The sequence below is a fragment of the Macaca thibetana genome, chromosome 4 (genome assembly GCF_024542745.1).
Source record: "Macaca thibetana thibetana isolate TM-01 chromosome 4, ASM2454274v1, whole genome shotgun sequence".
NCBI lineage: Eukaryota > Metazoa > Chordata > Mammalia > Primates > Cercopithecidae > Macaca > Macaca thibetana.
This window is the reverse complement of record NC_065581.1, coordinates 153,107,752-153,251,930: the sequence shown is the minus strand read 5'-3', so window position 1 is coordinate 153,251,930 and position 144,179 is coordinate 153,107,752. Positions and strand designations below refer to the sequence as shown.

General features: G+C 41.2%; 3 protein-coding genes and 1 non-coding gene across 17 annotated transcripts; 3 read left to right on the top strand and 1 right to left on the bottom strand.

Annotated features, from left to right (window-relative positions):
* The first annotated feature begins 95,813 nt into the window (after positions 1-95,813).
* Positions 95,814-111,668, top strand: CCN6 (cellular communication network factor 6). Of its 3 annotated transcripts, XM_050789097.1 has the most exons (6): positions 95,814-95,868; positions 96,042-96,112; positions 102,665-102,962; positions 106,463-106,705; positions 109,855-110,048; positions 111,326-111,668. In XM_050789097.1, the coding sequence occupies exons 2-6, from the start codon at positions 96,065-96,067 to the stop codon at positions 111,605-111,607; spliced, it is 1,065 nt and encodes a 354-aa protein (XP_050645054.1). In that variant the 5' UTR covers positions 95,814-95,868; positions 96,042-96,064; the 3' UTR covers positions 111,608-111,668. The 3 variants fall into 3 exon arrangements, with proteins under 3 accessions (XP_050645054.1, XP_050645053.1, XP_050645055.1); XM_050789096.1 differs by having other exon boundaries at positions 95,814-96,112; XM_050789098.1 differs by lacking the exons at positions 95,814-95,868; positions 109,855-110,048; positions 111,326-111,668 and adding an exon at positions 108,586-108,638 and having other exon boundaries at positions 96,050-96,112.
* A 1,092-nt stretch (positions 111,669-112,760) lies between these two features.
* On the bottom strand, positions 112,761-129,227 carry TUBE1 (tubulin epsilon 1). Of its 5 annotated transcripts, none has more exons than XM_050789082.1 (12): positions 129,132-129,227; positions 128,955-129,028; positions 128,285-128,337; positions 125,928-125,985; positions 123,002-123,117; positions 121,559-121,680; positions 118,288-118,475; positions 117,903-118,078; positions 116,684-116,824; positions 114,731-114,871; positions 113,880-114,054; positions 112,761-113,555 (listed from the first exon to the last, which is right to left on the bottom strand). In XM_050789082.1, the coding sequence occupies exons 1-12, from the start codon at positions 129,154-129,156 to the stop codon at positions 113,397-113,399; spliced, it is 1,428 nt and encodes a 475-aa protein (XP_050645039.1). In that variant the 5' UTR covers positions 129,157-129,227; the 3' UTR covers positions 112,761-113,396. The 5 variants fall into 5 exon arrangements, with proteins under 5 accessions (XP_050645039.1, XP_050645041.1, XP_050645042.1 ...); XM_050789084.1 differs by having other exon boundaries at positions 117,903-118,140; positions 118,383-118,475; XM_050789085.1 differs by having other exon boundaries at positions 117,903-118,137; positions 118,383-118,475.
* Positions 124,048-124,154, top strand: LOC126953957 (U6 spliceosomal RNA). The gene has a single exon (XR_007725427.1). It is a non-coding gene; the product is annotated as a U6 spliceosomal RNA (small nuclear RNA).
* FAM229B (family with sequence similarity 229 member B) lies at positions 125,314-143,011 on the top strand. Of its 8 annotated transcripts, none has more exons than XM_050789115.1 (4): positions 125,314-125,332; positions 139,469-139,625; positions 141,417-141,555; positions 142,797-143,011. In XM_050789115.1, exons 3-4 carry the CDS (start codon positions 141,431-141,433, stop codon positions 142,912-142,914), a joined length of 243 nt encoding a protein of 80 aa, XP_050645072.1. In that variant the 5' UTR covers positions 125,314-125,332; positions 139,469-139,625; positions 141,417-141,430; the 3' UTR covers positions 142,915-143,011. The 8 variants fall into 8 exon arrangements, with proteins under 8 accessions (XP_050645072.1, XP_050645074.1, XP_050645068.1 ...); XM_050789111.1 differs by lacking the exon at positions 125,314-125,332 and adding an exon at positions 129,340-129,431; XM_050789110.1 differs by lacking the exon at positions 125,314-125,332 and adding an exon at positions 129,343-129,431 and having other exon boundaries at positions 139,466-139,625.
* The last annotated feature ends 1,168 nt before the right edge of the window (positions 143,012-144,179 follow it).

Genomic DNA, 144,179 nt, shown 5'->3' with positions numbered 1-144,179 from the left:
CTCCCTATCTCAAAGGCCAGAAATCCCTAATATGACTTAAATGAACCCCGTAATCTGGCTCATACCTTGCTCAGCCCATGCTTCTCTGATCTCTTCTCTTATAGTTTCCTCGTAGTTTGCTTTGCTTGAAACACAGAGGTCAGGGATACTCCTGTCGGGAGGCATTTGCACTTGCTGAACCTCTGCCTAGAATGCCCTTTCCCCCTCCCCTGTTTGACCAAGGCTCCCTCCTTTGCTGCCTTCAGGTTTTTGCTCAACTCTCAGCTTCTCAGCAAAGCTTCCCCAACCCCACCCCATTTAAATTCCAAGCCCCTTCCTTCCCTTACACACACTAGGCAATGTCCATTGCCCTTTCTGTTTCGTTTTGCTCCACATCACTTACCTTCATATGATATAATGCATCTCAATGTATTTTTTATATTTTACTGCCTAACTCCTTTTTTAAAGATAAATTTGCTTTACACATTTTTTTTTAACTTTTATTTTAGGCTTGGGGGTAGATGTGAGGGTTTGTTACATAGGTAAACACACATCACAGGGGTTTGTTGTACGTATTATTTCATCACCCAGCTATTAAGCCTAGTACCCAGTAGTTCTTTTTCTGCTTCTCTCCTTCATCTAGACTCCAGTGTCTGTTATTTCCTTCTTTGTGTCATAAGTTCTTATCATTTAGTTCCCACTTATAAGTGAGAACACGTGGTATTTGGTTTTCTGTTCCTACGTTAGACTCTTTTTATTAGGGTCTAATAATCTGCAGACAGGGATTTTTTTTTTAAATCTGTTATGGTCTCTGCTTTATTCCCAGAACCTCGAACAGTGCCTGACACATAGTAGGTGCCAAATTAATATTTGCTGTATGAATAAACACATCAAAAAACATTTTATTTGCTTCTAGCCTGATGCGTTATGACACCTCACAGTGGTTGCCCTTGTATTTTTAGTTTTCCATTCACATGTATCAACTCTACCTCTGCTAGATTATCAGCTCCGGAGAGGAGTCTTCTATGTCTTTGTCTCCTAAAAGTGGCCATCTACGTGATCCAAAACACGCAACAGAATCTGCATGGATGTGCATGTTAATTGAGTGTTTGTGAAAATTGAGACTTGGATGCTGAAGAGAACAGGTAAGTTTCTCATCCCCGTCAAAATATTCCGTCAAAAGACTTCCCAAATAAACTCATGTTCTGCTCTTGGGACAAAATGAAAATGCTTGGTTACCTATGAATCTAGTACCACTGTTTCAGTTTCTCTTCAGGTTTCAAGAGTGAAGTTCATCGTATGAGGAGTTTAATTACAACCAACCTCTCTTAATTCCTGTATTGCTGGAGCTCAGAGCACACTCAGATCAAGGGAGACGAAGTGCCACTTTGTACAGGGCCCAGCCTTGGTTACTGCCTATCTGGGTAAAGAGCCCTCTTAACCTAGAGGCCAAGCAGGTTAGAGGTTTTGTTTCAAGTGAGTTTTCTGCAATGGTCCAGATTTCTCTTCCTTTCAGAAATCCTCAGCAGTGAGATTGGGACACTCTTGGCGTTTGTTTCCCCATCAGTGAATGGGCCTAACACAAAGGAGAGTAAGATTCTTGGCCGTGAAGGACCTGGGGTCTGGAATAGATGTGCTCCATCTGCCAAGGCATTTTCCCCATATGGCTGAGATTTTTTTCCTACTAAAAAAGAAAAAAAAAGAAAAAAAAAATGACAACAGCAACAAAAAACACTTACTCAGCAAACTGCATAGCAAGTCATTTGTGCCAATAAAATGACAGTCATCTTCAAGGCCACAGGCTAAGAATATGAATTATCAGGTAGAAATTGGCTCTCAGATAAATATATTTTTCTCCATTCCCTACTCCTTCTCACAATTAATCTCTCTCCTCTCTCTCTCTTTCCCATCCACACATGTACATGCATACTCATGTAAACACTTGCACACTCATAAAAACTGGATTTTCCAAAATTTCCCAGTTGGTTAAAAAGCAGAACCCAAAGTTGGGTGAGGAAAAATGACTCATTCCCCTCGGTTTGGTTTTTACTGCCAGAAAACAGATTTTCAGGAAGGAAAATCATATGTCCCAAACCATCACCAAAGTAAAACGAATCAAATCCCCAGTGTCTGCCTCAGAATCTCCATGAGTCTGTGGTCTAGAGTCAGGCAGTGGCTAGTGATTGTGTGAGCTCCAGAATACTTTGCTTCCTCTTGTGGGATGTTATTTTCTGACAGCTATTGACAATTTTCATTTCCGCGTGACAGGGTCCATGTGGTCAAAAGAACTTGACCCAAGCCTCATAAAATCACCAATGTGATGTTTTTATTTGGAAGCATGTTTTGCTGAGGACATCTGAGTGGAACTGAGAGTTTAGTGGGCTGTGGTTCCAGGAACCACACTTACATGATGGTTTAGAAGCAACTCAACCTTCTCTGAAGGGCGGCCTGATTTAGCCATAAGCGAAGCGTCTGGGCTCTGGAAGTTCAGTCTGAACAAAGACTGAGATAGGAATGCCTAGGGCATTTTTTGGGTCTCCATCTCCTCACCTGTGAAGTCATATGGACAATAATTAGTAAACAGGAGCACTGAAAGGAGTGGCATTTTTGAAATGTTAAATGTTGTTTTCTTCAGCTCCAGCAACAACTGTTTCTTATGACTTTCTGCGAGACTCTGAGGAATGTTGGGATGATAATCACAGGAACCAATGGTTGCCTCTGGAAAGCCCATAATTCTGCACATTCATGGAGCTTCACTCTGATTCCAAATCCAGAAAGACCACCATGTTGCTCATGGAGACACTTGAAATCCTTCTACATCTTCATTCATCACGCTTGGGGTGAGAAATAGGAATATGTGAATAAACCAATAACACGTTGCGGAAGTCAGTTTTGAATTTTGCCTGCTGTGAACTGAGAAACAACTCCATTTCTCTCAGCACTAGATGGCCTATTCAGTGTGTGTGTGTGTGTGTGTGTGTGTGTCCTCATGTGTGCAGAGAGAGAAAGAGAGAGAGGGAGAGAATGCAATATTTAGTTTTGAAGATATTACACTTATAATTATGCTTTCGGAAGCTTGTTCCTGGGAGTACCACAGAACAATGCGGTTAGGTTATCCAAGGAATAAAATCATTAAATAGGGCCGTCCTCTGGTTTTTCCTCCAAACCACTGTCTGTGTGTTGTTCAGGGGAAAGAATCTCAGCTTATTCACAAGTGGCGCTATCTTTCCACAGGATGTTCATTGTTTTGAAACTAGAAGAAAACCTCAACAGCTCTGAAGTATATAATTATGCTTTCTTATTACCCAACAAGAATGTTCTCTGGAGTGTTGTTGCGATGACTCGCTTGCGAGTGATCTGGCGGAAGGAAGGGCGGCTGAGGAGGAGAGGAGGAGGGAGCAGAGCTCGCCTTCTGTGTCACTTACTTTCTTTGTTGTCTGACAGCTTTCACAGATTTGTGGCTTGTCTTCAAATAGACAGCCTTGGGAGATTTTTGGTCGTGGGTTCCCAGTCTCCTCCATGTCCCGCCTACCCCCACCCACTGTTATCAGTGTAATAAGTGATTTCAGAGTATTAGGGGAGATTCCACTGCCACTGAATCATGTACATACTCAAGGCCAGATGATGACATCAGAAACATATGTGTTAGTCTGAAGGCAGGACTTAGCCTAGGAAATGAGAACAAGATCTCCAGTTGGAGAATTAAGCATCCAGAGGCCTAGAAACCACCCCAAGAGGAGAGCTTCTTTATCTTTCCCCTCCAGGCAGAAAGTCACCTAAAATTTTCTCCTTAGATGTTTCACTGTGCTGTTTTTAAATATTTCTAGGAAAGCTCTTTTGGAAAGCTAGGATTTAAGTGCTTCACAAACAAGGAAAAGTTTGCATGTGAAGGATAAACTCTACATGCTCTAACTCATAATTACCATGATTTTATAAACCTGTCATTTCCTAACCAAGCTCTATTTTCATTTGGAGCAGTATCTGTAAGTGAATTCTTCATTAATCATGTTTGCCCACCCATATGCCCACCTGTATTTTTAAAAGGTGTATTATTCCCAGATATGTGTTCATATAGACACATCACAATATTCTTCCAAGTGCTTTTTATCAGGCCATGGGACACATTTCAAATCACTTTCTAAGTTGACGTGATACTTGAGCTTTATGCAGACTCTGTGGTTTCCATAGTAACAAAATCACTTAATGGTGTGAGAAACATGTGGAAGATTATAGAAAAAGGGAGAAAATCTGAATGGAACAAAAGGCAGGAGCTAAAGTCAAAATTTCTTGGAATGTTAGAAAAATTTTATTGCTGTTTTATTTATCTGAAAACATGAGTACAAACTCTCTTGATGCTACTGGGTGTAAATTGTGTCAGTTTCTCATTACCTTTAAGCATCCAAGGTCATCTTACTCCAAGCTATAGTCTTACAGATGCCTGCACTCCTCATTTTGTGTGTGTGTGTGTGTGTGTATGAGCATATGTGTATTTATGTATAGCTATATAGGTATATACACTTATATGCATTTGGAAGATCCGTGGTCTCGTTTTAAAAACTGATTTCACCGTCTTAGATCCTAAATGGGTAGTAAGGTGACTTTCCAAAAGACTTACCTTATTTTCTCTTTGTGTACACACAAACACCAACACAAGCTGAATTCCTATTTGGGTAAATAGTAATGGTGTACTTGGAAACACCTCTCATTCATTCGGTAACTTATTCATTAGAGACATTTACTGAACATCTCTTGTAATAGACAGAGTCCTTGTACCAGACAGAGAGCTGTAAGCAGACAATTGTGATAACTGTGAAGTGTTATGTGGGTAATCTATGAAAAGCTTACCGTGCAACCTTCCTGGTCTCTTTCTTCTTCTTCTTCTTCTTCTTTTTTTTTTTTTTTTTTTTTTTTGAGATGGAGTCTCACTCTTGTTGCCCAGGCTGGAGTGTAATGGCTTGATCTTGGCTCACCGCAACCTCTGCCTCCCGGGTTTAAGCAATTCTCCTGCCTCAGCCTCCTGAGTAGCTGGGACTACAGGTGCATGAAACCACGCCCAGCTAATTTTTTGTATTTTTAGTAGAGATGGGGTTTCACCGTGTTAACCAGGATGGTCTTGATCTCCTGACCTCGTGATCCACCTGCCTTGGTCTCCCAAAGTGCTGGGATTACAGGCGTGAGCCACGGCGCCCGGCCCCTGATCTCTTATTAGGTCCTCCCTGTGACAAATAGCTCACATTTTCCATGTTTCCAGTCCATGGGAAGCTCAACTGGCAACTTAGGTCCCTTGCCTAATGGATTGCAAGCACTTTTGTAAAAGGGTTGGGTTGTTGGGTCTTTCACTTATTAGGTTCCATGAATGAGGAGCTGTATGTTCCTAACCCTGTTTCTCCTACTATTCTGATTAGATAAACTGAGTAGACAAATATAAATACAACATAATCCCAGCACTTTGGCCTCAGAGTGATGAGGAGGGCAGGATTAGCTGGGGATTTTAAGACGGCACGTATGTTGGTAATGCCTGATTAAGCAAACACCAACTTTCCTGGGCGATGCATTTCTCCCTTTGGTTTTGTTAGAAACTGGAACCAAAGGGAGGCCCTTTGCCCCAACTCTTCTCAGTGGTAGGAGTTGAGACCATTAGTATTAGAGCCAGAGTCCAAACACCTCCTCTAAGGCTGGCAGCCTGAGTAAATTCTGACACCCTCCCTCAGTTCTCAACAAACAACTTGACTGTTTTTGAGGTCTTCTAAGGAGATGACTCTTCCTGGGAAGGCGAGCCCTTGATGGCCAATAGAGAAAGATTAGTTATGATGCTGCGGCCTTCGAGGTAGGTGTGCCCAAGAATACATTAAAGGCCTTAGAACTGACTCTGGAACGAAGTCCTGGTAACTAACATCTCTGGCATCTTTCTCTTGAGAAGGATTTTTGTCCCATGACAACATAATAGCGCTAATAAATGTGATCTATGTGAATGCATGGCTGAAAGTGCACATGATGGTTAGAGATATAAAAGTTCCTGTAGCAAGCCCCCTCTGTCCCTTCTAGTTGGGGAAAACCTCTCCTCTTACGCATTCAAGTCTATCCCTGAGCCTCATCTAGGACCTGGCTCTCCCAATGATTCTTTCTCTCTTATATTTTCAATTACTTTATTTCCTCTGGCTTTTTCCTTTTATGCACAAATATGTACAAATCTCCCTGAACCTTAAAAAATAAAACACGCAAATAAATAAATCTTGCCATCAGGCCTCTCTTCTCGACCGCTTACAGTCGAGTTTTTGTATCATCATTCAGCTGAAATTCCTGCTGACAGGGCACTCACCTCCCAACTGCCAGATTCAGAGTCCTGCTTTCTGTCCTCCTCCTTGTATCTTCTGCAGCATTTGAGGCTCTGAACATCCACTCCTTTCTGATAAGCCCTCCTACTCTGGCTTCCACAACACTACTCTCTCTTAAAGTTTCCTTGTAAACTCCATCTCCTGCCTGTTGTATTTCTTTGCAATTTTCTTCATGGTTTCTCCTTCTCAGCTCACTTTTAGAAGTCAGTGTTTTCCAGGTCCTATCTTACTCTTGGTATTCTTCTCCTCTGTCTCACTGTGTATATTTTCCCATGTAAACTATTATCCCAGATGCAATTGCCATTTTTCTACAGGTAAAATATGATCAAGTGTTGGTAATTTCATATGTTTCAACCTATCATAATTTCCATACCACTGTTTCCAGCTCTGATCTGTCTCCTAAGCTTAGATCAACATTTCCAGTGACCAACTGGATATTTCTGATTGGATGGTTTCCATTCAAAATGAATGCATCCCAGACAAAATTCTTTTATCTCTAAACTTCTCTATCTTAAATATTCTTAGTCTCAGTTCATGGTGTCACTACCTCCTCAGTTCCTTGGGTTAAAAAACTCAGTCGTTCTTGAATTCTTCTTTTTTCCACTGTAGCCAAACAGTCAAAAATTCATGGGCCAGAGGATTCTAGCCCATGAATATCCCCTCAGTGTTGTCTTAGGTCAGGTCATCTCCGCTGCTAGCCTGGGTGGTGCAATGGCTCCATCCGTGGAGTCCCTGCTTTGACTTGCACTCCTCTCCAGCACATCCCTTTACACTGTCCTAGGGTCTGAATGTTTGTGTCTCACGACATTCATATGTTGAAAACCTTATCCCCAATGCCATGGTATTAGGAGGTAGGGCCTTCAGGATGTGACCAGATCATGAGGATAGAGCCCTCATGAATGGAATTAGTGACCTTTATTATAAGAAACCCCAGTGAGCTGTGTTCCCTCTTCTACCATGTGAGGACACAGCTCAGCTAGAAGTAGTTTTCTATGAACCAGGAAGTGGACCCCTACCAAACACTGAATCTGTCAGCACCTTGATTTTAGACTTTTGATTCTTCAGAACTATGAGAAATAAATTTCTGTTTATATGTGATCTGGTTTATGGTATTCTGTGATAGCAGCCTGAATAAACGAAGACACACTGAAATAAATGAAGACACTAGACATATCTTTCCAAAAAGCAAACCTGACCACGGGACTGTAGGACTTATCTCAATCCATGACCTATAGCTACAGCTCAGCTCATGTCCACTCTGGTACTCAAACCTTCACCACAGTCATTCTGATGGAATGGCTTATTCTGAAACACCAGATGCTTTCACAACCTTGTGCTTTCTTCTGTCTGAAGTGTTTTCCACATTCATGAAGCCTCTCAGAACCAGCTGAAAAGCCACTTGTATGCAGGCTTTCCCAAGTCTGCCTGCCAAACTGATTTTTCTCTGATTCCCATATATTTTGCCCATATTTTTGTTCCATCACTTTATGAATCAGCTGGTAGTTTATCCATTTATGCACTGGACTTCTCTCGTAGATTAGAAGCTCAGATCCTATTTCTTGTGACCAACACTTGATGCTCAAAAAATGTTTTTTAAGTGATTGAATGAGATTATTGAAAGGAACTTGGACCAAGATGAAAATTCTAGATTGAGAGGGATCAAGGAGTTTTTAGATCTAGGTTTATGCCTTTGTGTATAAGCTCATATTGCTGCCATGGAAATATATTCACTCTGCTTTCCATAGTTGTAAAATGAGAAAATAAATAATTTACTAAATTCACGGCATTTGATTGATAAAATACTAAGTACAAGTTGGATCTCCAAGGCAAAGTTATACTTGAGAATGTCTGCATTGTCATGACATGGTATATTTCATTTTCGGTGGAATTGCACCATGTAAGAAATATGTGATGTTATGCAGTATTATTCTATAATACATTCAGAGTGGATCAATTTCTTCTTTTATTGAGGTGACTTGAGTAAGGCCCCTCTTGGAACTTGAGAGGAAGCAGTAGACCAGAGAAAGTAGAAAAAAAATGAGCCTTCCATTCAGTGTTTTTGGTAAATAAGCAAGACACCCTCCTGAAACAGGGTTCCAGTCTAATCTCGATGTCCAGGAAGGATGGGAGCCCAAGATTGTTGTTGGATTGTTTGTCCTCAGTATGCCAGCTGTTAGCAATACCCCCTCAAACCCTAGAATAGAACAGAGAAAGGAAGTTGAAACCACTTTCAACCCAGATTCAGTAGAAAACATTGAACATGTCGTCATCTTCTCTTGGTTGAATCGAGTTGAATATTGGGGCTGGGGTGAGCATGATGGACACATCCTACATTGCCTAGCCTGTGCCTGGCACACGGTCTACCACTCCTGACTTGTGCTCGAGGCAGTACCACATTATTTGTATTTCCCTGCATATAATGCACTCTTCCCTGCCTCTTTGCTTTTGTTTACATTGTTCCCTCTGCCTAGAATGTCCCCTGTCCATTTTGATGAATGAATTCCTAATAAGGATCAGTTCAGGCATCACTTCCTTGAAGCCTATCTCTGACCATTCCCTTTTTCTTCCCAGCATGGGTTTGATACTATTAATCAGTGCTACCATGTACAGTTGTGCAGAGTTTTCACTGGGTAAAGTCACCCTGCTGAGGGAGTGAATTTCTGCATGCCAGGCCAAGCTGTACCATCTAGCATATGCCTTGGGGCTGGGATTGTTTTCTGTTTCACACAAAGGCAAGCCCACATGCCCTGTGCACATTCCTATCACTGCTCTGACCACTACAATGAACATCTGTTTGTCTGTTGCTCCCTCTAGATCCCTGGAAGGCCAGCTCTTGTTGGGTTCTAACAACTACAGATAGCTAGATGCTATTCGAGGAACTTCAGATGCCTTAAGTCATTTATTTATCTCAATTATCTTCTGAGGTTAGCCAAATTTACAGAGGAATAAACTGAAGCACCAGCGGAAGAATAATGCTGCAAAAGTCTCACAGAAGGTAAGTGTGGAGCCAGGATTCAGCCTCAAGACATTAGGCTCTGTGGCCCTCGCTAGCCACTGTACCACATTGCCCCTAGATGAATGAAAACTTCTTGGGCCTCCACTTCCTTGTGTTTCTCCTCCTTTGGGGGAAAATGCTGTCTTTATTTGTCACTTTCAGCGGAGACACTCCCAGGTGTCAATGTGTATCTCGTCCACATGGTGCAGTCTGCCATGTTCTGAGGGCTGATCTCCATGGAGTTGGTTCCTGGCTTCATTTTCTAGAGAATGCCAGAGAGATTCCGTATACAGAAGGTAAGCTGGAGGGCCAGGCCTTCTAGGCAAAGGTTTTGGATCTGGAGATTTGCAGAAGGAGGCAAGGCATATATGGAGTAGGGAAGAAAGGAAAAGGAGGGGAGTGATAGCAAGCAGCGTGCCCAGAAGCAAAGGGTGAAGGCTCATATTTAGTCACTTAGCACAGTTAAATATGAAAGGGCTGTCTTGAAGAGGTTGGCTGGATAGGGTTAGGAGGAGAACAGCCACGTGGGTGTCTGTGAGAAAGGAAATCTACAGTCTTACCACACTAGTGGCGGTACCTTCCCCTAACATCTCAGTTGATAAGAATGACGATGGAGAGTGTGTGAGAAGGAGGGACATGGTTCATTTCTCTTCTCCATCCTGTCCCTGAGGAAGTTCTGCTCAGAGCAAGGACCGCCAGCATGAGAAGGTAAAGTGGGGGTGGAGGTGGTTACAGAGGGTGATATGGGATTGAGGTAATAGTGGAAGAGTGGAGGCTCTGTGCGGGGAATGGGCCAAGGTGCCTTAAGGAAGGAGGAGGCGTCAGGAAGGCTCAGGGATGCAGCCTGGGCTTTGCCATCTAATATTCACAAGGAAAAACTCCCAAATCAGTCCCAGATTCTTGACACTGTCTCAGGTCCTCAGATGCTCTCTAACGCGTGTGTTCAACCATTCCTCTCCCCGTTCTCCACATTTCCTGGGTCACAACAGCCTCGTTGGCTGTGGAATGAGAATGAGACATCAGAGAAGGTCCAGCTGGCCTTGGGTTGAAGTAAGCAGCTTCAAGTAAAGAATACCTCTGCAGTGGGTGTGAGGCCAGGCCACTGGCCCAAGCATTTGGTGTCAGGAATTCAGACTCTTCCTCTCACACTGACTCAGCCTATGCCTTTGGGTGACTCGATTTCTCAGGACTTTACACAGGGATAATGATACTCCCTAGTTTGCGAGGGGGGTATTAATTAAACTTAGCAAACTGCGTGACAATGCCGGGATGAAAGGGGTTGAAAACAAAGTGTAATTGTGAGGCTTGGTAGGTTGTGTCACTTGTCGTACGTGTTGTGATTAGAATCAATACAGACAGATAAAATTCATCTTAGAACATAGGCTCTGTGGAGAATGGGTCTCATTTCAGAATGGTGTTGGAAGCCACCTTGGTCCCCAAACTAAAGTCAAGAGAAAAATGTGGGTTTGCATGGGATGTGTGTTCGTGGGCTGACGCTGCTCCCTATAGTCTTGTAAACAGTGAAGAAAGCTGATTTTCAAATGTTGCATGTTCCAAGTTTTCCTTCAGAGACTTCATACCTTTGCTATTTCATCCTCACTCCTCACCGACAGAGATCTTGATGATAGGAAACATGTCCCCGCTGAGCACAGCTTGATGGCAGGATAAGGGATGCCTTGGAGAATCAAACCTGAACACTTTTCCTCTCTCCATAAGTGGCCTTTCTTGACAGACTAAAAAATGTGAGCTTCCTTATTCCAGTGCTCAAAGGCTGGCCGCCAGCGTTTCCTCCTGGCCCCGGACACCGTTCCATGACCCTGGAGTTCCTCGGGACAAGAAGTCACAAATGATGTGGCTGAGACAGAGCTGTGATTTCAGAGTGCTGCTCTCCTTTCTTTGTTTCACCAGTGCTGGCTGAGATCCTAGAGCAGCTTCTGCTGAATTGATCAAAATGATGTCATGTGTGAGGCTAATTTTTGGAAATAGAAATCAGTGTCTCTTGGAGAAACTAGAATGCCTGATAGGCCCCAGGGGAAGGCTGCAACCATCACATCACTGTGTGCTGGAGACTTCTGCAGGGTTATGTGTGATGACGTGCTTGCCTCTATGCCTTGAGGTACAAAGAAATTAAATAGTTAAGAAAAAATGTCAGACTGAGAAACCCTGAAGAGCTTTAGATTCTCCCAGATCTGTCAAGTTAGGCAACAACTGGGCCATCAGATCAGGGAATTCATGCATTCATTCAAGAGCTGTATTGATTTATTGAGCAGTTTCTGTGTGCCAAGTGCTATTCTGAGTGTTGATATGGCAGTGGACACACCAGACAAAAATTCCTATCCTTGTGGATAGCATTCTATTGGAGAGACATCCAAAGCAGAGGAAAACACTTATAGCATCACTGCTTGAATGATTAATTCTGTTTCCAGCTGTCCTGCAGCTGTCTGGGATTTGGACCTTGGTCTAATTCCAATCCTACTGCATCCCTTTCTCTATAAATTAGTAGGAGTGACATTGTCTAAAATGAGGACTAGTTGTTGCCATTGATTTTAGCTTAGAAGTAGAAGTAGGGGTGATATTCATAATATTAGCAACTGGTATAGTACATTGCTGACCAATCAGAATGGGTACCCGCAGTTCCTGCTAGCATTAAACCTTTAGACTCAAGGGTCTTGAGAGAAGGATTGAGGTAGCTGAGATGGCGAAAGATTCAGAGTGGGGGTACTTGGGGGCATTGGCTATTTACAAAATGGTACAGAAGTATTTCAATCCTTTAAACATAGCCTGGCTATACCAGACAATATCAGATGAATAGCAATCCATTCCTTTTTTTTTTTTTTTTTTTTTATGGAGTCTCGCTCTGTCACCCAGGCTGGAGTGCAGTGGCATCTTACTGCAACCTCTGCCTCCCGGGTTCAAGCAATTCTGCTGCCTCAGACTTCTGAATATCTAGGGTTACAGGCATATGCCACCACACCTGGCTAATATTTATATTTTTAATACAGATGGGGTTTCACCGTGTTGGTCAAGCTGATCTCGAACTCCTGACCTCATGATCTGCCTCCCAAAGTGCTGAGATTATAGGCGTGAGCCACCGTGCCCAGCCTTCCAATCCATTCTTGAAAGAATCTAGAGAAAAGGACATCCCCATATGATGTCTTGGTCAATATGCTTACTGATAAAAGATCCAGCAACCAGCAGAGAACCTACTATCAATTTACTATTTTGAATCTGGATTAGAATTGACAGCTACTGAGTCTCCACAACCTTATAAAGTGACTTCGAGAACAAGATGGCCTTTAAAATTGTCATAAATGGCTGCCAGGTGGAGCAGAGCTGTGAGGGGCACCCAGCCTCTGTAAAAATAAGTAGTCTTTATTGCAAAGAATGCAACAGCCCTGGAATATGCTTTGATGTGGCAATGGGTTTTTTTTGGATCTCTTCTTGCCTGGTCATTACTTGATTTACACAGGACCTGGCCGGGGAGGAAGCCACACCCCTTTGACAGGTAGATAGGAAGCACTATTGGCAGGGAGCAGTGGCGAAGCAATCCTAGTTGCCATCATTGGGTTGCTGGCATAGTACTGGTCCTGCAGGTTTCTAACTTGTCATTGTAGCTGGCAATATCTCCTGGTTTTTATGGAAGGCTTAATTGGAGAGTGTCTGATGCCTGAAGGGCTTTGCTGGTTGACAACCTTGAAAATGGTGAAAGAAAGAAATTGAAACCAGGTAAGCTGTTCCTTGTGAATTCTTCCCTCCCTCACAGGCGGAATCTGGCAAAAAAAAAAAAAAAAAAAACCTGTTCAGTGAGATACACAGTAAATGCAAGGATGGCTGCAATGAATAAAGGCTGCCCAGAGAGTTACCTACCCACTTAACAGTCTCATCCAGTTTGCTAACAAATTGTTTGCCTGGTGAAAGAAAGATGTCGATGTCAATCGTTCATGCCCATTTCAAAGGGAAATGCCGCCTGTGGCCCCTGTTGGGTGCTCACTTTTGTATTACATGATCAGTGGTGGCCAGAAGACCTCAGGGAAGGTAATAGTTCACAGACTCGCCAGAGTCCTGTGACATGGCACCCAGAAAGCTGGGCCAATCTAGCTTTGCCTTTTGTGTGTGTGTCCTGGGACTACTGAGAGTCAAGGAGGGGGCTACGTGGGTACTGTGGCTGGCAGTCATTGGGAGGAGTCAGAGTAGGGGTGCTTGAGGCATTCATGGCTGTGCTGGTCAGATGGTGAGGGAGATTGCAGGGAAAAACACAGGTGCCATTGTGGAGTAACTGCTTCATTGCTTCATTCATTCATTCCTTCAGCCATTATTCATGAACACCTACTATGTGTCAGGTACTCTACTGGCTACAGGGGATACAGCAGTGAACAAAGCAGACAAAAATCCCAGGCCTCATGGAACTGACATTTTCGTGGGGGAGACAAAATAACAAAGAAAAGTAAGAGATATATGTCAGGTAGTGATAAATCCTGGGAGCAAATTAGAAGTAATGTAGAAAAAAAATGGAGGGAGAATAGATGAATAGATAAAGCAAGAGTGGTAAAACTTAAGACAACTGATTGGTGATGGATAGATAGGGGTTCATTTTACTATTTTTGAGTAAGCTTAAAATTTCTCATAATACAAAATTTAAACAAGAATGCAGGTAAGTTGGACAAGAGATGTTAGAGTAGAGTGGGCTTACAATTTTAGATCTCACTGAGTGGGAAGGCCTCACTGAGATGACCTGTGAACAAAGACTTACATGAAGTGATAAGCAGATATCTGGGACAAGCATTCCAGAAACAGGGAACGGTATGTGCAAAACCCTGGAGACAAGACTATTCCTGGAGTGTGAAAGGACTACAATGTGAGCAGCATGGCCAAGGCAGTGTGGCTGAGGAGGAGGCAGTAGATGGGGTAGGGCAGGGGCGGGAGGATCACATAGGGCCTGTGAGTCATGCGGGGATTTTGCCTTTTACTCTGGGTGAGATGGGGGACCACCAGAGCATTCTGAACAGAGGAATGACATGATCCAACATGGGTTTTGGCAGTTCTTGGAGCTTTGGGAGTGAAGGTCCACTAATACCTACGTACGGGGTCCACTGAGCATCCCTGAAGGCAGGCGCTTTTAAGAGCTAGTTCTGTTATAGCTTCTGTTCTTAGATGAAGCAAAGGAGCCCATTTATTTTCTTGAAACTCCATGTAACCCCACAAGAAATCACGTTTGATCGAGATAGCTTCAGTGAGACTCTATCGAACTGAAACAAACCACAGGAACAGCCACTTTTGGAGAGCAGGAAAGGTGTGCAGTAGGCAGACCTGAGCTGCCCTTCACCACAGCTCAGGAGGGGAGGGGAGGACTCTGAGGCTCAGGAGGAGAGAGGAGGACTCCATGGCTCAGGAAGAGTAGGAAGAATACCACAAAGTCTGTGCAAGGTGAGATCTCTCTCTGACATCATAGGTCTTCCACTGGTCTAAGGCTCTTTATTTTTAAGAAACTTTAAGACAAAAAAGTACACTTGAACCAAAAGCAAATTTATGTGTGTGTGTGTATATATATATGTATAATATATATTTTTATTTATAATATATATTTTTATTTATAATATATATATTTAATATATTTACTTTTAAATTATTTCTCATATTATTATGAGAAATAATAAAACACAAAGACATTCCCTGTGCTCCTCAAGTAGTAAAATCTGAACCACTACCTGGAAGGTAAGGGGCATAAATAACTGAGTGGAGGTGGCCGTAAGGAGAAGCACGTTAATGAGTATTCTCTGCTGTATTTGATGGTTCAACTAGGCTTCTTCCATGAGGATCTTATTTTCCCTGGCATTTATTCACTTCAGTAAGGTAGACAAACTCCTATCTAAAAATAGCACCTAGTGCCAAGTCTGTCTAAGGCCTCCTGGCCCTTCAGTCCCTGAAGCCAGCTTCTCTCCTCACTCCCATCTGAACCTCAAAAAGTCAACCCTCTCATTGGGCCTTGCCCACAAATACCTCCATCAAAGCTAGGACTCACACAGGTAAATGTGCTGCAGGTGCCCCTGTGACTTCCTCACCTAAGAATGTGACGAAACCAGTTTCCAGACAGCTCGCACACTCTGACTAATGAATGAGCAAGTATGAGCCGGGTAGCTTCTTCTCATATTATTTTGCCCGTGGAATCCTTTTGTACTCAAGATGCCTGAGCCAAATGCTACATTTATTTTCCATGTAAAGGTTTTACTGAGAAAGGAAAATTTTGTAAATTTTTTTTTAATCCATTGTGTTCTTTTTGCCGTGTGGTAGGAAGAAACATCGCAGCCTTAGGGCTAATTAGCATTTGTGTAGTGTTCATATAGATTGCTCTATATTCCCCTCATATTTATAGTCTGTCATCATTTTACATCTATAAACTACCTTTCCCTCATGAAATTTAACAATCTTGTTTTACAGAAAATGGCAGAGCAGGTGGAGAAGGCAGTCTTAGCATGGATCATATGGTTGCGGTGAAAGAGTTAGAACGCACACTGCTCAATGTTGGTGTACACAGAGAAGCAATGCTCCCGGGCTGGGGCCCACCCCAAACCAGCACAACTAAACTCGTTTACAGTTGTTATCCAAGCCACCTGACATGGTTTCTGTACTTGGATCAACACTGAGTCCTTCTCCAGAACATGACAGAAACATAAGGCAGAAGAAGCCTTTAGCCTACTCTTGGAGGGCATTTTCTATTTCTTTTCTTTGATTCAACTTCAACACCTGACTGAGGGAGGCAAAATTCCAAGATCAGCCCTGGCAGTTAGGGCTCCTCTGTTGCAAGGGCTCCTCTGTTGCAAAGGCTCCTGTGTAGCAAGGACATTAGTTCTTCTAGGCCATGAGGGTACTATTTAGAAGGGTCCTGGGAGGGAGATTATTCTCCTGATTCTGCAGCAAGACCATGTTTAGGAAAAACCTAGGTATTGAGGCAATTCTGGCTCCAATGTAACTTTGCCCCATTTTTCTTTCTGTCTTAAGTATGCAAATCAGAATAATTTCAGTGTATTACTATGAGCAGGGAAACAATGAAAGCTATAAGCCTATTCACAGCTGCCCAAACCAATCCTGAGAAGCAAACTGGTTCTCAAAATACGATCAGCTAATGACACATTCTATACATACCTGCCACTTTATTAATGTGCTGAAAGCCAAATGGATTTGTTCTGGTTCTTCATCAAGGTTACCCAAAGCCTAAACCTGGTGTTTTTCACTGGGGTGTGATTCTTCAGTTCAAAACAATGATGGAGATTTTTCTTCCTTAGGGGACTGTTACGATCATTTTACTTCTTTTGTTAGCTATTGTAACAAATAGACCAGTTTTTCATGGTTAATGTAATAGAACTTTATTTCTTAATCAGTTTTTACACAGCAAGTGGCATTTCCCTGGGTGATCCTGAGAGCCAGACCCAGACCTCTTCTGTCTTACCTGCCAACCCTTGGATCTTACATTACCTGCATCAAGCTGGCAGAATGGAAAGAGAATAGAAAGCTCTGATCTAGAAGGCCAGATATCATTTCTGCACACATTCCGATAGTGAGAACAAGCCACACGGCCACACTTAGAAGCAAACAAAGCTGGGAAACATGGTCTCTGGCTGGGCAGCCAGTTATCAGCAATACTCTTTTCAGATGCTCCTCAACCTACAATGTGGCTCTGTCCCAATAAACCCACTATAAGTTAAAAATATCATACATTGAAATGCATTTTCTACACCTAACCTGCCAAACATAGCTTAGGCTAGGCTATCTCAAACATGCTCAGAATACTTATATTAGCCTTCAGTTGGGCAAAATCATCAAACACGAAGCCTATTTTATGACAAAGTGTTGAATATCTCATGTACTTTATTGAATGCTGTATTGTAAGTGAAAAACAGAATGGCTCTATGGGTACTTGAAGTATGGTGTCTACTGAATCTGTATTACTTTTGCATTATTGTAAAGTTGTAAAATTGTAGGTTGAGCCATTGTAAGCTGAGGACCCTCTGTATTAGGAAAGGGGGAGTAAAACTGTTGCCATCTCTGTCCCATTTCCTTTGGTAATGAAAGTAATGAATGTTGATTATTTTCTGTGGTCCTTTAAACTCTAGTGCCACTTTAGAAAGTGCCCACATTTCACCTTCTGCTCCTTACACAAAATCTTCAAGTGTCTGGGAAAGACATAGAGCAAGGGCCCATGCTGCATGCCTATTGTATGTGGGTTCAGGCATGTCAGGGCCTGTCCAAAGGCTAGAAGGAAATCTGTTTGCATGAGATCCTAATGAGCTTCAAGGAGAGACAGTGGGTGGCTAAGCTGGGAATGAAGATAGGAACCCTTTACTTCCCATGTGATACAGGAGATAGAAAGAAAATATTTAGACAGATAGTGAGGGCAAAAGAGTCCTTAGTAGAACTTCCCTTCTAACAAAAAGTAGCCCTAGAAATATTTTTTTTTCTAACAAAGAGCAGCCTGAAAGATCGAGCTGCAAGCATAAACAATGAAGCTGGAAGCTTGCACAGGGGAATGCTGGCAACTGTGCCAATAGAAAAGGGCTACCTGGGTGCCAGGTATGTCCACCATGGAAGCTCCACCTTCCCTTTTTGTTAGCACGTGTACAGTGGGCAACACAGTGCAGCTCAGGCTGAAAACCTGCCTGCATAATAAAAGACTGGGATGGGGATGGCCAGAGATTCACACCCTATGCAAATGGCATATCTGGTCCTAACCAGTTTTTCGCATTCTATGTAGATCAGGCACCACCTCCCAACCAGCTCATCTATAAAATTCCCTGCATTTCACTGCGGATAGGCAATTCATTTTTCTGGGACCCCTCTCTGTAGCAGAGAGCTATTCTCTTTCTTTTGCCTATTAAACTTCCACTCTTAACCTCACTCTTTGTGTGTCTGCGTCCTTGGTCTCCTGGGCTGTGAGACAACAAACCTTGGGTGTCACCCTAGACAACGAGGCCACTTCACATGCAGTGATTTGGATGGGGAAGGACGCACTATGAGGGAAGAAGAAGGGCTGAACCTTTTAGGTCTGCAGATTCTGCAGAAAGCATGGGCTGGCTGTATGGGATCAGAATGTGGGGATGTAATTAAGGACAGCACTATTGGGTGTTCTTACTATTGAGAATCGAACCTTCTACACAGGCTTCTTCTACACGGGACTTTATTCTACTGCCTTCCTCAGAGTAACTTTATTATTCCAGGCAACTCTCGCCAGGGAGAAAAAGTGACAGATAACTTCGTTGACCTCAGCAGGACTACCTGAAAGACCTATCTACTCTTTAAGATGAAACATCAAATGACGTTTTATACCCTACGACTCTTGAAACCTCTTGCTTCAAAATCCTGCCTTGTTTTTTTCCAGCAATCCTAAATTACAATATCATGATCCTTGCTCAAACCTAACCATATGCCTGCATTGAAAAACCTACCTAAAACCAGATCTTACAATCTTAATAAACATGGCTTCTCAGCCCTCTCCTCTCAAGTTGCTTCCAAGACTCTGAGGAGCAGTATTTTTCTTTACTTCCATAAGCAATAAACTCAGTTTTGACTTATCCACAGGGTGCTTTGGTGATAGTTTGCACAGCTAGCATTCCACAGTATCTCCTAGTCTGGGGGACATGTGCTATGTTCCAATGGTAAGGGAAACTAAAAAGAAAAATTTTACAGGCCGGGCGCAGTGGCTCACCCCTGTAATCCCAGCACTTTGGGAGGCCGAGGCAGGTGGATCACGAGGTCAGGAGATCGAGACCATCCTGGCTAACACGGTGAAACCCCGTCTCTACTAAAAATACAAAAAATTAGCTGGGAGTGGTGGCAGGTGCCTGTAGTCCCAGCTACTCGAGAGGCTGAGGCAGGAGAATGGTGTGAACCTGGCAGGCGGAGCTTGCAGTGAGCAGAGATTGCGCCACTGCACTCCCGCCTGGGTGACAGATTGCAACTCCCTCTAAAAAAAAAAAAAATTTTACTCAAATGAAAAAGTGGTTCCATTGGCAGCTCCAAGACACTGACTGGGCCCAACTGTCTCATACTTTGGAATAATAAAGTCCTTTAAGTGCTAGTGGAAGAAGGACTCCACTTCTAGACTGTGATCCATAGAAACACAACAAAGTAACTAGTGGAGCAGCAGGACAGCCAGGAGGCAGAGGTCCTTGCAGGAAGACCCTTGAAGGTAGAGAGTGGCAGAGGCAGGAGGAAAGTGTTGGCTGCTCAGAGCACACCCAGGACATGTCAGGAGTTCTTGCACAGGCAGCAGTGGTTATTTCATGAATGGTGCACTTAGCCCACTTACTAGTTACTTTTCTCTACACTGTATTCCCCAAACCCAGGGATGCATGGTTATACATAAAAGATTGGCATCAGAAAGGCCCATGGTCATAAAAAATGAGTCCTTCAATTATCAGCCCAGATAACCAAGCAGCCACCAGAAAGAGAAAGTATGGCAAGTGGGTTAATGCCAAGCAGGAGAATGCCTGTGAATGCATGCTTGACTGGAAATGAATGAGAGAGGGTAAGAACCTATGGGCTCTGGGCTATGGGGAAATGAAGGCATAAAGAAAGTAAAGAACATGTGATACTTAAAGTAGAAAGGAGTTGAGATCCCAGAACAGACAAAGGTTAAGAGGCTGCCTTCTTCTCCATAAACTGAGATCCTAGGACCCCTTCAGGATCCCTCCTACAACAGATTTTGGGCTAACATGTAATTCTGTGCTGGCTTAGGCAAGAAGGAAAGGAAACACAGGGGATTTGTAATTTTGGCAGGGTAAAGATTTGTATGAAATGCCTCTGCGAAAACCTTCAGTTCCCCTGAGAGAAGTATCAGACCACCAGTCAGTCACGCTGTAAATGAAATGAGCTAGTCAGCTTACTTGCCTTCTGACATTTACATGAGGATGGAGAAATTTGAGTTTGGGTAGGGGTAGGAGGCTTTGAGGGGTGTGGAGTATTGGGGGGAAAAAGAGAAGTTATGCAGAGCTTGACACACTTCAGAAGAAATCAGCTGTGACAGGATGTTGTAACGGGGCCCTGAAACCAGAGGAAATAGTATGACATTCAACGTGTGTATGTGCCGGCCGTTCACAGGTGAGAAGGGGACCAAACAATATGAGGACCTACTCATAAATTTCTTTCCTAGACCAGAAATCCTGCATTTTTGGACTAGCATTGGCTCAGTATTCTAGAGGTTTTAATCTATATGATGAAAATTTTTGGTTAGCACTGGCCTGTGTGTTGGAAGAATACATATTTTATTTTAAAGGTGGTTAGAAAAGAAATATTCTAAACAAAACAGACACCCCAAAGATCTGAGCTTTATATATAAGGGCAGCAACACCTTTTTCTGTTAAGTGGGACAGATCATCTGCTTGGGGATTCTAGAGTCTTATCACGCTCAAACCCAACTGCTGAGAAACCCACATTGAAAACTGAGAAGTCAGGCTTATGTCTTGAGCGTAAACCCTAGTGATGTTCAGTTGAGCATTCAGTTAACTGTTTTGAGATATGGTGAGAATTATAAACTCTCCTTTCCCCTAGTTCTCTGCTGTCAAATGGAGAAAAATAAAAACAAGGGTCAGAGAGCTCTTCTGATTGAAGATCCCAAGAAGGACCAAGTCATTCATCAAGTGGAGCAGATGTGGTCAGAAAAAAGGACTGGCCAGAGATAATCCATCTGCAGAGCCTGATCCTTGTTGGTCATTTTGCCCCGAAAGACATCCCAGGATTCCTATATCCTCTGAATGTGACCCATCGCCACTTTCATCATCAGCCTCATCATCATCAATGTTCACTTATTTTAACCAATAGATACACAATATAAAATGTACGAAAAGTATTTTTTGAACTCACCTTTAATACAGAGAAGTATGAAGAGGTTAAACAAATAAAAGGATAGGCTACAATCTCAATTTTGATAAATCAATTTTTAAAAACCTGTCAACGGTTATAAAATGCAAATATTCAAATAGGTATATTTGCATAATTTGTTTGTTTGCTGTCTGATTGGTGGACACATTCTACTTATTCATTTTTTGGTATTACACGTTTTGTTGCTATGAATATCCTCAAATGAACATCTTGGTGAACTTTTACACATATACCCATAAGTTAAAGTCCTAGCACTGGGTTGGTTGAGTTAAAGGCTGCATGCATAAAAATCATGTAGGTCATAGTTACCCTTTATTGAACAGCTAATTTGGGCCAGGAAAAGTTTTATATGTTATTTTTAATCCTCACAACAATCTTTCAAGGTCATTGATAGTGTTAGTGATTACAGGTGAGGGTGAACTGAACTTCAGGGAGGAGAAAGCTGTTGTGTCGAATGTCTATTAACCTCCATAGGGAAGGCATTAGGTTCAGGATGCTGAAGAAGGGACCCAGAGCCAGAGAACGAGACTTGGGGTTTTATGAGGGGATCACATGCAGGGGGGAGAGTCCAGTGACAGTGGGCTGGACAAGATATATGTATGGCCCGGTGGCATCAGGATGGGTAGGGGAACCACAGCTGCTTGCAAACATCATGCAGTTTACACGGCATTTTCACTAACACCCTCCCCTTAACGACCTCTGCCTCACAATGTCCATTTAACCCAAGGCTCTGGGCCTCAATCCTCTGTATGGCCCGTGTCCCATGGGATGGGATGGGGGCTCAGATATTACTCATAGACAGGGAATAAATCTCTGGATTGGCCACTCCTGGATTCCATAGCTGGGAACACACATTCAGGTGCATCTGTTATACAGGGTCATTCACCCTACAGAGACCTCCCCCAACCCTAGGTAACAGAGCTGAAGAGTAGCTAAACTAAAATTCGGTTCCAAGTCTTTCCAACTTGCCACTGACACAGTCATCTGAAGGTTACAAATACACTGAAGAGATCATAAAACCGGAGAATCCTGGCCATCTCTTAGTCGATACCTCTCCCTTTCAGATGTGGCAGGGAGACCCTGAGAAGCTTAGTGTCTTGCCAAAGGCTATAGAGGTAAGATGGGACCAGGACCCTGCCTCCCAGGACAGTGACCTTTACAGTACACTAGTGGTTTTGTATGTCTGGGGCCACAGAAACCCTTTTTCTATAAAAGCTTGTGTACAACGTCCAAGCTCAGGTTGCTCTGCTTGAATCACGGGAGGAAGCCCCAGAGTCTGCTTCTCTCTTGTTTTCTACTTTTCTCTCTCCCAAGGCATTTCTGGGGAGTACAGTTTGAAAAACACTTATCTATAGCACAGCTATCTCTGTGTGTGGGGTTCATCATTCTTTCTAGTTGCTTTGAGCAAACACAAAACCTCTGACTTTTTTTTAAAAATGGAAGACTTGGGGGCCACCCTTTGTGCTGTGGTTTCTTTGGCCTTATCCCACTGTCCATGGGAGGCATTGGGGGTGGAGCTTGTTCGTGTTTCTTGTGCTCATTGGATATGTGATCACAGAAGATGTATCTAGGACCCTGGAGGTCACAGAAACTCACTATTGTTAGTCTGAGAAAAAAATGGGGGAAGTATAAGGAAGAAAAAATAATCCAAACATTGTTGGCTGGGTGTGGTGGCTCATGCCTGTGATCCCAGCACGTTGGGAGGCAGGAGGATCATTTGAAGCCAGGAGTTTGAGACCAGCATGGGCAATACAGTGAGACCCCATCTCTACAAAAAGTTAAAACAAAATTAACTGGATTTGTTGGTGTGCACCTGTAGTCCCAGCTTCTCGGCAGACTGAGGTGGGAAGATCCCTTGAGCCCAGGAGTTTGAGGCTGGAGTGAGCTTTGGTCACACCACTGCACTCCAGCTTAGGCTACAGAGTGAGACCCTGTCTCTAAAACAACAGCGTGAGCAACAGCAACAACAACAATGAAGTTCATCTCCAATTTCTTACGCTGCCCTTCTCCAGCTGCCTCCCGTCTGGGGTAGCCTCAGTGGAGAAGCACAGCTGCTAAACTAACAAGTGCAGTAAAGCTTCCTGGGCCGGATGCGCCACGAGAAGTAAAAACATTAGGAGCCATGCACCTATAAAGGAAACCAAACAGGAAATTTGATGTGAATCATCAGAAAGCACCCTGTATAGAGAGAAGACCATGGGGCTTAGTCAAAGACGAAGCACATGTTGCATTGTTTAGGGATGGTGGATGGGAGAAATAATATCAGCTGAATCTATAATAAGATAGAAACACAGAGTGTCCAGATTCTTGTAAAGCGGATGGTAAGCGAATTCTTCTCCTGGAGAAGGACAGTTTAAGGAATTGGAGATGAACTTCAGCTTTAGGGACCATGAGAAAAGGCCGTATTGATTCACGAGACAGTGAAGCCGGGTGTTATTTCCAAGGGGCTGCGAAAGCCTTTGGCAGACTGTGTAGCTTTCTGTCCATTTATCCACTTATTTCTGTGGCACCTGCCACCGTGGGGGCTGAGAGGCAGTTAGCATTATTACACCTGCTGGCAGGCATGAATAATTGGAGTTGCACGAAGAGAAGCAGGGTTCTGTTCAGTTAAGAGCATCGTCTGAAGTGAGTGAGGCTGCCTGCACACTGTGGTGCTTTGTGGGGGTCTAAGAGTGGTCTGTCTGGGAGAGATGGTCTTGTAGTCCCAAGGCACTGCTCTAATTGGTTTCTCCTGTGTATGTAGGAGGTAATAGGGGAAGGTGGGAGCAGGACATTAAGAGCCTGTGACACTGACTGCAAAGTTAGAGAGGCTGAACACTGAGGAGGGACTGGGGCTTGTTTTCTCCCAAAGGACATTTTGGAGGCAGTACTCACTGCCTCTTGCTCACACCAGCTACCACTCTGACCCTCAGGAATGACAACTTTTTGCAAGTCCATTGATACAAGCTTGTGACGCCAATACAGGTTGTCAAGGTGGTTTTGAAGATGTTTAAGTCATATCCCATGAGGACATTAACACGAGGTTTCAGTCTTAAGCAGAAGTTAGAGGAGAGAAAGATCTAAGTGTGGTGAAAAGAGAGGACATTGGAGAGGTGGTGTCAAGGGTCCCTCTCAATACTGGGCATAGGAGTTATCTTTTTGTCTGTTTCCTGTAATATAAAGGCGCTGGTCTAGAAGATCTCTGAGGCCATTCCCATCAATACTGGTGGCAGGAAACTGTCTCCTGACTGCTCCCCTACACCCATTCTCTCCCCTCTCCAAGCCACCTTATGTAGAAATAAATCTAACATTAGTTGAGTGTCTGCTATGGCACTATTCAATATGATTTACAGATACAAACTCACTTAATCCTCATACAATCCTATGAGATAGATACTACTATTTCTATCTTGGGGATGAAGGAATTGAGGCACAGAGAAATTATGTAACCAGCTTAGGGTCACACAGCTAGGAAGTGGCTGAGTCAGGACAGAAGCATTCTGCTTAAAAGTGTTATGGCTATTCAAAATGGTCAAAGGACTTGACCTTTATTTCTCCAAATAAAATATGCAAATAGCCAACAAGCACATGAAAAGATGTTCAATATCGCTAGTCATTAGGGAAATGCAAATCAAACCCACAATGAGATGCAATATCATATCCATTAAAATGCTATTATCACACACACACACACAAAAGGAGAATAACAAGTGTGGTCAAGGACGTGGAGAAATTGGGACCTTTGTGCTTTGCTGATGGGAACATAAAATGATGTGGCTACTGTGGAAGACAGTTGGGTAGTTCCTCAACAAGTGAAACAAAGAATTACCGTATTGATCCAGCAATTCCACTCCCAGGCATACACCCAAAAGAACTGAAACCGGGAACTCAAATACTTGCACACCAGTGTGAACAGCAGCATTATTCACACTATGCAAAAGGTGGAAACCACCTAAATGGCCATTGACAGATGAATGGATAAACAAAATGTAGTATATACAGACAATGGGCTATCACTCAGCCTTAAGAAGGAATGAAGTTCTGACATGCCACAACATACATGAACCCTGAAAACATGATGCTAAGTAAAACGAATCAGACACCAAAGGACGAATATTGTATGATCCCATTTTTATGAGGTACCTAGAACAGTCAAACTCACAGACACAGAAAGCAGACTGCTGGTTGCCAAGAACTGAGAAGAGGGGAAAATGGGGAATTAGTGCTTAATGGCTATAGAGTTCCAGTCTGGGATAGTAAAAAAGTTCTGAAGATGGGTGGTGGTGATGGCTGCACAATGTTGTGAATCTACTTAATGTCACTGAATTATACACTCAAAAATTACTAAAATGGTAAATTTTATTTTATATATATATATGTCTTAGTTTGGGCTGCTATAATATCTTAAAATGGGCATTTTATAAATGATAGAAATTTATTGCTCTCAGAACAGCCTCAGTTCTGGAGGCTGAGAAGTCCAGGATCAAGGCACCCACAGATTTGGTGTCTGATGAGGGCCTGTTCCTCATAAACAAAGACTTGTATGTGTCCTCACATGGCAGAAGGACAAACAGCTCCCCCAGGCCTCTTTTATATGGGCACTAATCCCATTCATGAAGGCTCTGCCCTCACGACTGAGTCACCTCCCCGAATTAATGCCATCACATTGGAGGGTCAGGTTTCAACATATGAATCTGGGAGAAGCACAAACATTCAGAACATAGCAGTTATAATGTAACAATATTAAAAAGGTGGGCTGGGCACAGTGGCTCACGCCAGTAATCCCAGCACTTTGGGAGGCTGGGGCAGGTGGATCACCTGAGGTCGGGAGTTCAAGACCAGCCTGGGCAACATGGTGAAACCCCGTCTCTACTAAAAATACAAAAGTTAGGCCAGGTGCGGTGGTGGGTGCCTGTAATCCCAGCTACTTGGGAGGCTGAGGTTGTACTTCCCAGGTTGTACCTGGGAGGCGAAGTTTGTAGTGAGCTGAGATTGCACCACTGCCCTCCAGCCTGGGCAACAGAGAAAGACTCCTTCTAAATAAATGAATAAATAAACAAATGTGTAGAGATTCCTTCTTTCTAAACCAACCTGTGCCATGTCCCTCCTGCTATAATACTGTTAGAGGTTCCTGTCCTCTCATCCTACTCAGTGACAGTACCTCCACCTAGGACCCAAATGTAGGCTGCTTCTCATAATAAGTTCTTGGCTGCTGTCATGTAATAAGCCTCCTCACAGACGCCACGCTCGTGGTTGCATCCTGGCCCCTGCTAGGTTGTTGCAGCCTCTGCTCACTTCCCACGTGGGGGGCTGTCAAAGCCACTCTTTACAAAGAAACCTTTTTTAGTTGACACCAGTGCTCTGGACCCTATCTTTTGGGAATTTTTCTAAGCCTTGCCGTCAGTGCCACGATCTTAATGTTGAATGAGACACTGCTTTGCACCAGTGTCTGCGTGTATGATGTCATTGCATCACCACTGCAATTCTACTTTGGGTCTAGAGTCAAGGGCAGAAGTGGAAATGCAGCAAACAATAAATACTTCGTGACTTGCCTCAAAATGATAATACTGCCGACTTTTATGTCAATTCTGGCTTCCAGCTCGCCTTTGAGATTGGTCTGTGCTGAAAGCAATTTCCAAAGTTAGGACCAAAGAAGGAGCAGATGAATATAATTAGGAGATGAAGAATAGGAGTCAGCCAGGCAGAGATCTGGTTCATTAACAATGGCCTTCGATTAGAATACTGCTCTTTGGGTGGCGTCTTTAGAAATCTCAGCATCAAGAGAGGCTGTAATTGCTTACAGTGTTATCGGCCCTGTTGTCTTGTCATTTTCTTTCTTAGCTGTTTTATATTCTGGGCGTAGAACCAGCTGGGAAGGATACAAACCCAGTGGTGTCAGTGATAACGGCTAACTGCAGGTATGGTCCATATTTAAGCCTGGGCTTTTATTCAAGTCCTTAATATTGCACGCTCCTCGAATTACTTAATGGAAGTGGGGGAAGAAGTGATATGGTTGGGGGGTCAGTCAGGGAGGGGAAGGGAAGTGTTGAAAGGTCATAAATTATGCAGTACTTTAAAAAATTCAAATTAATTTGAAGCACTTTTAATGACCTGCTTTATCCTCGTTTTATACTTTTGTCTGTGAAACAAAAAGCAACGTCCTCGCAGGCCGATGCGCTGTACCTGAACCGGGTGTGGCCCAAATGACCTTCCTGCCACCAAAGCCTGTAGGCTGCGCAGTGAAGACCTGCGGCGGTGGGCCTGCCTCTCCAGCCTGCGTGGGGAGGTGAGGTTCGGATGTGATCAACAGCGACCTCTAGCGTGAGCCTGAGAATTTGCATTTGGTTAAGTACTGAAGGAAAATAGCAGAGATGAGAATTCTGATCAAATTTCTAACGAACAAAGGCAAGGTAGACATTTCTCATTGTTTTCCCGGGTAGAGAAGCCCAGGACTGACAGCTGAGGATTTCACTTCATTGGCACCACTTACTCCCATCAGTGCTGGAGATGCTATTTCAAACATTGCCTTATTTATTTTCGCTAAAACGGATCATTGGGATTGGTTTTAAAAAGCCCTTTCGCTTGCCTTTAGGGTTTCAACCAGAGCGTTCCCATAGGAGGGCATCCACTCTTTTACTGCAGTGTGTGTGTGTGTGGTTGAAGACAGGAGGGTGGGAGAGAAGAGCAATGTCCCCGGGCGCTGTGAGGAGGTCAGGGGTTCCTGCTCACCTTTCTTCATTGACGGCCGCTCTCTAGAGGTGGCCAGCTCTCCATTTCTACTTGAGGCTGTCGACTATAGAAGACTTCCTTCCCCTGACCTTGGTGCGTCCACAGAGCAGCAATCAGCTCCGGGGGGTTCTTGCTCTCGCCCCTGCTCTCCACTTCCGTCTTATGCCCCTCCCACTCTTCTGAAGCCAGGTTCTGAGTCTCAAGGGTGATGTCCAGGCCAAGTGAGTGCACAGGCCGATGGCACTCATTCCCAGCGAAGAATGGGGCCAGAGGATGACTTCCAAGCTCAGTCAGGAGCCAGGAGGAGATTCTTTAGAGAAAGGCTAAACATCACAGTTCCTGGCCCATGACTTTGCTGTTTGGGGATGGGAATTTGTGGGATGTGTTTTGCAAGGGGTTTGGGGGTTAGGGAATGAGGGAATACATTTTCCTGTAACTTCAACCAGTTGAAGGCAGATAGATTTGCAGTACATATTTGCTGTAATAACTGGGTTTGACCTGCTGTTGCCTTTTAACCAAGCTTCAGCGTAGAAATGCTGCCTGTTTTGCTGTTGTGTTTTAAGCTATGAGCACATAATGGTGCTTGGGGCTTTCTCAATTTCATCTGTGCTTCCTCCTCCCAGTAGTATTAGATCAAGGACCCAAGCATTTGCTTAAAGGGCCTTAACCCTCAGGGCCTAATCCACCTGCCCTGTTAATACACAAACTTACAGAGACATTCTCAGAGTTATGAAAATATCCATGTCAGAAGCAAGAAGTATATTACATGTGAATACCCTTTGTACAATTTCTATTAGACTTGTCTCAGTTTCTTTTAGCAACAACCATTGTTCCAACAAAGATTCTCTTCTTGACCAAACTAGCAGACTCCCCTGAGTCCACTTCTCTACTGGGCCTCAACCTTGACCTATAAACACTTGAACAAACACTAACAAAGTATCAAAAAACTCAAGGCTGCATCCCTCAGATGACCCTAGCCCCCATAAAGCACCTGCCTAAGAGAACTCAAGGCCACCAAAAGAATTTACTGTTTGTTCCCGCCAACACCTAAAGACAGGGCCCCAGTCTCCCAATCTCTGCAGCATGGTAGGAATCTAATTTCAGTAAGTGCCTATTAGCAAATCCAGGTGGGTTTCACGTGGATCAACACCTCCTTCTTGCTTTTTGTAATTGTTCACTTCTCTGACTCTACTGAGCCTCTACTCCCTCAATCCCTTTGTGAAATATCCAGCCACATTTGCAAATCAAGGTTGAGTTCAGTTCACACTGTACTCTTTTCTCTATTACAATTGTTATTAATGTTTAAAATAGGCCTTTTCCACTTTAGTGTCCAGTTTTGTCTCTCTTTGGTAGTCCATTTAAAAATGGTCCACACTGGTTGAGCACGTGTTGGGCACCGTTTACTACAATCAGTGCTGGAGAAGCAAAGAAGAATTAGACAGTGTCCAAAGTGGTCCTCAAGGATCCAGCCATAAACTCACCATTAAAAAAAACCCTGTAAATCCCAACATGGTTCCCATATTGGGCCCCCGAGCATAGAAAATCACAAAGACATAATCCCTCATCCATGTGTGAAAGCCAATGAGTGACAGAGAGCACTACAGGAGCCACCCTTAGAGCTGGCAACCAGAAGACAGAGATTCATACTATATCTAGCCATGGAAGCCACAGGAAGCTAATATGCTATCCCTTGTCTGGAACACACATTCTCCAGATATTTGCATGGTCTGCTCCCTCGCGTCCAGCATTCTTCTTCAATGTCACCTCCTTGTTGACCTTTCCTGGCCATTCTATTTCCAGTACATCCAAAAGAACAAGGCACCTACTAGGTGCTCAGTAAACATCAGTTCAGTGAGTGTCTATATTTAACATTGCTGACATCTCTTTCTGGAAATGCTGTCCTCTTCACAATCTTAGTTCTTTTCTCTAGCTCTTATGTTGTGGTTTCTTTGTTTTCCATACTCTTATTTTTCAAGGCTCAGGTTCTTAACACATACTCTTCTCTTTCTCCACTTTATTCATTGGGGATCATATGCATTCTCAGAGCTGTATGTCTCACATCTGTGCTCTCTGCTAGTCTCATATTTCTAGCTGCCTGGTGGCCATTTCCATTAAGATGCCTTACTGTCACCTAAACTCCCAAATTGCTTTCCCTATCAGAGTCACTGTCCCTACCAGTGTCATGATTTCCCTTCTGCTCGGCTAAGCTTCAAATCTTTCAAGTTCTTTTTATTCCTCTCTTTATGCTTTTTTCCCCAGTAAACACCAAGTCCTAGCGGTTCTTCCTTCAGAATGTATTAATTAAGGAAGTACGTATTTATTGCAAAACACCATGCTAAATACCTAGGGGAGGTGTGGTATAAAGTTTCATATTTTTCCCTCAGGGAGTTCGTAATCTAGGCTGAGAAGAAAAGCATGTTCAGGAATTATAATTTAAGCCAGAAAATAATTAGTCTTAAATTAGGGTTTATGAGAATGCAAAAGAGGGAAAAATACTTTCACCTGGTTTAGAGAAGACTCTAAACGGGGAATAGGGAACATTTGAGACAGGCCTTGAAAATCAGGTGGCATTTGGACAAACAGATCCTAAGGGAGGGAGGCCTTTTGGATGGGGGGATGGCGTGAACAGAACACCCCAGAAGCAAGACAACCAGGCCTGGTAAGGGAAAGAGTCAGAGCTGAGTTTAGATGGGTCCTAGAGTGCACAAGGGAGAAGAATGGGAAGCAAGGTGGAAGACAGAGGTCAGGGACTTTTAATTTTGTGTTGAAGGCACTGGGAAGAGATTTGATCAGATAAATTGATCAGATAAATAATGTATCAGAGCTGTGTTTCAGGAATGTTAATTAAGTCATAGCCTCTAAATGGGTTGCAGAGGAGAAATAAAAAGAGGATCATCAGCTAGGCTAGAGAACATGGCAGCCTAAATGTGGGCAGAAGTAGCAGTGGAAATGCAGGCACAGGGAGGTGGAGGAGATATTGGTGAGGGAGAATGAACAGAGCTTAGCATCTGATTGAACATGGAGAGTGAAGAAGAAGAAATCGTCACAAACAGATGCTGAGATGTTGGACCCAAGTGTCTGATCTCCAAGTCAGAAATAGGGAGGAGGAGATAATCAGATTTGGGAAGAAAAGGGATGTGTTTAGTTTCAGTCCCAGTGAGTTAGAGGTGCTGGCGGGATATCCAGGTGGAGAGTTCACAGCTCCAGTAAGGAGTTAACATATACACCTGGAAATCATGACCACAGGTGGACCTGTATAAAGCAATTTTCTCCCCAACCAAGGTGAGAGTTAAGGGCAACAAATCAATGATGATTGCCAGGATGTTTCTAATAAGAGAAGAGAAGACATTCCTTGTGAAATGCCTACACTGATGTGGCAGAGGAGGGAGATCCAGAGAAGGAGTGTCAAGGGAGAAGGGAGGAGAGGGTGTTGGAGAAGACATGGACAGCAGTTCAGGAAGGAGTTCTTGGCACTGCCAAATGCTGCAGAGGCATGACAAACTGTGTGGTGGAGATAAAACTGTTGGATGTATGTAGCACTATGCCATGGGAAGTAAAAAGGATGCATAAATGTCCATTTCCCCCAAAGAGCTTACAACTCATGGGAGAACCAAGATTAACTGTGCCTGAGACAACAACAACTTATTAAAAATTATAAACATAGGGTTTAGATGTTTTATGTAGACGTCCAGGAGCTCAGCAGAAAGACCAGTGAAAACTGGAGGAGTCAGGTACCATTTCATGGGAAAAGTGAGTGTTGAGCTGGAACAGTGGGGATATGAGGATTTGCACAGGCATTGCACAGTTCAGAAGGCACCAGGCAAGAAAGGCCATGTAATATGGTTTGGCTGTGTCCCCACCCAAATTGCATCTTGAATTCCCATGTGTTGTGGGAGGGACCCAGTGGAAGGTAATTGAATCATGGGGGCAGGTCTTTCCCCTGCTGTTCTTGTGATAGTGAATAAGTCTCACGAGGTCTGATGATTTTATAAGCGGGAGTTCCCCTGCACATGCTCTCTCTTTGCCTGCTGCCATCCATGTAAGATGTAACTTGCTCCTCCTTCCCTTCCACCATGGTTGTGAGGCTTCCCCAGCCATGTGGAACTGTAAGTCCAATAAACCCTTTTTCCTGTATAAATTACCCAGTCTTGGGTATGTCATTATAGCAGCATGAAATGAACTTATGTAGACAAAGGCACAAGGATGGGAATCAGTACAGTCTGGCTCTGGGACAGTGAGGCGATCAGACTGGCCAGGGCAGGGAGCATTTGGAGAGGTTGGAAAGCAAGGTTTGGAGAGGCAGACTGAGAATGGACTATGTAGAGTCCCAATAAACACTGGGTAGACTGAGCAGGCTTGATGTGGTAGAAAAAAATCCTAGAATTTAGAGAGCTAGAGCTCTCAGAGGGTGACTGAAGTTCAAGTACCTTGCCCAAGCACACAAGGCAAGTTAGTGACAGATCCAGATAAGCAGATTTCTTGACGCCTTGTAGTAGTCCATTCTCACACTGCTATAAAGAACTTCCTGAGACTGGGTAATTTATGAGGAAAAGAGGTTTAATTGACTCCCAGTTCCACAGGCTGTACAGGAAGCATGGCTAGGAGGCCTCAGGAAACTTACAATCACGACAGAAGGCAAAGGGGAAGCAAGCATGTCTTCCATGGCAGAGGTGGGGAGATGCCACACACTTTTAAACAATCAGATCTCATGAGAACTCATTGAATATCACGGGAACAGCAAGGGGGAAATCTGCCCCCATGATCTAATCACCTCACACCAGGCCCCTCCTCCAATTTGACATGAGATTTGGGCCAGGACATGAATCCAAACCATACCACTCCTCAATCTACACTTGCGTGAAACTGGTGTCATAAGAGATTGTTCTGTTGGTGGACTGTAGGAGCATGGAGAAGAAGTTGGAGAGAGGAGGATCCCAGGGTTCTGAAATGAGGACCTCTCCTAGGAAGTAAAATTGAGAGTAGGGTGAAGCAAGGGCATCAAATCCTCAAATCCCCCTGTGTCAGCTCAGCACTCACTTTTTCCATGAAATGGTCCCTGACTCCTCCAGCTTTCACTGGCCTTTCTTTCTGCTGAACTCCTGGGTGTCTACACAAAACATCTAAACCCTATGTTTATAATTTTTTAATAAGTTGTTGTTTCAGGCACAGTTAATCTTGGTTCTCCCATGAGTTGTAAGCTCTTTGGGGGAAATGGGCGACATCTTATGCACTCTTTATACTTCCCATGGGATAGTGTTCAGCACATCATTGTATTTGTTATGTGTGTGTGCCAGTCAGGGTTCTTCTGAGACACACACACACACACACACACACACACACACACACACACACTTATTTTAATGAATTGGCTAATGTGATTATGGGGATGTGGCAAGTGCTAAATCTGTGGGGCAGGTGGTAAGCTGGAAACTCAAGTGAGAGTTGACATGTCAGTATTAGGGCAGAATTTCTTTGGGAAACCTCAGTTTTTGCTTTTTAGGCCTTCAAATGACTGGATGAGACCCAACTACAATATTAAAGGCCATTTCCTTTACTTCCAAGTCAACTGACTGTAGCTGTTAACCACATCTACAAAATACCTTCCCAGCAACACCTAGATTAATGTTTGATTAAATAACTGGGTACTATGGTCTACCCAAGTTGACACATAAAACTGACCATCTCATTGCACTTACTGATGGAGTCATAGTGAGAAATTCAACAGGTGGAGTTTTCAGAGTAAGAGCAGAGAAGGGTCACCGAGAGGCCTGGATAAGAAGCAGTGAATTTCCAGGGTTCGTAGAAAACTGATGCCATATGGTGCTCCTGGGTGAGGCCCTTGGCAAGAAGTTTATGAATCAGCAAGAACTTGCAGGTTCTGGAAATTTTAGAGTTAAAAGGAAGAGAGGAGGAGATCACTGGTAGAAGGTACTGGAAATGTTTGTATATAAAGAAAGGGAAAGAAAGGGAGAGAAGAGAGGGAGGAGAAAGAAGAGAGAGAAAGAGAAGGGAAGAAGGTAGAGGGAGTGGGGAGAAAAACAGGGAGGGAGGTGAGGAAAAAAGAGAGAGAGAGAGAGAGAGAGCAGGAGGAGGAGAGAGATCTCTAGAGTTTTAAGATGCCAAGTCACTGTTTATAGTGTATGGTTAAATGAAACTGAGGTGAATTTAAATGGCTTCAAACTTAGATGTTTTGTGTTCTTTTTAGGCAATAAGCAGAAACTAACAATAGACCCTGGAAATACGAAAATAAAGTCAATAGGAACCTAAGTGAGACAAAGCAGCTGCTTCTAGCGAGGGGAGAGAGTTCTTGACAGATTTTCAGATGATAAAAACTGATTTTTTTTTCCGGAAATTGGTTTATTTCAAATATATTAGTAGAGATAAAACGTTGAGGGAGTAAAAACACACACAAACAAATAGAAAAACCAAACAAAACTGCTTACAGCAGAAATCCAGATATTTGCAGCAAAACAATTAGTATTAACATTGCTGAAGTGTTCCCTGAAATAGATGAGCTTCACCATTAGCCTTCTGTGAATTCAAGCAAGGAGGCATCATTACACAAATTACGTGCCTGGAAAGGGGCTTTTGCACTGGGATGAACTTGTGAGAAGAACATTTAAAGCAAAAGCAATTTTGCCGGTCTGTAATTTGCTCTATTCCCTGTGCTAGCATTGAAGATATTTATGTTTGAGCAAAATTCTCACTCTCAATCTGATTTCTTCTTTTTCTCAATCCAGCCATGAAGTCATGAAGTCCCCTGTTTGGGACAATATGATTTGCTGCCATAGAAACAATTATGATGTCATAAATTTATCTTGCCCCATGAGATCAAAGAGGAAAAGCAATAATACTAATATTTTGCAGTTCAATAGTGCCATTCACCTAGCAGTCACTGACTAGTAATTATCATCGATTTGCAGATGAGGAAAGCTGAAGCAGCAAGCTCCCATGCCTTGGTCTAGAGCTCTTGAATTTTAGACCATGGCAAGAATGTCCAGATATTTCTAATTCCCACCCAGAGCAGCAGCTAAGGAGCCAAACTCTTGGTCTCCATGACTCTCATTTTGGATGAGGATGGAGAGTCGGCTCCTCTCCCAGTGCCTGCACTTCACCAACTGTTCCTAATTACAAGAGTATTTGATGGAACCTAGTTTGATAAAATAAACAAACAAAAAGCCCTTGGCAATTGTCATAGGGTGAAAACATTTACAGAGGAATAGAAAAGACGTCTGGACAGTGCATTAAACCTTAAGCACTCCTGTCCAGCTCCAGCCTTGGCCTGACACCAGTCTCCTCCAGTCCCACTTTCATGCTCATTCTCCTGGCTCCCAGCCATGAGTGAATGGACCTAGAAACTAATGATGCTTAATCCCCAGGCCCCCTCACTTGTACAGTCCCCTTCCAAGGACCTGGGAGGGGCCCTAGCAGTGTGTTTGTTCACTTGGACAGAGTTTTAAAGAAAAATGTGCACTCTAATTTCCTTTTGTGTTGGGTGGTGTTGGAACAGCAGAAGCCTTTTGGGATCCTGGTAGGGGGAAGTGAGTTAGGGATGCATTTGGATGAGGTGGCTTGCAGTCCTTCTGTTTATAGTCAGATTACTGCTAGCCCTTTCTGAGTGGGAGTGCTTTCAAGAATACTTGCATTGTCTGCTCTACTGACCCTCATGTGTGAGGAGAGAGTTGAATGTGTCTTTGGTACCCACCACTGGAACAAGGCATTTCCGGCCTTCTTTGTTGGCAGAATGTGCAAAATGCAATAATTTATTATTTATTTTGGAAGGGATGCTCTAGCATTCCTTGGACCACTGGACAGCTAAAATTTTTACCGATGTGGTGAGTTCCTGAATCTTTTTTTTTTTATTTTTTTTTTTATTTTTTTTTATTTATTTATTTTTTTATTTATTATTATTATACTTTAAGTTGTAGGGTACATGTGCATAACGTGCAGGTTTGTTACATATGTATACTTGTGCCATGTTGCTGTGCTGCACCCATCAACTCGTCATTTACATCAGGTATAACTCCCAATGCAATCCCTCCCCCCTCCCCCCTCCCCATGATAGGCCCCGGTGTGTGATGTTCCCCTTCCTGAGTCCGAGTGATCTCATTGTTCAGTTCCCACCTATGAGTGAGAACATGCGGTGTTTGGTTTTCTGTTCTTGTGATAGTTTGCTAAGAATGATGGATTCCAGCTGCATCCAAGTCCCTACAAAGGACTCAAACTCATCCTTTTTTATGGCTGCATAGTATTCCATGGTGTATATGTGCCACATTTTCTTAATCCAATCTGTCACTGATGGACATTTGGGTTGATTCCAAGTATTTGCTATTGTGAATAGTGCTGCAATAAACATACGTGTGCATGTGTCTTTATAGCAGCATAATTTATAATCCTTTGGGTATATACCCAGTAATGGGATGGCTGGGTCATATGGTACATCTAGTTCTAGATCCTTGAGGAATCGCCATACTGTTTTCCATAATGGTTGAACTAGTTTACAATCCCACCAACAGTGTAAAAGTGTTCCTATTTCTCCACATCCTCTCCAGCACCTGTTGTTTCCTGACTTTTTAATGATTGCCATTCTAACTGGTGTGTGAGATGGTATCTCATTGTGGTTTTGATTTGCATTTCTCTGATGGCCAGTGATGATGAGCATTTTTTCATGTGTCTGTTGGCTGTATGAATGTCTTCTTTTGAGAAATGTCTGTTCATGTCCTTTGCCCACTTTTTGATGGGGTTGTTTGTTTTTTTCTTGTAAATTTGTTTGAGTTCTTTGTAGGTTCTGGATATTAGCCCTTTGTCAGATGAGTAGATTGCAAAAATTTTCTCCCATTCTGTAGGTTGCCTGTTCACTCTGATGGTAGTGTCTTTTGCTGTGCAGAAGCTCTTTAGTTTAATGAGATCCCATTTGTCAATTTTGGCTTTTGCTGCCGTTGCTTTTGGTGTTTTAGACATGAAATCTTTGCCCATGCCTATGTCCTGAATGGTACTACCTAGGTTTTCCTCTAGGATTTTTATGGTATTAGGTCTAACATTTAAGTCTCTAATCCATCTTGAATTAATTTTCGTATAAGGAGTAAGGAAAGGATCCAGTTTCAGCTTTCTACTTATGGCTAGCCAATTTTCCCAGCACCATTTATTAAATAGGGAATCCTTTCCCCATTTCTTGTTTCTCTCAGGTTTGTCAAAGATCAAATGGCTGTAGATGTGTGGTATTATTTCTGAGGACTCTGTTCTGTTCCATTGGTCTATATCTCTGTTTTGGTACCAGTACCATGCTGTTTTGGTTACTGTAGCCTTGTAGTATAGTTTGAAGTCAGGTAGCGTGATGCCTCCAGCTTTGTTCTTTTGACTTAGGATTGTCTTGGAGATGCGGGCTCTTTTTTGGTTCCATATGAACTTTAAAGCAGTTTTTTCCAATTCTGTGAAGAAACTCATTGGTAGCTTGATGGGGATGGCATTGAATCTATAAATTACCTTGGGCAGTATGGCCATTTTCACAATATTGATTCTTCCTATCCATGAGCATGGTATGTTCTTCCATTTGTTTGTGTCCTCTTTGATTTCACTGAGCAGTGGTTTGTAGTTCTCCTTGAAGAGGTCCTTTACATCCCTTGTAAGTTGGATTCCTAGGTATTTGATTCTCTTTGAAGCAATTGTGAATGGAAGTTCATTCCTGATTTGGCTCTCTGTTTGTCTGTCACTGGTGTATAAGAAAGCTTGTGATTTTTGCACATTAATTTTGTATCCTGAGACTTTGCTGAAGTTGCTTATCAGCTTAAGGAGATTTTGGGCTGAGACAATGGGGTTTTCTAAATATACAATCATGTCATCTGCAAACAGGGACAATTTGACTTCTTCTTTTCCTAACTGAATACCCTTGATTTCTTTCTCTTGCCTGATTGCCCTAGCCAGAACTTCCAACACTATGTTGAATAGGAGTGGTGAGAGAGGGCATCCCTGTCTTGTGCCAGTTTTCAAAGGGAATTTTTCCAGTTTTTGCCCATTCAGTATGATATTGGCTGTGGGTTTGTCATAAATAGCTCTTATTATTTTGAGGTACGTTCCATCAATACCGAATTTATTGAGCGTTTTTAGCATGAAGGGCTGTTGAATTTTGTCAAAAGCCTTTTCTGCATCAATTGAGATAATCATGTGGTTCTTGTCTTTGGTTCTGTTTATATGCTGGATTATGTTTATTGATTTGCGAATGTTGAACCAGCCTTGCATCCCAGGGATGAAGCCCACTTGATCATGGTGGATAAGCTTTTTGATGTGTTGCTGAATCCGGTTTGCCAGTATTTTATTGAGGATTTTTGCATCGATGTTCATCAGGGATATTGGTCTAAAATTCTCTTTTTTTGTTGTGTCTCTGCCAGGCTTTGGTATCAGGATGATGTTGGCCTCATAAAATGAGTTAGGGAGGATTCCCTCTTTTTCTATTGATTGGAATAGTTTCAGAAGGAATGGTACCAACTCCTCTTTGTACCTCTGGTAGAATTCAGCTGTGAATCCATCTGGTCCTGGACTTTTTTTGGTTGGTAGGCTATTAATTGTTGCCTCAATTTCAGAGCCTGCTATTGGTCTATTCAGGGATTCAACTTCTTCCTGGTTTAGTCTTGGAAGAGTGTAAGTGTCCAGGAAATTATCCATTTCTTCTAGATTTTCCAGTTTATTTGTGTAGAGGTGTTTATAGTATTCTCTGATGGTAGTTTGTATTTCTGTGGGGTCGGTGGTGATATCCCCTTGATCATTTTTAATTGCGTCGATTTGATTCTTCTCTCTTTTCTTCTTTATTAGTCTGGCTAGTGGTCTGTCAATTTTGTTGATCTTTTCAAAAAACCAACTCCTGGATTCATTGATTTTTTGGAGGGTTTTTTGTGTCTCTATCTCCTTCAGTTCTGCTCTGATCTTAGTTATTTCTTGCCTTCTGCTAGCTTTCGAATGTGTTTGCTCTTGCTTCTCTAGTTCTTTTAATTGCGATGTTAGAGTGTCAATTTTACATCTTTCCTGCTTTCTCTTGTGGGCATTTAGTGCTATAAATTTCCCTCTACACACTGCTTTAAATGTGTCCCAGAGATTCTGGTATGTTGTATCTTTGTTCTCATTGGTTTCAAAGAACATCTTTATTTCTGCCTTCATTTCATTATGTACCCAGTAGTCATTCAGGAGCAGGTTGTTCAGTTTCCATGTAGTTGAGCGGTTTTGATTGAGTTTCTTAGTCCTGAGTTCTAGTTTGATTGCACTGTGGTCTGAGAGACAGTTTGTTATAATTTCTGTTCTTGTACATTTGCTGAGGAGTGCTTTACTTCCAATTACGTGGTCAATTTTGGAGTAAGTATGATGTGGTGCTGAGAAGAATGTATATTCTGTTGATTTGGGGTGGAGAGTTCTATAGATGTCTATTAGGTCTGCTTGCTGCAGAGATGAGTTCAATTCCTGGATATCCTTGTTAACTTTCTGTCTCGTTGATCTGTCTAATGTTGACAGTGGAGTGTTGAAGTCTCCCATTATTATTGTATGGGAGTCTAAGTCTCTTTGTAAGTCTCTAAGGACTTGCTTTATGAATCTGGGTGCTCCTGTATTGGGTGCATATATATTTAGGATAGTTAGCTCTTCCTGTTGAATTGATCCCTTTACCATTATGTAATGGCCTTCTTTGTCTCTTTTGATCTTTGATGGTTTAAAGTCTGTTTTATCAGAGACTAGTATTGCAACCCCTGCTTTTTTTTGTTCTCCATTTGCTTGGTAAATCTTCCTCCATCCCTTTATTTTGAGCCTATGTATGTCTCTGCGTGTGAGATGGGTCTCCTGAATACAGCAGACTGATGGGTCTTGACTCTTTATCCAGTTTGCCAGTCTGTGTCTTTTAATTGGAGCATTTAGTCCATTTACATTTAAGGTTAATATTGTTATGTGTGAACTTGATCCTGCCATTATGATATTAACTGGTTATTTTGCTCATTAGTTGATGCAGTTTCTTCCTAGCCTCAATGGTCTTTACATTTTGGCATGTTTTTGCAATGGCTGGTACCGGTTGTTCCTTTCCATGTTTAGTGCTTCCTTCAGGATCTCTTGTAAGGCAGGCCTAGTGGTGACAAAATCTCTAAGCATTTGCTTATCTGTAAAGGATTTTATTTCTCCTTCACTTATGAAACTTAGTTTGGCTGGATATGAAATTCTGGGTTTAAAATTCTTTTCTTTAAGAATGTTGAATATTGGCCCCCACTCTCTTCTGGCTTGTAGAGTTTCTGCTGAGAGATCTGCTGTTAGTCTGATGGGCTTCCCTTTGTGGGTAACCCGACCTTTCTCTCTGGCTGCCCTTAAGATTTTTTCCTTCATTTCAACTTTGGTGAATCTGGCAATTATGTGTCTTGGAGTTGCTCTTCTCGAGGAGTATCTTTGTGGCGTTCTCTGTATTTCCTGGATTTGAATGTTGGCCTGCCCTGCTAGGTTGGGGAAGTTCTCCTGGATAATATCCTGAAGAGTGTTTTCCAACTTGGTTCCATTTTCCCCCTCACTTTCAGGCACCCCAATCAGACGTAGATTTGGTCTTTTTACATAATCCCATACTTCTTGCAGGCTTTGTTCATTTTTCTTTTTCTTCTTTTTTCTTTTGGTTTCTCTTCTCGCTTCATTTCATTCATTTGATCCTCAATCGCTGATACTCTTTCTTCCAGTTGATCGAGTCGGTTACTGAAGCTTGTGCATTTGTCACGTATTTCTCGTGTCATGGTTTTCATCTCTTTCATTTCGTTTAGGACCTTCTCTGCATTAATTACTCTAGCCATCAATTCTTCCACCTTTTTTTCAAGATTTTTAGTTTCTTTGCGCTGGGTACGTAATTCCTCCTTTAGCTCTGAGAAATTTGATGGACTGAAGCCTTCTTCTCTCATCTCGTCAAAGTCATTCTCCGTCCAGCTTTGATCCGTTGCTGGCGATGAGCTGCGCTCCTTTGCCGGGGGAGATGCGCTCTTATTTTTTGAATTTCCAGCTTTTCTGCCCTGCTTTTTCCCCATCTTTGTGGTTTTATCTGCCTCTGGTCTTTGATGATGGTGATGTACTGATGGGGTTTTGGTGTAGGTGTCCTTCCTGTTTGATAGTTTTCCTTCTAACAGTCAGGACCCTCAGCTGTAGGTCTGTTGGAGATTGCTTGAGGTCCACTCCAGACCCTGTTTGCCTGGGTATCAGCAGCAGAGGCTGCAGAAGATAGAATATTTCTGAACAGCGAGTGTACCTGTCTGATTCTTGCTTTGGAAGCTTCCTCTCAGGGGTGTACTCCTCCCTGTGAGGTGTGGGGTGTCAGACTGCCCCTAGTGGGGGATGTCTCCCAGTTAGGCTACTCAGGGGTCAGGGACCCGCTTGAGCAGGGAGTCTGTCCCTTCTCAGATCTCAACCTCCGTGTTGGGAGATCCACTGCTCTCTTCAAAGCTGTCAGACAGAGTCGTTTGCGTCTGTGCAGAGGTGTCTGTGTGTCTTAGTTTACTGTGCCCTGTCCCCAGAGGTGGAGTCTACAGAGACAGGCAGGTTTCCTTGAGCTGCTGTGAGCTCCACCCAGTTCGAGCTTCCCAGCAGCTTTGTTTACCTACTTAAGCCTCAGCAATGGCGGGCGCCCCTCCCCCAGCCTCGCTGCTGCCTTGCCGGTAGATCACAGACTGCCGTGCTAGCAACGAGGGAGGCTCCGTGGGTGTGGGACCCTCCCGGCCAGGTGTGGGATATGATCTCCTGGTGTGCCTGTTTCCTAAAGCGCAGTATTGGGGTGGGAGTTACCCGATTTTCCAGGTGTTGTGTGTCTCAGTTCCCCTGGCTAGGAAAAGGGACTCCCTTCCCCCTTGCGCTTCCCAGGTGAGGCAATGCCTCGCCCTGCTTCAGCTCTCGCTGGTCGGGCTGCAGCAGCTGACCAGCTCCGATCGTCCGGCACTCCCCAGTGAGATGAACCCAGTACCTCAGTTGAAAATGCAGAAATCACCGGTCTTCTGTGTCGCTGGCGCTGGGAGTTGGAGACTGGAGCTGCTCCTATTCGGCCATCTTGCTCCGCCCCCACCGAGTTCCTGAATCTTTATCAGGCTTATAGATATTCATAGATTATTATCTCCTACTCTTTAAGAGTTGCATGTGGCTTACACCTAGGCCTTCAATGTACTAGCCACTACTTTGTTTATCCAATTGAATTAGCATAAAGTCATCCATGTATTGAACCAGTATAACATTCTGTCCACAGATGTTCAGCCAGTCCAGTTTTCTTTTTTTGGACCATATTGTGACAGAGGATGGGAGAGTTAACATATCCCTCAGTGAAGAGGGTGAATATGCAGTGCTGGGCATTTCTGATCCTCTTTTCTGGTGGAAATGGAAGACAATGCCTTCGCCAGATCAGTGACTACATTCCATGTATCCAAGGCCAGGTTAATCTGCTTTAGCAAAGATACCACATCTGCCACAGCAGCTGCATTTGGATTTGAGCTTGCTTGGGTAGCAGTCATCCACTGCCATCCTTCAGGATCTGTCTTGTTTTTGAAGGGGTCAGATTGGTGAATTGAAGTAAGATGGGGTTCACCAACCCTATAGACTTTAGGTTTTTAAGGGTAGCACTAATTTCTGCCATTTCCCCAGGAAACTACATTGCTTTTGAGTAACTATTTTGAACTGGGTGTGTGTGGGGGTACCTTTTCAGAGGCCTCCACTTGACTTTACCCACAATCCAAGCAATCAGTGTAGGTTATGTATATCCAGTTACACATTTGGGGACTGTGAGCACGACTATCGGATTGGTCTATGGATCCAGTGGGCCCACTGTGAGCCAGACCTAGGCCAGCTCACCTCCATTTATTACCTGGGTCCCATATGCCCTCACTCTAACAGGAGGGTCGTGGTGGTGTTTTATGTCTCCAGTTATCAATGTCAAGTGTTCAACAGATCTCAAAATGTCTGGATAGTCCCCTTTCTTCAGGGTATCTGTGGCAAATGGCCATGTATCTCTTTGGAGAAGGACTGGAGGAATATATTTTCTATAATGTTACAGGCCCTTCCTTCTAAGGACCCAACCACTCTTTCAATTAATAGATTCCAGGGCCACAGACTGGGTCATATCTGTAAACTGGGGAAGAGATCATGACTTTTCACTGAGGTGACAGCCCTCCGTTTCCTGATCATTCATCCTTGATTTCTTTTTATTTCAGATTGAGTAGTATCATTGCTGGCTGCCCATTAATTTTGTCCTAGGGATGTTAACCTTCAATAGAGAAGAGTGGGATGCTTCTGCAGTTTCAGAGGGTTCAGAACAATCTGGGAACTCAAGATTTTTGAAGACATTAGCCCAGATGTCCCCAGCCCATGTGGCACTTGAACTAGATAACCTCCAAGGTGCATTTTGTCCCTGAGACATCTTTTGAGAGTGACCTTTTAGGTCTATTTCTAACCTTCCCTTGAGAGGCAGCAAGGCACAGGCTCTGGAGGCACTGCAAAAAGGTTTGAATTGTGACCCTGTCACTTAGTAGCTGTGGGACCTCAAGGAAGTTACTTAATATCTCTGAGCCTCAGTTTCTTCATCTATAAAATGATAGTAGTACAATACTCCTCCCCCGACAATGAAATGACTTGATGTGTGTAAAGCGTTTTATAACAATGCCTGGCACATATGGACACTATGTATATGTATTTGTTATCTTGGCTCATTTCTTCAACACACTCACACTCGTTTTCACACATGAGCTGTAGTTTCTGCTGCCTCTGTGTTCCCACTGCAGGCTATGTTTACTTCCACTACAACGCTCAGCATATTCATTAGGAAGATTGCTGCCTGTTTTTTCTGCTTGACTTTGAGCTCTTCCAGGGCCCAGGAGTGTGTTTTGTTGCCTCTCAGTTCCTGACACGGTGCAGCTGTTTGGTAAATATTCTTTTGAATAAATACGTGAGCTTGCAATCCAGGGACTGGTCTGTCTTGGCCTGAAATGGTTTTAGAACCCAGTTTTTCCCTAACCAGCTTCAGCTGGCTTCTCTGTCAGGTGTGCATACCTGGATCCCTTGGTCTGAGATATATTAGGTCTCGTATATTAGGAGAGTTGCAGCTGTTTTTTCATCTATATTTCTGGGTGCTGGATCTTGCCTGTTTGGGCGGAGCATCACTTGTACCTACCTCTTCTCTGGTGTTCTCTCCCGTTATTAGTTAGCTCCTGAAAACCAACACGGCAGACCTTCCCACCTCTGCTCTGACCTCCAGGTTCTTAAGCTTTTGTTTTGCTCACCAAATTCTTCATTTCTGTTGTGGTTTCCCAGATCTCCTATTTTGGCAGCTCAAGAAGTCCTGAGACCCCTGCCTAACTTCCACACTCGACCAGCCTGACTGTGTCACATCTGTGAGTCCCCAGGGCTTCCTGGTGTCAGGAGCTGCTGGACTTCCCTCTTTCTCAGGCTACCTCCTGGTTCAGATATAACCAATTTTCCCCATTGGCAGTCTCTGGTCTGCCCACACTCTAACACAGTCTTTGCCTAGAAAAGAAATATATATGGAGTTTTTGGGTTACATACATTTTTTATCATTATCTAGGTACATTTTGTGGGTGGTATGCCCTTGCTGTACATAGACCCTTGCCTAGCTTCTGGCCATTTGAAGCTGAAACACTCTTGACACTTCCTGCATCCAAGCCTGGGTATTTGATTACTGCCACCTGATCTCCTGGAGCAGGATGGCATAGCCTCGTCTATTCCACATCAATCACAGCACTCTTTCCTCCAGTGTCTGGATGAGGTTGCAGATCATTCTCAACCTGATACTCCCAGCAGCTGCAACTACTGAGAGCTGGCACTGAGTGGAACCCTGTTTGCCATCCCTACACTAAATCATGCCCTTGCCCACACGGATCCACTTTACTGGTCTCTCCTCTGCCTCTCTGGACTTGACCCGTCTCCTGTCTATTTGACAACTGTAACCTGCCTACAATTGTTTTTAGCTCTTGGCCTTTACCAGACAGCCCTAGAGACTGCTGGACTTCAGCTACCAGGTGTTTACAGAATCTGGCTCCGTTATGCCTATTACAGGTCAGATATGACTTCAGGGCCCACATTCCTTCTTCATCACCATTACCGTACTGTTCCTAGAAGCAGCTTCTCTACATGGGTGTTTAAAATAAGCCAGAGAAGTCAGAGATCTTTTCTGAAATGTCCTAGTTTTTTTTTTTTCCTCTGTGCCATTTATAGGCTTATCTTAGGGACAGAGCTGGACAAGATTGGTTGTAAGTGTTTTTCTGGGATCACTCAGAATTGGGCTTCCCGACTAGGCTCTGCTGTGCAGTCCCTGTGCCCCTCACAAAGAAAACTCTCACTCCACCCCTCTGTCTCTGACGATAGATGGTGCTGATGTGGGCCACTGACATCATTTAGCCCTAATGCTGGGCAGTGGAGCTTATGGTGTAAACCGTAAAACATTTAAATACCCTGACCTCCACAGAATGGGTTGTCCAGTCTCCCCTGTTCTCTTTGGGCCACTTGTCACCTGGTGCCATCTCCTGCCCTAGAAAGGCCAAGCAGGATTGGTCAGAGGCCTGGGGTAGGATGCCAACTCCTAGGGCCAAGGCTGTAGAGATAAATGCTCTCTTTGCTTGGCCGTTCTTTCATGCGGTTGGTCATCCCTCAGCCCTTCCTACCATTGCAGGGCTGAGATCAGTGTGTTGCTGGAGAAGAGGCCCAGGAGGCCGGCCAGTCTGCCTTCAGCATCTGCTGCTTGGGCTGCCTAATGTCAAGCATTTCAAACAGTCAGCCTCCGTGGTGGGTTTCACAGAGAACCATATGCTAATTGAAGAGGTCACAGACTTGCTGCCTGGGGGCCTACAACCTACCTGATACTTTAAAAAAATAAAAATTATAAAATCACAGCAAGAGTGAGGGCAAATAAAAATACAATAAAACTTAGCTGTCTATGTTTAAAAATTGGGGATTTCATGTGAAATTCCAAATGTCTGCTTCCTTCTGAGAAGGATGCTCTGTCAAAATTGGGCCCCTATTCTCCTGGCAGACATTGGCAGAAATCATGTAGGTGGGGCTGTGGGCTGAATTGTGTCCCCCAAAATTCATGTGTCAAAGTCCTAACCCCTAGTACTTCAGAGTGTGACCATTTTTGGACATAGGGTCTTTAAAGAGATAATTAAATTAAAATGAGGGCATGAGGGTTGGGCCCTAATCCAATATGACTGGTGTCCTTGTAAAAAGAGGCAATTAGCACACACAGACATAGGGTAGACCATGTAGGTATGCTAGAAGACAGCCATCTATATGGCCAGGGGAGAGGTCCCAGAAGAAACCAGCTGGGTTCACACCTTGCTCTTGAACTGCCTTGAAGATGTCCTCAACAACTGTGAGAAAATAGATTTCTGTTGCGTAAGCCCCCAGGCTGTGGTACTTTGTTATAGCAGCTCTGGTGGACTCCTGTAGCTGGCATACTCTTCAGTTTGCTATGGTTCCCTCTGCTCTTCTTCCTGGCCCACTTCACCACTTCTGTGGCCTGCCTGACCCCTGGGGACATACTGTTTGTGACCCATGACTCATAGGATCAAAGAGAGTACCTTTTCCTGGTTGGGGGGAGAGGGCTTTATCCCCTTTCCTCACAATCTTACAGTGGCAGGTTGAAGGGTTGGAGGCTCTAATCTTGGCCAAACGTTGATAGATTTCATCTTGAATACGCCTTCTAGGGCGATTCCTTCAGTCAGAGTGACTTCTGGAGGGAGCGCAGTCAAGACATATCCAAGTTGCCTTCCTGGATGGGGGTTCTGGGACCTATGACCTAGTCTAAAATTTGGGACACTGAGCTAGTATGTGGAGCTGTGTGGGTGGCTGATTGTGGAGTCAGAGAAAATCCAGAAGATGGCACCATGGCAAAGTCTGAAATGAGGGCTACCCAGAGACTAAACATGGAACATTGATCTGAAGAGGCAGTGAAGAGTGCTTGGAAACTAGGTATGAGGCACCAGGACAGAGAAGGGAGATACAGAACAGAACAGATTTGTTCGGAGTGAGGGTGGAGACCAGCTGGCCTGAGATGCTGGAGAAAGCATCACATCTTCTGTAGAGTACCTACAGCTTTGTCCGTGGGATGGATGGGAGCTGTTAAAGGGTTCAGAAAAAAGTGATATTGCCTTGCATTCTGTAAAAGCCCCTTCTGTGCTCCTCAGTATGACTTATATAGGTTCTAGGTCTATATTTGGGATGCATAAACCAAATTAGAGGGAATATAGTTCACAAAAAAAGAGACATCCCCACTTCACCCAGCACTCTAAGACCTCATCAATTCACAGGTACAGAAATAACAGAGATCCAGCCCTCACCCCACCAGATAGCTTTTTCCTGGAATACAATATTGTTATGCTGACACCTTCTATGTGAGAGGATAGAGTATTGTTTCTTCCTTCCAAATTTTCTCTGGGGGGTTAGTTTCTGTTTGTGCAAGTGAGGGAGAAGCAGGGCTTTGGAGTAACAAGCCGAATAAAGGCCAGCCTTACTTAGTCCAAGGTGAAGCAGACCATGCCAGTGATTTTCCTCATTGCCTATTTTACAGATTTATCCATGCTCATGAAGCAATGTGGGCACCATGCCTTTCATTATTTTAACTGTTCACTGGGTATGGAAAGAAGAAATCATTTTTGTCTTCATTTCAGTCTAACTTTATACACAGAGAATGATGGTCCTTCCCACTGGCTGCAAATGGTTAAATAAATTGAATCTATATATTTTCCTCTTTTGGGAACATAATTCAGATTCAGAGTAAACACTTTAAAAAGGTTTATTCAGGCTGGGCGTGGTGGCTCAAGCCTGTAATCCCAGCACTTTGGGAGGCCGAGACGGGTGGATTACGAGGTCAGGAGATCGAGACCATCCTGGCTAACATGGTGAAACCCTGTCTCTACTAAAAATACAAAAAAACTAGCCGGTCGAGGTGGCGGGCGCCTGTAGTCCCAGCTACTGGGGAGGCTGAGGCAAGAGAATGACATAAACCCGGGAGGCGGAGCTTGCAGTGAGCTGAGATCCGGCCACTGCACTCCAGCCTGGGCGACAGAGCAAGACTCTGTCTCAAAAAAAAAAAAAAAAGTTTATTCAATTGGAAGCATAGTGGCCTGCTTCCAATAACTAACCCATCCTCCACCCTGTCCCTTACACACACCGCCACCATGTTTGTCTCTACTCTAATGCATAGGAGTTTTTAATCTGTAACTGGGACCAGGAAAAGAAGATGAGGAGGATGGAGGAGATAATGTAACACCCACGCCACTAAGACACAAGGAGAAGGTGAGTCCTGTGCTTGGGGATACAGGAAACACGTCAGTGGCTGATGGAACCATTCACAAAGTGAATGCCCCAGGGTGAGTGAGAGCCACATCAGGAACCCCACATTGTTCTGGAGCTCTGAAGACTGGACGGGTTGGGACCATGAGGAGATAACACCCTTGACATGGGGCTTTGAGTTCTCACAATAAGTGTAGCCATTTGGAGTACGTGGGAGAGACTTATTATTGCTAACTTTGCTCTCCTGATAACTCCTAATAAATGTAGGAAATGGGAATGTGGCAATTGGCTTGAAGGCTGAATGGGTAGTATTTGAGATCAAAAGTTACAGATTCTTGGCTATGGTGGGCAATGAGCAATGCAGGTAGAGAGGAATGGGGGTAGAAAAAAGAGAAACAATATTATCTTGAGTCTATATTATCAGCACTGCATTGGGTACTTGATATATTTTATCTTACCTTATCCACACATCAACTCTGTGAAATAGACATCATCCCTATTTTCAAATAAGTAAAGTGAGACTAATACAGGTTAAGTAATTTGACCAAACCAAGATTTGACTATAAATCAGCTTGGTTCAAAGACTATATTTTTCCATGATCTCATTGAATCATTTATTATAAATGGGATTCTTCTTTATATTCTTCTATTGTCATGTCATATGACCTAATCACGTAAACTTGGTCTACTTTCGAGGGAAGCCTCATTCTCATAATTTTAGGATGATAAATGACTCATTATCCTGCTCCCTTTATAGAAAAAATTCAAGGGAATAATGAGAGAGTACGTAATATTTTAGTGCACTTCTGTCCTATAATAGAAAAGTTGTCCCAAATCTGGTCTGGAGCAGAACCTTTTCAGTGTGATACAAATCCATTACCTTCTTTTGGAAAAAAAATTGTATTTTTGCAACTTTCTGCTGAATTTTGATGGGATGAAGATTTGGTCTAGGAAATTAGTTACTCACCCACCCAGTTGACTGTTAGGTGATTGTCAGAAAAGAGTTCAGGAACTTTTGACCAGATATTCCTTTCATTTTATACCTAATAATGATTATTTTTATTATTTTCTTTTACTATACCTTATCTCTGACATGGCCTACTGTGGGTCATTTTCCCATGCATGAATGATTGTAATAACATTTTTATACTTGCTGACAACTAAACTGTCTGAATTTTTTTCTTCAATACTTACAAATAATAAATGTTAATAGTTAATATTTATTGAACTCCTATAATATGTTAGACAAGGTGTTAAGCATATTAGACACATTATTTTATTTTATCTTCCTAACCATCTGGTAAAGTAAACACTCACATATGAGAAAATTGAGACCTAGAGAAATGAAGTAATTTGCCCAGACCTCACTATAGATAAGTGCTAAAGCTGGGCTATGAATCCAGACGTTCTAACTTCAGTTGTGTGCTTCCAACTACTGTACCATACTTCTTTCCCACAATGTTTCAAGTCTACTCTCCTTTATTTTATTTTTAACTTTAAAAAGTTTCTTTTTCTTTTTAGAGATGAGGTCTTACTATGTTGCCCAGGCTGGACTTGAGCTCCTGGGCTCAAGCGATCAGCCTCCTGAGTAGCTGGGACTATAGGCATGCACCACTGTGCCCAGCTTTTGCTTTATTTTTAGACATTTAGTTACTGTTGCCTTCACAAAACTCTGAATATTGGTGTACTTGTATCTCTCTTGGGTTTTTGCTTGCCTTTCAATTAGAGAGAAAAGAGGCAAAGATGTTACGTCTTGCTTCCATTTTCTCCTCTGGCTGAAATAGGTCATGATCACTCCATGTTCTCTGTTCTGACCCTTCAGTCCCTGCCCATGAATTGAAAGGACATATTCAACATCCAGATTGGTCAGACATGAAGCTCTAGGACAGATCAGAGGAAAGCAAAATCACATTTGGAAAATCCTGTCAGCTGCCTCTGTGTTTAATAAGATATTGTGAATGGGAGTAACAGTGATTATTCTCAATTCAAAGGTGCACAAGAGCTGGTCTGAGATGGCTGAATAGGAGCAGCTCCAGGCTACAGCTCCCAGCGTGAGCGACACAGAAGACAGGTGATTTCTGCATTTCCAACTGAGGTACTGGGTTCATCTCACTGGGGCATGTCAGACAGTGGGTGCAGGACAGTGGGTGCAACCCACCAAACGAGAGCCAAAGAAGGGAGAGGCATTGCCTCACCCAGGAAGTGCAAGGGGTAAGGGAATTCCCTTTCCTAGCCAAGGGAAACCATGACACACAGCACCTGGAAAATCAGGTCACTCCCACCCAAGTACTACACTTTTCCAAGGGTCTTAGCAAACGGCACACCAGGAGATTATATCCCGCACCTGGCTCAGAGGGTCCCATGCCACGGGGCCTCCCTCATTGCTAGCACAGCAGTCTGAGATCTAACTGCAAGGTGGCAGCGAGGCTGGGGGAGGGGCGCCCGCCACTGCTGAGGCTTGAGTAGGTAAACAAAGCTACTGGGAAGCTCGAACTGGGTGGAGCCCACCATAGCTCAAGGAGGTCTGCCTGCCTCTGTAGACTCCACCTCTGGGGACAGGGCATAGCCAAACAAAAGGCAGCAGAAACCTCTGCAGATTTAAATGTCCCTATCTGACAGCTTTGAAGAGAGTAGTGGTTCTCCCAGCACAGAGTTTGAGATCTGAGAACAGACAGACTGCCTCCTCAAGTGGGTCCCTGACTCCCGAGTAGCCTAACTGGGAGGTACCCACCAGTAGGGGCAAACTGACACCTCACACCTCACACAGCCAGGTACCCCTCTGAGACAAGCTTCCAGAGGAACAATCAGGCAGCAACACTTGCTGTTCAGCAATATTCACTCTTCTGCAGCCTCCACTGCTGATACCCAGGCAAACAGGGTCTGGAGTGGACCTCCAGCAAACTCCAACAGACCTGCAGCTGAGGGTCCTGACTGTTAGAAGGAAAACTAACAAACAGAAAGGACATCCACACCAAAACTCCATCTGTGTGTCACCATCATCAAAGACCAAAGGTAGATAAAACCACAAAGATGGGGAAAAAACAGAGCAGAAAAGTTGAAAATTCTAAAAATCAGAGTGCCTCTCCCCCTCCAAAGGAAAGCAGCTCCTAACCAACAATGGAAAAAAGCTGGACAGAGAATGACTTTGTCAAGTTGACAGAAGAAGGCTTCAGACGATCAAACGTCTCTGAACTAAAGGAAGAAGTTCGAACCCATTGCAAAGAAGCTAAAAACCTTGAAAAAAGATTAGACAAATGGCTAACTAGAATAAACAGTGTAGAGAAGTCCTTAACTGACTTGATGGAGCTGAAAACCATGGCATGAGAACTACATGACGAATGCACGAGCTTCAGTAACCAATTCGATCAACTGGAAGAAATGGTATCAGTGATTGAAGATCAAATTAATGAAATGAAGCAAGAAGAGAAGTTTAGAGAAAAAAGACTAAAAGGAAATGAACAAAGCCTCCAAGAAATATGGGACTATGTGAAAAGACCAAATCTATGTCTAACTGGTGTACCTGAAAGTGACCAGGAGAATGGAACCAAGTTGGAAAACACTCTGCAGGATGTTATTCAGGAGAACTTCCTCAACCTAGCAAGGCAGGCCAACATTCAAATTCAGGAAATACAGAGAACACCACAAAGATACTCCTCGAGAAGAGCAGCTCCAAGACACATAGTTGTCAGATTCACCAAAGATGAAATGAAGGAAAAAATGTTAAGGGCAGCCAGAGAGAAAGGTTGGGTTACCCACAAAGGGAAGCCCATCAGACTAACAGCGGATCTCTTGGCAGAAACTCTACCAGCCAGAAGAGAGTGGGGGCCAATATTCAACATTCTTAAAGAAAATAATTTTCAACCCAGAATTTCATATCCAACCAAACTAAGTTTCATAAGTGAAGGAGAAATAAAATCCTTTACAGACAAGCAAATGCTGAGAGATTTTGTCACCACCAGGCCTGCCCTACAAGAGCTCCTGAAGGAAGCACTAAACATGGAAAGGAACATCTCATACCAGCCACTGCAAAAACATGCCAAAATGTAAACACCATCGATGCTAGGAAGAAACTGCGTCAACTAATGAGCAAAATGACCAGCTAACATCATAATGACAGGATCAAATTCACACATAGCAACATTAACCTTAAATATAAATTGGCTAAATGCCCCAATTAAAAGACACAGACTGGCAAATTGGATAAAGAGTCAAGACCCATAAGTGTGCTGCATTCAGGAGACCCATCTCACATGCAGAGACACACACAGGCTCAAAATAAAGGGATGGAGGAAAACCTACCAAGCAAATGGAAAACAAAAAAAGGCAGGGGTTGCAATCCTAGCCTCTGATAAAATAGACTTTAAACCAACAAAGATCAAAAGAGACAAAGAAGGCCACTACATAATGGTAAAGGTATCAATTCAACAAGAAGAGCTAACTATCCTAAATATATATGCACCCAATACAGGAGCACCCAGATTCATAAAGCAAGTCCTTAGAGACTTACAAAGAGACTTAGGCTCCCACACAATAATAATGGGAGACTTTAACACCCCACTGTCAACATTAGACAGATCGAGACAGAAAATTAACAAGGATATCTAGGAATTGAACTCAGCTCTGCACCAAGTGGACCTAATAGACATCTAGAGAACTCTCCACCCCAAATCAACAGATTATACATTCTTCTCAGCACCACATCACACTTATTCCAAAACTGACCACATAGTTGGAATTAAAGCACTCCTCAGCAAATGTAAAAGAACAGAAATTACAACAAACTGTCTCTCAGACCACAGTGCAATCAAACTAGAACTCAGGATTAAGAAACTCACTCAAAATTGCTCATCTACATGGAAACTGAACAACCTGCTCCTGAATGACGACTGGGTACATAACAAAATGAAGGCAGAAATAAAGATTTTTTGAAACCAATGAGAACAAAGATACAACATACCAGAATCTCTGGGACACATTTAAAGCAGTGTGTAGAGGGAAATTTATAGCACTAAATGCCCACAAGAGAAAGCAGGGAAGATCTAAAATTGACACCCTAACATCATAATTAAAAGAACTAGAGAAGCAAGAGCAAACACATTCAAAAGCTAGCAGAAGGCAAGAAATAACTAAGATCAGAGCAGAACTGAAGGAGATAGAGACAGAAAAAACCCTTCAAAAAATCAATGAATCCAGGAGCTGACTTTTTGAAAAGATCAACAAAATTGATAGACCGCTAGCAGACTAATAAAGAAGAAAAGAGAGAAGAATTAAATAGACACAATAAAAAATGATAAAGGGGATATCACCACTGACCCCACAGAAATACAAACTACCATCAGATAATACTATAAACACCTCTACACAATAAACTAGAAAACCTAGAAGAAGTGGATAAATTCCTGGACACATACACTCTCCCAAGAGTAAACCAGGAAGAAGTTGAATCCCTGAATAGACCAATAACAGGCTCTGAAATTGAGGCAATGATTAATAGCCTACCAACCAAAAAATGTCCAGGACCAGATGGATTCACAGCCGAATTCTACCAGAGGTACAAGAAGGAGCTTGTACCATTCCTTCTGAAACTATTCCAATCAATAGAAAAAGAGGGAATCCTCCCTAACTCATTTTATGAGGCCAACATCATCCTGATACCAAAGCCTGGCAGAGACACAACAAAAAAAAAGAGAATTTTAGACCAATATCCCTGATGAACATCGATGCAAAAATCCTCAATAAAATACTGGCAAACTGAATTCAGCAGCACATCAAAAATCTTATCCACCATGATCAAGTGGGCTTCATCCCTGGGATGCAAGTCTGGTTCAACATATGCAAATCAATAAATGTAATCCAGCATATAAATAGAACCAAAGACAAAAACCACATGATTATCTCAATGATGCAGAAAAGGCCTTTGACAAAATTCAACAGCCCTTCATGCTAAAAGCTCTCAATAAATTCAGTATTGATGGAACGTATCTCAAAATAATAAGAGCTATTTATGACAAACCCACAGCCAATGTCATACTGAATGGGCAAAAACTGGAAGCATTCCCTTTGAAAACTGGCACAAGACAGGGATGCCCTCTCTCACCACTCCTATTCAACATAGTGTTGGAAGTGCTGGCCAGGGCAACCAGGCAGGAGAAAGAAATAAAGTGAATTCATTTAGGAAAAGAGGAAGTAAAATTGTCCCTGTTTGCAGATGACATGATTGTATACTTAGAAAACCCCATCATCTCAGCCCAAAATCTTCTTAAGCTGATAAGCAACTTCAGCAAAGTCTCAGGATACAAAATCAATGTGCAAAAATCACAAGCATTCTTATACACCAATAAGAGACAAATAGAGAGCCAAATCATGAGTGAAATCCCATTCACAATTTCTTCAAAGGAATAAAATACCTAGGAATCCAACTTACAAGGGATGTGAAGGAACTCTTCAAGGAGAAATACAAACCACTGCTCAATGAAATAAAAGAGGACACAAACAAATGGAAGAACATTCCATGCTCATGGATAGGTAGAATCAATATCGTGAAAATGGTCATAGCACCCAAGGTAATTTATAGATTCAATGCCATCCCCATCAAGCTACCAATGACTTTCTTCACAGAATTGGAAAAAACTACTTTAAAGTTCATATGGAACCAAAAATGAGCCCGCATTGCCAAGATAATCCTAAGCCAAAAGAACAAAGCTGGAGTCATCATGCTATCTGACTTCAAACTATCCTACAAGGCTACAGTAACCAAAACAGCATGCTACTGGTACCAATGGAACAGAACAGAGCCCTCAGAAATAATACCACGCATCTACAACCATCTGATCTTTGATAAACCTGACAAAAACAAGAAATGGGGAAAGGATTCCCTACTTAATAAATGGTGCTGGGAAAACTGGCTAGCCCTATGTAGAAAGCTGAAACTGGATCCCTTCCTTATACCTTATACAAAAATTAATTCAAGATGGATTAGAGACTTAAATGTTAGACCTAAAACCATAAAAACCCTAGAAGAAAACATAGGCAACACCATTCAGAACATAGGCATGGGCAAGAACTTCATGTCTAAAACACCAAAAGCAATGGCAACAAAAGCCAAAATTGACAAATGGGATCTAATTAAACTAAAGAGCTTCTGCTAAGCAAAAGAAACTACCATCAGAGTGAACAGGCAACCTACAGAATGGGAGAAAATTTTTGCAATCTACTCATCCAACAAAGGGCTAATATCTGGAACCTACAAAGAACTCAAACAAATTTACAAGAAAAAAACAACCCCATCAAAAAGTGGGTGAAGGACATGAATAGACACTTCTCAAAGGAAGACATTTATGCAGCCAACAGACACATGAAAAAATGCTCATCATCACTCGCCATCAGAGAAATGCAGGCCAAAACCACAATGAGATACCATCTCACACCAGTTAGAATGGCGATCATTAAAAAGTCAGGAAACAACAGGTGCTGGAGAGGATGTGGAGAAATAGGATCACTTTTACATGGTTGGTGGGACTGTAAACTAGTTCAACCATTGTGGAAGACAGTGTGGTGATTCCTCAAGGATCTAGAACTAGAAATACCATTTGATCCAGCCATCCCATTACTGGGTATATACCCAAAGGATTATGAGTCATGCTGCTATAAAGACACATGCACACATATGTTTAGTGTGGCACTATTCACAATAGCAAAGACTTGGAATCAACCCAAATGTCCATCAGTGACAGACTGGATTAAGAAAATGTGGCACATACACACCATGGAATACTATGCAGCTATAAAAAAAGATGAGTTCGTGTCCTTTGTAGGGACATGGATGCAGCTGAAAACGATCATTCTCAGCAAACTATCACAAGAACAGAAAACCAAATACTGCATGTTCTCACCCATAGGTGGGAATTGAACAATGAGATCACTTGGACACAGGAAGGGGAACATCACACACATTGTCCTATTGTGGGGAGGGGGGTGAGGGGAGGGATAGCATTAGGAGATATACCTAATGTAAATAACGAGTTAATGGGTGCAGCACACCAACATGGCACGTATATACATATGTAACAAACCTGCACGTTGTGCACAAGTACCCTAGAACTTAAAGTATTATAATAATAATAATAATAATAATAAAAAGGTGCACAAGAATGGAATTTCCAGAGCAAATAGCAAAAATGGGGAGTCAATCTAAAATTAGCAGGCCAAACACTGAGTTCAAAATCCTTCCTCTGACTCAACTTTATACACCCTTAGGCTTTGGTCCAGACCCAGACTATTTGAAAACTATGCAGCCGTCTGTAAACCAAGACTTTACAAAGTTTTTCAGTGATCATTAAGTTCAGGACAGCTGCTGACCATTAAAGCCTACTCTATGCAAGACAGCACACACTGTAAGAGATTAGAAAAGAAAAAGATAACACCCTTGTCTGTTAGCAATAGCCATATGGTAGCATTTTAAAAAACGTTGGCAACTCATTCATTCAATTAGACTTTTCGTTTAGTACTTTCTGTGGCTTAGGCACCATTCTGGGTGCTGGGCACAACACAGTGAAAAATAGACAAAAATTTCTGCTTTGTGGATCTTGCATTCTAGTAGAGTAAGACGGACAACTAAAAAGAAAGAAACAAGCAAAACATATGATAGGTATAAACTAGTAATTTATCCCTTACTTGGAAATAAACCTAAGTGATGACTGTTTTCTTTAATCTGATGATAGCACATTTTATAAACAGCTCCTGACTATCCTCTGATTCTTAAGGGGATATAACTTTGTTTAACTAACAAGGGACCAGATGTTTAACAACCTATAAATGTGGAGGTTAAACTGCAAAAAAGTGATATGAGGTAATAATGTCTTGTTTTTGTTGTGCGTGCATGGGGGTTGGGGGTGGTCTTGGTAAATAAGATAATTTGAAGTTACAGTTGTATTGCCCTGTGGAACAGTAACTACTCTTGTATCTAATTGAGGAATCTTACATCAATATCCTTTACCCAGACTGACTACATAAGTCTGTTTATTTAGATGCTCTTTGAATCAGTTCTTGTCTTTCTTCTGGTTTCCTTATTAATAAGTTGATTAAAACGTTGAACATTGGTATGTGCTCAGAATAAACTTTAAGAATTTTGCTTTTGCATATGTTTGATGGTGATAAAGCTATAAAGAGACATGAAGCTGGGAAGGGGAACAGGAAGTGCTGAGTTTTTCAATTAAAATTTTTATTTTTATTATTTTTTTTATAAACAGTCTTGCTGGCCGGGCGCGGTGGCTCAAGCCTGTAATCCCAGCACTTTGGGAGGCCGAGACGGGCGGATCACGAGGTCAGGAGATCGAGACCATCCTGGCTAACAAGGTGAAACCCCGTCTCTACTAAAAATACAAAAAACTAGCCGGGCGAGGTGGCGGGCGCCTGTAGTCCCAGCTACTCAGGAGGCTGAGGCAGGAGAATGGCGTGAACCCGGGAGGTGGAGCTTGCAGTGAGCTGAGATCCGGCCACTGCACTCCAGCCTGGGCGACAGAGCGAGACTCCGTCTCAAAAAAAAAAAACAAACAAACAAACAAAAAAAACAGTCTTGCTATGTTGCCCAGGTTGAACTCAAACTCCCGGGCTCAAGTGATCTTCCTGCCTAAACCTCCCTAGTTGTCCAGCTTCTCCTTTCTTTTTAAAGATTGAATTACTTTTTCCTTCCTAACACTCTCAATTTTGGTGTACTTGGGGTGAGTTTGTAATTGTAGATAGTGTGGTCAGAGAAGGCTCCGCTGATGGCAGGCTTTTTATCAAAGCCCCACGGGAGATGAGGGACATAGCCCGCAGCTATTGGGGGAAGAATGTTCCAGGAAAGGGAAAGGCAAGTAAAAGGTTCTGAAGTGATTCAGCCCTGGCATTTTCAAAGGACCCTGAGAAGTTCAAGGAGGTGCAGGAAGGGCTGGAAGGCTGGCAGAGCGACAGGGGAAGAGTAGGAGTCGATGAGGCCAGAGAGGTGATGGGGGAATGGGCCATGGGGAACAGAGCGGAGGCCCTTGTGGGCCATGGTAAGACTATGGCTTTTTCCGGGGAAGATGGAGAGGTTTCTAGCTGAGGAGTGGCAGGGTCTGACTTGTGTTTTTAAAGGCTCACTGTCTTGTTGATGGAAAAGACTGTAGGAGGGCCCGAGTGGAAGTGAGGAGACCAATCAAGAGACACAACAGCCCTTGCAGGGGCTGATGCTGTCCCAGGACCACAGCGTGAGAATGAGTTAGAGTCTATATAAATTTGAAGGTGAAGCTAAAAGGATTAGATGGATTGGCTGTGGGGCAAGGAGTCCAAGATAGCCTGATTGGGGGCAGTATCTGTGACAGATATAGGGGAACAGCTCATCTGCTGAGTGTGGCTTCTGGACCGTCCACGAGGTCAGGAGCCATCACGCTCGCTCTTCCCACACATCAGAATTTCCTAAGCCCTGGCCTCCACCCTAGGGGACTTTCCCTAAATACTGACACAGGAGATATCAAGCTTTTCATAGTTCGGTTTAGTCATGCACAGTCAGCTTTCCTGCTTGGAGCCATTCATAAGAACCTATCTTATTTGCCTATTTCCAGCATTGTATGTTCCCACAATGCTCATGGTTTTGATTTGATTCACATTTTTGTTTTAATTTGCATGTTTAAATTGCATTTTCCATATTACATTAAACATCCTTTGAGGTGTCTTGCCAGGCCATGATCCTCTCCCTCTGAGAATTGTTTCCCCTAATCTTAGGCAAGGGCCTTGTCTGCCCTATAATTTTTTCATTGGCATCCTGTGTAATCCTTAACAAATAAATAACTACTCCCTAATTTACCAATTAATAACCTGGATTTTCTTTTGTGGGTTTTGCCTGTCAGTAGGATACATCTTCTTACTAATACATAAGAAGACTGCTTTCCTATTAGTAATTCTATGTACATATGCGCCTATATATGTTTATGTATATTACACATACTTATGTATATTTGCTTCTTCAAGCTGTCAAAGTTTAAGATCAAGGCGCCATGAGTAATCCTTAGTTAGCTCCCAAGACCATCCCAGTTTTAACAACTTAAGACCCCTTGGGAGCTTTATAATCACCAAGTGAGTCTGGAATCACACCAGAGAGATGAGGCCCGGATGCCTAGCAGTCACCTCCCCCGGGCTCTATGAGTCCCCAGCTCCCTATCTCCTTTCCTTATACATTCATGCTCAGGTCTGTTTCTACCACACAGTGATGCCACCCAAGCTATGTGAGTGGGAGCCAGCAGTCCACCTTACTGAGTGCAGGACTGAAAGTGACAGAAAGTCAGTGCAAACTGGGTTATGCACAAAACGGAATTTATTGGCTCATGTCACTGAAATGTCCAGGGCAGTCCAGCTTCAGGAAAGTCTGAATCCAGGTGCTCGCACTACATGATCAGGAATCTGTAGTGCTCCATTTCTCAGCTCACTTTTCCTCTGTGCTTTCAGGCAGGCTTTCCTGACACTCATGAGCTCTCCAGGCTCACTCCCACTGGCTCACAACTTTGGTGAAAAGAGAGCAAAGTCTAGCAACTGAGTCTCACTGGAATGATTTGGTTCATGTTCCCATTGCTGATCCCATCACAATGGGATCACAATGGTGGATGGTAAGACACAGCACTATTGGCTCTATGGAGTGAGACTGGAAAGGGAATAGCTCTCCTGTAGAAAATTACCAGAAGAAAGGAGATGTATGCTAGGCTGACCACTATCAGGTGCCCTGTCCTAGACTTAAGCTATGATTGTCCTCCTAAGCTCTATCCTTCATGGATTAGCATCTCCCATTGAGGCCCAAGTTCCAAATGCAATGCCCACTGAATTCCCGACTCAAGACAGAAAGTGTCTTTTTGAAAGTGAAACAATGAGGGTGTTTCTTGAGGAGCTTTAAAAAATACTTCCTCCTCCACTCTCTGCTTGAATTTAATCTTTTATATTTCCATCAGAAATAATTTCTAGTGTTCTTTCATCTGCAAATAAGTGCTGGTGTTGTCTTTGCCTGCATGTATTATTTATCACTCAGTTCATGGTGTGTGTTTGTTGATCAGCCTGTGGGTGTATGTGCCTGAATTTAAATGAGAGTTTATCTGTATGGTCAAAGAAGTCCTTTAGCAAATCAACTCCCAGAAAGAGGCTGGGAAGTCGGAGGCTTGGCTTGGTGCTGATCGAGGAGCAGGTAGCCTGCTTTGCAGCAGTTGGATCCACTGCGGGCAGGAAGGCACTCTCAGCTTTAAGATCAGCAGGGAAGCGGATCTAGAAGCACTGAGGGCACTTCGTAGATCTCATGCAGCTCTTCAGCAGCCTCGGTTCAGGCTAGCTATAAGTTTCTAGATTACCTAATGGCAATGATACACAGTAGGTGGCTAGCTTGCATCTCGTGAAAAATGAGAACTTATTTTCTGCTTTATAATTTACAATTTTCCTCAAAAGTGAAAATTGCAAGGAAGAGAAGCTGAAATGCAGTTCATTCATTCCCTTCTGCTCTCAAGTGGTTATAGGCGCACAGTTTGTTGGTAGAAATTATGGACACTATTTGCAAAAGTAGTGTAGCCAGCGCTGAAAATAATAGTTGTTCTCCCCACTGAAGGATTTCTATCCCCATGGCAACTGGCGAACTCACGGATATAAGCTGGAGTGACAAACATCCCAGAGACCTTTCGCTCACTGTATGGATCCTGGATTTGGTTTTGTTTGTCCTGGCCAGGATATGTTGGCAGGGTCAGCAGCTAATGGCCTGGCCTTTGGAGCTGCAGGCTAAATGTGGAGCAGCCTGGACTTTATCTGGATAAATTTTGAGTGCAGATCTCAAGGGTTCACAGCTCTTTTGATGCACCTTTAAAGAGATTTTATTACGAGACTAGGTGCTTTTTTTTTTTTTTTTTTTTTTTTGAGACGGAGTCTCGCTCTGTCGCCCAGGCTGGAGTGCAGTGGCCGGATCTCAGCTCACGGCAAGCTCCACCTCCCGAGTTTACGCCATTCTCCTGCCTCAGCCTCCCGAGTAGCTGGGACTACAGGCGCCCGCCACCTTGCCCGGCTAGTTTTTTGTATTTTTTAGTAGAGACGGGGTTTCACCTTGTTAGCCAGGATGGTCTTGATCTCCTGACCTCGTGATCCGCCCGTCTCGGCCTCCCAAAGTGCTGGGATTACAGGCTTGAGCCACCGCGCCCGGCCGAGACTAGGTGCTTTTAAAAAGAATTGCAAATTGGGAAAATTTCGTTAGGATTATTGAAAAAAGAAATCAGGCAAATCTCCACAAAGGGTTTTATTTTCCTTTTCCCCCCTTCACCAAGTATTGAGTATGAATTAAATACGAGGCATAGCAGCAGTCGAATGGAGTGACAAGCCTCATCCATGAATAAATGCAACACGTGGCAGATGCTGCCGCTACCCCATACACACACAGCGATAAACACAGGTCACTGTGGCCTAATAAACTTGAAGGAATGTCAAACAACAGTAACTCCCTTTGTGAATCTCATTCAAGAAAACATTTCAACATCAAGCAAGTCCTTAGAGCATTGTGTATTGTGGATGTTATTGGATCAGCTGTCGCTGTAAACTGCCAGAAGCTGGGTTGTATTTGAATTATGACTCTGGGAATACGACTCCATTCCCTTCTCCCTCTTGTGGCCTTTTTCCTCTGTTGGCCCTCCCCTCTTTTCATCAGCACTTTTTCTAGACTGTCTCGTTAGTCTCTAACTTCACAGTGACTTTTGTTCATTCCTGGTGGGGAATATCCTCCCCTTAAATTTCACTTTAAAACATTACAGAAATGTGGACCTTAACCTGCTGACTTCAGAACCATTCGCGTCCACCTGAGTGTGGAGTTTCTGTTCTCCTAATAGAAGTCTTCTCCGCCTTCTCGGATCGCTTGCTCTCCTTTTCCTCTTGGTGACAGAGTTCACATACAACTTTCTGTTTGCCCCAACCAACAACACAACTTCCCTTTGCTTTAAGATGGAGCCCGACTTGGGGTGCCCTCTAGAGCCCCCATTAAATGCGTGGTGAAAAGTGCAGACCCTGGAGTCAGACTAGTTAGGTCTGAGTTGTAGCTCTACCACTTGCTTGCTGTGTTACCTTGGCAAATCACTTAACCCCTCTGTGCCTTCATTTGCTGCTCTTTCAAACAGGGACAATAGTATCTATATTATAAGGTGGTTGTGAAAATTAAATGAGTTAACCTTTGTAAAGCTCTGAGAACAGTGCTTGGCACTGAGTAAACTCCATATAAGTGTAACTGTTACTATTCAGGGAGTGATAATACCATGGCAAACATTTTTAAAATGTTCACTAAGGGCCAAGTATTGTGCTAAGGGTTTCACATGAGTTATTGTTACATCTAATCTGCACAAAGCCCTATGGAGTAGGTACTGTTATTATCTTGGTCCTATAAATGAGAAAATTTGTGGCTCAAAGTCACCCAGTTAGCAGAAACAGACTCTTCACCTTGTTCTGTGCGGTACTAAAGCACATACACTTATTACTAGGCTGACAGTGTAAGGATTTGTGTGTGTGTGGCGGTGGCATCAGGGGCCGGAGGGAAGGGGGACAGGTAGGAAAAACCAAGCTTTTCAGGGAGTCATTTTTGTCTTATTAGTACCTATTTGGATCTGGGTAACTAATTCCTATTCAACAATGATTAGAGCTGTGAAGATGGTTTTAAACGAGTAAGTCTATGAGTGGGTTCTCCCCATGAACATTTGGCTAGCACGCATTTCTCAGGTTCTCACTAAATTATACATGGACTGGGAAAAGCTTGGCCAATTTCAGAGACAGGTCCAGAGCTGTATAAAAGCGGTGGGCAGTGGTTTGAATGGCACCCAAACATGCTTCTCCTCCCTGAAAATACTAACTCTCCGTTCCAATAAAATCAGTTTGGTTGTCAACTAAGAGGGAGTGGAAAAAAATTGAGTCCAGGACATAAATTCTGATGAGAGCAAGAAGGGGCAGGAATAGAGGGGCCCCCTAAGGGAGCAGGCCATCGACGGTTGGGATTACTTGAAGGAGTGAACACCTGAGCTTGTCTGGGAACTCCTAAATGAAGAAAGTGTCGATAATGAAAGAACTATGGAGGATAACTTTTGTTTTACAACATTACCTAGATCTGGCCTTGAGGTAGCGGATTAACATTCTGGAAATCAACAGCTATTGCCCTCACATGCCAGATCTCAGTCTCATATGCACCATTTATTTTGGAGGGGTATTTAGTATTGGTGTCGTGTTAAATTTCAGCTTGTTAAAAAGCCACCATGATAATAACTGAAAAAGTCCTGGTTGGCATATGGGCTATGGGGATGTTAAAGTTACTTTTTGCTCTTTCCCCTTCTTTAACATATGCATTCCAGCTGAGCTGATAACCAAACCCCAGCCTCCTTCAATAAATTTACGTCACCGCTCTGTCCAGAAGGGAATATCTACATATATACAAGATTTCTTTTATGCAAGAAGCAACCCCTTACCCCCACACCTTCTATTCCTTTTGTGGTTCTCTCTGGATTTGCAAATGAAGCTTCTCATGTTCTTTTTTAAATGGAGAATTTTAAAGGCCAAAGCGTTTTCAAATGCAGGTTTCTGGACACCAGACCTCTTCTGGAGGCCCTGGGTCTATCTCTCTTGCTGAACTGCAGGCCACTGTCCTGGGTAGAAGAGGCTGTAGCTGCCGTGCTTATGCATTCACCTGCAATTCCCATGGCAATGGCATGAAGCTACATGACCTCACTGAGCCTCATGTCCTCTGTCTGTAAAATGAGGCTAATAGAAGCAACCACTTCACAGGACTCTTGTGAGGGTTAAATAATAATGCACAGAAAAACATCTGGTGCACTACTTATCACAGAGCGAGCACTCGATAAACGACAGTGAGAATCATCCCTCCAGTCTTGTCTGAGCGTGGCCTGTGTCCTCCTAAGTGCCACAGTCATGAAAAGGTAAGTATACTCCTGTACGCCTGAGAAACTCAGGAGAGAACCTTATGATTTTCTTTAACTCCTTGAAAGCTGGTGCTAACTTACTTGTGCCTCTTTCATTAGCATTAAAGGAATGCCTCGCACTTTCTCAAATCTGGAATTAAAATCAGGGGCTGCATTCATTGCCCTGAGTTATACTAGGCATAAATAAGCTTCCCTGAGAAAGTTGGAAACTTGCCTAGATTGAGATTGATTAGCTCTGCATCTCCAGAGCGTGTACATAAAGGTGTGTCGACTTCTACCAACTTAGAAACCTTGTCATTTAAAGGCCTTTAGGTGTTTGGGAGGGGTGCATAGCACATTGATAAGGGTTGTGGCATTTTTGCTTGTGTTTGGGGCTTATGTGAGGGTGTGGTCCATCTGATCGTTGTGGTTAAGAGTTTTGGTGTCAGGGATTAGCCTTCTATTGGGAGTTTTCAGGTAATTAACCTTAGCAGTTTTTTTTTTTTTTTTTTTTAATTTATTTATTATTATTATACTTTAAGTTGTAGGGTACATGTGCATAACGTGCAGGTTTGTTACATATGTATACTTGTGCCATGTTGCTGTGCTGCACCCATCAACTCGTCATTTACATCAGGTATAACTCCCAATGCAATCCCTCCCCCCTCCCCCCCCCCCCCCCTCCCCATGATAGGCCCCGGTGTGTGATGTTCCCCTTCCTGAGTCCGAGTGATCTCATTGTTCAGTTCCCACCTATGAGTGAGAACATGCGGTGTTTGGTTTTCTGTTCTTGTGATAGTTTGCTAAGAATGATGGATTCCAGCTGCATCCAAGTCCCTACAAAGGACTCAAACTCATCCTTTTTTATGGCTGCATAGTGTTCCATGGTGTATATGTGCCACATTTTCTTAATCCAATCTGTCACTGATGGACATTTGGGTTGATTCCAAGTCTTTGCTATTGTGAATAGTGCTGCAATAAACATACGTGTGCATGTGTCTTTATAGCAGCATAATTTATAATCCTTTGGGTATATACCCAGTAATGGGATGGCTGGGTCATACGGTACATCTAGTTCTAGATCCTTGAGGAATCGCCATACTGTTTTCCATAATGGTTGAACTAGTTTACAATCCCACCAACAGTGTAAAAGTGTTCCTATTTCTCCACATCCTCTCCAGCACCTGTTGTTTCCTGACTTTTTAATGATTGCCATTCTAACTGGTGTGAGATGGTATCTCATTGTGGTTTTGATTTGCATTTCTCTGATGGCCAGTGATGATGAGCATTTTTTCATGTGTCTGTTGGCTGTATGAATGTCTTCTTTTGAGAAATGTCTGTTCATGTCCTTTGCCCACTTTTTGATGGGGTTGTTTGTTTTTTTCTTGTAAATTTGTTTGAGTTCTTTGTAGGTGCTGGATATTAGCCCTTTGTCAGATGAGTAGATTGCAAAAATTTTCTCCCATTCTGTAGGTTGCCTGTTCACTCTGATGGTAGTGTCTTTTGCTGTGCAGAAGCTCTTTAGTTTAATGAGATCCCATTTGTCAATTTTGGCTTTTGCTGCCGTTGCTTTTGGTGTTTTAGACATGAAATCTTTGCCCATGCCTATGTCCTGAATGGTACTACCTAGGTTTTCCTCTAGGATTTTTATGGTATTAGGTCTAACATTTCCTTAGCAGTTTTAAGAAGGACTCACAAGGTAGACTTTGGGCAAAACAGCTGAGTAGGGAAAACTATGGCATCCATCTTCTCTCTGTCGGATCCCGGAATTCCAACTAGAACAGTTCCAATGGCCATTCTCTCTGCTGTTCTAAAAGTTAGGGGGTCAAGGGATTCTTTTTGATTGTGCCTCCCAGGGCAAAGCATCTTGTTGTCAGTGATTGCTGTCTTTCATTCCTTTCTCACATGCTTTCCTAATAACCTCTCCAATCAGACGTTTGCCCACCTCTGCATTCAAACTGCTCTTGTGAAGTTCAGCGGTGTCCTCCACATTGCAAAGCCAGTGCTTGGAGATTTTATTTTCCTTGACTTATCATTAGCATCTGACACTGGATTATCCTCTGCCGTTCGGAAGCGTTATCTGCTGGGCTCTTGGGGGCCTCCTAATTTCCCCTCCACATCTCCAGCTGCTGCTTCTAAGTTTCCTTTGCTGATTTCTCCTGGTATTCCAGATCTTTGAACATTGGAGGGCTCCAGGCCCAGTTTTTGAACATCTTTTTCTTTTTAAAATTAAACTGCTTTATTGAGATATGATTGACATGCAAAAAGCTGTAGATGTAAAATGCAGACAACTTGATGTGTTTGGAGATAAGTATTCACCTGCGAAATCATCCAACCATCATCACCATCAATGCTCTAAACTTATCCATCACCTCCAAAAGATTCCTCTCATTCCCTTTGTGGCTGTTATTATTTTTTCCTTTGGTGGTAAGAGCACTTAACATAAGATCTACCCTCATAGCAAATGTTTAAGTATACCATAACAGTACTGTTAGTCATAGGCCCTATGTTGTATAGTAGATCTCCAGGGCTTATTTATTTTGCATAACTCAAATTTGTACCCTTTGATAAACACTTTCCCCTTTCTCCCTTTCCCCCTTCCTGGCAACCAGCATTCTACTCTCTGTCTGATTCCATTATTTGACTATTTCAGATTCCACACATAAGTGAGACCATGCAGTATTTGTCTTTGTGTGTCTAGTCTGTTTCACTTAGCATAATGTTCTCCAGTTCTACCCATATTGTCACAAATGGCAAGATTTCTTCTTTCTTTTTTAAAAGCAGAATAATATTCCACTGTATGTGTAAACTACATTTTCTTTATTCATTCATTTGTCAATGGACATTTAGATGGCTTCCATATCTTGGCTATTGCGAATAATGTTGCAATGAACATGGAAGTGTGGACATGTCTTCGAGATTCAGACTTCAATTTCTTTGGATATATACCCAGAAGTAGGATTACTGGATCAAAAGCTAATTCTATTTTTAATTTTTTGAGGGGACATCTTATTTTTCTACACTCACTTCTGAGGTGTTCCAGACTTACGACATTAAATACTACTTGTATACTGATAAGTTACAGATTTAGACCTTCAGCTTGTACCTCTTCCTGAAATCCAGAGTTATATAGGGAATTGCTTATGCAACATTGCCACTTGAATCTCTGTGGTAGGCTGAATCATGACTCTTTCCAAAAGATATTCATGTCCTAATCCCTTTATATGTTACCTTAGATGGCAAAGAGCTGATGTGATTACATTAAGGATCTTGAAGTGGAGGGATTATCCCAGTTTTTCTGAGTGGACCCTAAATGCAACCACATGTATCCTTACAAGAGGGAGGTACGGGGAGATTTGACATACTGAAGAGGAGAAAGCAATGTGACAACAGAGGCAGAGACTGAAGTGATGCAACCACAAGCCAAAGAATGCTGGCCGCCACCAGAAGCCAGAAGAAGCAAGGAACAGATTCATCCCACAGCCCTGGCAGGGAGTGTGGTCCTGCCAATACCTCAATTTCAGCCCAGTGAAATAGAGTTAGAACTCCTGGCCTCTAGAACTGTGAGATAACATTTTTATTATTTGAAGCACCAAGTTTCTGGTAATTAGTTATAGCAGCCCTAGAAAACAAATGCAATATTCGATAGGCATCTCAAACCCTACACATCCAGAGCTGATCTGCCTGCAAATCTGCTCATCTCCTTGTCCTCCCTGTCTCAGAGAAATGAAAATTCTATTCTTTTAGTTGTTCAGGTCAAAAACTCTAGAATAATCTGTAACTCTTCTTTTTATTTCATACTTCACGTCTTACTTAGTGAATCCTGTTTGCTCTACTTTCAAAGTGTATTCAGAATCAACACTGCTGCCAAGCCACTGTCACCTCTTGTTTGAATTATTGCAACAGCCTCCTAACCTGTCTCCCTGCATCCTCCTTTGCCTCAGACACAGTCTAGAAGAGATTGCATGGCAGCCAATGATCTTTCTTATGCCTCCCTGTTGCACTCAGAGCAGAAGCCACAGTTGTTACTGTGTTTTCAAGGCCCTCTGTGACTCAGCCCCTGGTACCTCCCTCAACTCCATGTCATACCCTCTCTCATTCAATATCAGCCACACTGGCCTGTTCTGTCCCTTGAATTTTTTAAGCACACTTCTGCCTCAGGACCTTTGCACTTACTGTGTCCTCCGCTCACTTCCCAGATATCTGATGGCTCACTCCTTCACCTCTTTCAGATCTTTATTCAAATGTCGCCTTCTCAATGAGGACTCCCTGGCCACCTTATCTAGTATTGCACCCCTAGTAAATCCCCCACCCCAAACGTATCCATGCTTTGATTTTCTTTATAGCATTTGTAACTCTCTGACATACTATATACAGACTTATTTACTTGGTTGTTTATCTTTCTGTCTCACTGGAGTATAAGTTTCATGAAGATAGGGACTTTTGTTAATTTTATCTATTGCCATATTCCCGATGTCTAAAACTGTACTTAGCACATGATAGATGTTCAATAAATACTTTTGAATGACTGAAAGGATTTTCTAGTGGTCCTTTTGGCCAGGAAAATGCAGATATTCATACTCTTATACAAGAAGACCCGTGGAACCCACAAACCTTTTAACTAATTAAGGTTCACTGATGGCCTTAAGAGAGCCATGTTGGTTAAGCAGAGGATCCTTTGTTTAAAATGAAAATAATAATAATAATTCTTGAATTTTCTTTGGCCTCAGTCTCTCTTCTATTAGCTGTTTCAGTTCTTCATTCTTATTTTTTTTCCCTTAAAAGTTTTCCTGCTCTTTTGAATTTCCCAGGTTGTATAAGTTACAGGAACACTGGAAATGCTCAAGAGAAAGTGATGAAAATCTAGAATCATTTTTGCTTTTGAAGTTTCAGTGTTAGGAAACAATAAAATAACATAAAATACTTTTCCCTGTAGGTCACACCTGGCCGTGTGAGTACCACAGCTCTGCACCATGCATGGGGCAGTTGCTCAGTGTCTAGTGAATCCAAGTAATTGCAAAGCCACCTCACATTCATCGCTCTTGTGTGCTTCTTGAGTGCTTCTGTGTATCCGTGCTCTGCACTGAAGATAAATTATGAAATGTCCCGACACAACAACGGGTTGTAAATTAGGACTTATTATGTCAGAATTTGGGACATCTACTCCCATCACTGCCACACAGAATAGGAAATAATTTTGAACATCATGAGACATCATTGGTCTTCTGCGCCAAGGACTGTTCTAAGCACTATGCAAGTATTAACTAATTTAATTCTCATAACAACTCCATGAAGTAGGGACCATTACTAATATCATTTTTAAAAAATGAAACCGAGGCACAAAGAGGTTAATTTGCCGCAGGTCATCTAAGGCTGCCATAACAATGTACTACAAATTGGGTGGCCCAAACAACAGAAGTGTATTGTCTTACAGTTCTGGAGGCCAGAAGTCTGAAATCACAGTCTCAGCAGGGCTGTGCTCCCTGTGAAGATGCTAGGGAAAGATCTGTTCCAGGCCTCTCTCCAGGCTTTTGGTGGTTCGTTGGCTGGTGGCAGCATGATTCGTCTTCACGTGGCATTCTCCATGTGTGCATGTCTTTGTGTCCAAATTCCCCCTTGTTTTAAGGACACCAATTCTATTGGATTAGGGGCCCAGCCTACTGTAGTATTACCTCATCTTAGCTTAATGAATTACATCTGCAATGGCCCTAGTTCCTTGTAAAGTCACATTCCTAGGTACTGAGCGTTAGTACCTTAGGAGGACATAACTTCACCTATAACAATTACTTGCTGGTTAGTAAATGGCAGAGCCAGGTCTTGAACCTAGCTCTGTTCTGTTGCCCCTGATGCATGGCTATGGTAGTTGCAGCTGTCATTAATTATGTGGAGCCCAGAGTATTTATTCACTTTCATTTCCTACCTTCACGGAAAAAAGTACATCACAGGAGAACAGAACTATGGAAGATGTTCCCCAATTTTTATGACAGATTTTATGTGCTTTTGAGTGTTCAAATTGTATTTGTGACAGTTTTGATGGCTCCCCTCTGGGCTTTAGGATTTACATTGGGACATTATGCAGGATCAGGGGATGGCATGATTCCTCCTACCCAGGGACTAACTGGAAAGCAAATGACTTATTATTGCATTCGTTAACCAGTAAATAACTACCAAGGCCTCCTATTGTGCCTGGCAGTGTGCTGAGCACAGGAGTAACCTGTGACCATGTCGGACATCAGGCCTGCCCTCTTGGAGCTCACAGTCTTGTTATCATAAGCTGGGTCACTACAAAAGTGTGATAGACCTCTGGAGGGGCGTGAGCAGGCCACAGAGGCCTGACACCAGAAAGGAAGGTGGCGGTGAAGACTCAGCTTTTAGTATTGATGAACGCCGATTACCGTGCATGGAAAGTCCTGGGTACAGTTTCATATCTTAGAAGAAGCAGTGCTATGGATACATGTGGATGGCATTGAGATTGCAGTACTTTCCTGTTACTGAGCGATGAGGAGGATTCAAAGAAGGTAGAGTGAGGGAAAACCAAAATGGCTGCCTTCCTGTGCCCCTTCTGTTGTGATTTGCTGTGCAATGCCTCTCGCCCCCTGCCCTACCTGACCTACGTGTACCTGGGGTCAAAGGTCAAGCTGGAAAACCAGCTGCTGGACGTGTCATGGCTTACACAGGGGGCATCTGGAGTCTGGTTCTTCTCCAGGCGGAATCCTTCTTTATCTCAGTCTCCAAATACTGGAAATCACACTTTTGCTCACACTCTCCCTTCTCTCATCTTACTAAAGGCACAGATGGCCCAGAGCACTGGTAGGGCAGAGAGCACGCCCAGGACAACTCTCATTTGTGAGAGAAGCCAATCCCAAATGGGAAGGGGAGATCCAGGGGCAGCCAGCATGGTGCAGAGTGTGCAGTAGAGGGCCAGAAACACATCCCAGCCTGGAGAGAGGCAGGACAGGACCTTAACAGGAGGGGCGGCCAGGGAGAGCCTGGGCACACCAGAACCCAAGCCCTATGGTCATGAACTGGTTTTCACTAGTTCCTGGATGCTAAGGAGGTGGGATTGCCTCTCAGAGACCCATGTCTACCATCTGAAGTTGTATATTTAGGGATTTCTACATGAGTGGTGTGGTAACAGGCATCAAATTCTCATTCTGGTGTATTGGTCCAATCTTTTCCCAAAGGTTGCTTTTGGTACATTCTTAAGGTCCTTAATTAAATAACCCTCCCAGTTGTCACTTTAGTTGGTTGCCTGGATGGAGCTGACCTTACCTAATAATTCAAATCTACTCAGTGGCCTAAGTGAGAAAACCCAGAAAACCACACACCTTCCAGAATGGAGCTTAAACGGGGCTTATTTCAGTCTGAGTCTGTTAGCCGTTATACCCCCATTGTATAGCAGGGGCTGAGTTGATAATTTATTTAACCCCCATAACACCAAACACAATGCCTTGTAAATGGTAGGCATTAAATACATAGGTTGAATTAAACTGCATGTTTTGACATTGTCAGTAAAACCTGCATATACTTGGTGGGGGTTTTCAGACACCCTGTTCCATCTTGCCCCATAAGGCTACCAAGATCTATGAATTTTGACTGTCTAACCACATCCTGTTGTGCATGGGTACTTGCAGCCAAGTGCTTGCAACAGCAGTTAACACTAGTGATAAAAGATTACCCAAGATAAAGTTCTATAATTGCCTCCAGAGTAGGAGAGCTATTGCTGCTATTGTTTGGAAATCAGGTACAAGCTGAGATTGTCCTTCCTGAATTAGAAGGCAGATTCCAAAAATGTCTCTCATAGAAAAAAATCTCAGCATTCAAATTGGACTTTAGACACTACATCTTGAGAGGCAAGATATCTGATACACAGAGTAGATAGTCCCAGTTAAATGACATGCTGCAGATCAATGTGTAGATTCTAATTCTTAGTGAAAAGGTCAGAGGACTGCCACCCGCCTCGTGGGAGCTTTCAGTATCATGTGTCTGGGTGGTGAATTCCCAGGTTGGACTGGAGGGGGTTACTGTCCTCCAAGAGGCAAAAATTAGGAGAACTTGGCTTCAGTCTGCCTTTGCTGTTGCCTGCCTCTTCTTTTCAATCCCTCCTTCCTTCCATCCAGCCCTCAGAACTCACTTTAAGAAAGTGTGGGCTTTGAGGTCAAGAGATCGAGACCATCATGGCCAACATGGTGAAACCCTGTCTCTACTAAAAATACAAAAATCAGCTGGGTATGGTAGTGTGTACCTGTAGTCCCAGCTACTCGGGAGGCTGAGGCAGGAGAATCGCTTGAACCTAGGAGGTGGAGGTTGCAGTGAGCTGAGATTGTGCCACTGCACTCCAGCCTGGCGACAGAGCAATGACCTCTGGGATATCTCCCTAGATACCAAAGTCCATGAAGCTTGGACAGGGTAATGCGTTTTGGATTTGAACTCAATGATTATATCTAAAAGTTGCTACTGGCATCTCCTTCCTTTATATTAGACAAATAAAATGCAAACCCAACTGATACATCTAAGAAGTATGGAATCCAGAGAAGCCAGAGACTTACACCAGTGTGAAATGATCATTCGGTCACGTGGCACAGAGAAAGCGCAAAAACATGGAGTCTTTGTGGAAATGCTTGAGCCTTTCTATTGGTTACACGTTTCCCTTCTCAAGCGTCTTATGCTGGAGTCTCGCATTGTGGGAAAGGGAAGGGCTGTCGAAGAAAGGCCTTGATGTTCTTAACTGCTCTGAGGTTAAGAGCAGTTCAGACAAATTTAATGGAAAGACATTTAAGGGATCTATGGCAAGAATTATGTTTCCATTGTGTGCAGCATGCTGAATTCACCGCAGCCGTTTTGGACATCGCCCTCTGCTGGTGGTGGTTGCAGACTACTTGTTTGTTAAGGCAAGGACCTCTGCCCAAGTCGATTTTCTCTTGTTACCATGTTGGAATGATTAAGATTGGGCTCGTCTACAAAGAGGCAGCTGCTTTAGAACTGGTCTGAGGGTCCGACAGATGTGTTCTGGTGTGGGTACAGATAGAAGGCAGGATGAGTAACATGAGAGAAATGTAAGATGCCTGTAGTTCTCTCCAGGAAGGTTTCTGAAGACATTTCTTCTGCTGAAGACTTTGCTTAGGAGGCATCCTCCTTAAACCAGCACATTCTTCATCTGAAAGACTTTACTGTTTAAGATTCAGAAACCGGCTAATTTACTGCTCACTCTACAAATGTTCTACCCATTCTATGTCTTTGACTGTCAAGATAAATGAGATAGACTAGAAAGCATCTGAGAGTTAGGAAGGCAAAAGGAATCATGCAATTTAAGGTGTGGTGGCCAGTATGGACTTTTTTTTTTGTTTTACAGAAGAGGCCTGTTTAGTAGGCCTTCTGCCTCCGTGTCCTCTGTGGCTGCTTGCCCTGGGAACATTTTTGGGTGGAAGGAGAATCTGTTTCTCTATTATTCCGCAATTAGCATGGTCTGGTCATTATGTACCAAGCACTGTATTCTTCCAGCGTCTACTCCTCTGTTTCCAAGTGATCCAGTAGATCCAGAGAGGCAAAAGATCATTGGCCTCATGGAAAGGTTAGACCTCTATCCATCCACAGTCTCAGAATAATTCCACAAAGATGTAAATGTCATAATTGTGTTTGGGCACAATTTGGACACTTAGGACTGAATGATTTAGAGAGTATAACTGTGTCCTGGGTCTGGGGACAACATGCTTACTTGAAATCATTCATGCAGGCATGCACTCAACAAATAGTTTCTGGACACCTACTGTTGCCAGACTTTAACTAAAGGCTTCTAACCCACTCTTCTCCCTCTTCAGGCTTTTTCTGATATGGCCCCACCCGACCTATCGTATTTTTCTTCCCACTCAGGCATAACCTGCTTTACTGGCTCTCACACAAGTGTATGTCTGGAAGGCGTGTCGCTGCCCGCCAGCATGCTGTGTGTGCTGTCAGCCACGCCTCCCATCTGAATGTCACTGGTCCTCACCGTGGTGCACACACAGCAGATCTCCAATAAATATTTGGTTCATTGATTAATCTGTAAAGCTACCATGGTTGAGCATCTGCGAAATCATCAGTAAAGAGTGTCTTAGCTCCCCGATGCAACAGAAACAGGACATATTGAGAAACGGAGGAATTTAGGGCAGTTTCTGCTTTGAATCTGAGACTGAAAGTAATGCAAAATGCAGAAATCTGGAACCATTTTGCTGGTTAGAACTTGCCAGTGAAGGCATGGAGAAGTGTGTTTCCTTTTCCTTAGGGCCCATTTATAACATCCTGGAAACTGTCCTTGGATCCTAAGTCTCTGCTCTCTGTGTGCTAAGATCTCTCTGTGTAACCCCTGACCTCTTCTCTGTCAGTCTGTCCTCTCCCCTAGACAAAAATAAACTTCATTACTTTCCTGTAAGTCTTGCCTTTCTCACCTCACCCAGACCATTGTCTAATTTTCTCCTTTCCTCTGGTTCCTGGAGTTCATTACCATCCTTTTTCCCGTTCCCAGAGATGGCCTGAACTCTCACCAACATCAAAATGATCTTCCTCCAAAGTATTTACTAAGTGGCTTTCTGCATGCAGTGCTGTGCGGGACAAACACCAAATAAGTTCATAGAGCAAGGTCCACGCCCTTCGAGTGTGTTGTCCTTCTGTAAATGCCAACAGGGATGGGACGTCGAGGACTTTTGGTCAGTTAATAAACACAGTACTTCTTTCTTTTCCTTTTATTTCTCTTGTGCATGAGCTCTCTTTTTTGTCTGTAAAATGGGAACAAGATCACTTGCCTCACAGAGCTGTTTAGAGGAATAAGTGAGGTAGTTTACCCAAAAGTACTGGACAACTATAAAGTTCCCTGTGTACACGCTTGTTTTTATTTTCACCGCCTGGCATCATGCCTGGAATGTCAGGTGCTTGGTAATTCTTCTGTTGGAAGAATAAGTGAATGAAAGCTTAAAAAGTCTCTGCACTCTGCTAGAATCAGGTTGGAAAGTGGCTGTGCATACTCATGAAATACTGTGAGAACCACATATCACAGCACCTCACTTACTGAGATGCCTTTTTTGTGTAAAAGCAATTATCTGGAACATAGGTAAAAAGCAGTGTTCCCAGAGCAGTCAGAAAAAATGTCCCCGAACACATGCACCCCAGTGTATGCACGTTATTCATTAAGAAGGTGTTGAAACAGAGTCTCCTTCGTTTGGGAATTTTATTCATTCTTTTAACAAACCTGCTTCTCCGGGATCCCAGCCCTACAGCAACATTTTAGGGTAGAAATGGAAAGTGGACTCACCCGTTAAAGGGAACACATAGCTGATAGGAGGTATCACTGCAATACCAGCCTTCTATAAAAATGCATATTTTCAGTAATGGCCATTTGTGAGCAAATAAAGTCCAAACTAGATTTAGTATCTTCTGAAGTCATTCGTGTTAAATAATATGTTTTAGATATGTTAAAAAGAAAAGGAATATGTACTCTTAAAATATTAACTCCACTGGTCAGAAAAATGCAAGTTGCAAGTAGCACGCAGCATGATTGTCAACCAATGGGAAAGGACGCTGTCCAGGCTCAACACATAAGCGTTGGAGGCTCAAGCACAGGCTACCCACAGTGGGCACCTTCCCCTGGAGGGGAGAATTTGAGCAGTAGCAGCAGCTGTGGCAGCAGGTGCCTTCTGCGACGCTCGGCAATACTCTAATTTCCGTGTCTGTATTAACACATTCAATTCTTGCGACCGACCTATCAGGTAGCCTTATTATTATTATCCTTTTCCAGATAAGAAACGGAGAACAAAGAGGCTCAGTAACTTGCCCAAGGTCACACAGGAGTGGAAGTAAGCCTATGCTACTCATCACCGTGCTAATCGCTTCCCCAGGTTCTAAAAGAGAAGAATAAAATTCACTGGTGAGGAGAAGAGTAACAGGAGCAGTGCATTGAGCAGCGATGGCAATGGGAAAAGGAATTATTAAGTTGATGCTTTAAAGTACTGGAGATTTTAAAAGCTGCCATGTAGTTTTTTTGTAAGATGAAGAAAACTCCATGAAAAAAGTGTAGCTAGGGTATCGTCTGAAGGATGCATTTAAAGAGACCATCGTTCAGAAATGGGGTGACTATGTAACATGGGTGACTATGATTTCATACAGCTGTTTCAGGTGTGTGTGTTGGGATCTGGTATAAAATATTTTTCTTCCTGGGAATCCAGTCAAGAGACTTTGAAAGCACTTGCTCTATAGAGTTAGATGCCCCACAAGGACAAAGCTGGCAGGAGTGGCCAGGGACTGGCGATCAGATTTGGTGTCTCATTGTTTGCTGTCTCCATTTGTTCCAGAGACACCTTCTAACTTACTAGTTCCATCTGCCTTGCCTGCTAGTATTTGCAAAGGGAGGGACCATATCTGACCCAAGTGCTCAGGAAAGCATCCAGATGTGGGTATGTTTGCAAAGCTGTTCTTACTGGATACTGTGTAAATGCACAGAAGACCACTCATGCGATAATACATTGATGGAGAGCTTACTATGTTAAGGGCCCTATGTTAGGAGACCGAGTTCTGCCATTTTTGGTTTAACAAATAGATATCTGATGTAACAATTTTAAATGGCAGAGAGAAAAATTTTATTTGAAAGGAGAGAAAGAAAACAAATCCCTTCCCGTCTATCCCTTCCCCCATATATACCTTCCCCTGTGTATCCCAGCCCCTGTATATCCCATCCCTCATATATCCCTTCCCCTGTATATCCCTTCCTCTGTCTATCCCTTCCCCTGTATATCCCTTCCCCAGTCTATCCCATCCCCCGTATATCCCTTCCCCCATATATCCCTTCCCCCGTATATCCCATCCCCTGTATGTCCCATCCCCTGTATATCCTGTCTCCCGCATATCCCTTCCCCTATATATCCCTTCCCCTATATATCCCTTCCCCTATATATCCCTTCCCCTGTATATCACTTCCCCTGGATATCCTGTCCCCCGTATATCCCATCCCCTGTCTATCCCTCCTCCTGTGTATCACTTCCCCTGTATATCCTGTCCCCCGTATATCCCATCCCCTGTCTATCCCTCCTCCTGTGTATCACTTCCCCTGTATATCCTGTCCCCCGTATATCCCATCCCCTGTCTATCCCTCCTCCTGTGTATCACTTCCCCTGTATATCCTGTCCCCCGTATATCCCATCCCCTGTCTATCCCTTCCCCTGTGTATCACTTCCTCTGTATATCCCTTCCCCCGTATATCCCATCCCCCGTATATCCCTTCCCCTGTATATCACAGCCCCTGTATATCCCATCCTCTGTATATCCCTTCCTCTGTCTATCCCTTCCCCTGTCTATCCCTTCCCCAGTCTATCCTTTCCCCTGTCTATCCCATCCCCCATATATCCCTTCCCCCGTATACCCCTCCCCCTGTCTATCCCGTCCCCTGTATATCCCATCCCCTGTATATCCCATCCCCTGTATATCCCTTCCCCTGTCTATCCCTTCCCCTGTATATCATTTCCCCTGTATATCCTGTCCCCTGTATATCCTGTCCCCTGTCTGTCCTTTCCCCTGTATATCACGTTCCCCATATATCCCTTCCCCCATATATCCTGTTCCCTGTATATCCCTTCCCCGTCTGTCCCTTCCCCTGTCTATCCTTTCCCCTGTATACCCTTTCCCCTGTCTATCCCTTCCCGTGTCTATCCTTTCCCCTGTCTATCCCTTCTTCTGTCTTTCCCTTCCCCTGTCTATCCCTTCCCCTGTGTATCCCTTCCCCTGTATATCTCTTCCCCTGCATATCTATCTCTTCCTCTCTGTATCTCTTCCCTTGTATATCCCTTCCCCTGTATATCTGCAGCTTGACAAGCTTCAGTTGAGAGCTGGCTTTAAGTCTGTTTTCATTTCCAGTGGGTACGCTTTGAGTTGGCACACAAATTCAATGTGTGAATGGTGTGGGAGTTAAGAAAGTTGCATTGCTATTTCTCTTTTTAAAACTAACAGTGGAATCCTTATGCGAGCCGTGTAGGCTCCGGAATGTGCCACACACTGTTCTCTAACTGCATAATTAGGGAGTTCTCCATAATAAAGTAGTCCTCATTCTTGCCAAAATTGGTGCCCCTCCTCCACACCCTCCTCTGAGAGGCAGGAGACTGACAGCTGCTCTGCAGGCTTCCCCAGCTCCTATAATTTCACTGTCAATGTAGCCTCCACATCCTGGCTATAGGGCTTCTTAGGTGAGGCTTACCGATTGAGTCTGCTTACTCTGAAGTCCCTGTCCCCTTTAGCTTCCTGGCTTTTCTGAATTCACCATGAATACCTCCCTGATCTGCATTCTGTGCACATACACTGCTTGGCAAGGTCAGTTCCCAGTGGCTCTCTGCTACCCTTTATAGGGAAGACCTTTCTACATAAATGTGGTCCTTCAACCAGCAGAAATGGCATCATGGGAGCGTATTAGAAATGCAGATTCCAAGGGCCACCCCAGCCCTACTTCCTCAGACCCTGCAGTTTAACGAGCTCCCCCAGATGATTTGTGTGCACACTGCGGTCTGAGGCGTGCTGGGTGTATACTTGAGAGCAGATCAGAAGGCTGCCTAGGTTTCTGTCTTCGGTCTTGATTAACCAATGAACTAATCATCTAATCAAGGACTACCTTCCTATATGGATCGTCTTTCATATGCTAAATGTGGAAATCACAGTAATAAAAAGGTACCAGCCCTGGAGGCTGACAAGTAAAGACTTTTCTCATGGCGATTGCAAGATTAAGGACAGTAACATGGCCCAGGAAGGTTGGAACATGGGAGACATCTGAGAATTCTGTGGCCGCTGCGAATGCAGAGGCTGCAGTGCAGTGTAGGCTCCTGCAGTGACCTATCGGGATTATCTTACATTGGGCGGTCAGTGCTGACAGCAGGGAAAAAGGTGTCTGATTCTGGTTTTTGAGAAAAAGCCATGGCTGGAGCAGGTGGGTGGGTGTGCAGGCAGGCCCTGTGTCCTGTTGTGGCTTCTGCATGGCTAACTTAAAATCTCTTCAAGAAATTCATCAACTAGAAAATTTTAATTATAAAATTATGATGAAAGCATTCCTCAGGGATATACTGACCACATATTTAAAGTGTTCCTTTTAGGCTGCTTGCGGTGGCTCATGCCTATAATCCTAGTACTTTGGGAGGCTGAGATGAGTGGATCACCTGAGGCCAGGAGTTCGAGATCAGCCTGGCCAACATGGTGAAACCCTGACTCTACTAAAATTCAAAAATTAGCCGGGTGTGGTGGCGGGCACCTGTCGTCCCAGCTATTCTGGAGGCTGAGGCAGAAGAATCGTTTGAGTCTGGGGGGCGGATTTGCAGTGAGCCAAGATCACACAGCTGCACTCCAGTCTGGATGACAGAGCGTGACTCTGTCTCAAAAATAAAAACAAAATAGTAATAATAACAATAGCAAATTAAAAAATAAAGTATTCCTTTTAGGTTCTTAAAGTCCTGTTTGGCTCTTCTCTTTCCTATGCTTCCATCATCCAACATGCCTTCAAGGTTATTAATTCTTTAGAAATGTGTTTCCATTAACTTCTTTCATTTCCTTTCCTGTGCCATCCCTAAAGTCCAAGCTATTATAACTTCTAATTATAACAGTTATGAGATGACTACTTGTTTCCACAATATTTCCCCAAACACATCTTAAGAATGTCTTCAGCTGCAGAGAATTTCCTAAGATGATGTTTATCAGGCTACTTTCCTGTTTCATAACCACAGTGATGTTCCATCTAAATGACTCTCCTTTATCTTCAGTGCTTCGGTGACCTGGCCTCATGTCACCCGGACAAACTTGGCATGTATACCAAAAATATTAATCAAGATTTCTTTCCTAATATCATCTCTTGGCAAATAGAAAGTCACTTTAGATGTGTCTTTACAAAGTTGGGTGCCTTTTGAAAAAGCACTGGTAATGTGTGTATTTTCTCTACTACTTTATTTGGGAAAAAAAAAAAAGCACTGCTTGGGGATCACATTTTAGACTGATTGAGGATGCTTATTGAGGTTAGCTGTTCAAGCAAAAAAAAAAAAAATGTAGGAAAAGACATCAAATACTAGTAATTACTTCTGGGAGCATGACCTTACTTCTAAGATTTTAAAAGTGATTTTAAAGATTAAAGTTTTTGCAAGATTACTTTAAAAATACAGTAAGAAGGTACTTTATGGAGATCATGAGTATGCAATTACAGGAGGAAGGTTATAAAAACTAATCTAATGGGATAGAACTGGTAAATTGTGGCTTGGGTAAAATATTTAATAACAACTTCATACATGGATTGAAATCATGCCATATATCCAACACCTTGGATGACCGTAGAGATGAGGTACTCTGTAAAATTGTGATAGATGACTCAAAATATGGCCTTAAGGGATGATGGTGATTCATGAGAAGAGTTTCAAAAACTGGTGCATAAAATATGAGAATGGAGAAAAGCAGTGTTTGTATGTTGTGTAAGATATGCCTGTAAACAAGCATGTGCATTCAAGGAAAGCCTTGTTGCCCACACATTGACACCATCAGGGCATTCCTCAGCAGGATTAACTGCTAGCCTGAAGTCTCACTACTGGGTCAGTCCACATCAGGTGACCAAGCAAGGTAAAGACATAAAGCCCTGGCCACTTTGGCTTCACTGAGGGTAACTCTGGTAGGCAACATTTGCTCCAGAGCTCCCTGCAGGGTTGGTGGAGTCTTTGTCAGGCTTGTATCACAGTTTAATATCTTCCTCTGCTAAATCCTGCTTCTTTTCTCTTTCTTTGACAGGTATTGATCTCTGAAAAGTATTTCACATTCCAAAATCCATCTCAGCATCTGTTTCTGAAGAATTCAGTCTGTGACAGCATGGGTACTACATTAATAAATATTACAAGGAGATGTCGACTAGTTCATCTACCTCCTTACCAGTTTACACATTCAGGTCGGTTACTAAAATTTTTCTTTAAAAATTATCTCATTGGGAAAACTGGGTATCGCCTTATGAATAAGGTCATTTTTTATTGCATACACTCAGTATTCCCATCGATACTGTATTGAGGCTGGTCCACTCACTGTCCCTCTTGCCTATGCCCTATCCCCATATCATACCCCATTGTACTCATTCCTGCTCTTAGGCTCTGGCTCATGCCATTTCCTAAAAGTAAATTTCTGTCCTTCTGCTCTCTTGCGCATGTAGACCCGACTCATTCTTCAAGGTCTTCAAAGAAAGCACCACTTCTTCCACAAAGACCTCTTTGACTTATGTAGCCTTCTCTTTTACTACTTAATTAAAAAAAAAAATACATGTTATTTTGTTTTAAAAATGCAACTCAGTTCAGTGCAGCTATTTTCTAATACTTTCATGTGAATTTTATCTCCAGTACCTAATACAGCACCGACAGCATACAGTAGTTACCTGTAAAAACACTAGTCAATTGAGTAAAATTGATTGATAACATATTGAAAACATTGGGGAACATCCAAAAAGTTTAAAGTTTAAATTATACCCTGAGAGAGCAGTGTGTTCCAAAGCCTGTTTCCTGGATTTTCCTTTTCTTTAAAAAAAGTTTTCGTGGTCAAATTTGTTTGGAAAATGTTGCCTGTCATGTCTTCCTACTGGGGATGAGTGCACTGGGTAATTAAAGGATTTGAGAAGTCTCTCAGTAAATAAATCTGGCTGACTTTAACCCAAACTACTTTAATAAAAATACATTTATTCCCTGTTTTAAATAGCATCTACGAGCATCTCTGTGGAATTTGTGTTGTGCAGAACATAATTTGGGAGCTGTGTCCCAGCAGATAGCAGAGACCTAGATGCTCATAGAAATAGACTCCAGCCAAATGGGCTGACGACTGACACCTTCAAATCTAAGGGGGGACATGGCTCTAGCAGGCTTGCGAAGTCACCGTTGCAGGCACAGGAAGCCAGTTGAAGGAACAGTGGGAGGAGGAGCTGGCAGTTAATGCCAGTGACTCATGGGAAAGGGTTGCTTTCGGGTAGCCAGCCTCAACCCTGGCTGCACATCGGAATCACCCAGGGAGCTTTAAAACATCCTGACGCCTGGGTCTCACCCCTGGAGACGCTGATGTCATGGGTCTGAGATGGGGCCTGAGCACTGGGATATTGTAAATTCCCCACATGATTCTAGTTGCAGCCAAAGCTGAGAGCCACTGCTTCAGGCAAGTGGGGATGCTCATGTGTGAAAGGATTTTTTTCTTCTCTGTTCCAGGCTTCCTTTATTGAATGTATCTGCTGTACTGGAAATTACTCTGGGAAACTGTTATGTAAATAACCATGTTGCTGCTCACCTTGGCGCTTGAACCTCTGACTACAAGTAGGGTCTGAGAACCGTCAGAGCTGGTTAGAAAGGCAGAGTTTCCCACCCCACCCAGATCCCAATCATGACGCCTGGGTGATCTGCAGGAGCATTGCAGCCTGACAGCCCTGAGCTAGACTGGAGTTGCCCTGTGGAAAGCAGTTCCACTCACTGGAAGCCTGTGAACCAGAGGGCCTGCTGTGTGCCTGCTTCTTACTTCATCTCAGTCCCAGAGGCATAGTCAGACTGGCTTCTATGCCTCTGTCCCGCTTCCCCAGAAGATGGCTGCCTACCTCTCAAACGAGCCTTCAGGGCCCCCCCCACAGTGCCGGTTTCAAACACCAGTTAGTTGGGGGATCCCAAACTGGTGGAAATCTGTCTTCCCCTGATACAATAAGCAGCAGGAAAACAAAACAAACAAACAAGCAAACAAGCAAACAGAAATGTAATTTTATTTCTGTAGATGACAAACATTGTCAGAAATGGTCTTCTCCTTCTTTGTTTTGGATTCAATAAAGAGTGGGGGAATATCAGAAATGAAGGCCCTGAGAGATGAGCCACATCATCCAAATGTATATGAGCAAGGTGTGGCCGAGTCTGTCCCTTCAGGGGCCCGAGGGAGCTGAGCTGGATGAACGCAGAGCGAAGAGTCAGAAATCCCACAGATGCCAGTGATGAACTCTTAGCTGTCCTTTGACTGTGTCGGTGCATCTCGCTCCACCATCAAACAGGGTCACAACTTGCTCCATCAGTGACCGGTTCACAGCGCGTATCTGTCTCAGGCAAGGTGTGCTCGTTACCTTAACTGAAGGTTTACCTTGTAAACGTTTCTCGGAAAAACAGACCAAATAACCTCATATTTTTGTGATGAGTAGATTTTTTTGGATCATCAGCCCTGCGCTTTCTCCATTACAGAGCTCACGGCAGGGCTGACATTCCAGGACAAACACCTGCCTTCTTGGTGCCCATGAGCAGCGGACTCCTCATTCTGCTTGGGTTTACTGCTTCCGCATTAACTCATCCACTGGCTCCCTTATTCATTTGTTCAACAGACAATTATTATCTACTGTGTTGGCAGCAGTGCTAGGCACTGGGTCTTCATGTTCTTATCTACCTAGAATTCAGAGAAGAACACAGTGCATAGATTGCCTAGGATTGGAGAAAAGCTTGATGTGGTAACTTCCAGATCCTATCATAGGAGATGGAGCCGCATGTCCCTCCAAGATGCATATTCTGGGAGGTTTATTCCCAAGTAAGAAGAGAGTGTGGGTGATAGGCATCCCCACACATAGCGAATGTTCACTAAAGATAGTATCTTTACTACAGTTGGTCCATCTGCATTCTCCTATTCCATGCCCATTGCCTGTGAAGAGTCTGCAAGGGTTAGGTGCTCCTGCAGCTGACCCGGCCTTCTGCATAGGGAGGAAGACAAGTTAGACTCCCAAACAAGGTGGCATACAAGTGAGAACTCGTTTGGAGGCAGTTAGCAGAAACCCAATCCAAATTAGCTTAAGCAAAACAGAAATTTTATTTTAAGGATGTGGGAGAGATTTGTCCATTACAGCTCAATACAACTGCAGAAAAAAAGAATATGGGGGAGGAGCATGTCTCATGGAATCCAATGGAATCCATGCTTGGACTTTGGGAATGACACAAATCCAAAAACATGAATGTTGTCAGGACAACATAAATGTAAAAATTTATTTTTTTTTACAAATAAATGTAAAAATTTATTTTTACAACAACTCTGTACAATCTGAACTAAAATTATTCTGTTTTTCAGAGGTGGAAGTCTGGGGAAGTAAAGACACGTGTCCAATGTCACACAGCTATTGTAGTAAGAGAGCGAGTGTGAATCCACAGCCTGTACTGGTGACCCTCACCACATCGTCGTCTCCTGCCTTGGTGCAGACTGCTGTCCTCTGCCCCTCAGCTCAACACACCCCAAGTTTCACACATGCCATCCATCAGTCTATGGAGACACCATACTTTTCTGTGTCTCCAGTCATCTCTCAAGGAAAGGACTATGATTGGCCAGCTTGGGTGAGGTCCCAGGGGTATCACCCAGAGGGGCTCTGCCATACCAACTAGAACAGATGGGTAGGAGTGAGGGCTTCAGGGGCAAGGCGACCATTTTCAGGAACTGAGTGTTTCTGAGCAGCCAAACAATGGTTAACTATAAATTTCACCTTTGCCTCCTGCATGACTTTTCATTTTTGCTTTACTTTCCAGCAATTTAGAAATAAATTTAATTTTCAAAGGCACGGACTAACTCATTCCATGTGTCTGGGAGCATCTAGTTCTCTGCTCTATTTTACAGCGCTTTCCTCTTCTTTTACTGTTTTTTTCAATCATTAAAAAAACCTCAATTCTCCTGTTTTATACTGTGCTTGATTTTTTTGTAAGCTGTCTTACCTTACAAAAACATTTATGAAAATATGTGAGGGATAAATTATGGATTAAAAAAGAAAAAAGACTTCAGAGTTATGCTATCAACATGGTAACTACTAGCCACTTATGACTATTTAAATTTAAATTAATTAAAATTAATTAAAATAAGAAACGTAGTTCTTCATTCACACTAGCCATATTTTAAATGCTCAACAGCACATTATAGTTCTATATTATAGAATATTTCCATCATTGCTGAAAGTTCTGCTGGACAGTGCTGCTACACAGGGTTCCAACAATGGTGTGCTGTCTCTGAAATAATGAGCTCCCTAAAGGAAGTGGCCTGGTGACCTGCATTCACCCTCCAGATCCCAGGGGTTGTGAGTCCCAGCTTTCTTTCCCACCATTATGCTTCCTGTTGATTACTTCCTGACTCACTTCCCTATTCATTTTCTCAAAGCCAACATTTACATCACATAAACTTAAGTTATTCCTTTTCTATAGTAGAAAAAAATATACAATTGTAATAGACATTTTTGGGGAGTGGAAGGGACATTTATTACTGATACTACAAATGTAATGCCCTTGCTTAATCAGAGGTGGGACTGAAGGAATGCATGAACTGAAAATGCTGGCTAACAAAACAAAGTGTTTATACATGGAAATGCTTCAAGAGCCCCAAAGCAGAGCTCCCATGTTCTCCATGGTGGGAAAGTTTCCATCCTTCCTCTTTTTGTAACTGTCCAGAAAAAACAGAATGATTTTGATCAAAGTGGCTTTGAATCTTTAGCATTACTTTGCCCCGTTAGAACAGAACTTTTTCCCATGCAGTGCCAATCCACACATTTAGTTTCTGCAGCTCCTTAGTTTTCTTGGGAATGGGGGTAAGGGTGGGGACACCATCTTGTTTGAAAGGGTTTACAGCTGATACTACTGTTTACAGTAAATTCCTAGAGTGGGAGGAGGAAGTGGCACATTTTTGGAGCAGCTAGGTGACTGGAAGAGATTCTCTGCCTCCAAGACTGGTCAGAGGTCCTGTGAGAATGGGAGCTGCTCACCTCTCCTTGGCAACCCTTGCTGGGCTGGGGAGGTGCCAAGACATCCCTAGCAGCGACTCCAGCCAGGGAGATTGCTCCCTAGATGCAGCATCTTCCAGTGCACCAATGTTCTCATGCCCCAAGGCTGATACTGAAATAGCAGGATTGTCAAACCCGAAGGAACCATTGCCTGTGGAATGCATGGACCTGGAACCCTGACCCAAACCAGGATGGAGGAGTTGCCCAATAATGATTATGACTCAGCTGTCCAACAGCTCAGTAAAAGGGGGACTTGGAGTTACATGCAACTTGATTTAAAGGATTCTAAAAATATATGATATGTATTTTGAACCTGAGTTTAAGAACTGAAAGAACTGATATTCTTGCTTACTGAAGTTGGACATACTAAGTTTGGACATAAAAACTGAGGGGCAGGTAAGGGCAGTGTCTGTGTGCCTGGCACGCACAGGACACAGATGGCATTCTGAAAGTCACCATCCAGGACTGAAGAGTTGCTTTCCATACTCTGAAATTGTGGCACAAGGTTCGCTTTGAAGAGTCTTTGGTGGATGAGCCTCATTGATTAACAGTCCTAGTGTGTGTAAGCGTGAGCTCGGTTTTGTTCTGTCAAGTCTTAAGACAGCATTTGATTTAGCAATTGATTCAATTACATTACATGTGGATTTGGCAAAGTGGTGTGTGTGTGTGTGTGTGTGTGCATTTCTTTTAAACAATGATGATAACCTTTCTGAATTCAGGTGGAAGCTGTCTTGATTGACCTCCGCGTACCCGGACAGATTAATTAACTCTCAGTTTCTTTCGTGAAACATACGAACATGCCCTGAGCTCACTGAGAGCTTGCAGGTGGTAGGACAGGAGGCTCCTCTTTCGTAGGCCCACAGTGTGTTGTTTGCCTCTTTCCTAGTCTGTTCATTCCACTTAATTGTATCCCGATAATGACACAATTTGAGCAAATATTAATTTGAGCAAATATTACTAAAACTAGTGATACACAGATACATGAAGAAAGGGGAGATATTTCCAATGAAAACAAAAGCAAAATGCTTGGGAAAGAGTCAATAGGAAAAGCTGCTTTAAATGTGTTGTTGAATTATATTTGATGGTTATGAGTACAGAATCTAAGATTCTTTAGTTAAGATGCTTTACACTGTCTTTAAATTCTCATTTCACAAAGGAAACTCAAATGAAACAAAATGGAGGATGCATTATATGTGTGGCTCACAAAGAGAGGGAACAATACAGCACTCTAATCAGCACATCTATATGCAAAGAAAGGCACTGGCTAAATAAAAGCACTGGTGAGTAAATAGACATCTCACTTCCCTGCTAAAATAAAATGTTTGCATAGGCAGGGCTCCTGCGAGATCCCCTTTGACTGCCCATTGAGCGCCCTCTGCTGGCCCGGAGGGAAGGGTGCCACGGCGGGGACGGCGTGGAGGCCCCACCCACGGTTTAGTTTCAGATCAGCGCTTTTCAGTTCCAAGATGCCGATTTCCGGTTCCAGTGAATGCCGGCTGAAAATACGGCCGTGGTTTTAAATAGCATGAAACTATTTTACGTCCGTAGTACTTTCATCTATTTTTATAAGAATGCTTTGTAACTGAGAAACCTAAAGAGGTGATGAATCTCCCCCACTGCCCCCGACTATTTTGCCTTTCAGTGACTCGGTAATATTTTACGATAGGTGCCGATTCAAACCAGTGGCTTTCAACAAGTACAGCTGCTATTCTTTGGTGCCGCTATTCAGAATGAGAATGTGAAATAAAAATGATTCTGACTATGGGAAAGTCTGGTCTTCCTATGAATGAAAACAATCCTGTGTGCCACAGAGAGCTCTCTCTTTCCAGCTAACGAGGGACTTTCTGCAGAGAGAGAAAAGGATCCTAAAAGCATGTTCCCGATACTGCAGACTTGGCGAGATGGCGGCGGGCTCCTCCCGCCTCTGCGGCAGCGTCACAATCAATAATGCAGGGCTCTGCGGCAGAGGAAGAGCCTGCTTTTATATACGGGCGCCCGGACCCCAGAGCAGGGCTGGTCCCTTAACCCATTGCGCCATCTAGCGTCCGCACGGACTCGTGGCCGGTTGAAGCTGGACAGTCTGGAAACTGCAATCTAGATTTTGCAGAAGGGTGACCTTCGGCCTTCTGCAAAACCTAGATCTCACTTAATGTAGATCTCACTTAAGAAGGCAAATAAAAAGTGAGTGGAGTGTTTATTCATTTGCCTGTAAGATTAGTAATTTTAAAGCTAGGAACTCTAAAGTAAATATTTACCAAGCCCCTGCTGTAGGTCAGTCATGTTGTGGGTACCAAGGCTAGGAAGATGTCTCAGTGTCTATTTTCAGTGACCCAGTCTAGTAGGGACCAGCCATATGAACATATACCCAGTTAAATTTGAACTTCAGGTTAACAAGGAATTTTTTTTTTTAAGTGTAAGTGTGTCCCATATATGCTAAAGCAGTTAACTGGGCATCTATTATTATCATTATTTTTACAAGCAAAATCTTGCAACCCTGCATATAAACAGATGATTGCAGTATGGGTTTTACAAGGGCATGGTGGTGCACTACTTGCTTGAGGAGCTTTGCTGTGGGTGCTGGTTAGGAAGCCTTCTCAGGGGAGAAGTCACTTGTGCAAACCACTTAGATAAAGCAACGGGCAGGGTTGTTCTGGTAGAATCGCATAAGCAAAAGCAAGAGGCTGGGGGACTCACAGTACAGCAAGTCTGTGCTACCCAAGCTGGCAGGTGAGGCAAGGATAGCGCAGGAGTGAGGTTGCTTCATTGTCGAAGGCCTTCTACCGTGTGTCCCAGGAGCTGGGTTCTATTCCAGGGGGAGTGAAAATGGGTTTTGAGTGGGAGAGTGACTTGATCAAATTTGTGTTTAAGGAAAAGAGATCAAATAGCAATGTTGAGGCTGGACTGGGGGAGGTAGAAAGCTTGGAGGCAGGGAGGCCTGAAGGAAATTGTCTGAGGCGAGTGAGCTCAGAAAAGTAGCAGAGCTTGAATGTGAATGAGGGTCTTTTGACTCCAAGTCCAGGATGCCTGTCACTGTCCCCATCTGATTGAATTATGATTCACATGTGCAAGCATTTTACAAATCAGGAATGACACACACCACATTATGCATACTTTTCCTTCTCTGAAAGATTAACTTCACCCGCATTTGGAAATACTGAAAATTCTTCTGTCCTCCTCTTCTCTCACTTCTCCTTTGCATGTGGTCGGCCTCGGTGTCTGCCTCTGATCAACTCGGCCCTGTTTCCCACACAGAGCTCCCTCTGCAAACCAGGCCAACACGGCCAAGTGACAAAATGAATTATATCCCTCTGAGATATTTGGCCTTGTTTTCCTTGGGCCACAGCCTGACTTTTCTAAATGCCCTTGGAATGAGGATACCTGCTTATTTTCAAGGAGACTCTGACCCAAGCCCCACGCAGATGGCTAGGCAGAGCGTTTTGTGGTGGTTAGGGGTTGCTTGTTTTTGGATTTGGTTTATTAAAAGTTGGACTGGAGACCAAGCAGAGCCTGGCACCTCTTTGTCCCTCCATCCATGGGGGCATTGGCAGCACTCTAGCACACACAGAACAGCCCCTCAGAGAATGCACAGGTGTCAATTAACAAGGCTTGTATACATATTAGTGGAGGAAGAAGAGAAAACAAACCTTCTCTCTCATGCACGTGTCACTAGAATCATGTTGGGATCTTTAGACCAGTGCTTTGTAAAAAAACTGGATGCTTTTAACAGAAAGACATATAGAAAAAAAGGTAAGTGAGATGTGCAATACAGTCACATGTCACACAATGACATTTTAGTAAATGACAGACCACATATACAAAAGTGGTCTCATAAGGTTATAGTGTAGCTGAAAAACTCCAATCACCTAGTGACGTCATAGCCACTCCAACATCACAGCGCAATGCATTGTACGTTTGGGGTGATGCTGGTGTAAACAAACCAGCTGCACTGCCAGTCATATAAAAGTATAGCATGTACAATTATGTACAGTACATAATACTTGAGAATGATAATAAATGACGACATTACTGGTTTATATATTTACTATACTATATTTTTATCATTATTTTTGAGTGTAATCCTTCTACTTATTAAAAAAAGTTAGCTATAACACAGGATAGGCAGATCCTTCCAAAGGCATTGTTATCATAGGAGATGACAGCACCACGCATGTTTTTGGCCCTGAAGACCTTCCTGTGGGACAGGACATGGAGGTGAAAGACAGTGATATTGATGATCCTACCCTGTGTAGGCCTAGGCTAATGTGGGTGTTTGTGTCTTAGTTTTCAATAAAAAAAGTTTTAAAAGTAAGAAAAAACATTAAAATTAGAAAAAAGCATATAGAATAAGGATACAAATAAATTATTTGTGTATAGCAGTACAATGTGTTTTAAGCTGTATTATAAAAGAGTCAAAAAGTTGGCCGGGCACGGTGGCTCACCCCTGTAATCCCAGCACTTTGGGAGGCCAAGGTAGGTGGATCATTTGCAGTCAGGAATTTGATACCAGCCTGGCCAATACGCTGAAACCTCATCTCGACTAAAAATACAGAAATTAGCCAGGTGTGGTGGCAGTCACCTGTAGTCACAGCTGCTCGGGAGGCTGAGGCAGGAGAATAGCTTGAACCCGGGAGGTGGAGGTTGCAGAGATCTAAGATCGCACCACTGCACTCCAGCCTGGGGGGACAGAGTGAGACTGTTTCAAAAACAAACAAACAAACAAAAATCAAAAAGTTAAAAAAATGTTAAAATGTCTATAAAGTAAAAAAGGTACAGTAAGCTAAGGTTAATTTAGTATTGAACCTATTTGTTCATCAGGTCAACAGTAGTGCACAGTAATGTCCTAGGCCTTCCCATTCACTCACCACTCACTCACCCAGAGCAACTTCCTGTCCTGCAAGCTCCATTCATGGCAAATGTCTTATGCAGGTGGACCATTTTTAATCTTTTATACGATCTCTTTACTGTACTTCTTGTATGTTTAGATACACAAATACTTACCATTGTGCTACAATTGCTGACATATTGAGTATAGTAACATGCTGTACAGGTTTGTAACCTAGGAGCAGCAGGCTCTACCATACAGCCTAGGTGTGTAGCAGGCTATACGTTTGTGTAAGTTCACTCTACGATGTTTGCACAATGACAAAATTACCTAACAACGTACATCTTAGAACATATCCCTATCTTTAAGGGACATATGACTGTAATGGTAATAGTTTGCAAATGGCAGGAAAGAATGCAATGGATAAATGTATGCAAAATTAAAGACATGCTTAGCTTTGGTAGTATGCAGTACGTAGTATAAGGTGATTTAAAAGGACTCTCTTTTGAATCACCAAGTCTATTGAGCACCCACCGAGCAAACGTCCTTCAGCCTTGTTGGGCCTGCAACCCAGCGGGTAGAATTGCTGCATTATTAGAGACCCAGTTGCAGGCCAAACCCGGAGTGAACAGAGAGCCATGGGACATGGTACAGATGCTCGGGCATTGGTTTTGGTTCTGAGTTCTGTGAATTTTCAAGGGAGAGTCCACACTCCAGGAGAATGGCAATTTTGTGAAGCTTGTGGTATTTGTAGCAAGTATGAGTGTGACTTCACAAATTCATTTTCTTTAATTCAAATTAAACCAGGCTCTGGGCCGCGTGCAGTGGCTCACGCCTGTAATCTTAGCACTTTGGGAGGCTGAGGTGGGTGGATCACACGGTCAGGAGATTGAGACCATCCTGGCGAACATGGTGAAACTCCGTCTCTACTAAAAATACAAAAAAAATTAGCGAGGCGTGGTGGTGGACGCCTGTAGTCCCAGTTACTCAGGAGGCTGAGGCAGGAGAATGGCATGAACCTAGGGGGCGGAGCTTGCAGTGAGCGGAGATCACACCACTGCACTCCAGCCTGGGTGACAGAGCGAGGCTCCGTCTCAAAACAAAAACCAGGCTCTGAACCCTCCTCTCCTGCCTCCACCATGCCTCCACCCTGCCTCCACCCTGAGATGGATTTATTCTAAGGTGTCATTGGTGCATTCCTCCCCGTCCGCAATACCATGGCCACCATCATGACCACCCACCCACCCACACCACTGCCACCACGAGTGGGGGTTGAACGATAATCCAGCAGACCTAGAAGGTGCCTAGAAAAGAGGCCAGGCCTCTGATTATCAGTTCAAGTATTCTGCCAATACCTGTATCATCCACGCCTGCATAGACACTTGCATCCTCACCAAGTTCTTTGAGGGACTTAACCAGCTCAGGGCATCCTGGTACTGGGTCAGCCTCCTGGAAGCACCATGAATCATCAAGTCCCTCTGAGCTTTAGCCACCTCCCTGGGGTGCTGCACAGAGAGGCCTGAATGCCCAGTCCTCACCCAACCCTCGGCTGCGCTCCTCTTCCTCCACCTTGTCTCCCAGCATCACCTCTCACCAGTGAGAACAAGGCAGGATCTCAAAAGGCAAGATAACGCATGCCAGCAGCTTCCACCCTGTGCTTAGAGGATGGATAGGCAGGAACCCTAAAGGGCCTCACTAGCTTCTTGAAACCCAAGAGGGGAGCAGGCGGAAGAAAAATACAGAGAACTCAATGCAAATTAATATCTCAATAAATCATCCTGCTACTGATCATGGAGTCATTTATAGGCCATGCGGACAGCCGCAGAGCATGGTAATGAAATTCTTGCAGTCTTGGTTCTACCTCTTGCTATCCATGTGACCTTGCCCCAGTTTCCTAGTAAGTAAACCAAAGATGGTAATCGTAGCACACAGACCCAGTGTTGCTGAAGGGATCAGATGAGTTAATACTTGTACAGCACTCGGTACAATATTGAGACACAGTGACTCTTAGCCAATGTTAGCTCTTATTATTATTATAATTTTTTTTCGAGACAGGGTTTCTCTCTGTTTCCCAGGCTGGAGTGCAGTGGTGTGATCATAGCTCACTGCAGCCTCAGCCTCCCGGGTTCAAGCAATCTTCCTGTCTCGGTTTCCCAAGTAGCTAGGACTACAGGTATGCACCACCACACCTGACTAATTGTTTTACTTTCTATTTTGTAAAGATGGGGTCTCACTACGTTGCTCAGGCTGTGTTATTGTTACTATATCTCTAGTTTCCCAGGAGCAAATATTGACCCCCCTCAGCACACATTCAATGCATTACTTCCACAAACGATATCTGTCTCTTTTCTCAAGGCTGGCAATACACCTTTCTCCACAACCAGTAAGATCAGAAGATAAGGAAAGAGGGGACGAGGAAAGGAAGACTCATACTGTACTAAGCTTGCTGACCACAGGCATGAGCTCCGAACCCTGCCTGCCTGGATGGCTGGTACTCCCAGGAGAAGGGACTATTCTAGCTGTGATGACGTTCCTAACGGTAAGATATTTAGGAATCTTATGGGAAGAGGAGTGGGACGTGCTCTGTGCGGGGAAGATCACCACCATTAGAGGTGTGCATCTTGCCAGTGGAGGGAGTCCTGGACTGGGAGTCATCTCCCGACTCTTCATCTAGCTTCATCTCTCGACTCTAAGTATCACTTCCTCTGATGTCCTCTCTGCCCCCAATCTAAATTAGCTCTCACCTGTCATTGTCTCTCATAGTCTCTTCTTTCCTCTTATTAGCCTTTATTCAACTTTCAATGACAGATAGTTTGTGTGTTTATTTGTTCAGCATCTTCTCTCCCAGTAGATTATTTAGCTGTAGAGGGCAGAGATTAAGTGTGTTTTATTGACCAAGTATAATCGCTTAGCTTTCACTTTTTAATCTGTTAAATGAGGATGGTAATACTGCTTTTGCCCACCTCACTGAGCTGTGAAATTAAAAAACATAATATGCAGGAAAATTCTTTGTAAATCACAGAACATGGTGCACATTGAGTTACGCTTAGCGCCATGTCTATTTTAACGTACATCACAAACGGAACACTTGTGAAATGGGCTCCTAGACAGATTAGCATTCTGTTAAATGAGATAACAGGGAAATATGCTCAGAACAGGACACACACTGTGATAGCTTTTATTGTGTAAGGTCAAAAATAGCAGCCCTAACCTCTAAAAATACCTTATTCACGGAGTCCACCCACAGTTGGCTGGAAAGAGTTAAATAGGAGTTCCCACAGCCAAAGGTGTCTAAACACGTGACAGAGTGAGTAACCCAGCGCAGGTGTGTTCCACAGCTGGGGGAGGTTTTGCAGGTTACTTTTCAAGTAAGATGTTCCTTTCCTACCAAGAGGCAAGGACGGTCAACATCTATCTTCCCCTGCTCCACAGCAGCGAGACTGCAGAGGGATGGAAGACGATTCCAGAAAAACACCTGCTGCCGCCAGCATTTCACAGACAGCAAATGGGAGGAGGGTGACACTCCTTAAATTCAAACATTACACAGGTATGTGCATTACTCTATGTGGAACCGGGAGAGCTGGAGCTGGGGAGACACAGTTGATGAATATCCCAGCGTTGGGCTATGACTCCTCTGCTTTTCATAGACAAACCAGAAACATGAAATTATCCATCCTGACGGCCGGTGTGGTGTGGGAATCACAGGCTGGGAACCAACAGACCAATGGTGCTACCAGGAGATAAAACGAAAAAGATCAGATTGAATCAAAACGGACACATTTTCTTCACTACTCCATTCTCTGGTTTTGTCCTATTTCTTAGGGAGGCAGGATAAGGCGCTGACACCCTAACTACAGTGGGTATTCCTTGTTGTTCGATGTGTGTATACTTACAGTTTAACTGACTCCGTAGTAAGCTCTGTGTGATCTGCAGGTTTTAGGGTGTCCGTGGTTCTCCAAGGACACCAGCTTCTCTGTGGTGGAGGACAACCTCGCTTTTCCCAGACCCTCAGCTTAGACCTAAGTGAGGCCTGACATTGTCTTTTTACAGTAGTGACTGCCTTGAACAGAAACAAAGGTGAGCAATGTGTATAGAATAGGTAAGGCAGCAGGAAAAGGCGGGATAGGTAACTGATCAAAGGAAATAGAAATAGGTCTTGGGATGTGGGCAGGCAGGTGGGACTCCTCAGGGACCTGAGAGGGACAAAGCGCCATGGTAGTGGCCAGTGAAGATGGGACACAGACCCAGGCTGAGAACATGGAGAAGCAAAGGTCCCACATGATGACACAGGAGGAGATGGGCTGGTGGCCACACGTTTCAGGGAGGTGCGTGTGAAGAAGAGGAGTACAAACCTGTCAAAATTTTATTTTTAATCTTTTTTTTTTTTTTTGAGACGAAGTCTTGCTCTTGTCCTCCAGGCTGGAGTGCAGTGGTGCGATCTTGGCTCACTGCAACCTCCGCCTCCCGGGTTCAAGCGATTCTCCTGCCTCAGCCTCCCAGGTAGCTGGTATTACAGGCACCCGCCCTCAGGCCCGGCTAATTTTTGTATCTTTTTTTAGTAGAGATGGGATTTCACCATATTGGCCAGGCTTATTTTTAATCTTAATTCATTAAATGAATGATTGCTACCAGTGTAACTGTTTTATTTTAGGCCCGGAAAAATGGAGGTTGTCTTCATTGTCATCTGTCACGGAACTGTGGCGGCAAAAAAGAGGCGTCTCTCAGGCCAGGCACTGTAGGAGTCTGCCCCCTGCTCCATCTATATTTTTTCCACTCAGAGTCCACCTGGCATGAGAAAGGTGTTGGGATAAAGGTGAGCCCAGGGCACTGTGGGTGCCTCCGAGAGAATCTGAGCTAGGGGAGTCAGGGTCCCTCGAGAGCCTGCCATTAATATGGAGGGGCAAAGCCAGGGCTAGGCTGCGATGGGTCCTGTGGGGGTCCAGGCGTGCACTCTGTACGTGAGGATGAAGGGGGAGGAGGAGGCAGCCCAGAGAGGACCCGGAGCAGGGCAAACACAGATGGAGAAGCTGAGGGCAAGGAAGGGAATGACGTGGGACCCCACCCGTTGTTGGGGGCAGGTCGCAGAGTCACTTAGAGAACAGTCACTACTTGCCCTGCCCTCGTGAGCCCCGGGAGGAAAGTGCTCGCCCGCTCCTGACCTGTGACACGCTCACAGCGAAGGCAGGTATTAGAAGAGTCCCATGAAAGTAAACAGGGTATTAAAACGGATCCTTAAAAATAAGAGTGCAGGCTGAGAGTTGGTAGTGTGGGAGGTGGCGGGTGTGTGTTCTTGTGCAGAGGAGCTTGGGGTTTGCAGAGGAGACAGGGGAGCTTTGTGTAGCCGGAGCAATGAACAAGCGGCGACTTCTCTACCCCTCAGGGTGGCTCCAGGGTCCCAGCGACATGCGGGGGCTCCTCTTCTCCACTCTTCTGCTTGCTGACCTGGCACAGGTAAGTCCTCTCCCCCGACTTTTCCCTTCCGGAGACTACAGCCATCCTCAGTTCTTCAGGCCAAAGCTAAACAAAACGAAGATGGGGAAGAGGGAGGATCAATGGCTTGTGCATCTACTTCATAAGAAATAGGAAGCCATTTTTCTTTCCAAATAAAGCTCTGTGTTAGTTCATGGGCTTCCTGAAAGAAATGTAAAACATTTCTCCCTTTCAGGTAATGGCACTGAAGCCTCCTTTCGCTATGTTTGAACAGCCCCCCGCTTTCCTATATATTTTTGTAGCAGAGTCTAAGGCATGGCCTGGCACAGTGTGGGAAACAGTGTCTCTCCATGCCAGCTCCAGGCGGAGGCTCAACTTTCCATTGCTGTCTGCAAAATGTGCAGAGAGTCCCTGGAAAAACGAATTTTGACAGCGGCTTTTTCCAGTTAAGCCTGTCCTTGTTTGAAAGGGGCACTTTGGAACAAACATTTACATTTTTAAAACATTCTCTTACTTTGTCTTTTCTCAGTCCATGTGTTTCTCACTTCCTGAAAGGGTAGCAGTTTATGGAGGCTTGGAAATATTTCAAGCAACAGACCAAAGGGAAGTTTAACTTACTATGAGCAATTCATTGCCTTAGTCTTTTTATATAAGAAGATGAAGACTAGGTGACTTAATTGTTGATTTATTTACACGGTAGACAGGGGACAGAGTTTTGAAATCTGGTGATTTAGAAAACATGGGCGTGTCTGTGAGTTAGTAGTTGATTGGGACCATAAGTAGTAGATATATCTTAGAAAACAAGGAATTGGAAGTTGTTATACCATATAGAGAGATATTTACGATTTCAAAAGAATCATGCAAGAATGTCAGTGGTCTAGGTCATTGCTGCTGTTCTGTGGAGGGGCTCACTCCCCTGTCTGTGTGTCTCCTATTCCACTGTTCTTGAGAAAAAGCCTGTCATTGTGGATTGAGAGCAGCTGCATGTTCTTAGACAGCAAGTATTCCAACACAGAGAGATGTGTATAAAATAAACAACAACAAACACAGAAAGGTGTTACACACAGAGAGGTAAGAATGGATTATTTTGTGCTTAACTTTGCTTTTATGAATTCATACATTCATAAAATATCTGATAATACCTAGCATTTACTGAATATCTGCTATATGCCAAATACTGTGCTGGCTGCTTCATTTATTTATTTAGAGACAGAGCCTCACTCTGTTGCCCAGGCTGGAGTGCAGTGGCGCAGTCTCGGCTCTACCTCCACCTCCTGGGTTCAAGTGATTCTTGTGCCTCAGCCTCCTGAGTACCTGGGATTACAGGCATGCACCACCACACCTGGCTGATTTTTGTATTTTTAGTAGAGATAGGGTTTGCCATGTTGGCCAAGCTGGTCTTGAACTCCTGACCTCAAGTGATCTGCCTGTCTCGGTCTCCCAAAATGTTCGGTTTACAGGTGTGAGCCACTGAGCCCGGCCCAAGGGTGCCGGGGGTTATATAATAATAAATCTTAATTATCAAAACAACTTTAAAGGTCGGCATTATTAATCCCATATTACAGAGGAGATCAAATGGTGGGAAGTTCTGTAAGATCACAGAGCTATCGCAAAGCTCGGATCTGTTGCCAAAATGCTTATTCTTTCTATTGCACCATTCTAGTGCCGCTTATTGTCTTCAAATTTTGCTGTTGAAAACAATCAAAATATGTCTGAGGAAAAGAGAAAAATATAAGATTCTTTATATTTACCCACATATTGACTATGTCCAGGCGTCTTCATTTCTTCCTGTATTTCTAAGTTATTATCATAACAGAAGATCTGCAAACTGAAGATCCTCCTTTAGTATTTCTTGTGAGGCAGATCTGCTAGCAACAATTTCTCTTAGGTTGTGTTTACCCAGAAATGGTTTTTATTTCACCTTCATCTTTGAAAGATAGTTTCACTGGCTATATAATTCTGGGTTGACAGGATTTCTCCCCCCCCCCCCCATTTAACATTGTCTCTGGGCATCTTGTTCTTCTCTCTCTCTCCCTCTTCCTCCTTCTTTTGATGAGAAGTCAGATCTCAATTTTATTGTACTTTTGTATGTAATGCTTCCCCCTTTCCTCAGTCTACTATTATGATTTTCTTTCTTTATTTTGAGATGGAGTCTCCCTCTGTTGGCCAGGCTGGAGTGCAGTGGTGCGTCTCGGCTCACTGCAAACTCTGCCTCCTGGGTTCAAGCAATTCTCCTGTCTCAGCCTCCTGAGTTGCTGGGACTACAGGTGCACGCCGCACACCTGGATAAGTTTTTGTATTTTTAGTAGAGATGGAGTTTTGCCATGTTGGCCAGGCTGGTCTTGAACTCCTCACCTCAAGTGATCCACCTGCCTCAGTCTCCCAAAGTGCTGGGATTACAGGTTATGTCAGCTTCATTTTTGAAAGATAGTTTCACTGGCCATATAATTCTGGGTTGACAGGTTGGGTTTTTTTTTCCTTTCAACATTGTCTTTGGGCATCTTCTTCTCCATCTCTTCCTCCCCCTCTGTCTTTTGATAAGAAGTCAGATCTCATATTTAATGTAATTCTGTATGTAATGCTTTTCTCAGTCTACTGTTATGATTTTCTCTTTATCCTTGGATGTCAACAGTGTTACCTTTTGGCCTCAGAGATGATCTGGAAATGCTTAAAAACTGGAGAGATAAAGAGGCATCCAGAGGGGCAGTTTTGGGAGTGCGCATTTCATTAGAAAGAACACGAGAAAAAGCAGGCAGGAGAAAACCAACCCAGGGAGTCCAGCAAATGGCAAGGCATGGAAGGAGAGTGTGTGAGAGCTCAAGCTCAAGAGGTAGGCAGGGGAGGGCTTTGGATACCTGGCCCAGAAGTTTAGGTTGCCCAGTATAGACTGTGGGGAACCCCTGATTGGGCTTTAAGGAGAGGAGTAATATAACCAGACATGTGCTTTAAAGAGATTACTCCATCGGCAATGTAGTAGATACACTTGAAAAGTCATTCTGGAGGGAGGAAGGCCAGTCAGGAACTCGTAGGGATAGTGCTTACTTAGTAGCAGTGAAATGGGGAAGAGTATCTAGTTCTGGGAAGGCAAGGACAATAGAATACATGAGATAGGTCACTGAATGGCCATAGGAGGTGAGAGAGAGGAAGACGACATAGATGAATCCAGATTCCTGACTCCAGACTTTGAAGAGTGAAAAATGATGACTTTTGGACTTGAGTATTTCCTGGAGGACATTTGGGCGGAGACGTCCAGTAGGGAGTTAGCTCATGGGTCTAGGGCTCAGTGGAGAAGTCCAGGCTGGAAATTTAGATTTCAAACTTGCATAGGATGAAAACTGAAAGCAAGCGGGTGGGTGAGATTGCCAAGAGACGGTGTGTAGAGTGAGGCAAGCAATACATTGAAGCTAAGAAACACCAATAGGCCTAAATCTAAGTCAAATTCAGGGTAACAGGAGCCTGTGGAGGAGACTGAGAAAGTACGTTGAAAAGTAAGGGGTGTATTGGGGGGACCAGATGTAATGAAATCCAAGGTAGAGGAGAGTCAAATGCCTTAGAGAGGTGGGGCAAGAGCGGGGACTGAAGAGATTTCACGGACGTGAGACCAGCAAAGAGGCCATGGAACCTGGCATCCTGAATCACTGGTGGCTATAGCTGAACATGTGCAAAATTGAGAAGTAGGCAAAATTTTTTAAGTTTAAACGTTTTTTAGGATTTTAGCTTTACTATTTCTACTCCCTTCTCCACTTTGGTGTTTCCTTTTCCCCTGTTCCTTGTCCAGAAGCCCAGCAGTGTCCTATCCTCCCCATCAAAACCCATTCTCATGTTGTGCATGCAACTTTTGAATGGCAGCTGAAATGTTACTCTTTACTGGGGCATACGTGTTTTACCAGCGGTAGGAAAAAAGGCTGAGTGTTTAATATTAGGTGGAATTTCATACAGATACTTCTAAATGTAGAGTTTTTGAGGTGCAAATTGACTTAGATCTAGGAATCAATTCAACAGCCCCCAGTTCCATCAAATAAACATTAAGAGTTATTTACATAAGTGAATTGGCAGGCACTGTGCTAAGTGCTGGTGGTATACTCACAAACAAACCACAAGCACCTGAGGTTGGGTGACTTTGTGGTTAGTGGAAGAGATAGGCACTTACTTGGGTAATTTCAGTTTAAAATTGTGCAAGGCAGGGAAGTTACAGGAACCTTTCTGGAAAAGATGATACTGAAACAGAACCTTGAAGGATAACTAGATGAAGAAGGAGCAGGGTCTCGGCAGAATGTTCCAGGCAGGAGGAACAGCATCATATATGCAGGGAACTGCAGGCACTTTAACTTTCTGGAACCTAATGCATACAAGAACTGCAAGACACGAGGAGGGACCTGAATGCTGTGCGTAAGTGCTTTCACCTTTCCTGTAGGTCAGACACTTTCAGGTGTGAAGGATGAGGGAGAGGAAGAAATCCAGATGGTTTTCAGCTTCCTGACTAGGGGTCCTGAGTGAATGGTGATGCCATTCACTAAAATGGGAACTGCTAGTTGAGGAGCAGTTTGTCAGGGGGAGGGTAGTTGTAGAACCTCAACGTACATATGTCCAGTAGCAACGAATAAGTTGTAAGCTTAAGGGATGAGGTCCAGCCTGGAGAAACAGATGCAGAGATTCAGTGATTTGCTCAGTATCAAAGCTGGGTTGCAGTAGGAGTTGGACTAGGAAAGGAAGGAGGGTAAGTGTTGAGAGCTTAGGCTCTGGAAACTGCCTGCCTGATATAAATTGCTCTTCTACCTCTTGATCTGTCACATAGGACAACTTAAATAATTTGAGTCTCAGGGTCCTCACTGATAAAATGGAGTATACTATTGCTGCTGTAAGAAATCACCAAATTGAATGGCTTAAAGCCACAAGATTATTTACAGTTCTGGACATCTGGTGTCCAAAAGTGGGTCTTACAGGGCTAAAATCAAGTGTTGGCAGGACTGCTGCCCTTCTGGAGGCAGCAGGGGAGAATCCATTCTTTGCCTGTTCTGGCTTTTAAAGGCTGTCTGGCTTCCTTGGACCATGACCCCTTTCAGCAACGGCATCGCTCCTACCTCTGCTTCTGCCATCGCATCTTCTCTGACAGGCCTGCCTCCTTCACCGGTGGACCCAATGTACTTGTGATTACCTTGAGCCCACCTGGATAATCAAGAGTGATAACCTCAAGATTCTTAAATTGATCACATATGCAAACTCCCCTTCATTGTTTTAGGTAATATATATGCACGGGCTCCAGGGATCAGGACATGGACATCTTTGAGGGGACCATTATCTGCCTATCGCATGGTATAATCACCACTGCACACTGTTGCTATGAAGGTTGATTGAAATAACCACGTAAAGTGATTTATAAAGATTGCAGTCATCAAGACAGACATTAGGCAAAGACCTTGCTTTCAAGATGCTTACATTCTTGGTGCAGGTATCAGAAAGTAAACAACTGAAATGTGTAGGTAATAAGAAAGGTGGGAAACTCTATGGCAAAAGGACTGGGATAGGGTGCTCTTTCACAAAGAGTGGTCAAAGAGGGCCTCACTGAGAAATTTGAGCACAGACCTGAAGACAATAAAAGAGTGAGCCATGAAGATATCTAGGGGCAGAATGTGCGTGGAGTCAGAGAACAAGGATGCTGGTGTGGCTGGTGTGGAGGCACAAAGCGGGTGAGTGGCAGTGGGCAAAGTAATATGGGGAGGGGGACCACATGATTCAGGGCCATGGCGGCACTTTGAATTTTACATTGAAATGGGAGGCCATGAGGAATTCACTCCATATGAGCAAAGAGTGATATGACCTGGCTTATTTTAAAAGAATCGTTCTGGATGTCAAGTGGACAAAGGAGCAAGCAAGGCGAACATTCAGGAGGCTATTGTAATCATCCAAGGGAACAATGGTGACTTGGATTACGATGGTAACAGAGAGGGCATCAATAAATGATTAGTGTGGGTATTTTTAAAGGTGTAATAAACAGCATTTATTGATGGAATTAGATGTAAAATGTGAAAGAGAAGAGTCAAGCATGATCTAATATCAAGGTATTTTGGAAATATATTGGCATTTGCTCAAATGGGGAAGTGTGTGGAAGAACAGATTGGGGGAAGCTTGGGGGCTTGTTTTTGGTCATATTAAATTTGCTATGCCTATTAAACATCGAAGTGGAGATGTTAAGTAGGCAGTTTGAGTTCAGAAGAGGGGTATGAGTTGGAGATAAGAGATATTAGTGAGGGAAGATACTTTAGAGGCCTTATCCATGGGGCTCTGAGGTTTATAGATTAAGAGGATGAGAAGAAACTGGCAAAGGAGAGTGAGAAGGAGCAGTCAATGAGAAAGGAGGAATAAGAGTGGAATAAGTGGAATAAGAGCCTCTAAGAGTCTGGGAGGCTGAGTGAAGAATAGTTTAAGGAGAGTAATTGTGTCAAATGCTGATAGGTGTTATAATGATTATAACTCACCACACTGTATACTACCTGTTTGTGGGAAATCTTCTATTCCTATTATACTATTACATAGAGAAGCTATTTCTAACATCACCTTTATTATCAAATGAAGTTCTGCTGCAGGGCACAGGGCACTGGACCGTTAGATACAACACCCGAAGGAAGGCCTGGAGAAGTGTCAGATGCACATCAGCGTAAACAGTTTTGTCACTGGCCCTGCAAATGCCCTCATCAGAAGCCCCATTGCCCTCCTGGAGTGAGCCTGGTGAGAGACGGCTGTGGATGCTGTAAAATCTGTGCCAAGCAACCAGGGGAAATCTGCAATGAAGCTGACCTCTGTGACCCACACAAAGGGCTGTATTGTGACTACTCAGTAGACAGGCCTAGGTACGAGACTGGAGTGTGTGCATGTAAGTGTCTTCTTCTGGACCTGCTGGAAAAGATTGAGTCTAGACAGATTTCTTTCCTGCAATTGTTAGCTTCGAGTGATCAGCTTAGTTTGGCTAAATATGAAGTGGGTTTAGTCTTCATGCACCAGTGGGACTGGCTCCATTGTATTGGATACTACGTGAAATTAGCAGATGCTTACACACATTCAGAAACCCATTATTTTCATTGCATTGAGGTGATCTTGCAGTTCTTCTCAGGTAATTGCTTTTAATGATAGAAAATAAAAGGAATTATCTAGAGTCTGACCTCTTAAAGTGCTACAAAATGACAGCTTTTGTTAATACTGTCAAAAACAATCCAACTTCAGCCTTTTCTGTAACAAAAAATAATCTGCTTAAAAATATTAGAATGTATACCCAGTATTCAGAGATACAACTTTAACCTCAGCTTTGCCAACTAATGATTGAGTTGCTGTGCCTTTTACTTCAGCAGATTTGTAAAAAAAAGGTGAGATCACCCGAAACCACAATCTGACCCTCAGCCTTGTGTGACTAAGCTCTGGAGATGGATTCAGACCATCTAAACATTGACACTAATTCAGGATGCCAAATTATTTAGGATAAAAAAATAAAATTTCTAAGGAAAGAGAAATACTCATATCACCTGGGCAGTTTAGTCCGTCTGCAGAAAAGTCTAAGCAGGAAGGCAAATTACGATCAGAAACTTGGTTATGAGCCACCGAATGAGAGTCTATCTTTGGAGTCACGCTGAATGTGTAGAGTGCTCAAGCTTGATAGCTGGATGCCCCTGCCAGCACTGTATTGTATGGTTAAAAATGTGGGATCTAGGTTCAAGTCCTGACTGCTTTGCTCACTGAATACACTTGATCAAGTTGTTTATTTTCTCTGTGCCTCAGTTACATAATATGTACTTCCTAGCTTATAGAGTTGCTGGGCGGATCAAATAAAATAATGACATAAAACACCTAGCACAACATCTGGTATTCAGTAGGCTCTCAAAAATGTTATTTATTGGAATCCTATAAGGAAAACATGACCTATCAAACAATGTGGCATTCAGGACACCCATTTTTCCCAAGCTGGGCAGGTTATTTCATTAACCCCTTAGTGACCATCCACTACACAACCAAGCACTGTGGCCAGCAACCGAGGACATGACAGGGAAAACAAGAGATACAGGCCTTGGCCTCAGAAAATCAAATATTAAGGTGTCAGACCTTTCCATAAGTAATTTCACACAAAATGTGATGAGACTTTTAACAGAGCATAGCCACGAGGATAGGAATGGGGATGATCTGTAACTAGGGCCCCAAACTATGACCTGAGAGTCAAATCTAGCCCACAGCCTGTTTTTGTAAATAATGCTTTATTGGAACATGGCACATTAACGTAGAGTCTACGGCTGCTTTTCAATGGCAGAGTCAGTAGTTTTCACTAAACACTCTCTGGCTTGCAAAGGCTAAGATATTTTCTATTTGGCTCTTTGCAGAAAACTTGATGATCCCTGATCAAGAGCAACATTGTAAAAACTTTGATCTGAGGACCCCTTTATAGTCTTAGAAATGACCCCTTTTAGTTTAGTCATTTAGAAATGACCCCTTATAGTCTAAAAATTACCCCTTTATACTCTAAGAAATTAATGAGGACCTAAAGAGTTTTTATGTGGGTTTTATCCATTGATATTTGATGGATTAGAAATTTAGAAATATTTATTAATTCATTTAAAAAGAATAAACCCATTGCAGATTAATAAGAATAATGTTTTTATGAAAAAACATATAACTTATTTTCCAAAGAAAAATATAGTAAAAGAGTGTCATTGTTTTACATGTTTTGAAAATCTCTCTAGTGTCTAGCTCAATAGAAGATAGCTAGAGTCACACATCTGCTGCTTCTTTCAATTTGTTACTATGTGTTTTTCTGGTTGAAATATGTGAAGAAAATCTGGCATCACACAGATATGTAATTTGAAAAGGGAGGAATATTTTAACAGGCTTTTCAGATAATTGTGAATACACTTTTATGTTTATTGATATGTTAAAACTTGACAAGTGATAGTGTCTTAAAAATTAGCTGCATCATGGAATCTGAAACCACATCAATGAACTTTCAACTCTGTGACATTAAAATGCATTGGTCTATCCAAGACCCATTTGGAATAGATCTTTTACTCATGCATAATTTTGCCATTCTATGCATTGTTCATTTGGAAAATATGTTTACTGTGTTGTAGAGATGTTCAAAATATTGATACACTTAATTATGTAACATCTAAAAAAATCACATTAATGTCATCCTCACCAGAAAAGTCTACATATTGGATAAATATAAAGATTTCAGTGATGGATACAAGTTTTCCAAAATTTGAATTTTTCCTTGAAATCTCGAATTCTCGCATTGACAAAAAATGCTGTCACAGTTGTTTTCCTTGAAGTGGCAGGCTCAGTTTGCTCATTTTCAAAGAAAAAGGTTTCCAAAATACGAAAGTCTGAATAACCAGTTTATCATCAGTCATTTCTTCAAGTAAAATTCCCACTAAAAAAAGTGGTTAGCTCAGCTCACAACTTTACCAATGACATGGTTCCTTAAGTTTCCCTGAGACAGTCATTTGCTGAAGTTTCAAGACAGCTATTGCACTGGAATATTCTATGTATATTTCCTATTTTGTTACATAGAATATTAAAGACACCAGTGTTTGATGATTAAGATTTAATAAAATTAATACTTTTTACTGTGCCATCAAGGACATTCTTAGGTAAAACTCCTCCCCCTTTTAAAGTATAAGTACCTGGCAAGGAAAAATACAAGATTACTTCTACAGTTTGATTCATGCCAAGGCACCAGCAGTTCAGTTTTAGCTACAGTTGCTTTTGTACACCAGTGCAAATACTAACACAGTGAAAAAGGCCAGCCACATCTTAGTATTTGGAAAAGAGTTTTGACCTTGCAGATCCCCTAAAAGTGTCTCGGGTACTGCCAAGGGATTAGAGGACCGCACCTGGGGAAGAGCCTATCCAGAAGGTCAAGAATACCCCTCAGAGGAAGTGAAACTCTCCTACAATCTCTTAACAAAAACCATCAGTACCTTGCAGTTCTGTAGTTAACTAAAGTATAGTTTCTTCAGACATTCACTTGTCCTGTCTTCCTAAGAATATATCCTAGCCTATTGTTGGATGTCTGGGAAAACCTGTCTCACTAGGCATCAGCCTATCTCAGATTTATTATCAACTGCTATTCTTATGGTGATTTTACAGGATATTTACTTGGTCTTAATTCTGGAAGTGACCATGTGGGGTGTATAGCCTACAATATAATGAAAATGCCTCACTTTAGAAACCGTTCTACAGATGTCCCATGAAGGAGGTTCCAAATGGAACCTAAGAGGTTGAGAGCTATACTTCATACAGGAGATAATCCATTTCTTCTTAGGTTTATAATTGGAGGTCTACACTGTCACAGGTTATGGCTTCTTTGACAATTTTGCTCTTTTCTCTTTTCAGACCTTGTAGCTGTTGGATGCGAGTTCAACCAGGTACATTATCACAATGGCCAAGTGTTTCAGCCCAACCCCTTGTTTAGCTGCCTCTGTGTGAGTGGCGCCATTGGATGCACGCCTCTGTTTATACCAAAGCTGGCTGACGGTCACTGCTCTGGAGCTAAAGGTGGAAAGAAGTCTGATCAGTCAAACTGTGGCCTGGAACCATTACTACAGCAGCTTTCAACAAGCTACAAAACAATGCCAGGTGCTCATAAGTAGAGTTATTTTTCATGTATGACCTTGGTGGTATTCCTTCATGTTCCTTTTATGTACCATAGGTACTCAGTAAGTACTTACTGATTGGTGGTCAGAGTGAGATATAGTTTGAGTGTATCATTTTACTCAATCTTTGCCTCAGACCGGGATAAACTTTTGAAAAGGAAATGTTATAATGTTTTAGAATTTTCTGGTAAAACATTTAAAAACATTTTTAAAAGATCTACTAGGTCAGGAAGCTCTTCTAAAATCTTACACCTCTGCTTATTCCCAAACTCTTCTCAGGAAAATTGACCAAATATTGTTCACAGGTACCCTGGAATAACTTATTTGTATTGTTCTATTATGGGCAAGAAGTTTGACCATCCACTTCCCCAAATTTTAAAAGGCAACATTTCTATGTGATACAGGCAGAAATGAGAGGCTACTGCTGAAAAATAAAAACTGACACATATTTTGAACTTGTAAATATTATTTCTAAAAATAGAAATCTCATAGGAAGTCCGTTCATTCACTCTGAAATTGAAGTTCAATTGCTAATCTCTCTGTCTGTAAACACACACACAAACACACACACACACACACACACACACACACACACACACACACACAGAGGCATTTTTAAGTAGGTTACCCATGTATCTATGTACTCAGAAAACTGAAGTGTGATTCTTCATTACTCATCTTGTATACCTGACCATTTGCAAACAGCTTAAGTATATTCATAAACCTTGTATCCTGGTCTGCTCTAAGTTAGCATTTTATTTAAGCATCAGCATATTTTGGGAACAGGAGTTTTAAAACCACCAGCAAATATAGAAGAGGAAGGACTCGGAAGGGGTAACATTGAAGTCTGGTTCTTGTTCACACCTCTGTGTTCTCAACCAGAAATCAAGAATGGCTTTTTCTTAAAGTTTAGAGCTTAGTGAGAGGTGCCATGCAAATGCAGAATACTTGTATATGTTAACAACTCATAAGTTCATTTTTATTAAGTGGATATTTAATAAAGGCAACCATAAGCAGGGAAATGAGTTTTAGATATTTAAAAACTAACTCTATAAAAGGAACATCCTCAGCAACTCCAGTTTTGTCAGTTAATTGGAAAAAAAGTTTACCAGGTTGTGGTGAATTTGCATTTACTAGACATGTTCAGTTGACAGCATGACACTGTTAATGCTCTAAAACCTCTGAAATTATAAGCCCTATCCTTATTATTTTTTTTCAAAATGTACAGAACAGTTAGTTTTCTGCGTTGGATTTTAGTGATTCAATATAAGGCTCTTAGAACCCATGCATAAACTTCCCTGGAAAGACTACCTTAGAGCAGTTTTCCACGAGAGGAGTCCTTTGGATCAAGTTCAAGTTGGTCTCATTTTAGAAGTTAGAGCAGTTCAGTGGATTCACTTTGACCTTGGTTGGGAAAGGCATCAGATAGTCAGTCTTGGTAGTTAGCGCTTTGAGTGTTCTCTAGTATTTGCGATTTAGAGCTAGATGTGTTTCAAATGAAGTACATGTTCAGTCTAATGTCTCTTCTTTGCTTAACTGTGAAATTATATTTATGGCCCACACAGGAATTTGGCTTTTAAAATGAACCATAATGACAAAAACACATACTTTAAGATACATTTGTGACAGTAATTTGTAGTCTATGGTTGGAATCTAGCTTTTGCTAGGTCAGTATGAAGCATGCAATGACATAATGCCCTCATGCTTTCTTCAATGCTCACCAAACACTAAGCTTTGTTTAAAAAAAATCTCTTCTAGTTTTCTTGCTTTTTAATGAATGGTAAATTCCTGAACTACAGCTCTTGGTTTAACAAGTAGGATTACTGGTAACACGGTAATCTAACCTGCGTTTATTTATTGCAGATGTGTGCCAAGCTTCTAATCTGCTTCCTGCAAACTATTTCAGAGGTCTTTAAACTGTTGTCTACCTTCCAGGTATCTTCACGTTTCTGCTTCCTCTCCTCAGTTCTACGTGCAATTGCAAGAGACTTTACTGTAATAACACTGAAAGCAGTGTCATAGTATCAATTAAAATAGAGCACATACTTTAAAGAGACTATTTCCTATGAAGAAGGCCTTTTTTTTTTTTTTTTTTTTCTGGGTCTTTTTCAAGTTTTAAATTGATTTTTTTGAAGTAATATAGCCAGCATTTTGCTGTGCAGACTCAAATCACAACCGTACTCCCAAAGCATTCATTTCAAGATGCACATTAACCTTAAGGAAATGCCTTGAGACAGTAAGTCAATATGTAGTTTGCTTAAAATGAGCCAAGGGCTTGATTCATTTATAACAAGAAGCTCCCAGTGACCTTACATGGAAATGGGAGCATTATTATACCCTCTTATATTCTTTCTTCCCCTTCTATTTCCCTTTAGCAGCAGACATTGGAGGGTCTCTATCTACTCACTCACTGACCCATCTATTGATCCATCCATTCTGTTTTTTCATAAGTAATTTGAAATCCTACCCAATTGGAGAGTGCTTTGGGCCTAAGAACATAGGGAGTGTGACAATTAAGTTGAATGAATGAAATTATACACTTGCAATAACTTTGTATATAAACTATTAGTTTAGTTCAGTATAGCATTAGTTAATTAGACAGTTTTCTAAAAGACTAGATTAAAACAAGTGGAAGAAATCTGGTCTCGCTGATAGTCTCATTCTCAAATATAATTTTTGTATTTTAGATTTTAACATATTATGAAAGTTAACATTAAGATCACACTGTTCTGATCAATATCTCAAATTCTCTAATTTTTGTTTCAACGTCTGTTAGAAATGATCAGGCAAGAACCAGGGAAAAGACAACTCAACAGGAACATAAGCTTAGGCTTAGGATTCAGAGGACAGGCAAAGCAGAAAAATGCAAATGAGTAAATCTTCTCAGTTTTTCAAAGATAAAGTATTTTTATTCCTCCTAAGAGGTTGGACTGTAATACTTGATTGAAAGTTAATTCTGGGGTTGGGAAAGAGGGAGATAGAATGATAAATTAGACCATCAGCTTCTTTTATTCTGAGTTATATTATACAAAAATATTCAGATTTCTTAAACATTAGCTTAAACATGGTTAAAAATTATCTATTTATACAAGTACATTTATATGTATACATATGTACTTTTCTCCGTTTTAGCTTATAGAAATCTCCCACTTATTTGGAAAAAAAAATGTCTCGTGCAAGCAACAAAGTGGACTCCCTGCTCCAGAACATGTGGGATGGGAATATCTAATAGGGTGACCAATGAAAACAGCAACTGTGAAATGAGAAAAGAGAAAAGACTGTGTTACATTCAGCCTTGTGACAGCAATATATTAAAGACAATAAAGGTAAAGTTTAAATATGTTTAACTTAATTCCATATTAAGAGATTCCTGAAAAGTAAGCATGTGTGTGTTTTGGAGGGAGGGATGGTGTTTAGTTCTTAGAAAAATAAAACCATCTCATTATAATGCTTAAAGTCAAACTATTTCAGAGGAAAACAGGTAATAACTGCACGTTGTGGGGAAAATTTTACCAACCAGAGCAGATTCTAACTTGTTTTTTCTATGTTAATGAATAAAAAAGATTTTGGTTGCTACACTATAATTATGAAAACAGATACTATGAACATTAGAGAAGTCCTGATCTTAGTTATATATCACTAACTTGGAAGGAAGCCACACCATTTCCAAAATGCTCTATGCTTACATAGTAAACTTGCTAAAACACTACAATAAAATATTTACCCTAAGATTGTTTGGTATAACTAGAGCTGGTCTTACTTCTTGAACGAGGCAGGAAGTCTGTCTCAAAAAGGGTAATTTTTAGAAATGCTACACAATCCTCTCACCCCAAAGTTATTCTCTATCATATTAGCAAGTTGACAACTCCGTTTTTTTATTTTTATTTTTTATTTTTTTTGTGAGACGGAGCCTTGCTCTGTTGCCCAGGCTGGAGTGCAGTGGCGTGATCTCAGCTCACTGTAAGCTGCGTCTCCTGGGTTCATGCTATTCTCCTGCCTCAGCCTCCCGAGTAGCTGGGACTACAGGCACCTGCCACCTCGCCCGGCTAATTTTTTGTATTTTTAGTAGAGACGGGGTTTCACCATGTTAGCCAGGATGGTCTCAATCTCCTGACCTCGTGATCTGCCTGCCTCGGCCTCCCAAAGTGCTGGGATTGCAGGCGTGAGCCACTGTGTCCGGCTGACAATTCAGTTTTAAAGAAAGATTAGGGTAAGTATTCATCTACCCATCCACTGAAAACTGTCTGGGCTGTGTTATGGACTTTGCTAAGTCTTAGATAAATATTTAATAAGACATGGCCCTTGATATTAAACAAAACAGAAATTTCTATTTATTGTAAAATTGAGTAAAGAACAGATAGCAAAAAACATTGAGGAACAGGTGCTATAATATGATGGGGGAAGAACAGAGAGGACAGTTAGGACAGACCTCTGATGAGAAGGGGATCTTAAGGGTAGAGAAGAGAGTGCTGGAAATCACTACATAACAACTTTTATTAATGCCTCCAAATAATTGTTTGTACTATAGAATATTCTACATGTTGTTTTTCTAAACTATTGTAATCAAATTTAAAGAATGACTTCATTTTATGTATCTTTTCAGATCCCCAAAGGAAAAACATGCCAACCTACTTTCCAACTCTCCAAAGCTGAAAAATTTGTCTTTTCTGGATGCTCAAGTACTCAGAGTTACAAACCCACTTTTTGTGGAATATGCTTGGATAAGAGATGCTGTATCCCTAATAAGTCTAAAATGATTACTATTCAATTCGATTGCCCAAATGAGGGGTCATTTAAATGGAAGATGCTGTGGATTACATCTTGTGTATGTCAGAGAAACTGCAGAGAACCTGGAGATATATTTTCTGAGCTCAAGATTCTGTAAAACAAAGCAAATGGGGGAAAAGTTAGTCAACCCTATCATATAATAAAAAAATTAGTGAGTATAAAATGGTGGCAAATCTGCTTTGTTTAAAACAGTATGAATGCCTGTTCTTAGATCACTACATTCAAGGCATTAGAAGCTTTTAAAAAAAGATATCCTAAAAATATACATAAAATTTGAAAAAGTTAAAAATTGAACTCATTTCTAAAACATATCCTATAATTATATAATATGCAGACATTTGATACCATCTAAGCATTTTGTATATGAAAAAATATGCAATTTACAATAAAATATTTTACAAGACAATCTGGAATACTTGCTAAAGATGTATAAAAAGCATACTAAATTTTACTCTGGGCACAGTGGCTCATGCCTGTAATCCCAGCACTTCGGGAGGCCGAGGTGGACAGATCATTTGAGGTCAGGAGTTTGAGACCAGCCTGGTCAACAAGGTAAAACCCTGTCTGTAATGTAAAAATTCAAAAATTAGCTGAGTGTGGTGGCGTGTGCCTGTAATCCCAACTACTGGGGAGGCTGAGGCAGAAGAATTGCTTGAACCCAGGTGGTGGAGGTTGCAGTGAGCTGAGATTGCACCACTGCACTGGCACGGAGGAGCAAGACTCCTTTGGGGGGGAAAAAAGCATACTAAATTTAAAAAATTTAATCTATATTTGACAATGTAGCCTGGGTGCCCATTAGTTGATAAATCATTATAGGGCAAGTGAAATTCTAGATTAATTCTTGAACAGTAATAAGATTAAGCTGTAAATATATTTAGACTTTTCATTGCTTGATCTTTAACATCAGTTTCTTTTGGAGAGGAGAAAATGCAACTTTTCTGGCCACTGTTAACAACTGCAATCTAAAATTTTTTATATTGAATATTATAAAAAATTAAATTTCCAAGACAAAGACCAAGAACCGTATCATTACATTGCAAAGGAAAGAAATATAAATAATAAAACTTAAAATTAACCTGTGGATCTGAAATATAAATTGCTATTAAAAATAAATTAATGTTAAGGCTAGAACTGAAGATTATAGTAACTGGAACAATTACAGCCATTTATTGCAAAGTTTGGAAGGTATCAAGCTTAGTAACATTCTGTTCATTTGTATAAATGACATGCAGAACAATAACAAGTAGTACTGTTGAAAAACATGGACATTTATTATAAAATCAATTGGTTTGATAAGAAAGCAATTATTTAAAAAGTTTAATACAAATACATGTTAAGTGTACAAATTAGGATTCTTTTGAGCAAACAAATTGTTATCTAAAGAAGCAGCAAAACCTCCTTAACAGTTGTAATAAAACCTATGCCTGAAAATTTAGTGGATATTACATGGAAATATTTATACTGTGTTCTTCTACTCCCAGGATCTACGTTTAAAGAATCAGGATAACTTAAATAGAATATCAAAATATAAATTATAAATAATTATACAAATATATCTATACAAGATTTTAATTGAAGATATGATTATCAGTGCATAAATGCCTAAATATGAGGCTATAAATACAGCAAAATATTCAAGAACTCTGTTCTCTCAATTTTAGAAAAGGGAACTTTTCTGAAGAGAAATGTTTGAAGTTAAGGTACTAAGATTTCATTAATTTCACACATTGGTATAACCAACAAATTGTGATTAAACAGAAATCACTCTTTTAGACAAAAATATTTCCTAATATGAAAAAACTGGTTTCCAAATTACAAAAATATTGAAACAGAAAGGTCAGAGAAAACAATGTGAAATTAAGAAAGTATTTTTGAGGGTTTCTTTTTTACATAGCTATGCTTAGTCTGGGTAAATCTTGCACAGGCATGTTTTTTGTGGCATCCAGTTGGTTATATTCCTGTATGAGTGCTGATAAAGATGACACAGCTTCTGTGAAACAGCTTTCTTCCATCCCTTCAACTTGTAGATAGTGATGAAGGTGAGCCTATAAATTAAAAAATTAGGTAACGTTTACCATTTCAGGAACTTTAATACATATGACTATCCTAAAAGGTAAATATTCCTTATTAAAATTAGAGTTCAGCTCTACACTTGAAAGAGAACTTGTGTCAAATTGAATGAATCCCATAAACTCATGAATGTTCTCATTTAGAGTAAAAGTAGTATGAGCAAGCCTCTCCTCTTCAGTTATAATCAGTACAACACATATAGAAAAGATCACCTCTGATTTGTAATAGTGTAATTTTTAAGAATACATCTTAAATAGCCAAAATAAACACATACAGTTACAAAGCTGTACGATAATTACCTTTTTCTTGTAGAGCCTCATGAATCTCTCCTTCAGTTCCATGAAGGTGGGCTTCACACATGTGTTATTTGCTAAAGCTAATAAAGAATGAGAATGGCCCACAGGAGGTATGGAACACAGGCTGGTCTTCCAGCCTTCTTGATTCCAGGAGACAAATTGTAGAGATGGTTTTAATCTGAGATTTAAAAAAAAAATCTCAAAGGTAAGAACTAAGTTACTAAAAATGTCTGCCATATTATGGCAGTGCTCATATTAGTTAAACCAGAACATTATGGATGGTACCATTCTAATTGCTTAGTTTAGATGCTAAATTATCTATTTTTTACCATTGGCAATAACATGGTACAGTCGGACAGTGAACTAAGAGACATTTTGTAGGGGAACATTAAGTTGGCTGTGATGGTGATTCAAGAAGCTAGAAACTCATTCCTCAAGAGGAGAAATCTAGGGATATAAACAAAAGAAGGTACTATCATTTTCCTTACTTTGTAATTCAACAGACTAGTTTTCTTATAAATAGAATGAAATAGTAACACAAAAATCAGAAGTAGTAGTAGTAGTAGTAGTAGTACTGGTGGTACTGGTAATAAAAATAGTATAGCTATGATTTTCTGAACACTTTCATAAAACATGTCATATATCATTTAATACTCCTAAATAAAAACTATGTACTATTATTATCCTTATTTTACACTTGAAGAAAACAAGGCACAAAGAGACTAAGTAGTTTGTTCAAGGTCACACTTTAGTAAGTGGCATTGTTAGAATTTGAAGGGCGGCTGTTAACTAACTACTATGCCACACTGTCCCAAGCAGCACACACAAATTATCTTTAAAAATAGAAACCAAACCTTTCAATATTTCTACGAACATCTGAAATTTGTACATTTCCTCTAACCATGAGCGCACAGGCAAGGTAAAGACTGTGTTTGGGGTCCGCCCGAAGCAGCTGGTGGTCTTTACTAAAGGCATCTGAAAACATCTGATCCAATCTGCAACAGTGAAAGTGTCATCGTTTATACAAAATATCACTGCTTTCTTCTAGGTATAACTAAAATGAAGACAGTCCTCTATAAGTAAATACACCACATTAAATATTACACTAACAAAATATTAGATTATATGTATTCTAAAAATATTAAATAACTATAATTTTCTTGAAGCAATCTTGATGATATGAAAAGAGAAGAAATCATGTAATATTTTCTTTTTCTGGGAGGAAAAAGCTTCTGCAGTATATTGGTGATTTCAGGTAGCTACAAAATGTTGACTGTAGTATTACTGAACTCTATGTAGTACTGATTTTTGAAATTTGTATCATTATTACTTAGTTCAGTATACCTTATTTATTTCATAGTATCCAAACTACTAAAACTAATCAAAAGCCTGTAACATTAAGACTATTACTTTGTAAAGTATATTATATCATAAATTAGTTAACAGGAGGAAATTATCAAAGGACAATGTGAAGCTCTCCTATAAAAGATGAAACTCCATAGTAGTGCTCCTAAAAGCAGACTTTTAACCTAAGTCTTTTAACTGAAAGATAAAAGACGAAAATAAAGGTGACTGACAAAAAAGTTTTTATCTAACAATACACAGACTCCAATGCTAGGCTGATGCCAATGGACATTTAATAATCACCATGTTGCACACACTGGGTATGATGCTTAGCTTGTTAAGGTCACCAGCATCCCATGCAGAAAGGGAGTCCTATCAGTTGGCAAAGTGGTCATTTGCTGTTAGCTTAGATGAAAACCTACCAATATCACTTGCGACATTCCTAAAGTATAGAATTATCTTGTCAAAACTTTAATTATAAAAAGGAATCTTTAATTTAGTTTTCTTTAAAAACTTTTTAAAAATTATTTTCAATCTGTTTTAGAGACAGGGTCTTGCTTTGTTGCCCAGGCTGGAGTGCAGGGTCAAAATCATAGCTCAATGCAGCCTCAAACTCCTGGGTTCAAGTGATCCTCCCACTTCAGTCTCCAGAGTAGCTGGGACTACAAGTGCAGATAGGGTCTCACTATGTTGCCCTGGCTGGTCTTGAACTCCTGGGCTCAAGTGATCCTCCCATTTCATCCTTTCAAAGTGTTGGGATTACAGGTGTGAGCCATGGCACTCAGCCAATTTAGTTTTTCCTTTCTTATTTACATACTGTCCCCTTACAGAGTTTGGCAGGACTTTTGCCCTCAGTCAACTGTGAATGCCACTGTGAACTTCTCAAGCTCATCGTCGGTATACATGCTAAGAGTATCTTTCAAAACTACATTTTTTGTTAAGTATACTGATGTAATCTTTATGCTTAACAATGACACACAGTTATAAAGCAAGGTGTTCTGGAAAACATACAAAGTTACATCTGAAATTCTTCTATGGTACTGGGCTGTGATAGTAGCTTTAAAACAAACTCATTTAATCTACCCAGTAAGTATATGAGGTAGGTACTATTTCATTTTTACAGATGAGAAAAACTAAGAAAGTTTAAGTCACTTGCCCAAGGTCCTGTAGCTAGTGACAATTAGGATTCAAATGTGTTTGTCAGACTTCAAAGGACTTTTCATAAGCCTACACATTTAATCATTAAAGTTCAAATAGTTTAATACTGACATTTTTCAACAATTAATTCTAAATAAAGATGCATTCATCTAACGGAAAAATGGCTGTCATCAACTGTATTTTATATACTTCTCACAGATAAGATGATACAATTAAATAACTAGAGTTATTGCAAACTTTTTTCTCTTAAAAATGTTTTTTAAAGTAATATGAAGCCTCAAAAAATTGAAACAGTTACACCTTACCTTCTAGGAGGAATGTTAACATCTGTAAGTGTATACAGAGGTGTTAGGCTTGACACGAGATAATGAAGTTGAGGAAAAGGAACTAAATTCATGCTGATTTCATTAAGGTCCATATTAAGGGATCCTTCAAATCTTGCAGAGCTAAAAAGTTAAGATTAAAATGATGAGAAAATGTTTAATTTTAAAATTATACACTTTTAAATGTAGCTCGATTTACTCAGCAGGTAGTTTCTCAAATTCTTTTGCACACTTCTTCAGTGTAGAACACATGCTTTTCTTCCATATTAGTGAAATTTAGTATCAGAACAATGATGTATAAAATAAAACATAACACACAACATCTAAATTTTTTTTTTTTTTTTTGGAGACAGGGTCTCATTCTGGTTGCCCAGGCTGGAGTGTAGTGGTGTGATCTCAGCTTACTGCAACCGCCGCCTCCCAGCTCAGCCTCCTGAGCAGCTGAGACTACAGTAGGTGTACAGTACCATGCCTGGCTAATTTTTTATTTTTTGTAGAGATGGGATTTCACCATGTGCCCCAGGCTGATCTCCAGCTCCTGGGCTCAAGCAATCTACCTGCCTTGGCCTCCCAAGGTGGTGAGATTACAGGCATGAGCCACCATGCCTGGCCCTACAGTAATTCCTGTTTCTGGATTATCTGAAGTGTAACCAATATACTATTACAGTTGCTTATTACACATACAAAAATATCCTATTTAAAACAAACTTTATATTTGAGTTAAACACATATAGGTCAATAATTAGGAACTGAGAAACAACTAAATTCCTCAAGAATCTGCTTAATATATTCTATAATCTAGAATATAATAATGTCAAAGCAATCTCTGATACCAAAAAGCCACAGAAATCTTTTGGTCCAGCTAATGAGGAGGTACAGATTAGTTGGTTTAAATGATTAAGACATTCCACAGCTAAAAAATATTTAATTTTGTCTACGTGTTTCGCAAGTGTGTCAACCACAAAATCTTTTACATCATATGATACCTATTAATATTCCATGGAATATACTTGGGGAAATGCTGCTTTGGAGTCATAGAAATTAAAATTATGCTTGATCACTCCAAGAAAAGAAGATAGAAGACAAAATAAAAACAGAAGCAGCTTCTACAATTTAGAACAACTAAAAAATGATACTACAAAAATTCAAAATATCACCAAAAGCACAATAAAGTTTTTCGACTATCCCTGGATAGAATTACCTCGTTAGGTTGAGCAGCAAATTTGCCACAATGTTATTCATTGCATCAAAGGGCTTCTTATGCCGCGTTTTTAAAGCCCCAGAACTTGAAGTAACCAGACTCTTTGGCTTCACAGTTGTACCCAACTTTCCAGAATTCACCATGAGGTCGATTTTGCTAATGATGTCAAATAAAGACTTTTGAGGGAAAAACATCAGGAGAGAAGCTATTAAGAAGAGTGGATATAGATGATATTCTACTAGGAAAGAGAAAGAAAAACAATTTAAACTGATTTTTTCTCTAAGAAGGCTGAAAAGTAAAGAGAATGTTTAATATAAACACATAAACATAATACAAGACTGAATATACATAACATTCATCCATAAGTTCCAATGTCATTTCTTACTTGATTGTCAATGGGCAACACACAGTCTGCATGCTCATTAAGTTCCTTCATTGCCAAGATGCTATTATAAGGTGAGGTTATGACATCATCCTCACCAGAAGGATAAATGGAAGTCACAAATCTGTATACTTCTGGGAATTCGTCTTCAAGCATCTTTAAAAGAAATGTGCCAAGTCCAGATCCTGTTCCTGAGGATTAAAATATTTAAAAAAATTAGCATAAATGATTCAGAATATAATTGTGAGGAATTTGACACTTTATTTTTTTTGAGACAGGGTCTTGCTCTGTCACCCAGGCCAGAGTGCAGCAGCATAATCACGGCTCAATGTGGCCCTGATCTCCTAGGGTCAAACGATCCTCCTGCCTCAGCCTCCCAAGCATCTGGGACCGCAGGCATGCGCCACCAGGCCTGGCTAACTTTTTAATTTGTGTAGAGACAGGGTCTACCTATGTTGCCCAGGCTGGTCTTGAATGCCTAGGTTCAAGCAAGCTTCTGCCTTGGCCTCCCAAAGTGCTGGAATTACAGGCATGGGCCACCACAACTGGCCAGAATTTTATATTTGAAAAACTAATTTTCAACTTATTTCTGTGATTATATATTAACTAATCTAATTTTGGCAGGAAATGAAGGCAACATTCAGGAAATGAAGTCCTGAATTCCATCTCTGGCTCTGACAGTGAGTTTGGGAGGGCTATCTATATTTTACTCCTTTTCATAATTAAGTTATACCTATGTAATGCCACAAGAACCAACTGCACATGCACAAGTAAAAACTTCAACTAAGAGAGTGTTCAGTCTACATTTGATATTAAGCAACTTAAGAAAACTAACTTGACAGCTTTAGTGTAGTGTGTATATAATCTTCATGATGAAGAAAACTATCATGTCATCAAGCAATTTAAACAGTTAAAATTGTTTACAATTAAGCATGTCTACCTCGAATTTCAAAAATTTTCAAATATGAAGCACATCTTATTTAAAAGCAGAAACTCTAGGAATCTCATTAAAGGTACTTTTCTGATACATAAAGTTACACTTACATAAATTCAGAAATTTTTCAGAACTTAAAACTGGAATCCTCTAATCCAGTGTTTTTCAAACTGGGTTCTGAACTATTAGCAGGCTATGAAACTAATGAATAGATTAGTACTGTTTTCTTTTCTTAAATGAAACAGTAGAAAATAACATGTCAGATGTAGTATGAGTAAATAATGTTTTCTTAATATATTTTTTCGTGTGTGTATGCTGCACTGTGATATATAAAATGTATTTCATACCATTCTGTTAAAACAAAGTTTAAAAGCCAATGTTCTAATCCATGCAGATAAATATTAAAAGGCTGTGATGCTAAAAGTACTAAGTCAAAGTGAGGGAGATTCTTGGGGTGATCTTTAATGAGAAGGACTTTCTAAGCATCATTAAAAAACCGGAGCCATTACAGAAAAGACAGTTTTGATTTCATTAAAAATAAACAAAACTTCTATATATACTTAAAAAACCCATAAACAAAATAACAGGACAAACTTACAAAAAAACCCTTCAATGTATATGATGGAGGACTAAATTACTCTAAGAAAAAATTCCCACAAATCAACAACAAAAAATATGAATAATGCCACCATGAAATGAGCAAAGGATAGAAATATTTAACTCATAATAAAAGAAATACAAATTGCAAATAGAAGTAAAGATGCTCAACCTTTCTAATTAAAACTAGATATACTTTTGCATATAATAGATTTATGTCTCATGATACTCGGTGTTGGTGCTAGTGTAGGGAAATAGAAACTCATACACATTGTTGTCAGTAAGAAGCACTGGTGCAATATTGTAGGAAGGTGTATAGGTAATATCAGCCAAAATTTTAAATGTACATATGCTTTGGTCCTATCTTCTTCCTAGGAATACTGTCTAAAGCTATAGTGGCACAAATGCAGAAGTATTTGTCCCACACTTTCACTGATGATGGGATGTAAAAACTAAATATCATAAACACTTAACACCCATCAATAACAAACTCACTTTAAATTGTATAATTGATTCTATGACAGACAGCTGATATGGAAAGATGTTCAGGAAGAGATAAAGTGGAAAAATTACAGAATAGTATATATTGGATAATCTTGTTTATGTAAAAATATACATACATGCTTTGATAGGCATAGAATATATCTGAAAGAACAGACATAAAAAGACCCCGCAAACCTGACCATCTGTGAGGACAGGGAGTAGGGATTAGACGTGGGAAAAAAGCACTTTACTTTTAACCTTTAGTAATATTTATTTTTGCCATTTTAAGTGAATTGTAAGTATGTTCTTCTCAGATGTTGGGTAATAAAGGTATTTTTTAGAAAGATATAATGAACTATAAATCAATTAAAAAAACTAACTCAAATTTGCAGGTTAATTATACTAGTACAAAGACAAATTTGTTTCTTAACTGAATGATTATGAGGGTCTTTTAAAGACATGGTTACACAGCAATTTTAACTTTTAATTTTACAATGCTATGTCAATGAATAATATGTATAAAAATCAACTGTACATACACATAACTTGCTGAATGTAAAATCTTAATCTCAGGTTGGAGGAAAAAAGTGTGACAATTTTGTTCTTTTAATATTTGCTAAGCCTATTTAAAAATCAGCAAATTACATTCTGTTTCTATTTTTACAGAAGAGGGGAGCAAAATACTTCAGTTCTAAGGTATAGGCTTCCCTGGGGGAAGGAAGCAATGCTGATTATTTATTTTTAGTTCAAGTCAATTAACTGCCGTGTAATAAACGATCTAAAGGAATTGACTAAACTAGTTTTACTTTTTTTTCTCTTTTTGGAGACAAGAAAGGCTTGAAGATGGTTAAAGACAGGGTATTGATATTCTTTGGCAAGCATACTTTATGAACATGTCAAAAATGCTTCACTCTAGGAAACAGGACTGTACAGGCAAACTCTGAGGAGAAAGTCAGCATTCCTGAAAAGTAGCTGCATGTTCCGTAAAAGAAACTAAAGGTACAAGAAAAAAAATTTTCCAGTATAGTTCTGTTGATTCTTAAGAGGGCTTACATTAAAAAAAAAAAAGAGAGAGAAAATAGTGACATAATACCACAAAATTTTAAGATAAAAAGGTGTATGTTTACATACTCAAACTATACACCCTCCAAATAGTTCTATTTTTATCAAGCACATGTCTAAAAACAAGACTTATGTTTGCAAAATGAATTCCCACTTATACTTTAACACTGTTACAGGCAAGTGAGTGAAAAATTTTACCTCCTCCCATGGAATGTATTATAAAGAAACACTGCAAACAATCACAATGCTCTGCCGACTTTCTGAGTTTCTCTAAAATCTGGTCTTGGTAAAGACTGCCGAAAACTCTGTGACCCACAGCCCTGAAAATAAGAACAAGGATTTTTAAAATTCCTTGCATTTTTTTATTAGTTCTAATCTAAATAAAAGGATTTTAAACAAATTTGAAAAGTATTTTTATTGAGCTAAAGTCTATTCTTGTTTCATGTAAATAAATCATACAATATCCTGAAGATACTAGATAGAAAACTTAACAAATATTCAATATCTATGATCTTCAAATATGTGGATAAGTAAGATCATCAGTAATGAATACTAAACTATGATTTTCTAAATTTATCTTCTTAACCTTCTCTTAAGGTACAATTCCGACAAAACAAGATTTCAGTTACATAATTTTTTCTTCTCTCCATTTAAGGTAAGCTCTGAATTGTAGTGGATTTTACATATTAAAAAGCAAAATATGGTAAACTAAAGAGACACTGAAAAAATTTAAACAAACCTATTCTGGTTTCATATATGAGAAAAAAATGGTCATATCATGTTATTAGATGAAATGGCACATGGTAGAAATTGATATTTATGCAGCTCGGCAAGTCTTTTTAGTTGTCCAGATTTGCAAATATCACTATGATGAATTAAAGTAAAAAAATTTCCCATAACATGCATTTCAGGTATAACTCAAAAGTTACATAATAAGTTACACAACAATTAGTGAAAATGCAGTTAGGTGGTCAGATGGGCTCACGTACTAAGTGACTGGTTCTCTGGGAACACAAGATTCAAATTTATGTTTTAGTAAAATTATACATCACTCCACATTATGAACCTGAGGGACTGGCTGTAAATAGTGAAAATAATGAATATGAGAGATTTGCAAATAACAAGGAGCTACTTAATTTCTAAAAAACAACAACAGTCTCAACATGAATTCTTAAGTAATCACTGTTGAAGCTTTTTTTACAGTAAAGAGATCATGATATACTCAAGGGCCTAAAAAGCCTCAGGCTCAGCTTGAATGCTAGGATACTGGTCTGGCTTGCATCTCTATCAATTCTATTACATCTGACCAACTGGACAACTTGAGAGCAAGTCAAATAACATAGATAACAGTTAATGGAACTACTTAAAACATTTGTCACTATTTAGTGTTCTTCAAGAATGAATTTATGAAAAGGAATTCAGCGAATTAATGTTTCATAATTCATCTTTTTCTTTAAAAAAGAAGGAACTAGGAGTAAATACAGATGGCTTCCAAGCCACCATTTATTAAGGTGGTGGGCTGAAAGGCCTAGCCTTATGTGGCAAATTGCATCTTGTTTCACATCAGTGGAATCTCACAATGAAGAAAAGATTGCTCATTTTTTTCAGAAAATATTCAATTTTTACACTGTGTATTCTCACCAATTATTTCCTGAGCCAGAAATATCAGTGATCAGCTGTTTCGTATCAAATACATCTCTCAGTGGTCCCTGCAGAATTTCATTCACTACCCCTTCTTCCATATCAATCAAGACAGCCTGAGAAAGAAAAATAAAATTAATGTATTTTCCTTTAGAGTTATTTACTCTGTAAATGAAAATAATTTATGCACTGAATATTACACTGTTCTCTTGATAGTTTAAGCTTAAGTAAAATCTTTATGTAGAATCTGTTGTAAAAAGTAAAAAATAATTTCACTCTGTTTGAAAGGTGGAATCCAATTAAAAAATGGATTCTAAATTCTTTTATCCTACTCTAAAATGCCTAGTTGGGGAAAAAAAGCCCAAGAATAATCCCCTCAACTGAATTTCTAACAAGGTCTCAGAAATGTAAAAGGCATCCTTAACCAGAATAAGTTCTCAATCAATCAATATGGGATGCATTAATGCATCTGCATACCGGGAACAATCATGCTGCTCTTTATGAACCACAGCCCAAAACTGCCCAATTCAAATGAGTAAATTTACCATTACGTGCAAAGCAAAGGCACTGGGATAGATGTGAAAAGTGACAACATGGTCCTTTCCCCCAAGTAATTCACGATCTAATTCATTACCACAAACTTTAGCTGACATGACAGAAAACCTATATTTCTAAGAAGAAATGAGAATACAAAACACGAAATTAATTATGGAAAGAAAAAACAGAAAAAAAAGATGAAGGAAATCTAGTAAAACGTAAAGCAGGGATAGCTTGGCAGTAGGATTATATGTCCCATCCTCCCACTTCCCTGTACTTTCCATATATTCTACAGTGAGGAAGAACAGTGAAAAAGTAAACTAAGTAGAGTTAAATAAAAAAGCAAAGCTGAAACAAATGCTTAGGGTACACTAAACAATGATTTGTTAACTCTTTGATTCAGTGTCGCAGAAGAAGTGCTTGGTTTATGACTTTCAGTTCTGTTACCATTATGCAGTGAGTTTAATCATTTGTGTAATTAACCATGCTACTTTAAGATTTACAATTAAGTGCTCGCTTCGGCAGCACATATACTAAAATTGGAACGATACAGAGAAGATTAGCATGGCCCCTGCGCAAGGATGACACGCAAATTCATGAAGCGTTCCATTTAAAAAAAAAAAAAAAAAAAAAAAAAAAGATTTACAATTAAAATAATATAGCAGTATATCATAAAGACTATAAAACTATGTTTTACAAATGTGCTCCTTTATATAGAGCAATCATATATACACTTTACATACAGAGGACTGTATAGGATGTTTGGCAATGTTAGGTATTTTCAAGGATATTTCTGACAATACGCAATTTTGACTTCAAATGCTGACGACTTTAACACCTAAACCAACCAAAGAGAGACTTCACTGTATGGGCAAATTTTAGGACTACAAGTTGTGAGATTATAAAAGAAAAAACAAATTAGATTATACTGGCCTTGTTCCAAAATAGATTTATTGAGGTATGTGGAAGATTAAACATACATAAATTATACCCTCAATTACTCTGCTACTTGGCAAGGGAAGCAATATGCAAATACAAACTGATATTCGGGTACCTCCTGAAATTAGTTTTGATAGAATCATTATTGCCCTAGTCACTTAACATTAAAATCCTGACATATAACTCTTCCAGACCTTCCTTGTTACATCAGGCCCTTGTTTTTCCTTTGGAAATTAACTAAACTTTGGGAGAGTATTTTGGGTTCTTCACTTAGGCATCCAAGGTCTGGAGTCACAACTGTTCTAGGATTTGATGTTTGTATTTCCTTTCAGAGCCGACTGGTTTTTCCCTAATTGTAACATAGGATTTATAAAATTCTGAGTATTCATTAACCTAAGAAACTGAACACAGTGGAGGGACCCAAGCACCAAGCTATCTTATGAAGCCTGGACTCTTCAGTGATCACAACCACACAATACTGAGAGCTCCTAAGGAGAAAATGGAAGAGTACCTTCTCGGAAAAAAAGTCAAAGGCCACAAAAACATGCTGATTTATTTTTTCCTAATAGTGTTTCCTCCACCTCTCCATCTGCTTACTGATATGGTTGTAGGAAAAAGATTCAGTTGGGAGTAGTCTAGGAAATGTCAAAGTCTCTTTTTCTCTAAGATTTGGATTGGGATACCTGCTCTCTCTACATCACAAAGCATACTGTGTTAGTCAATTTTGTCACAGCCTGCAAGCACATGATCTCTGCCCTAAATTTTGTTTTCCAAGGACATCAGAGATTGCAGATAGAAGATGGTTCCCAGATGTCACAAAAGTATTGCTCACCAGTCTTTAAGCTACTACACCAGGTCTGATCCTTAGCATCTCAATTCCTTCCATAACATTTAAACTTTCTTTTCTGTTACAGTCAAAGATCACTGATCAAAAATCAGAAAAAGTAGTTCATTACACAGAAACAATCACAGAAATATTGTTGGAATGATTAAGACCGTAAATAAGACTGCAAATATGTGCTACGAATCTGAAGTACTTGGTTCAGGAGAACTTACATGGTTAACGGTTTTTATTCACTACAATGTGGCCGGTTCCATGTTTTGTACTGGTAGTAACCTTGATGCAAATAAATCTTCCAATATCTTTGAATAAAACATTAAACTGTACTAGTATGTATTTCAGGTCCTTAGAGTTAAGAAGGCTCCTTTTGTTATTTATGTAGACACTATTTCTCCTGAAAAAAGGCTAACTACAGTGTTTTAAAGTATGGGCTTTTCCCCCTAATGTGTTAGGTGGACACAAATGTCTGCTTAGTTATATTTATATTAAATGTGGCTTAGTAATTTTCTTCTACTTTGAAAAGTTTAAAGTTTTATTCTCATGATAGTTACTGAGCATAGTTATTTAAAAAATACATGTAATATAAGAATCCAAGCTTATGTATCTTACTCGTGCTTTTAAAGAACATATTTTTCCCTTGGAAATACTTCCACCATCACCAACCACTCTGAAAGATAAAAAAAATGAGAAATGGTCATAAGATCTTCCATGGCTAATAGCGCTATCAGGTAATAAAGTTAACTTCCATTTATATAATAAGACTGCTTATAGGCCAGGTGAGGCAGACGCAACAGCTATTCCTAACCTCTTTCTTCCTTACTTACCTCCCATTAGGCTGAAAAAGTGAGGTACTTATTTTCCTGGCTTTCTTTGTAGTTAGGGCTGGCCATGTAATCCAGTTCTAGCCAATGAGATAAAGGGGAAGTATTCTGGGAAGCTTTTAAAGAAGGACCAGATGCAGTTGGCGCCTATCTTCTTCCTTTTTCCTGCCTCAAACATGAATATGGATGTGATTCCTGGAGCAGAGACTGCCATTTTATAGTCATGAAGTAATAATACAAGTACAAAAAGCCAGCACACTTATGGACAGTGGAATATATATAGTATTAGATCTTTGAGGCATTCCTTTAAAACTAGAACATCTGATTTCCAGATTTGTGAGACAAATGGATACCTTTACTGCTTAAGCCACCATTAATGTGGTTTCCTGTTGCAGCTAAACACCCATCAACAGATATAACTGGTATTTACCATTGAGTATCTAAGGTTGTTCTGAGAATTTCACGTTGGAAATAAGTTGCCAAAGTACTGAAATCTAATGCAGTATATGGGTCAACAAAGACAGTTCACAAGACAGAATATATGAAGGGCAGCCAATTGTCAGGCCAAATCCAACTAGTTGCCTGTATATAAAGTTTTATTCAAATATGGACACACCCATTCCTTTATGTATTACCTATGCCCACAGTCATGCTACAGATCAAAAGTGGTGCAAAAGACTTTATGGTTCACATAACCTAAAATGTTTACTTCCTGGTCCTTTACAGAAAATATATGTATGCCAACCCATGCTGTAGGTAAATTCCTATCATGCTATTCAAAAGGTGTAACAATTTGGTAAGAAGAGTACACAAAGATATGGTCTTACTTCGAAAAAGATTTTTTGTACTAAGCTGTGGAACAGATGCTGCATGTGTTCATAGTACACAGAAAGAAGTGCAAGATGCCACAACTCTGCTTGCTAAACTTACCGGGAAAAAAATAGTGCTCTCAGGTTAAAGTATAAAACACACAAAGGAGATGAGAGTGTAGTTATGAAGAGTCACCTTATGAAGAAAGAAAAGCTCCCAGGCTGACTCTCAACTATGTAATACTCAATGTAAGTGTTGGGTAACAAGAAGTAAAGAGGTGGGCATAGGAACTTAGTAAGAGAAGCGTCTGAAAGGAAGTATTACAGAGGCAAATTTGAGACTCCCAAGAGAATTTAGAGGTGAGGATATTCTGGGCTACAAATAAGAGGGAATCTATAGTCTATATGACAGATACCTCCATAAAATAAAGATAAATGATACCAGCCATTAAAGTAATACACCTAACTTCCTTTGGTCTGATTCCATGGTCACCAAGCAACCTTCAGATTATTACATAGCTTTTCAGTAAGACTTCCTACTAATGTAATGTGCCTATGACAGAAAATGAGAATTTGGTCTTTGGTTAACCTGGCTGTACTGGAGAGCACTGAACTTATCTCAAGATGCCAATGACACTTCTGAGTTTGCAAGCCAGTGCCCTAGATAGACTCTGGAATTCACGCAGGAAGCAGGGACTAATCAGCTTTCTCTAGAAGATAACTGCTCACATACCCAGCCAACAATTTTAAACTAGAAGTGATGTTCCTATTGGATTAAAGCCTGATATGAAGTATATATTTTTCAGTTTAAGCACACGACAGTTAGTTTTATGAAGTATTTTGAAAACGCATGAAAGTAATAATTTAATATTAAAAGCTTATGGAGATATCCTGAACGGCAACTTAAATTACTCTTCCAGATAAAAGATATATAGTACTTACATATACTCTTTATTAAATAAAAACAATCCAATAACTGCTTGTCTCCTTTTTAAGTATATTTTTATACTTACAGCATATATGTAAACAACATATTTTTCTTTCAAAAGTTAGTTATTACAGGATGCATTAACAAGATGCCCTCTGGGAAAATTTCAGCTTTCCTTTAATGAAACTTATTTCAAAGTTAAGTTAAAAGAAGTCACACTAAAGGGAAACCTGTTCTGCAAGATGATATAATATTAATAATCTAATAGAAGGAATATGTTTTCAATAACGAAACAAAGAAACAGAACTTTGCAGCTACTGGCTATTTTTATTGTCCTTTGAAGAATTATATCCCAAGCTATTGAAACTTAAAAGTATCACATTGTGACAGACTTTAATACCATCTTACCTGGTGTCTACATTTCTAAAGAAGCTGCTTATTGCCTCATCATAAATTCCTTTCTAAAAAGAAAAACATATGTTAATAGCATTTAGGTTTTGCTTCTCGCCCAAATCAAATTCTTTCAATTTTAATTACATAATACTGTAATGGGTAGGATGAAGCTCTGAAAAGAAAAAGCAAGTATCACAAAATGCGGAGCCTGATTCTTCCCAATCTCCTTAGAAGAGTAAATGCCATGGGATCTACAGATAAAGTTCAGCAGGAGGTGCTAAAGAAAGGATTTCACCCATAGGACTGCAGAACAGGTCCATCAAATGAGCGTTCTCTGGATTCTTGGTGATCTTTTTAAAAGCTGACTGGTTAAATTAAGGAATACAATAAACACACGTGTTATCTGTTTTACACAGTACTTTCCCATATACAATCTCACTGCTCTGCACACGAACACCAATAAAGAGGAGACCCTGAGAATCAGGAAAAATGTTAAGACTAAGGTCGCCGGCCAGTGTTCTTTTAGTTTAGTGTGTGTCTGAACTAACATGTTTAAAAACCAGTACGTTATTTACTGAGAAGATCCCATGCATCTTAAACGGGTCAGATGAAAGCTCAAGTCGGGTATTTCCTGCGTATAGGCTGGAAGACCTAGCTGACACGCGAGGGGGCTGCGGGCGGGTACCTGGTTGACCGCGGCGTGCTCCCTTAGTGCCAGGTCCCAGAAGCAGCAGCCGATCTGGTTTCCGCACTGGCCGACTGCGACCGGAGGAGAGGAAGGAAAGAGAATAGGACATTAGGCAGGAAACAAGGCGGCTGGATTCCGCGGCGACCAGGTCTCTATCCGCCCTGCGTAGCTCACCCTGTACGACCACCGACTGTGTCATGCTGGTGCGCAGCCGGCTCTGGGCGCCTGCTAGCCCGCAGCCGCTTCTGCATTTCACCCGCAACGGCGCTCTACTAAAGGGCTGCCGTAAGTCACGCTGCTGCCGCAAGCCGCTGCCGTCGCTAAGCACGTCCCTAGGTTTAGGCTAAGGTTTTCCGTCAGAAGGCCGCGCAGGTGCACTTGCGTCTCACCGTTACCATAGCGACTGAGCCTCTGGACTGCAGATCCTAACTGCCTTGTCAACATCTTTGAGCATCGGCAGCTCCGGAGGCCGGGGTAACTGGCGGGTAACTAGGCTTTGGAGTGATATTTTTAAATATGTGTCGTTAAGCTGTTTGTAGGCTATCAGAGGTTTAAGTTTTGTTCACAGCCTCAACACCCTGGGCGGTGGATCAGTCCGTTTATTCAGATTCCACGGGACGCTGCGTTAGCATCTCTGTCTAACAAGACCTTTATTCTAATAGAAAATGAACAATGGCGTTGAGCAAAGAGAAACCGCAGACAAACAGACATGTCAGGGCACAATTGGAACTAAATGGTTATACACTTTGACAAAAATGGCAAAGCTAAGATCACAGACCCCACCAGTATTTGTTAAACGCTGTATACTCCCCAAATTAACTTGTAGGCTCTCTGGGAAGATTAAAAAGAAATTAAGGCATAGATCCAGTACCAAGAAGCTTACAATCTGATTGAAGACATACACGCGAAATACTCAAAGAATTGTATGGCGTTGACTTTAAGTTCAATAAGATTCAGTGGTTGAGGATGTAGATGAGTAAACAGAAGTCTGATAGAAGAGACGAGATTAACACTAGGCATTTAGATGGGATAGAGGAGGAGAAGATTAAAAAATTAGGCATTATGACCACTACCAACTCCTTAAAATTGTCAAACATTAAAATATGTAAACTTCTATTGATCAAATTAGACCAGATTTTAATTAAGAACTCAAGTACTTATTTAATAAAATATTTTCCACAAAAATTCTGAAGAACTACGAAACTCTAAGAAGTCTTCTTTGTTTAATAAAAAGTTATATGGTATGTACTATGAATATGTGCTAATGTGAATTGTAATATTCAATTGATTAGAACACTTTGTTGTCCCACCAAGACATGTAGTAGTTACTATTACATTTCTCTGGTAGCTGGTAGGTTTAAAGTTGCAATGGATTTTATATCTTTTGGTAATAGGCAGCTTTTGGTCAGTAAATTTTTGTAGGCTGGATTTATTCTTGACTGCTTACTGAGTATGGGGTCAGTGGTAGAGGTAGAGTTGGGCACTTTAGATCTTGATGCTAAAGTCCCAAAGTCTGGGGCTTCCAAAATTTGCAAGTCTTGGTCCAGTTTGTAGGCAGTGATGTGAATAGGTCTGTATCAGTGTGTTATCAGTGCTAGGTGAGATGATACACTGGCTTTTGCAGAGCCCCACCCTTCATGCAGTCCCAATCATTATTCCCCAGAAGCCACATATAGGAAAGAAAAGTCCTAACATGTCTTATTAATAACTCCAGTCTGTAGAGAATCAGACTGAGAGACAGTTCTGCTTAAGAGTCAAGCAAGGTAGAGCCTCACATGCCAGCCACTCCAAAACTTCCATATATGCAAACCCAGGTTAGCCAAGTTGAGACTGGTTGAACTGCAGCGGGCTATTCAGAATCTTATAAGGAAAAGAAATGTTTTTGGTTGAAGCCACTGAAATTTTGGGGTGCAGTTTTATTATACTGATAGCTGACTAACATACAGAGCAAATACAGTGAACAAAATTCCACATGCTGAAAATGAAAAAGAGAAAAAAAATCATTGGGAATCCTATGGACTACTAATATTGAAGGAAGGAAGGAAGACAGGGAGGGAAGGGAGAGAGGGAGGGGAGGGGGAGAGGAAGGAAGGAAAGATGTAAAAGATGGGTAAAGTACAAGACCTTGGGGTAAAACGTAGCCTAAGAGGGGAAAAAAGAAAATTCATCATGTATATTTTGTGCTGAAGAAGAACTTAAGAATATGAATGCAATAAAACAGGAACTTAAAGACAAGATACCAAAATAATAAGACTCAAGCTCTATGAGGGCTGAGTCTTGTGATTTTTATCCACTACTAGGGATAGTACCTTGCATATAGTAGATAGTAAGTAAATATTTGATGAATAAATGAAATAAAATGGAGATAAAAGAACTAAGGAAATTAACTGAAAACAACATCCACCTTAAAGGACTTAAAGGAATAATTTTTAAAAGCATTAAGAAGCAGACTAGAGAGATGCACATCAAATTATAATGTAGAGGAAAGGCTTAAAATAATGACAGAATACTAGGCAAAACCCGAAGATGTGAAAGTTATTAAAAATAATATGTATGGAGGAGACAAAGATAACTCAACGTAAGATTAACATGTGCCCACAGCAAATGGAGGAAGAAATGTGCTTGATATAAAAAGTAAAGGAAGAAAAATACATAGATTAAAAGGATACACACTATGTTCTATAGGACAATTTCTACAGAAAAATCAACACCAAGACATGTAACCTCATTAAGTCATTATTCAACTTTTCAGAATAAAGAAAGAATTTTTTAGGTACCTAGGCATGAAATGAACAGGGGAGTGGGATGAAGAAAAAACAATTGGACTACTTTAGACTCATCTATAGCACATTCAGTATGGGAAGGCACTGAAAACATGCTGCAGAGTTCTGAAGGGGAATAAAATATTTTAGAAGAAAATTATTCTATAGCTTTTGTAAGTTGTCATTGAAATATAGTTCAAATTTGTGGGTGCTCTGTTTTTATTCTTGCTTGTACATACCGCCATTTCTGAGCTAATCTCTTTCTCATATAACTTGACAAACAATAGCAACTGGCATGCTATTGTTTTCCAGCCTCTTCTCCCAACATATAAATTCAATAGTTAAATCAAATTCTTTCTAGGCTATCACAGAGTTTTCCAAAGGTTTTTCCCAATAGGTTTGTTCCTGAGTGACATATATCACTATCCTTTTAGCTTTCCACAACAGTTTCCTTGTTAATTGCTCCTTGACCACTTAGGTGTGGTGACTTATATTTTAGGTTTTTGTTATAGCGGTACCTAAGTCTGGACAAAAGTCTGTATACATCAGCATAAACTTTGTTGTGCCATGGTAACAATCAACCCCAAAATCTCAGTGTTGTAAAACAACACATTTTTTTTTTTGTACATGATGCATGTCCGTTGAGGGTGTCTGGGGGCTATGCTTTATGTTATCCCCCTTCTGGCACTCAGGCTGATGATCTGCCATTATTTGGTCAAGTTTTTGATTTATTTGATTTTAAATTAATTATTGTATATATTAATGGGGTACAGTTGATTTTTTGATAAATATTTACATTGTGGAATGATTAAATCAATCTGATTAACATATCTGTCATTTCACATACTCAGATTTTTTTTTGTGATGAGAACATTAAAAATCTACTCTTTTAGCAGTTTTGAAATATATATTATTAGTAACTAGTCACCATGCTGGGTAATAAATCTATAAAACTTATTCCTCCTAGCTGAAACTTTGTATCCTTTGGACATCTTCTGCTCCCTATCCCTGTCTCACCCTCCAGCTTTACTACCCTCTGGTAACCACCATTCTACTCTCTACTTTTATGAGCTTGACTTTTTTAGATTCCACATATAAGTGAGATCATGCAGTGTTTGTGTTTCTGTGGCTGGCTAATATCACTTAGCATAATGTCCTCCAGGTTCATCCATGTTGTCACAAATGACAGCATTTTCTTCTTTTTTAAGGCTGAATAGTATTCTATTGTGTATATATACCACATTTTCTTTATCTGTTTCTTTATTTGTTTATCTGTTGATGGATAGTTAGGTTGCTTCCATATCTTAGCTATCGTGGATAATGCTGCAGTAAACATGGGAGTGCAGATATCTTTTTGACATACTTATTTCAGTTCCTTTGGATATATATCCACAAGTGGGATTGCTGGATCATACGGTGATTCTATTTTTGATTGAGGAATCCATACTGTTTTCCATAATGGCTGTATTAATTTAATTCCCACCACCAGTGTTAAAAAGGCTCTCTTTTCTCCACATCCTAGCCAACATTTATCTTTTATCTTTTTGATAGCTGCCATTCTAACAGATGTGAGGTGATAAATATCATTATGTTTTTTAATTTTCATTTCCCTAATGATTAGTGATATTGAGTATTTTTTCATATATCTGTGGGCCATTATATGTATTTTTTGAGAAATGTCTGTTCTGATTCTTTGCCCATTTTTAATTGGGCTATGTGTTTTCTTGTGAAGTTGTTTGAGTTCTTTATGTATTTTGGATGTTGTCCCCTTAGCAGATGTATGGTTTATAAATATCTTTTCCTAATCTGTGAGTTTTCTCTTCATTCTATTAATTGTTTCCATTGCTGTGCAGAAGCTTTTTAGTTTGATGTAGTCCCTTTTGTCTACTTTCGTTTTTGTTCCCGTGCTTTTTGAGTCGTATCCAAGAAATCATTGCCCAAACTAATGTTGTGGAGATTTTTTTTTCCTGTTTTCTCCTAGTAGTTTTAGTTTCAGGTCTTACGTCTGAGTCTTGAACTAATTTTGGTTGATTTTTATTTATGATGTGAGATACATTTCTGGTTTTTGTGGTAGCGACAAAGCTCAGGAGGGTCTTGCACTAGCAATTAATGGTTGCTTATAATTCACTGACTAAAACTAATCACATGGGCTGCAAGTAATCATAAGGTGGCCAGGAATTTCAATTTCTGGAAAAGAGAAAGCCAGAAATATTTGATAAATGCTTGTGTGTACTGCACAAGCATTCTCAGACATTACATCAGAATACAGCATCTGTGGTAGGCATCCTCTAAGATGGCACCCAATGATCTCTGTCTCCTGTTCTTGTGTAAGCCCCTCTCCTTGAGGGTAGGCTAGACCTAATGTCACCTTTCTAATGAATAGAGTTCAAACACAACCCAATGGCCACATTGAGTTGAGGCGACAGAGTTAGAAATTTTGGACGATCAGACAGCTACAATTTGCAGGGCAGAATGCCAAAGAGGAGAGAGTATGCAAAAAGAAAACTGTAAATCTTTAGGGAGTTGCTCATGAGCCTAAACTGAGTGCTGATCCTTGCATGAATTCATGGAAACTAAGTAACACTGAGGAAAGAACCGTTGGAAATAAGCGGGCAGAACATTTCCTAGGGTTCACATAGGGCTAGGACTAATTCACATTCCCTGTATCTTGAGTGGAGAAACCTTAAAATAGCTGGAACATTGAGTTGAATACTCAGAAAGGTACCTCAGTAGTGGAGAAAAATTAGCCCTAGATGAAAGGCTGTTGTGATCTAGCCTAAGAGAGCATGAAACCAAGCCTCCAAAGAACCAGGCTGTTTCCAAATAACTGTGTCCCAGACCAAAACTTAAAAATACTTAGAGGAATAAAAATAAAATTGTTTAGCAATGTAAAATCACAATGCCTGGCACTCAGGTCAAAAATTGCCAGATACGCGAAGATGAGTCCCATAGTGAGGTGAAAAATTAGTTAAAAACAGAACAAGAAATGGCACAAATGAAAGAATTAGTAAACATAACAATTACATAAAATTAAAAGAACATTAAAGCAGTATATGTTCAGAAGGACAGAAGGAAGCCCAGGCTGATTGGGAAGGGACAAAGAAATATATAAAAGAGATCCCAATTAGACTTCTAGAGATGAAAAGTACAACATCTAAGGTGAAAAATGGATGGAATAAAGAGCAGATTAGACATTAGGCAAAAGAAAAGATTAGCAAACTTAAAGAGGTAGTGATGGAAACTGTGCAAAATAAAACAGAAAACAGAAAGATTTTTCATAAAAGGAGAACTAGTGAACTGTGGGACAACTTTCAACAATGTAACATACATGTAATTGGTATGCCAGAGGAGGGAACAAAAAAATATCTGAAGAAACAAAGGCTAAAAAATTTTCAAATGTGATAAGCATTATGAACCCACAGATCCAAGAAGCTCGGTGAATCTTAGGCACAAGAAACAGAAAAAAAACTACAACAAGTACGTTATAATCAAATTGCTTAATATCAGTGATAAAAAAACAAATATTAAAGCCAGCCAGAGAAAAAAGACATATTACATATAGAGGAACAAAGATAAAAAAAATCAACAGACTTCTTGTTGGGAACAATGCAAGCCAGAAAATAGTGGACCCAAATCTTCAAAGTACTTAAAGAAAACAAAACTGACAATTGAGAATTCTATACCCAGTTAAAATATTTTTCCACAATGAATATGAAAAAAAGAGATATAAAAGCTAAATTAATTAATCAGCAACAGACAAGCACTGTTAAATGAAAACATTCAAGCAAAGGGAAAATTATGTTGTATGAAAATCTGGACCTACTCAAAGGGACAAAGAGCACTGAAAACGATAAATATGTAGATGAATATAAAAGACTTCACTTGTTTTAAAGACAATTGCTTAAAAGAAAATGTATAACGATGTGTATGGGGTTTGTACTATAGATAGAATTAAAATATGACAACAAAATTATATGTAGTGGGAGGGGAAATGGACTATACTTTTATACGGTTCTTCTAGTGTATGTGAGGTGGTATAATTTATCTATAAATTATACACATATTCAAAATACCTGAACTAAAAACTGCAGAATAGAAAGGAGAAGTAAATAAAATTACAATTATTGTTGAAGATTTCACACCCTTACTTCAATAGTTGATAAACCAGGTATATAGAAAATCAGTAAGAATGTGGAAGACTTGAACAATTCTGTCAATCAACAAATTACTTACACTGAAGCCAACTATAGCAGCGTATACATTCAAGTACGTGTGGAACATTTGCCAAAGCAGTTTATATTCTGGCCATAAAAACAACTCTAAATAAATTTAAAAGAATTCAAGTCGTACAAAGAATGTTCTCTGACAAAAACAGAACCAACCTAATTAGAAATCAGAACAGAAGAGTAGAATATTCCTAAATATTGGAAAATACTTATATAGAACACTGAAGCCAACTACAGCAGCATATACGTTCAAGTATGTGTGCAACATTTACCAAGGCAGTTTACATTCTGGCTATAAAAACAAGTCTAAGTAAATTTAAAAGGATTCAAGTCATACAAAGAATGTCCTCTAACAAAAATGGAACCTAATTATAAATCAGTAACAGAAAAGTAGAATATTCCTAAATATTGGAAAATTAAACAATATAATTGTAAATAACCCATAGGCCAAGGAAAAAAAAAAGAAAAATTTTAACTGAAGGAAATGAAAATACAAAATTAAAAAATTTGTGGAATGCAGCTAAAGGAGTGCTTTGGTGGAAATCTATAGAATTAAATGTTTACATTAGAAAAGAAGAAAGCACTAAAATCAATGACCTAAGCTTCTACTTTAAGAAATTAGAAAAAGAAAAGCAAATTAAGCCCAAAGTAGACAGAAGAAAAGAAATAATAAAGATTGGAGTGGAAATCAAGTAAATGGTAAATAGAAAATAGAGAAAAATCAATGAAACCTAAATATGTGTCCTGAGAAATTAAAATTATTTGATGGGCTTCCTTGTTCATAAGACAAAGTCTAAAATTTTAACTTGAGTTTATGCTCCTGCATGATTTGGTCTGTACTTATGTCTCAGACTCTATTTATTTTCTGTTTTCCTTGCTTTGGTTATGCTGGCCTTTCAGATTTTTTATTGTCTTTACTGGCATGACCTTTGCACATGCTGTTTTCCTCTGTTTGCCCCCTCCTCAACTGTGTCAATGTTTTTGTCTCCCACTCATTGCCACCTAATTAATGCCCACTCATCTTTTAGATTTAGATTAAATATCCTAAACCAAAACAAATCCTATTGTAACCTATAAACTCTACCACAACAGGAACTGTGTTTGTTTTAGCTTAACCTTTTATCTTTAACACTTAACACGTGCCTGACTCATGGTGGATTCTCAGCAAATATTCGTTAAATGAATGAATGAAGTCCATGGGTCTTTTTTTCTTAGAACATGACAAATTCAAATATCACTCATTTTCTGCATCTCATGAATTAATATCTTGAGAATTGAAAGACTATTGCTCTTGAGCTTATGATACTTAAGGAGGTATTTGGATACTTCCCCATCTTTTTATTCACCATTTGTATTGCTCCGTTTATCTATTGCTTTATGAAAATATGCTGGAGACTCAAGTTCCTTTTGTGTTCTGATGTATCATTCTACTGTTGTAAAGTTTCTTTTTTTTTTTTTTTGAGACGGAGTCTCGCTCTGTCGCCCAGACTGGAGTGCAGTGGCGCGATCTCGGCTCACTGCAAGCTCCGCCTCCCGGGTTCACGCCATTCTCCTGCCTCAGCCTCCGGAGTAGCTGGGACTACAGGCGCCCGCCACCGCGCCCGGCTAGGGACTACAGGCGCCCGCCACCGCGCCCGGCTAATTTCTTTTTGTATTTTTAGTAGAGACGGGGTTTCACCGTGTTAGCCAGGATGGTCTCGATCTCCTGACCTCGTGATCCGCCCGCCTCGGCCTCCCAAAGTGCTGGGATTACAGGCTTGAGCCACCGCGCCCGGCCGTAAAGTTTCATTATTAAGGCTAACGTTTGATTTGTTTCATTGTATCACCCATTCTAAAGAAACATGGTATGGCAAATGGACTAGTTAAAATGGTAAATTACAGAATTTTAAGAATATCCCACTTACAGATATTTTACTTCATATATATCGGTGACTAAAAAGTGAAATCAGTGTCTTAATACTCTGATTTCAAGAATGACACAAAAATATGTAGGAAGTAGTGCTGATTGAATTCTTGTGTCCCAGTCATTGGCTTTATACATGTTAAATTGTTTTTAATTCCTCACAACAACTTTATAAGGTAGGAATTAATACCATTTTACAGACAAACTTTTAGTGATTTGCTTAAAATCTCAGAGTTAACATTGTGTCAAAATTCAAACCTGGCTGGGCACAGTGGGCTCATGCCTGTAACCTTAGCACTTTGGGAGGGTAAGGTGGGTGCATCACTTGAGCCCAGGAATTTGAGACCAGCCTGGGCAACATGGTAAAACCCTGTCTCTACAAAAAAATACAAAATTAGCTGGGCATGGTGGTTTGCACCTGTAGTCCCAGCTATTTGAGATGCTGAGGTGGGAGGATTGCTTGAGCCCAGGAGATTGAGGCTGCATGTAGTGAGCCATGATCATGCCACTGCACTCCAGCCGGGGTGACAGAGCAAGACCCTGTCTCAAAGAAAAAAAAAAAGAAAAAAAATCAAACCTAATTCTGATGCCGAAACCCATAATTTTCCCACTGCTACCACTTCTCAAACATGTAAACTATTTTTTTTTTTTGCCATCCTAAGTACTAAATATTTAGGTCCTAATGATACCTTAGCTAACAATGGCCAGCAATTATTTGTTTGTGTGACTGTGACACCATCAGTTTTCCCAGCTAAAATGGTGATCAACTTATTCACAGATAGTACCCTAGTAAGAAAAAGAAGGTAGAGGTAAGATTGTATCCAACATCAAGTTAATTTTTATGTAAAATGCCAGTGTTCTATAACATGAGTCATGTGAAAACACAACAGTGGTAAGAATGCTCACTAACATTTAATGGTTTAATCATCAGATATGAAAACTGAAAAACTGCTTAGCTGAAGAGTTATGTTCTGGTGTAAGGGTTAAACTAAACATTACTGAGTAGAGCAGCTGTTCATGAGGTAAGCTATTGATTTAGAAGCCAAAAATGAATTGGGAGAGGGAGAGCCGTTAGAGAAATCAGCAGAGAAGCAGCCCGGGGCCCAGGGAACAGAATAATGAGGACAGTACAAGGTGTGTTCTTCCTTTCACAATTGTAATTCTTCCAGCCATTTGGGAATTTGAAGACTCTCTTGAGGAAACAGGAAAAAAAAAAAAAAAAAAAAAAAAAAATAGGTTAGTCCAGGCATTAGAGAGGGGGTGTAAAGAATCCCATGTAAAAGTTATAGAGAAATTTGTAAAGGTATAATTTGGGTTTGAGGATATTGGAGTGGAATGAGGATATAGATAGATTGTATTTATTTGGGATATTATAAGAGAAGGTCTAGGAGAGAAAGAGAATGAGGAAAACAGGATATAAAATGAGAAGAATCTCAATTCTGATTTTGTACAGATGGATCAGACTGTAGGTCCCCATTCATGGATGAAAATACTAATATTGTAGGGAAATAAGCCAGTAAAAACAAGAATGAAACTCTCCAAAAAGCTTTACAGAAAATTTTTAGCTAAGCCTTAGCTGCTTGTTGGAGCTATGCATTGAGATGTTTGATTCTTTAGCAGGTAGGAAACTATGTGAAAGAATCTCCTGATGTCATAATTTCCGGGTGTCACTGGAACATTTGATCATCATTCCTTTGGCAATTCCAGCCTTCTATGGAAGGCCAGTAGAAAGCATTGATTTATTCACCTCTACAGGAATCAGACTCAGCCTCTTTTGGTAAGTCTGTTTATCCTTGATCAAATTAGCTAAATGTTAATACCTGCATAGACAGGTAGTTATACTAAACCACAGAGTTTACTATGGTTTTACTAAATCATCATTGAACAAAACACTTTTTTTCTTGATATTGACACACAGTCTACAAAAGTTATTGTATTAAAATTCTTAAACCTTAATTTGATTTTATTATTACCACCAATAAACATTTACTTTTAGGCATAGAATACTATACTAAGTGTAAGAAATAGTTGCACCATTTAAAATTTTTCCTATCCTTTGTGTACTAATAGTTGAATACATGCAAATTATTTTAAGATAAAGCTAACCAAGCGCTGTTCTAGGTATTAAGTATTCAGTGATGACAAAGACAGACTTGGAATGAGGGGGGATATTAAACATTTACACAAAATGAGGATAGTGTTTCTCAACAGTGGGCAATTTTGCCTCTCTCTCCCACCAGGGGACATTTGACAATGTCTATAGACATTTTGTACTGTCACAACTTTGGGAGAGGGGTACTATTTGCATCTAGTGGGTGAAGGCCTTGAATGCTACAAAACATCCTACAGTGCACAGGACAGTATCTTCCCTCCCCAGCTAAGAACTATCTGATCCCAGCTGTGAATAGTGTCATGATTGAGAAACCCTGAATTAGAAGGATAACTGTTACCAAGGAGAAATAAAGGTTGCTATGAAAATGTGGATAATGGGGGTTATAAAAGTAAGTTATAGAGTAAGTAAAATGTAAATTCAGGCTTAGTGGATTGCATTGGCCATAGTGAGTGAAGGGTGGGAGCAATGGGGTAGGGAAGAGTTCCAAGGTAGGCAGTAAGGAGTTCATTTATATATGTTTGTGTGTATAAATCATATCGATTTCATAATAAATTTCATATATCAGGTATACTTGCAGACATTTCTATGCATTTACTAATGCTCAGTAGTACCTGCTGAATAGTAATAGTTAACACTTACTGAGCACTTACTGTGTGTTAGGCACTGCACTTTACGTGTATTACCTTACTTAATCCTCACTATTATCCTAGAAGTAGAAAATATTATCACCAATGTACCCTTGAGAAATATAGGTAAGTACCTTGACTAAGATCACATAGTTGGGAAGGGCCAGAGCCAGGGACTATACTGTGACTATAGAGAAGCAGGGGGGAAATGAATAATCACCTGGAACAGAAGGATTAGCTGAAGATATTTCAGTGAATGTGAAACTGTGCTCCAAAGGAAGAGAAGAGCATAGACAGGTAGAGAGGTGCTTGTTGATTGCAACAACCATTTAAAGGCAAACTGAATTTTGTTTTCACACAGCAGAAATGGTCTTCAGTTATGTTAACCATAGGGTACATTTTCCTTGCATTGCTTAGTGGCTATTTTGTATTTTTTGCAAGACTTAAAATTGTACGTAAGGGATGGTTGTGAAATACAGTAATTTTTAACACTTTTTTAGCTATTTAAAAATAGAATAACATTCAGAATGTTTCTATACGTCTATAACAAAATAGTAATATTAAAAATCCCAAGGCCAGGCACATTGTGTCCACCTGTAGTTCCAGTTACTCAGAGGCTGAGGCAGGAGGATCGCTTAAGCCCAGGGTTTCAAAATTGTAGTGCCTTGTGATTGCACTTGTGAATAACCACTGTACTCCAGCCTGGGTGACATAGTGAGATTCTGACTCTTTAAAACATTCCATACAAGTCTTTGAAGACAATCTATCTCCAACCCCAATGTTTTAATTTTCTAATCTAGGTTTTCAATATTTTAACTTTCTAATCTAGGTTTTCAGTGAATTATGCCTTTTCGATTTGGAACCCAGCCAAGGAGGTTTCCAGTGGAAGGAGGAGACTCTTCAATTGGGCTGGAACCGGGGCTGAGCTCCAGTGCTGCCTGTAATGGGAAGGAGATGTCACCAACCAGGTAAAGTCTTCTATCCTCACAAGTGAGGAAATACGTACTGGCTATCATCAATACAGCCTTCAGCTGATATTCAGTATTAGCAAGAAAAAACCCTCAGCAATTCCAAAATATTGTTGTTTCTAAGTTAGTATGAACAGAGCCCAGGTTTCCTTAGTATGGAGTCTGTATTTTGTATTTCTGTAAGTCTTGATGATAGACCAATTCATTTTCTTTCTGGTACATTTTTAGCTATTAACAAAAAACCCACAATTAACCTTGGCACCAACCTAATAGATTGTTGATAGCTTCACGATTAGATAACATTCAATTAAACAAACAAACCTTCAGTGCTAGTATGTGTAGGGCCCTGTGCTAGGCATAAGGCTAAAAATATGAAAAAGACTTAGACCTCAGATTCAGTGTCACTTTGGCTTTGATTAGTGTCACTTTGGCTGTGCTGTGACCTTTGACAGAAAGAGTGATATAGAGTATGAAGATTCTGTGAGACAAAGTATTTTTACAGAATGATTAGTTTCACTTCTGTGATGTTTACTATAGCAAAACCTTAGATACTACATTGTTAGATTCTCATGGGTTGGAAATTTTGGGAACACAGATTTAAGTTTAACAGGTGTAGGTACTTAAAAATTGGAGTTAGTCAAGTATGAAATAGTCTACTTTGGGAAGTAGTGAGCTCCCGGTCTTTAGAAATGTGTAAGGCTAAATGACTATTTGGTGGGAATGTTGGAAAGGAAATTCATATACTAGATGTATTTTTGGACTAGGTGTCATTTAAGGGTCATTTCAAATATGAGATTCTATCAACATTTGAACAGTATGTGAAATACTATGTTCAGTTTTGTATTTTGCCACAAACATTCTTGTTTTGAAATCACTCAACTGAGGCGATTTAGGGTGCATATGCACATGAATTGCCACGATATTATCTCTTATGTTTGTAACTATGCACTTTTGTTTTGCCATTTAGCAATCATTGCATACCTTTTAAAATGAATATCTGGAGGATTATCTTTGAATATATGAATTTTCTGTGATTAAATGTATGTCAGAGGCCACAATTTCTTTGTTGTATCAGTCTAAAATGGGTGCCTCATCAGCATCACCATGTTGTACTCATTTTATGACATTCAGAGATTTCAAAGTGATTTAAAACAGTAAAATATACAATCAAACTTTGGTGCTCTGAAAAAAAATTTCCTCTTTTTAATATCTAACTACATGTCATTTGCTTTTTTATTCAGGCAACTCCGGAGGTGCCCTGGAAGTCATTGCCTGACAATAACTGATGTTCCTATCACTGTCTATGCAACAATGAGAAAGCCACCTGCACAAAGCAGCAAGGAAATGCATCCTAAATAGCACCATTAAGTCTTTTGTCAAGGTCTGACTAGGTCAAGGGTAATGGACCAGTATCATCTGCTGATCTGGTAAACAAATAAAAGTGGTGGCACCTTTAGATGATGACAACAGTTGAACTATTTACTTTTGGTAAGACAGACAGAAATGTCAGCAAAGCACACGTAGTGTTAGGCTATCAGTTATGTCTGACACATAAGACAGAATAATATTTCACAATTAGAAAATACCTTAGAGATTGTCTTGCTCACGGCAGATCATTAACATCAATAATTAAAGATGAAGCTTAATCTATCTTGGTCGTCAGTCAGGTGGGGCTTATTCTAAATGCTTAATATGTCTTAGGCTCATTTCCTTGTTCATATTTGGGTTGCTACTTGGCTAAATCCTTTCACCTTAGTACCCCAAGACAGTTTCCTGGCTTGATATTATTAGATAATGCTCTGCTCGGGTATAATTATGTTGGGTGAGAAATGGAGCCCTGGGGTTGTGTGTTTTGGAAGAGTATTGAAGATCAAAGAAAATTCTTAGTCCATGGTTAATCTGCAAGGCATTTAAGCTACTTCCATAGAGGAGCCCAGATTGTTGGTTACATGTATTGATAATGAAGTCAAAGCTATGGTTCTAACCCCGATTTTTCCAAGAAAAATGACGTCTGGCTATCACATTGTACCCCAAGTGCTAACCAGTTATCTTGATAAATTGTTTGTAATAGGTTTTGAGAAACTTCATGTGGATTTTTTAATTTGGTTGGATGTAGGATCACTTTTGAGGTTGAGGCCAGCTCTCTATGTTCTCTTTTTCTTCTTGCAGTAGTCCCCAGAAACTCAGCGTGATTTCCTTTTCTCTCGATGGCTGTCAGCATCCATCTAATGAAATTGTAGTCTCCAAAAGACTGACTTTAGGATCAGATACAATTTTCACCAGTGTTTTTTGTCTACCTTGCTGCTTCTGAAAATATACATGTAAGCCTTAAAAATGAGAAGTTTATTAACTTATAATTAAGTAGACATAGATGCATATGTGTTACATTAGGTGAAAAAGAAAAACTGCCAGGGAGTTATAAGATGAAAAACTCTCAGAGCTCACACCAAGCTGGGAGATGTTTGAATGCCAACTAGTTAAAGTGGAAAGATCTTGAACATGTGGGGCATTGAGCAGAAACTCAGAAAAGTCATACTTTCATGGGAGATCCAAACTGGAGCTAGACTAAAGGCTCATGTATACCAACTTTAAGAAAGCTTAAAAATAATCCTTGAGAGACTCAG

What these genes read in the sequence shown, in the direction of transcription:
- CCN6 (XM_050789096.1), top strand. Translation starts at nt 96,011, where the DNA reads ATGAACAAGCGGCGACTTCTCTACCCCTCAGGGTGGCTCCAGGGTCCC. An exon ending in TGCTTGCTGACCTGGCACAG is followed by an intron (nt 96,113 to 102,664) that starts GTAAGTCCTCTC and finishes TATCAAATGAAG; the next exon opens with TTCTGCTGCAGGGCACAGGG. An exon ending in CGAGACTGGAGTGTGTGCAT is followed by an intron (nt 102,963 to 106,462) that starts GTAAGTGTCTTC and finishes TTCTCTTTTCAG; the next exon opens with ACCTTGTAGCTGTTGGATGC.
- TUBE1 (XM_050789082.1), bottom strand. Translation starts at nt 129,156, where the DNA reads ATGACACAGTCGGTGGTCGTACAGG. An exon ending in ACAGTCGGTGGTCGTACAGG is followed by an intron (nt 129,029 to 129,131) that starts GTGAGCTACGCA and finishes CTCCGGTCGCAG; the next exon opens with TCGGCCAGTGCGGAAACCAG. An exon ending in GTTCGTAGAAATATTGAAAG is followed by an intron (nt 114,055 to 114,730) that starts GTTTGGTTTCTA and finishes TTTAAATCTCAG; the next exon opens with ATTAAAACCATCTCTACAAT.
- FAM229B (XM_050789115.1), top strand. Translation starts at nt 141,431, where the DNA reads ATGCCTTTTCGATTTGGAACCCAGCCAAGGAGGTTTCCAGTGGAAGGA. An exon ending in AAGGAGATGTCACCAACCAG is followed by an intron (nt 141,556 to 142,796) that starts GTAAAGTCTTCT and finishes TTTTTTATTCAG; the next exon opens with GCAACTCCGGAGGTGCCCTG.